The 144,179-nt window shown below is 42.9% G+C and overlaps 3 protein-coding genes across 5 annotated transcripts; 1 reads left to right on the top strand and 2 right to left on the bottom strand.

Annotated features, from left to right (window-relative positions):
• Positions 1 to 42,856: 42,856 nt before the first annotated feature.
• Positions 42,857 to 43,810, bottom strand: LOC308258877 (E3 ubiquitin-protein ligase NRDP1-like; the record flags this gene model as incomplete). Its single annotated transcript, XM_080689495.1, has 1 exon — positions 42,857 to 43,810. One exon carries the CDS (start codon positions 43,808 to 43,810, stop codon positions 42,857 to 42,859), a length of 954 nt encoding a protein of 317 aa, XP_080545621.1.
• A 35,561-nt stretch (positions 43,811 to 79,371) lies between these two features.
• Positions 79,372 to 141,988, bottom strand: IPO5 (importin 5; the record flags this gene model as incomplete). Of its 3 annotated transcripts, none has more annotated exons than XM_080689186.1 (26): positions 79,372 to 79,458; positions 80,043 to 80,184; positions 82,520 to 82,748; positions 83,296 to 83,515; positions 87,078 to 87,200; positions 88,465 to 88,520; positions 88,603 to 88,714; positions 89,716 to 89,888; positions 90,720 to 90,816; positions 93,463 to 93,584; positions 93,671 to 93,803; positions 96,471 to 96,554; positions 99,034 to 99,252; positions 102,316 to 102,489; positions 102,571 to 102,660; positions 102,752 to 102,876; positions 106,913 to 107,019; positions 110,809 to 110,896; positions 117,840 to 117,960; positions 118,048 to 118,170; positions 126,590 to 126,694; positions 127,311 to 127,407; positions 128,666 to 128,796; positions 133,836 to 134,030; positions 135,094 to 135,174; positions 141,899 to 141,988. In XM_080689186.1, the coding sequence occupies 26 exons, from the start codon at positions 141,986 to 141,988 to the stop codon at positions 79,372 to 79,374; spliced, it is 3,324 nt and encodes a 1,107-aa protein (XP_080545312.1). The 3 variants fall into 3 exon arrangements, with proteins under 3 accessions (XP_080545312.1, XP_080545313.1, XP_080545314.1); XM_080689187.1 differs by having other exon boundaries at positions 128,666 to 128,768; positions 133,838 to 134,030; XM_080689188.1 differs by lacking the exon at positions 135,094 to 135,174 and having other exon boundaries at positions 128,666 to 128,768; positions 133,838 to 134,030.
• Positions 109,369 to 109,833, top strand: LOC308279863 (coiled-coil domain-containing protein 126-like; the record flags this gene model as incomplete). Its single annotated transcript, XM_080720046.1, is given in 3 exon segments — positions 109,369 to 109,511; positions 109,513 to 109,517; positions 109,520 to 109,833. Coding segments are annotated over 3 exon segments (462 nt in total).
• Positions 141,989 to 144,179: the final 2,191 nt, after the last annotated feature.

The raw sequence follows: 144,179 nt of genomic DNA, 5'->3' as shown, positions 1-144,179 counted from the left end.
AGGCTGAGACCTGGAGGATCGCGGTTCGCAGACAGCCTCAGCTACTTAGTGAGGCCCTCTGCAACTCAGTGAGACCCGGTTTCAAAATAAAGAATAAAAAATAGGGCAGGGGGTGTAGCCCGGAGGTCAAATGCCCCTGGGTTCCATCCCCAGACCCGCAAAAAAAAAAAAAAAAAAAGAAATCGGGCTCGGGATGTAGCTCCGAGGTAGAATGCCCCTAGGTTCCATCCTCAATACTGCAAAAAAAAAAAAAAAAAAATAATAATAATAATAATAATAAACTTTTTTGCTTTTTTGCTGTTGTTATAGTACATTAAAATTTTTTCTAAAATTTTTGCTTCTTTAAAAAATTAATAGCCAGTTGCGTGTGGTGGCACATGCCTGTAGAGGCAGAGACAGGAGGATTGCAGGTTCAAGGCCAGCTTCAGCAGCTTACTGAGACCCTCAGCAATGTAGTGAGATTCTGTTTCAAAATAAATTCCCAGTGCCAAATAAATACATAACCACCTCCCTTTCTTTCTTTCTTTCTTCCTCTCTTCTTTTGTTTTTTCCTTCTTTCTTTTTTTCATTGAACCCAAAGGCATTCCACCTCTGAGCTACGCCACCAGCCCTTTAAAAAAATGTTTTTTGTTTTGAAACAGAGTCTCACTAGGTTGCTGTATTGCTACATTTCTGAGGCTATCCTCAAACCTGTGATCCTCCTGTCTCAGCCTCCCAAGTACTAAAATTATAGGTGTGCGCCACCACGCCCGTGGCTAACAGCCTTTTAAGACCTTTTTACTCAGGAAAGATATGAGGATCCTTTTTTTTCCTGATCCAGACCTTATGTTTCCCCCCAGCTGTTCTACAGTTGTTACAGATTGGGGGGTGAGGGTTACCATTTTGGAGAAACTGTCCCCAGGGATCTTTGTTAGATCCCTGGGAATAATTTCCCGAAAACTCCCCAAAGAAACAAAAATAACAGAAAAACAGAAAAAGAGAAGATAGTTACAGCCCCATGCCAAAATGGCATGGTGGGGGGATAGTCCGAGCCAATTCACGACCCCAAAGATAGCACGTGGACCAAACTTTTTATACCCATGACCTCCATCTTGTTTACATAATTCTGAGTAGTGAACGTCCCTGTAAGGTACTTCCCCCAGCAAGGTGTGGCAGGGTGTCTCCTTTCATGAAGGTCAACCCCCTGCTCATCCACCCTAGACTATCATGTAGATCTGTCTTTAGAAAACGGAAGCCCTAGCTCCCCTGTCCTATCAACTTGCTAATTACCTTTAGCTAAGTCAATCGAAGTTTCAGTAGCTGTTTGCTTCCTGACCAAAGCCAAGCCCTTGGAACTCTCCAGGTCTGCCATTTTGACACAATTATTTCTGAAATATATCTATTAATAATCAGAGCTTTCTCAAATCTTCCTAAGCCACTCCCAATACTGGTACACAGTGAGGCAACCCCAGGCTTTGTGAGTGGTGGCGGAAGCCAGAAGAATCCCAAGTGGCATTTCAGGGACAGTAACGTAGTGGGCGCCCAGCAACTGGCCTGAGAGAGCATCGTCAAAGGCTAAGTAGGCCAACAGCAGCGCCGAGAAGCTCAAGGAGGGAGAGAAATCAGCCCCTAAAACACAAGCGCTGACCTAATTTCAAGCCGGGTTGACACTGAAAAAGTTGTTTCATACCTAGGGAAAACAATGTCTGTATTCAGAGGAGCCTCAGTGAAAACAGTAAGTATTTTTAAGTCTTGGAGAGAAGAATATTAAATATTTAAGAATCAAATGATATTTAGGGATGGCTTGGTTCTGCTTCATGAAATGTTTATTTAATTGCTTTAAAGGTGATTTTCATCTGCACAGTTTGTTGTTGTTGTTCTGAGTGACTCAGGGGAGTTGAGAGGTGAGCGCCTCGGCTGTCAGGAGCCCGTTGTGACTGGAGACTCTGAGAGGAACAAAAACAGTTGGGGCTGAAACCCCAAGACTTGGGAGGCCGAGAAAGAAGGGTCACAGGTTCGAGGACAGCCTCCGCAAGGAGTGAGCCGCTCAGCAACTATTATGGTTAGAGATAGAATGGGCCCTTGAGGAGCTCAGAATTGGTGTTTGGAGCTGACGTATTTGAGACATAAGGGTTGTAATCCCCAAAGTACCTGGTAAATTGGTACGTGTGGCAGAGGTGGGTCCTTGGGGGTGCGGCCTTGGGAATTTTATGAAGAGTTCCTCCTCTTCCCTGTGTGTGTGTGTGTGTGTGTGTGTGTGTGTGTGTGTGTGTCTGTCTGTCTGTCTGTCTCTATTTTTATCTCTATCACTCTATCTCCTGGCCACTGTGATGTAAAGAACACAGCCCACATCCCTCCAGATTCTTTGGTCCTTAGCTTCACATGGACTGATCCCAAAACGGTAAGAAAATAAATATTTTTGCCTCTGACGTATGTGGTCAGATATCTTAGATTATAGCTGCAAGAATGCTGACCGGTATAGCAGCCTAGTGAGAACCTGTTTCAAAATAAATAAAAAGGGCTAGAGCTGGGGCTTGGAGGTGGAATGCCCCCGGGTCCAATCCTTAGTGCCACAAAACAAAGACCCAGCACGGATCAGGGCTGGATGGCACTGGTCAGGGAACCCGGGGACCATTCTCAGGCGCTGTTTCAGGGGAGGCACGGCCCCTGCTCCCCCTTGGACAGCTGTCTGCACCTCCAGGGCCTCCTGTCCAGGGAGCTGCTGACACTAAGCTACAGAACTCATGGGGAGCAGATCAGTGACATCAGCTGGCATGGCTTCAAACACAAGAAACTGAGCAGATGTTTCTGAGACCCAATTTCAAATCTATTCATAGACCGGGTAAGGAAGCTCCGCCTACCCACCCTCCTCCTGTGGAAAAGTGCGGCAGAGTGTGTTCTTGTTCATTCACTTATCCATACATCCGCTTTACTTTTTATTCTGGAAAATGTCAGGCACATACTCAAAAGTGGAGAGAATAACGCCGCCAGCAGCATCATCTCCCAAATTTCAGCCGATCGTTCTGTCTATAATCTATGAGGCCCTTCCCAGGTATACACAGTTGGAATTACTTTGAAGCAAACCCTAACTGTCACATAATTCTCACTGTAATTATTTTGGTGTGTACTATATATATGTATGTATGTATGTGGGTCATATATGCACACGACTCTTTTGAAATATAACCACAATACCACAATTTGAGCTAAAACATTCCTATTTAACTCCCCCCCCCCAGTTGTCTCATAGATATTTTGGACAGTTGATTTGTTTGAGGCAGGATCCAAACAATGTCTGAACATTGTGTTTCACTGTTAGGTCTTTTATGTGTCTTAAACTACAGGTTTTTTTCATATATATATGCATTATATATATATATATTATATATATTATATATATATATTATATATATATATATATTACTTATTTTTTGCAACTCAACTCAGTGTGACCCTGTTTCAAAATAAAGAATAAAAAAATAGGGCTGGGGGTATAGCTCGGAGGTAGAATGTCCCGGGGTTCCATCCTTAATACCTAAAATAAATATATATCACAATTTTTTGCTGCTGAAGAAATCAGGTCATATGCCTTGCATTGTTTCCACATTCTTGATTTTGCTGACTACATCCTCATGTTGTAAGTATGCTCCTCTGCCTCCAATATTTCTGGTAACTGGTAATTAAATTTTTCTTGTGTGTGTGGTGCTAGGTCCCAGGGGCTTTCTACCTCCGGGCTATACTCCCAGACCCATTTTCTATTTTATTTGGAAACAGGGCCTCACTAAGTTGCTGAGAGCCTCACTAAGTAGCTGAGGCTGGCTTCGAACCTGTGCGATCCTCCTGTCTCAGCCTCCCAAGCGCGGGGATTACAAGCGTGCCCACCACGCCCGGCTTGGTAATTAGATTTGAAGACTTGATCCAATTCAGTTCAGTTTGGTGGTGGAGAAGAATATTTTCAAAGCGGATATTGTGAACTTTCAGTAGGATGTAAATAATCTCTGTTCTGTTTTTAAGCAGCCCGAGCCCACTGATAATGATCCTTGCATACACCTTTTATTCCATTCACAAACACCCGAATGCTAAGTGGATATTTTTAGATGTGGTTAATTTAATCATGGTTGTGTTTTAAAAATGCATCTTTGTTTTTTAAAGATACATAATGAAATATTTACAGATATCCTAATTTCATCATTCTTATTTTATTTGTTGACGCTGAAGCCAAGAGAGACATTTCTGGGGGAACACGGTACACATGAGAAGTACATGTCAAATGAGCCGTCTTTACCATATTTACCAGGTTTAGAAATAATTTGGTGCCATAGGACTCCCTAGAATGGGTAAGTTGTGTTTTCTTCCTTCCTTCCTTCCTTCCTTCCTTCCTTCCTTTCTTTCTTTCTTTTTTTCTTTCTTTTTCTTTCTTTTTTTTTTTTTTTTGTGTGTGTGGTACTGGGGGTGGAACCCAGGGGCTTTTCTACCTCCAGGCTATACTCCCAGACCTATTTTATATTTTATTTGGAAACAGGGTCTCACTCCGTAGCTGAGGCTGGCTTTGAACCTGTGCGATCCTCCTGTCTCAGCTTCCCAAGCACGAGGATTACAAGCGTGCACCCCCACGCTTGGCTATAAAATCACTTTTTAAAGAAACAACTGAGAAAGATAACGGGGTGATGGGAAAAGAGAGAAGAACTCTAAGATGCTGCATAATGAGAAGGGGCAGTAGGAAAAAGCAAGCGAGGAATTTTAAAGTAAGAAAATCTAACATGGGGTCCCCTGAGACTTGCCGGCAGTCTGGGAGCCCGGAAGGAGAACCAGAAGATGTGAACCCGACCCAGCCAACCCAGGGAAGGCCGCCCTCTCACTCGCCCTTGGTGCGGTGGCGAGTGGGGAAACAGCACCAAACCCCCGCGTTTCTCCACTAAAAGCCAGCTCACAGCATCCAAGCGGGAAGGGGGCCGTGCCCAGGTCCTGGCCATCATGGTCTCAAAGTGTGAACACATGCGCCTGGTGGACCGTCACTGGGCGCTCCCCGCCACCGGGCAGTTCGACAACTCATCTGAAGTAATTCACTACCACTCTCTATTTTATAGCTGGGGATGCAGAAATAATCCAGTTCATAACCACCTAGATAATAGCAAGAGGGGACACTGACTCCCGCATGAGACCCACTAGTGTGGGGATTCAGCCGGGGGTGGTGGCGCACCCTTGTAATCCCAGCATTTGGGAGGCTGAGACAGGAGGATCATGGTTTGTGGACAGCCTCAGCTACCATCAGAGAGGCCCTTTGCAACTCAGTGAGACCCTGTTTCAAAATAAAGGATAAAAAATAGGGCAGGGGGTGTAGCTCAGAGGTAGAATGCCCCTGGGTTCCACCCCCAGTACTGCAACAAACAAACAAACAAACAAACAAAGAAAAATACAGAGACTTTCAGAAACCCCCCTAAGGCCAGGCTCCTTGGTGCTCACCTGTAATCTCAGGAACTTGGGAGGCTGAGACAGGAGGATTGCAGGTTCCAGGCCAGTGTGTAGCAACTGAGAAAGATTCTGTTTCAAGATATAAAGGGCTGGGAGTATATGGCTGGTTTGATCCTCAGTACCACAAGAAGAAAGGAAGGGAAAAAAGGAAGGAAGAAAGAAAGGGAGGAAGGAAAGGAGGGAAAGAGAGAGGGAGACAGAGGGAGAAGAAGAGAGAGAGGGGGGAGAGAGAGAGGAGAGAAAGGGTGAGAGGGGGAGAGAGAGAGACTTCTCTAAGGCCATGGCAGGGGGATGAGCAGGCCCTTACTAGAGGGATAATTGATTAGTCCTGAGACTTCACAGCAAGTGGACTGCATTAACAATTCCTCGGCATCCGTGACCCGCTTCCTGGGAGACAGCTTCCTGAACCCCTAATGGCACACAGCCGAGAGCTATCCAGCAAAGCCCAGCATTAGCCCTGAACTGGCCTGAGAAAGCTGCAAAAACCTTTAGCACCCAATGGGCCTGGCCAGTCAGACTTCCGTATTAATTATCTTTTTTTATTTTCTGCATCTTACAATGCTTGACATCTTTGTGGGCCTTTCAGATCTGGGGCTAGGCTGACGCTCCTAGGGCTGGCTCATTTCTGGAGACATTTTGACTGTGGAAGAAGGAAAAACTTCCTTCTACTCTCTGAGGTCCTGTGGCTGGGCCTGCAAATTAAGCTAGCATAAAATAAATTAGCAAGGGGCTGGCACCAACATTTACGTAAGATTTTTACAGGCACATGGAAAAATGAAGTCCCGAAGCAGAGGTTAGGCCCAACGACTTCTATGTCTTTTTACACAAAGAATAATACATTGTGGGAATGTGTCGAGACAAAGGGGTGTGGGCAGGGAGAGCAAACTGTGGGACGTGACCAGGAAATATATGGAGGGAGATCAATAGAAAATAGGGATTTTTCAATAAGTGTGTCTGTGCAGGTCACGAGCTAACCTGCAGTCTCTGGTAATAAGAATGTTGTCTTCCTGGTACTGGCCACCTTTCTCACAGGCAAAGGACAGGAGGAAGGAGGTCACAGAGGCCCACCACCGCCTGCTGCTCCCGTGCCTGCGCTCAGAGGAATCCATGTACTAGAGCTGCAGGTTTTGTTTTGTTTTGTTTTGCTGTACTGGGGATGGACTCCAGGGGCATTCTGCCTCTGAGCTACACCTCCAGCCCGATTTTTTATTCCTTATTTTGAAACAGGGTCTCACTGAGTTGCAGAGGGCCTCACTAAGTAGCTAAGGCTGTCCACGAACCGCGATCCTCCTGTCTCAGCCTCCCGAATGCTGGGATTACAAGCGTGCGCCACCACGCCCGGCAGCATGGCAGGTTTTGATGTGGTATGTTAGAAAAAGCACAGGGCCTGTCCTCTTCATTCACACCTTAGTTAGCACAGAAGGCATCTGTAACCCAAAGACGGCAGACATGTCTCCCTGTACCCCTAGCAAGCTGGCAATGGATTCTGCGGCTGCACACACCAGCCGGTGTCCTCGCATTCAATTCAGATTCCACAGGCCGAGGGCTCAGGCTCCCAGGCCGCCCTCTGTCCCCACTTCTAGACCAGTTCCAAGCCATGGGTTGCTTAGCCTGGCTTCTGACTAACCGGCTATGGATGGGGCAGCCACAACCTCCTCCTCCGGCTCCATTAATTTACTCAAGCAGCTTACAGGGCTCAGGAAAACATGTTTACGGGTTTATCACGAAGGATGTTACAAAAGAAATGGATGAGAGCTAAATAGGGTGAGGAGTCCACGTTCCCTCATGCACGCTATCCTCTGCCAGACACTTATGAGACTCATTTCCATTTTTTCAGCTATCCAGAAGCTCTTCAACCCTGGTGTGTGTGTGTGTGTGTGTGTGTGTGTGTGTGTGTGTGTGTGTGTGTGTTAGTTACTGGGGATGCAACCCAGGGACAGCCTACCTCTGAACTACACCTCAGCCCTTTACATTTCTTGGTTTGAAACAGGGTCCTGCTAAGTTGCCTAGAGTCTCACTAAATTGCGAGGCTGGTTGCAAACCTGCAATCCTCCTGTCACAGCCTCCCCAGTACTGGGATTATAGATGTACACCTGGTCCTTTTTGTTTTTTATGGAGACTTGATTGCTAATAGACAGGACCCAGCAAGGCTGTCTATTTAGATTCTTCTGGCCTCTCTACATAGTATTCCTTCCTCCTGTGTACAGAGCAGAACTCCTCTGAGATGAGGAGGGTCTCCTGATTTGCTACCAGACAAGGGAGGCCAAAGTCCCTCTCTTCCTCCCTTCCTTCCTTCCTTCCTTCCTTCCTTCCTTCCTTCCTTCCTTCCTTCCTTTCTCTCTTCCTCTTTTCCTTCCTTCCTGCCTGCCTGCCTGCCTGCCTTTTTTCTTATATTAGAGATCGAACCTGGGGGCATTCTACCTTTGAGCTCTATCTCAGCCCTTTTTATTATGAGACGGGGTCTCACTAAGTTAAGGGTCTTACTAAATTCCTGAGGCTGGCTTCAAACCTGTGATCTTCCTGTCTCAGCCTCCTAAGTATTATGATTACTTGTATGAGCAACCAGGCCAAGCTCAGAGAATTTCTTTATGGCTAGCTAGAGGCAGAAGAAGATTAATTTCTATGACCCACCTTGGGGAGGAAGTTATAAGCCAGAAATTTGAGTTCCCCCAAATATATGATATATATCAATCATAATATCATGTGTCACATGTTCTAAATTCTCTCACCTGGAACTTGCCTTTCCTACTCAGAGTGCCAATCCAAGGCTGTGTCTCACCTCCCACCTTCTTAATTGACTCTCACCCCAATCTGTATTTCTCTTGCCCTAAAGCAAATCACCATAGGGGCTGGGAACAAGCAGACCATCCACGGCCCACAGCCCAAGCCCGAAGCCCGCCCACACTGTTCAAATCAGCCAATCCTAAGCTGCTTCCGCACCCTGCCTGTCTTCCCCTGGAAACCCCACTGACACCTCTGGCCTAGGCCTCACCTCCTGGTGTCCCCTGCCTCCTGCCCACCCAACACCTCCTCTGTGGCTTGCATTATCACATAGGAGCCTAAAGACATCTCCTTAAGGCAGGTACAAAATATCCTCTTTTCAGATTCCGTTTGCTCAAAATATAAATGTATAGAGATATTATATAATATATGTGTGTATATATTATATATAATATATTGTATATATTTTATATACATATATATTATATATATGTATATATAATACACACACACACACACACACACACACACACACACACACACACGTGTATATGTAGGGGCCAGTTTTCAGATAACCCAGATATCAGATGACCATTCTCTAGGGCTTAGCCAGCCAGCCAGCCAGCCATCCTGCCTTCCTTCCTTCCTTCTTTTGTGATACTGAGGATTTAACCCATCAGGGGTATTCTACCTCTGAGCTACACCCCAGTGCTATTTTTTAATTTTTATTTAGAAACAGGGTCATGCTAAGTTGCTGAGGACCTCACTAAGTTGCTAAGACTGGCCTTGAACCTGTGATCCTTCTATTTCAGCCTCCCAAGTACTTGGATTACAGGTGTATGCCAACATACCTGGTTTAGATGCTACTCTCTAGTACCAGATTGTAAAAGCCTGTGCTATGCAAATCACTAAATATTAAATAAAGGTTATTGGATAAACTGATTAAATATAATGTGCATGTATTTAGGTTCATGGTACCATTATTCCCAATAGCCAAGAAATGAAAACTATCCCAGCATCCACTGACAGGAAGAATGGATAAACAGAATGTGGTATATAAGCCGGATGTGGTGGCACATGCTTGAAATCCCAGTACTTGGGAGGATGAGACCGGAGGATCGCAGGTTCAAGGACAGCCTCAGCTACTTAGTGAGGTCCTCCACAACTTAGAGACCCCATTTTAAAATAAAGAACAAAAAATAGGGCTGGGAGTGTACCACAGAGGTAGAATGCCCCTGGGTTCAAATCCTAGTACCAAAAAAAAAAAAATGGTACATACATAAAAGTAATAATATTTATCTTTGAGAATGAAGACAATCCCATTACATAGTACAACATGGATGAAACCTGCAGATGTTATGCCACGTACAATAAGCCAGTCACAGAAAGACATGCTATGTGATCCTATTTATATGATTTATCTAAAGGAGATAAATTAAGCCAGGCATGGTGGTGCATGACTGTAATCCCAGTACTTTGGTGGCTGACACAGGAGGGTAGCAGGTTCAAGGACAGCCTCAGAAACACAGCAAGACTCTCACCAGCCTAGCAAGACCTTGTTTCAAAACAAAAAGGGCTTAGGGGGTACTCACAGGTAGAGGGACTCTGGGTTCAATCCCCAGTACCCTCCCCACACAAAGTAGACAGTGTGTGTGTGTGTGTGTGTGTGTGTGTGTGTGTGTGTGTGTGTGTTACCAGGGATTGAATCCAGGAGCATTCTACCTACCAGCTACATCTTCCGCCCTATTTTTTTAATTTTTAAAAAAATAATCTCAGGGCATGGCAGTGGGAAGCCTAAAGAACGTCACAAACCAAATGGACCTATTAGACATATACAGAATATTCCACCCAACATAGCAGAGGTCCCATTTTTTTCTCAGCTGTTCACAGAATCTTCTCCAAAATATACCACATCCTGGGCCAAAATGCTAAAGTAAGCATTAGCAAATTTAAAAAATGTGACATATTCCCCTGTATCTTTTTAGACCATAATGGAATAAAACTAGAAAACAACTATAAGAAGAGCCAGAGTGACCATATAAAATATGGAGACTAAACACCATATTGCTGAACCAGGAACGGGACATAGAAGAAGTAAGGGGTAAAATTAAGGGGTAAAATTAAGAAATTCCAAGAAACAAATGAAAATAGGAAAACCAAACCTCTAGAATACCTCGAACATAGTATTAAGAGGAAAATTCATAGCACTGAATGCCCACATAAGAAAAACAGAAAGTCACCAAGAAACCTAATACACACCTCAAGGCCCTTGAAAATCAGAAAGAGTGTAATCCCGAAGACAGGAAATTATTAATGGATTACAAAACTATGGAATATGTACACAATGGAATTTTACTTAGGCATAAAGAAGAACAAAATTACATAATTACAGGAAATGGTTGGAACTGAAGAATATTATGCTAAATAAGATTAGTTGGCCACAAAAAGTAAAAAATCTGATGCTCTCCCTAATATGCAGAAGCGAGGGAGGAAAAGGGTCATAGGAGAATCTCTAATGAAGGAGGAACCATAGAGGAGCAAGAAAGGTGACCTAAATGGGGTGATGGAAGGGGGAAGAGGAAAATTCACTAATATGCAAGATGTCCATCCACACAAACACATCAAAGTCAATCACTAAGCCAACTGTGAGGAGGAGGGAGGGGGAGGGAATGGGGTGGGGATTGGGGGACTCTGTGTGTGTGTGTGTGTGTGTGTGTGTGTGTGTGTGTGTGCTAGGAATTGAACCCAAGGGCATTCTACCTCTGAGCCACATTCCCAGCCCTGAAACAGGGTCTCACTAGGTTGCCGAGGTTGGCCACAAACCTTCTATGCTCCTGTCTCAGTCTTCCAAGTACTGGGATTCAGATGTGTGCCACCACACCTGGCTTATTTTGGTATATTTTTTAGTTCTGTTTCTGTGTGTGTGTGTGTGTGTGTGTGTGTGTGTGTGTGTGTGTGTGTTACTAAGGGTGGAACCCAGGGGCTTTCTAATTCCAGGCTATACTCCAAGACCTATTTATACCTTATTTGTAAACAGGGTCTCACTAAGTTGCTGAGAGCCTAAGTAGCTGAGGCTGGCTTCGAACCTGTGCAATCCTCCTGTCTCAGCCTCCCAAGCGCTGGGATTACAAGCATGTGCCACCACGCCTGGATTATTTTGGTATATTTTAAAAGTTTTTAATAATGATATGTTTTTCATGTTTTTTGGTGACTAAATTCTCACTAGTAGAGAATAGTATCTAACAATGGTTCCAAAAGTATAATTCCAGAACCATCATTATCAGCATCACCTGAGAACTTTTTTAAAAAGGCCAATGTCTGAGTCCTGCCTTAGACTTAGGGAATCGGAGGCTTCATGGAGATGGGGACAGTCACCTATATTATCAAGTCTTCAGGTCACTCTGCAGGGTGCAGTTTGAGACTCACGGGTCTACAAGCTGTCTAAGGCCACAATATTGAAAATAGCATTGTGAGTTGATTGTGTCCCCCAGAAAGATATGTTCAAGTCCCAACACCCTGTGAATGTGACCTTATTTGGGAACAGGGCTGGTCTGTGCAGTGCGGTCAGGTTAAGATGGGGTCATACTGAAGCAGGTGGGCCCTGATCCAATATGACCCAGGGCCTTATAAGAAGAGGACACGGGACACAGACACATAGGAACACCATGTGGGGACAGAGCTTCAGTTGGCGTGGGGCATCTCCAGGCCTGGGGGTGATCAAGGTTGCCAGCAAAGTCTCTGGGAGCTGGGATGGCCCTGGACAGAGTCACCCTCAAGACTTCCAGAAGGGAGGCTGGGTGTGGTGGCGCATGCTTGTAATCTCAGCATTCAGGAGACTGAGACAGGAGGATCACGGTTCATGGCCAGCCTCAGCTACTTAGTGAGGCCTTCCACAACTTGGTGAGACCCTGTTTCAAAATGAAGAATAAAAAGTAGGGCTGGGAGTGTAGCTCGGAGGTTGAATGCCCCTGGGTTCTTTCCCTAGTGCTGCAAAAAACAAAAAACAAAACAAAACAAAACAAAAAACTCCAGTAGGAGCCAGCCATGGGCATCTTGATTTCAGACTTGTGGCCTCTGCAACTGTGTGAGAATAAATGCCTAATTTTTAAGGCACCCAGTCTGTAGCACTGTTAGGGCTCCCCCAGCAAACTAAACGTAGGGAGTGGGCCAACCCTGCTTGGAGCTACTCCGTGATTAACAGAACAGCAGCTTTGAGCTGGCTGCGAACCTGCCTCAGCCTCCCAGTGCTAGCACCCTAGGAGTGTGCCACCACACCTGGCTCAGTAACTCTATTTTGAGTACAAGCACTAGAGTAGAATGCCTCTACACCTCGTTTGTACATAAACCACCATCTGCCCAGCACAACCATATAGCACAGTGACAAGTCACCCTGCTAATAAATAACAACCACTTGGGAATTCATCAGGTGATGTCGAAGGATGCGGAGGCATGGGTATATCACACCCACCAGAAACACCAGGCCCATGCGCTTACTGCGCAATCAGTCACTCAGTAAGCCACCCCTTCATCCATGCATAAAAGGAGGAGGACCCCAAGAAGACATGGTGGCATCCTGACCCCATCTCCTGATCTCTCACCAGGAAAATGGTCAAAGCAGTGAACCTCTGATCCTCTGTCCCTGGGCTTCAGCTCGGGGGTTTCTCTGTCTCCACCTGACACTCTGCAGTGCTGCCGGGACCCTTGCTGCCAGCTGGGTTGTTAAAACCATTCTGACCACCTAGCGATTCTTTGCATTCGTATCTGCTCCCTGATTTTGCTCTTGGTAAAGCCTCCTCTAACCTTGTGGTCACCTTAACCCTTTTTTAGTTTTTCTGGAATATATACATATACTTACATATGTATATATATGCATATAAACTATATATACACATATATACATATACATTTATACATAAATGCATAATATATGTGTATATTTGTAACTATGTATATATGTAAATGAACCATATATTTATATATGTATATATGCACATATTTTATATTTATACATTATATACATTATATATTCTTGTATATTTATATATCATATATATACATATATATGTATGTTGCAGAAAATCTGCATATATATTATATATATCACTGTATATATTATATATCATTGTGTGAAGGATGATGTTTGACTTGAATATTACAAATACTAACAATTCAGATTGGAATTTTTTTAATTTTTTGTTGTTGTTGTTTACGGGTCTGGGATGGAACCCAGAGTTATTCGACCTCCGAGCTACACCCCCTGCCCTATATTTTATTCTGTATTTTGAAACAGGGTCTCACTAAGTTGCGGAGGGCCTCACTAAGCAGCTGAGGCTGTCCGCAAACCGCGATCTTCCTGCCTCAGCCTCCCGAATGCTGGGATGACAAACGTGCCCACCACGCCCGGCTCAGATTGGAATTTAAACCAACCTGTCTCTGACTGGCAGCCGACCCACAGGTACTTGTTGGAGAGTGACCGATAGACGTGGTGCAGCTTGCGAATTCGTGTTACCCTGTAAATTCTGACATTGTGGAAGACACAGTGCGTTTGACTTAGTTAATGGCACAGCTCGGTCAGCACACGAAAGCAGTTGAGAACGTGTTTTAGAAGATGTACCATGCAAACAAAACTATCGAGAGCCAGGCATGGTGGTGGACGCTTGTAATCCCCGTGCTTGGGAGGCGGAGACAGGAGGATTGCACTGGCTTAAGAGACCCTGTTTAAAAAAAATAATAATAAACCATATAACATAGGCCTGGGAGTGCAGCCCAGAGGTAGAAGGGCTTCTAGGAACCCTTGTACAACCAACGAACCAATAAATAAATAAATAAATAAATAAATAGAAGATGTATTGTGCAAACAAGCAGGAAGAGGGTACCCGTAGGGGTGAGGCCCTGGGACAGCCCCGTTGGGCATAGGTCAGTCCTTAATGCCTGTTGGGCATTAATGGAGGCTCACATTCCACAGGACCAAATCCTAAGGAATTAGAAGTAAGCAAAGTGCTAAATTAAATATATTCTACCATCTTTCCATGAGAAATATATTCCTTCAGAGTAATCTGCAAACCAAGCTCTAATCGAGACTTCTTGGACTCTACAGAATATTCTGGAAGCTTTAAGTAATTATTCCTTTAGCTGAAAAACAAAACCAAAAAACCCACCTCGGCTTGTTAAAGGTTAATTCCTTCTCCCTCGAGAACTTAAAAGACAATGGATAATAAGCAACAGTCTGAGCAGAGAGCCCAAACCTGGCAGTACTCTGCTGCTTTTTTCTCCACAAAAATAAATGCAACACAATTTTCCCTGAAGTAAGGTGGAGAAAAAAAAAATCTCTTTAGTTTTCAAATAACAAGGTTTGCAAAGTGCCTTTTTCAATGGCTTAACAATACCTCAGGGTCAGATTCCTTCTTTCAGAATAATTAGATTATTATGAAGCATCGAGACGAGCTTTCTTTAATAACACTTTTATTTTTTAACGGTTTTAATAGAATTTAAATGTTTATTGCTACCTGTTCCTAAAACCCAGATCATTTACCCAATTTAAGTGAAAATATGAATAGGCCAGTCAATAGTTAGGGGCCTTTTCAGATATTCAGTGCTTGGGGAAGCGTTTAGCAAGTATTCATATTACATCCCGTTCTAACCAGCAAACCACACATTCGTAAGTAGAAGAGGAGGAAGCCCGGCAGCTTGTCATCCGTTGAACGCTATATAAAATCTAATGCTCCGGGGTGTTTGCTTTGGTGCTGGAGACTTCGCCCAGGGGCATTCTTCCTGAGAGACCCCGGCCCTATTTTCCTTTGTGTTTTGAAACAGGGTCTCCCTAGGTTGCTGAGAGTCTGTTCCACTTCTGTCCTTGAGCCCGCGATCCTCCTTCCTCAGCCTCCCAAGGACTGAGGTTACAGGCATGCGCCACCACGCCTGGCAAATCTAATGATTTGAGAAGTGAATAATAAAAGAATAAACTCCCCCAAAGAAATAGCTTTTTGATTTTTGGAAGATGTCACAGATGTTCGTTAATATTATATTAAGTAGAAGGAGTTTGATCGTTCTTATGAATGTTATGTAATAAACTTAATGTTTGCTCAGTAGGGTTCCTATGACTCATAACTGGGCTGCACAGCTTTTAGGATTGTCCGTGAATAATTTATTGGTACTATTTTTGAAAATTTAATGTCATTCCTAGTGAGTAACTAGCACCACATAAATGTTTCCTTAATTAGTGTCATCTAAATGTTCTCATTTTACTTTGCTCTGCAGAATGTGCTCTGGAAAGTGACGGCTTTGTAAACTAGAAGGAAAGAGGAGTGTGACCCAATGATTCTGAACTGTCGACACTTTTTTAAAGAAGCTATTGCTTGTGACAATGAAACAGGGTCACTTACAGTCTCCTGTGACAATTTTGAGAGATAGAAGAAAGCCTAAAACATAATATTTTTTCTATCAATAAATTTTACTTATTTATTTATTTTTTGGTGGTACTGGGGTTCCTGGAAACCCTTCTATATTTGGGCTACACTCCCAGACCTATTTTTTTAAATTTATTTTTCTATTGGTGCACTGTATTCATACATCATAATGGTATAAAGAAAATACTTTTGTAGACATACATGCACACATCGCCCAGTTAGCCCCCACCTGATCCCCACCCCGTTCCCTCCCCGTCCCTCCTTCCCATGCTTGGCTTAGTGGTTGACATCTAGTTTTATAGCAATTTATCCAATATTAACGATGATAATCTCACATAACAGTTTCATTTGTCTGATACCAAGCTTTTGATGACTAAAATATAACAGTTCAATATTTCTTTTTGCTTTCTTTCTTACCCTATTTTATATTTTTATTTGGAAACAGGGTCTCTTAAGCCAGCGCGGCTGGCTTCGAACCTGCGCGATCCTCCTGTCTCCGCCTCCCAAGCGTGGGGATTACAAGCGGGCGCCACCACTTTTCTATCATTTTAAAGTAGTTTACAGAGCAGTCCTTTTGTGAGGGAATATTAAAATGTTTCTAAAGAAGAGACAAAGGGAAGTAAGTCCGGAAGAGTTGGCGGCAGCTGCTGGCAGTCTGGCTGTGTGTCCTGCCTCACCTCAGCGCATTCACAGAATCCGGAATCGCTCTGACAGGAGGATCACGGGTTTGAAACCAGACTCAGCAACTTTAGACTCTCAGCAGCCTAGCTCGGGTTCTTGAAGCGACTGGCCGGAGGGTTGCCTGGCTGTCGCTCAGAGCAAGAGCGAAGGCTGATGTCGAGGACAACTCCATTCCTGTCCCGGTGAGACCACAGCAGCTGTCTCCTAACAAGGTGGCACCTGTTCTCCTGCACACAGGAAACTCCTTTCCATCTCTCATCACGACCCGCCACTGTGATCAGAATTGAATCGTATTTATTTAGGACCCAATGTACTTATGTGAGGCCCAGCCGATAAACAAACTCAACCCTAAGACGCGGGAGACCCAGAAGATGTATTGATGGGCTGTGATGAATCCGTTTGTTTCTAGGGAGCCAAGGAGTCTCTGATGGCGGGTGATATGTGCATAAGGCCAGCCCCTTTGACCAAAGGATAAGCTGGGGCGTGTCAGGGATGGGTGGAGCCGGTGTTCAGAGATTAGGCCTAAGACCAGTTTAGACGGGAGTAGGAGAGAGAAGAGAAAATGCCACAGAGGACCCTTCAATAATGGACACAAAAACAATGACAGAATATGCTTCAGAAGGGAGAGAGCAGCAGTGTAGAGACCTAGACAGGAGGGACCCCAAGATACCTCTCCAACCCTTAACTATCACAGAAGAAAATGGACACAGCACTTTATCTGCTAGCTAGATGTTCTCTGTTTGTGTTTAACTGTGCTTGGTTTCTATTAGTCTCTCCAAATATGGCTTACATACAGAAATTCAGACTGTATAAACACGTATGTAGTGATGGAAAACACTACGGTGGCTCCTCAAAAAAAAACTAAAAATAGAATTACTCTAAGATCCAGAAATTCACTTCTAGGCATATACCCAAAGAATTAAAAGAGGGTTTTACAGGGATATTTGCATACTCATGTTTATAACACCATTATTCACAATAGTTGAGATATAAAAGCAACTCAGTTATTTACTGAGGAATCAAGGGTTGAAAAAGAAGGTTGTATAGCCACACAATGGAATATTATTCAGCCTTAGAAATGAAAGGAATTCTGAACTGTTCTACACCAAGGATAAACCTTAAAGACATTACGCTAAGTGAAGTAAGCCAGTCATAAAAGGACAAATATATAGTTTATTTACATGAAGAAATTGAATAGTCTAATTCTTAGAGACAGGAAGTTAAATGGTACTTGTCAGGGGCTGGGAAGAAAGAGGAAATAGAGTAACATTATCTAAGGGACATGGAGCTTCAGATTGGGAAGATGAAACAGGTTCTGGGGACAGTAGGGATGATTGTACCAAATGTCACGGAACTATACGTGTGAAAACAATTAAAAAGTAAGTTTGAGCCGGGCGTGGTGGTGCACACTTGTAATCCCAGCATTCGGAGGCTGAGTCAGGATGATCGCAGTTCGAGGACAGCCTCAGCTACTACTTAGTGAGGCCCTTTGCAACTCAGAAGACCCTGTTTCAAAGTAAAGAATAAAAAATAGGGCTGGGGGCATAGCTTGGAGGTAGAATGCCCCTGGGTTCCATCCCCAGTACCACAAAAAAAGGTAAGTTTGGATATAGATTTTTTTTATCACAATAAAAAATCATTTGTTAAAAGAGGCATGAAATAAAAGTTATTCTCCCAGTTCATTCCATCCACTTCTAAGGCTGCATGAATAGGGGTTCACTGTAGATACTTCAAACAAAAAAGAGTTCATGGGAGGAATTCAGTACTTAAAAAACATCTCCGGAAGGGCTGGAATAAGGGGTGTCTAAAGGCTACCCCTAAATAATAGAGTTCAATGGCTGCATGGTATCTGTGATTCAGTGTTCAAGAACCAGTGAGCCACCATCACCACAACTGTCTCTTGGCAACCATGGAAGAGTGTTAGCCCTGGACCATGGAGCTCCGCCGCTCATGGCTCACGGCCTTGCTTACTAGCTAAAAACAGCGGCAGGAAGATATCTTGTGCCTCCCTTCTGCTTCTGAAATCCCATGAGTGTATTCAGCTGGAGACTACATTCATTTACAGAATCCTAGCGGCAAAGGAGTCTGACAACGTAGCATCCATCTTTCTAAACTCTCCAGTATAGATAGCATCTTCACATGAGGGTGGACCAGAAGGTGAGTGGTCTAATCATGGTTCAGCATGCCTTCCCACAGCAACCACTGTGCCAATGACTTGAGGAACACTCTAGAAATGATCCTTTTTTTCTTTTTGGTGGTACTGGGTTCCTGGAAACCCTTCTACCTCCGGGCTACACTCCCAGACCTATGTTTATTATATATATTTTATTTGTAAACAGGGTCTCCTAAGCCAGCAGGCTGGCTTTGAACCTGCGCCATCCTCCTGTCTCCGCCTCCCAAGCATGGAGATTACAAGTGTGAGCCACCACGCCCAGCTAGAAACGCATTTTTTAAAACAAAACACAACAGTGCCATACTCTTCACACTACTTACTACCTTGCTTTCCCCCCACTAATACAAGATATATTGTATTATATATCATTGTATTATATATCATTCTATTTAACAGTTTTGAGCACTAATATGGCTTGCCGCACACCTGTGTATGGGGGTGAGGAGGAGGGTACTGGGGATTTAACATGGCAGCATTCTAGTTCCAAGCTACACTCCTTGCCTTTTTAAGTTTTTTTTTTTTTTAATTTTAATTTTTTTTTATTTATTGGTGCACTGTATTCATACATCATAGTGGGATACAAACTTTTGTAGACATACATGCACACATTGCCCAGTCAGCCCCCACCCGATCCCCACCCCATTCCCTCCCCATCCCTCCCTCCCATGCTTGGCTTAGTGGTTGACATCTAGTATTATAGCAATTTATCCAAAATTAAAAATGATAATCTCACATAACAGTTTCATTTGTCTGATACCAAGTTTTTGATGACTTAAAGATAACATTTCAATATTTCTTTTTGTTTTCTTTCTTACCAGAGAATATTTTTTTTCTATTTTTTTTTAGGTGAAACTATCATATATTTATATATTTATTTTTCAGAAAAAAAATCTATCCTAATATGGAATATGGATTCTAGATACCCAACACAATCTTGAAAAAGAACAAAGCTAGAAGATATATATTTTCTGATTTCAAACCATATAAAGCTACAATAATTGAAACAGTGTAGTACTGTTCTAAAGGCAGATATATAAACCATTGGAGTTAAATACAAGCCTAGAGCTAAATTCTTCCCTATATTGTCAAGTTATTTTTGACAAGGTTTCCACGAACATTTGGTGGTGGAAATAATAATCTTTTAACTAAATATTGTTGAAACATAATAATTACATGGAAAAGAATAAAGTTGGACCCTTACCTAATCCCATATACAAGTATTAACTCAAAATAGATAAAAGACCTAAATATAAATCTTAAGACTATAAACTTTTAGAAGAAAATCTGGGTCATAAAACCTCACAAGATTGAAATTGGCAGTGATTTCTTGGATATGATTTCAATGGCACAGGCAACAGAAGAGTATACAAACTCCCTAAAAAATAAAAAAAATATTGTATATCCAAAGACAATGTAAACAGAGTTAAAAGTTACTAATAGAATGGGATAAAATATTTCCAAATGCTATATCTGAAGGTATATTAATATTCCAACTAGAAATCCTAAAAATTAACAACAATAAAGGCAAACAATACCATTTAGAGATAGGTAAAAGACTAACATAAATAATGAATCTCCACAGATAACCAATCTTAGTTGTCTGTTGGATGGAAACTCTTGTTTCTCTGGTTCTGGTGTGTGTTACCTATTTCTTCTTTGTAGTTAATCTCTTTGAGTATTTTCTCTAGTGCTGGTTTTGAAGACATGAATTCCTTCAGTTTCTGTTTGTCATGGAAGCTTCTTATTTCTCCATCTAATTTGATAGAAAGTTTTCCTGGGTAGAAAATCTTTGGCTGGAAGTTGTTTTCTTTCAGAGTTTGGAATATGTTACTCCAAGCCCTTCTGGCTCTCATGACTTGGTTTGGGAAGTCTGGAGTGATTCTAATTGGTTTGCCTCTGAATGTCACTTGGCCCTTTGTTTTTGTTGCCTTTAAGATTCATCTAAGGGCCTGTTTCTGAGGAGCCCAGTATAAGACAGGCACTGTTCAGTCTGCAACCTCACTGCTGTGACCCACATTACCTGATTACCACAATACAGAGGGAGGAAGATTCAATTTCCTCACAGTTCTGGAGGTTTCGGAGGATGCAGTTCATGTTGGGCTGGAGCTCAGGCCATGGAAGCAGGAAGCAGAGACAGAACACACGTGGAGAGACTCTGCTGTCTCACATCATCGAGGCCAGAGCAGAGAGCTCAAGATAAGGGTTCCTATCTGTGTAGTCCTCAAGAGCACATCCCCAGTGACCCAACTCCTCCAGGCACACCCTGCCTGCCTAGGTTCCCACCTGGTACGTCCATTACAATGGACTTATCCACTGGTGAGATGAGGGACCTCGTAATCCAATCACATCACCTCTTCTATATCCAAACCATAACACATATGTTAATCAAAATAAAAGCTGCAGTCCTGGGAGGGGCTGGTGCACATCTGCAGAGGAAACCCTGACTGGGGCTGCTATCAGCACTCTGCTTGGATATTTCCATGGGGAACTGTTGTAGGCTGAATGTGTCCCCTATAATGTATGTGCTGAAGGCTTAACCTTTAGTACCTCAGAATATAACCATATTTTGAGATAAAGTCTTTAAAAGGTAATTAAATTAAAATCTGGTTTTTAAGCTGGGTGTGGTGGTATACACTTGTTATCCCATTATTTTGGAGGCTAAGACAGGAGGGTCACAGGTTCCTAGCCAGCCTCAGCTACTTAGTTGAGGCCTTCTGTAACTTAGTGAGACCCTGTTTCAAAAAAAAAAAAAAAAAAATATATATATATATATATATATACACATACATACATACATATATATATTTGGCTGGGGTGTAGCTTGGAGGTAGAATTCTTCTTGGTTCGATCTCCAGTATTAAAAAAAAAAATCAGGTTTTTAAGGTGAGTCTTAAAGCAACATGACTGGTATCCTTATAAAAAAAGGAAATTGGGCCAGGTGTAGTGGCGCACACTTGTAATCCCCGTGCTTGGGAGGCTGAGACAGGAGGAGCAAACAGGTTTGAAGCCAGCCTCGGCTACATAATGAGGCTCTCAGCAACTTAGTGAGACCATGTTTCTGGAGGTTTCAGAGGATGCAGTTCATGTTGGGCTGGAGCTCAGGGCATACTCAGGACATACTCATAGCTCAGGCTATATTCCCAGACCTATTTTATACTTTTTATTTTTGGAGACAGGGTCAAACCTGTGTGATCCTCCTGTCTCCGCCTCCCAAGCGGGGATTATAAGCGTGCGCCACCACGCCCGGCTATCCTATTTTATTTTTAGTTTCAAACAGGGTCTCATTAGGTTGCTGGGGCTCGCTTTGAATCTTTGAGCCTCCTGTCTCAGCCTCCCAAGTACCAGGATTACAGCTGTGTGCCACCATGCCTGGCTCCAATTTTATTTTTAAAATGTAGTATTGAGCCGGGCATGGCGGTGCACACTTATAATCCCCGCGCTTGGGAGGTGGAAACAGGAGAATCGCGCAGGTTCGAAGCCAGCTGTGCTGGCTTAAGAGACCCTGCTTCCAAATAAAAACATAAAAATGGGTCTGGGAGTGTAGCCTGGAGGTAGAAGGGTTTCCAGGAACCCCAGTACCATAAATAAATAAATAAATAAATAAATAAATAAATAAATAAATAAATAAATATAGGAGTCTTGAGCTGGACATGGTGGTACACACTTATAATCCCAATATTTAGGAAGTTGAAACAGAAAGATTGCAGGTTCAAAGCCAATCTCAGCAACTCATTGAGGATCTCAGCAACCTAGCAAGACCTGTTTCTAAATAAAAACTATGTCTGGGGTTGTTGCCTAAAGGCAGAAAGCCCCTGGGTTCTATCCACAGTAGCACAAAATAAATAAAAAAATAATTACAGGGCCTCACAAAGTTACTAAGGCTGGCCTGGGACCTACGATTCTCCTGTCTTGGCCTCCCTAGTGCTGGGATTATGTGTGAGCCACTGCACCTGGCTATAAGTAACAACTACTTTTATTCGTATGTTATCTACCTACGAGCTGAACTCCCCAGTCCTTTTTTTTTTTTTTTTTTTTTTTTTTTTTTTTTTTTTGGTGATACTGGGGGTGGAACCAAGGGGCTTTTCTACCTCCGGGCTATACTCCCCGACCTATTTTATATTTTATTTGGAAACAGGCCTTTCGCAACTCACTGAGACCCTGTTTCAAAATAAAGGATAAACAATAGGGCTGGGGGTGTACCTTGAAGGTAGAATGCCCCTGGGTTTCATCCCAGTACCATTAAAAAAAAAAAAAAAAAAAGTGAGAATGTTTAGGTGAAGCCATGCAGCTTGTGGAGAAGCTCAGATCAAACACCCCATCTGGGGTTTTGAAATCCACTCTCCACTGCCTGCCTCACACTCCTTGCCTGGGTCGGCATCGCCAGCACCCGGGTCCTCACCGCCCTGCTCTCTTTCCAGTCTCCACCACCCTACTTTGGAGTGGCAGGTGAGCGCTGCAGGAAGCAGCAGCTGAGACAAGGTTAGGAGCCCAAGCCACCTGGCGTGGCACAAAGCAGAACCAGGAGGGCAGAGACTGGTATAGGATGCCCGACTGACACCTGGGAAGGGAGAGAGAGAAGGAAGCAGGATGGAGTGGGAGAGGCCAGAGGATGCTCCTGGACTCAAAGTCCTGCCCAGTCCAGCTCAAACACAAAGACAGCCCATTCACAGAGTCCTTCCATGGAAAAAAAAGGCCAGGCCCTGGGAGATACCTGCAGGAAATGTGGCTTCCATCCCAGAATGTGTGCAGAGCATAGGGGTGCTGCGACAGGGGGCCTCCAGGGACCAGCTTTGCTGCGGCTGAACAGCAAGCCGCCTTGGCGGGAGATCCAGCCACAAACTGTCATGGCTGCCAAGTGGCCACATCTTGCTGCCCATGTTACTTCTTAAAACAAGGCTCTTGCATTATGCCAAGTGAGATCAGTCAGTCACAAAGAATAAGAAATCAGATGCTCTAATATGTGAAAGCTAGGGAGAAATGGGTCATAGGAGAAACTCTAGATAAAGAAAATTCTATAGAAGAGCAAATAAGGCGACCTGACTGAGGGGGTGGGAGGGGGAAGAAGGAAATTCTCTAATGCACATGAGGTACTTTAACAAACCTATCAAAGTCAATCACCAAGCCCAACATGAAAAGGAGGGAGGGGAGGGAATGGGGTGGGGATTGGGTAAGGGCTAAGTGGGTGATGTGTGCATGTATGCCTCCACCATATTGTATCCCCTTAAGATGTATGATTACAATGCACCAATAAAAAAATAAAAAAATAAAAAATAAGGCTCTTGGAGCCTAACTTAACGTGCTGCAAGGCAGAGAAGCCATTATCTCCCAAAAGTGCTCTCTGCATCTCTGCTAATTTAGCTTAGGTGCCACCGGACCTTCTCGCAGCCTTATCACACTGCTAGCTTATAATGACTTTGCTGTCTGTCCTGCTCCACTCACCTGAGTCTCTCTTCTTCTGCACTGATTTTTTTTTATACAGTGGATTTTAATACCCAAATATAAACATTCTGTCATATAAACATTCTGTCATATAAACATTCTGTCATATAAACCTTCTGGTCATGATTTCCAAGTCATAGCTAACTAGCTAGGGAGACACATGTCAAGATTTGTATTCAGTTAGAGATACTTTATTTTTATTTGTAAAAATAAGACCACCAGAGCCAGCCGTGGTGGCACACTTGGGAGGCTGAGACAGAAAGGTTATAGGATTGAGGCCAGTCTCGGCAATTTAGCAAAACCCTTAGCAACTTAGCAAGATCTTATTTCAAAATAAACATAAAATGTTTGGGGGTGTAGCTTAGAGGTAGAATGCCCTGGTTCAATCCTTAGTACCAATACATGCATATATACATATATACATACATATATGTTTTTTTTTTTTTTTGGTGGTACTGGGGTTCCTGGAAGCCCTTCTACCTCCGGGCTACACTCCCAGACCTATTTTTACATTTTTATTTTTGGAAACAGGGTCTCCTAAGCCAGCGCGCGGGGCTGGCTTCGAACCTGCGCGATCCTCCTGTCTCTGCCTCCCAAGCGCGGGGATTACAAGCGTGCGCCACCACGCCCATACATACATATATGTATACACACATACATCCACCAGAATTTTATAGTAATAAATATCTTTATCCTTGTTCCTAAGTTTAAGAGAATTCACACAGATCTTTAGTTAAGTAGAACAAGATGCATGAAGACCTATAAAGTTATTACAAATGTGGTGGGAAAAATCACATTTGACGATAATAAACAGTTTTCTCCACTGAAAATTCTAATAAACCAAATTTCCTATAGCAAATAGGTAAATAAACTGCAAGGACTGGGCATGGTGGCGCACACTTGTATAATCTCAGCGCTTGGGAGGCTGAGACAGGAGGATCACACAGGTTCGAAGTCAGCCTCAGCTACTTAGTGAGGCTCTCGGCAACTCAGTGAGACCCTGTTTCCAAATAAAGTATAAAATAGGTCTGGGAGTATAGCCCGAAGGTAGAAAAGACTCTGGGTTCCACCCCCAGTACCACAAAAATAAATACATAATAAACAAATAAATAAATAAATAAATAATAAAGAAACTGCAAGAAAAGATTTCTTAGAACTATTAAAAACAACCTTCTCACTTATAAGAAAGCTCTTTATCATTCTTAGTGAAGATTTCAGAAACTCAACTTTAACATAACAAGATGCAGAATAAATACAGATTTAATTTCAGTTTTATGGTAACAGGTTTGTACATACTTGGTAATGTTTTCCTTGTCTATTTAAATAAGAGTAATAGCTGGCCAATAGCTTGGCATCTCAAAGAACAGTATCAGCTGCCCTTATTCTTCTCCTCCTCTTCCTCCTCCTCCACCTCCTCCTTTTCTTTCTTCTTCTTCTTGTTTCTTGTTTCTTCTTTTTTTGGTACTGGGGATTGAACCCAGGGTCACTCTACCTCTGAGCTATACCTTCAACCCTTTTTTATTTTTTATTTTAAAACAGGGTCTTCCTAGGTTACTAAGAGTCTCCCAAATACTGGGATTACAGGCATGTGCCAGCAAACCTCCTAGGCTTATTCTTTTTTTTTTTTTTTTTTTTCAGTCCTGGGAATGGAACCCAGGGGCATTCTACCTCCGATCTACAACCCCAGACCTATTCTTTATTTTGAAACAGGATCTCACTGAGTTGCAAAGGGCCTCACTAAGTGGCTGAGGTTGTCCTCGTGATCCTCCTGTCTCAGCCTCCCGAATGCTGGGATGACAAGCATGTGCCAGCACGCCCGGCTTCCAGGCTTATTCTTATGTATGTAATTTACTCATTATTCTTTACAGCTTCTCCTGTTTGGTCAAAGCTGTTTTGGAAGTAAGTTCTGTTCTTTGTTGATTTATAGGTCTCTGGTTCTTTCTTATGTTTCTAGGACCTTCTGGTGAGTTAAAATTAAATCTTTGCCACAAATTCCCTTGGCAAGAATCAAAACTATAGACAACTCTATAAAATGTTGAATAATAAATACGTAAGAGGTAGACTGTGAGGAATCTGAAGCTGGGAGACAGAGTTTTGAGTTTCCACTATTTTAACATCTGACCCGGGGCAAGTAATTGAAACTCTCCAAACTTTAATTTCCACAACCATAAAATTGTGGAAATATACCTTGCAAAGACTACGTAAAGTAACAGTTGATATCTGCCAAGTAATTACACAATGCCGGGCTCTGATTTGAAGGTCTAAAAATATTACCTCATCTAAAGGTTTACAACAAACCCCACAAGAGTACCATGACTAGCATCATGTTGTAGATGAAGAAAGTAAGGCACAGACGGGATTTAAAAAAGAAAAAAGAAAAAAGAAAGTCTCCTAGACAGGAAGTCGAGAGCTGCGATTTGAAGCCAAGTCACGTGATTCCAAACCTTGACCTCTGCACCACCCGTGTCTAGTACAACTGCAAGTCCCTCTCCGTAACTAGAAAGCAATGAACACGTGGGAATTGTTGTTCTACGTCATGATGCATACGGTCCTCATAAATGTACCAGGCTGTATCTTTAAGTGTGTTTATAGGGCATTCCATTGTTCATCAGCTAACTGGATCCTCCTCTAAAACACAATTAGATGAGTCAAAACTAGCGTAGTGCACAGAAGATAAACCAGGCCCAGGATCCCCACATTTGGCTCAGCATCAGATGTCACCTGCAATGGATTCAAATCCTTGGGTTCTAACCAGAGGAACTGATTTTCTAGGGAGGACCCGGCCATCTGTATTAATGATAAGAACAGATCCCCCCCCCACCCGCCCCCATGAGTCTGATGATCAAAGTTGGGGATGAATAGCCTGGCAGATGTCTTGAGATCTGATACTATGATTCCAGAAGGAACAATCTAATTCCATGAACCCTTGAAGAAGATCTGGGCTCAGGGATCAGTTTGAAACAGTGTCCTGCTGCCTGATCATTACATCATTCAGGCAGCATGGCGAGCAGCTTTTGCCGTTCTCTAGGGAGTGTCTACACCACTAATGAATGTCTCATACAGGGCACTGGAGTCAGGATCCATGGATTCATCTGCAATCTGTTGCTATCACAGATCTGTGAATTTGGAGCTGGCTGCTCACATTTCAAGTGCCCACTGAGTAGCAACACAGATTAAAAGCAGAGTATGGCCGGGTGTGGTGGTGCATGCCTGTGGTCTCAGTACTTGGGAGGCTGAGACAGGAGGATGGCAGGTTTGAGACCAGCCTCAGCAACTTAGCGAGATTGTCAACAACTTAACAAGACCCTGTTTCTAAACAAAACCAAAAATAAAAAATGGCTGGAAGTAGAATGTCCCTGGGTTTAATTCCAGAACAAAAAGTTAAGTGTGCACTGACTACATAAAATGTCCTTGTGCTTTGCCCGGGACAAGCAAATACTAAGACTCTTTCATGATAATGAGGATCTGGGTTTAGTAACTGGTTCATAGAACTAAGTATCATCACTACTAGAAGAGAATTATTTACCATACAAATGTTACAAAAACTATTCAAAAGCTCTGGTTTCAAAACATATACTTAAGAAAAGCTAAGTATGAAAAAAATCATTTTCACAGGAATTCTTACTTTATGAAATTTTATTTTTTGGTACTGGAGATTGAACCTAAGGGCATTTTACCTCCAAGCTACACACTCTCCCCTCCTCTCAGACCTTTGTATTTTGAAACAGGGTCTCACTAAGTTACTGAGACTGGCCTCAAACCTCTGACCTTCCTGTCTCAGCCTCCTGTGTACCAGGACTGCAGGTGTAAGCCACCACGCCCGGCTGCATTCTTACGTCTTGTTAGAGCTTTGTCTTAGTGCACTCATGTTCCTGTAACAGAATGTCACAGACGAGGTGGCTTGCGAATGACAGAAATATACTTCTCACCCTTCTGGGGGCTGAGGACCCCCAGAGCGAAGGCGCCTGCCTCACAGACCCGTTCCTGTTGGGTCCTCACCAGGCACGGGGGAACGGCCTCTTTTACAGGGCACTGCTCCCATCCGGAATACGCTGTTGGGGTGACCCAGTCACCTCCCCCAGCCCCTCCTCCTGACACCATCACCTTGGTGTGAGGATTTTAACACGTGAACTTTAGATTAAGGTCAATGGCAGACCAGCTAGGAGTTTGGGTAAAAAGTAAGGGACAAGAAAAGAAAAACATCCCAGGTACTCAAGTCTTCGATATGATCTATTTTCGTGCTCCTTTCTGCTCTGTGGTTCTTTAAGCCACATGACCAAGTTAAACTGTTAAACTAAGCTGGGCGTAGTGTTGCACATTCGTTATCCCAGTACTTGGGAGGCTGAGACAGGAGGATCGCCCAGGTTCGAAGCCAGCCTCAGCTACTTAGTGAGCCTCTCAGCAACTTAGTGAGACCCTGTTTCCAATTAAAGTATAAAATAGGTCTGGGAGTGTAGCCTGGAGGTAGAAGAGCCCTGGGTTCCACCCCCAGTACCACACACAAAAAAAGTTAAACTAAGATCATGTTTGTTATATGAAAAAAGAATATGATAAGGAAATAGGATAAGTACCAATAACACATGATGCTAAATAATAAATATTCTACTTTCAACCTGGTTACCCACCCATCAACACCGCCCTCTCTAGAGACAACCACTGCTACTATCCACTGACACTTAGATCCTTCCCGAATGCTTTCTGGATGGATGAGCGTGTGAGTGAGTGTGCACAGTCACGGCTATATGCAGAGCATCGGCTGCTGGGTTTGACCCTTGGCTCTGCCACTATCCGTGCAGCGTTGACCAAGTTCAGTTTCCTCAGGTGGAAAAAACAAAAAAGGTAACAGACACACCCACTTCATAAGGTGATTAGATCATTAAATGAGTTTACACAAGGCTGGGCCTGGTGGTTCACACCTGCAATTCCAGTACTTGGGAGGCTGAGGCTGACACAGAAGGATCATAGGTTCTAGATCAGCCTCCGCAACTTAGTGAAACCCTGTTTAAAAAAAAAAAAAAAAAAAAAAACCCTGGCGTGGTGGCGCACGCTTGTAATCCCTGCGCTTGGGAGGCAGGGATAGGAGGATCGCGCAGGTTCAAAGCTAGCCTCGCTGGCTTAAGAGACCCTATTTCCAAATAAAAATATAAAATAGGTCTGGGAGTGTAGCCTGGAGGTAGAAGGATTTCCAGGAGCCCCAGTGCCACCCAAAAACAAACAAACAAACAAATAAATAAATAAAATGGGCCGGAATATAGCTAGAGGTAGGCTGTCCCTGGGTTCAATCACAGTAACACACACACACACACACACACACACACACACACACACGAAAAATAAGTTCACACATATAAAGTAGTTGGAAGTAAGCCTGATGTATTTTAACCCCGTATAAATATGAGATATTTTTACTATTATATCTAAGTCTCTGCATTTATAGGAATAGAAGTACATCTCAACTCACTTCACTTAATATATTGGTTCATACGTATATACCTACCCTTCTTCTCGACAGCATAATGCCCCATAGCACAGTTGGGATCATTTCCTATTGATACATGTCTATTCCAGAATTAAGATTTTTTTTTTTTTTGGCAGTGCTGGGTATTGAACTCAAAGGCATTCATCTCCAAGCTACACCCCCCAATCCTATTTTTTATTCTTTATTTTGAAACAAGATCTCACTAAGTCACAGAGGGCCTCACTAAGTACTTGAGGCTGGCTGGTAACTTTCGATCCTCCTGTCTCTGCCTCCCTAGTTCTGAGATTACAAGCATGTGCCACCATGCCCAGCTATCATTAAGATTTTTTTAAGCCCATGACATTGCATCAAACTTTTCTGCACATGGGTCCTTCACCACATCTCCAGTTTACACAAAGGGTAGATTCTAAGCTTTAGGCAAATTGCCAGGTTTGACACCCACCATTTACATCAACATGAAATGGAGCCATATAGACTTTAGGTATGTATGAACCGTATGGCTTTACGTGAGTTGGTGCAAAAGCCAGTCGAAGCCACTCCCTGGGATAGGAGGAACATAAACAAATTTATAAATGGCATGTAGAAGGTACAAGTAAACCTGCAGTGAATGAGACTTCACAACAAGAGGATTATTTCATTCCTGGCAGAGGTCAGAAGACCATATCTAGCATCACAGCAGCCCTCGTCGACCAGGGGGCAGCCTGTGGGGAGCCCTGTTGGCTCCAACCAGGGCACCTGGTGCCGTCCTCTGATCCACCCGCTCAGGCTGACATTGGCTGCTACATTCAGCTCCGTGGCCATCTGCAGAGAGCAGGGCACTGAGAAGACTGATCCATGGCACCAACAAGTCATTTCACCATAGGATGTGGAACTGTGGCTCCTGGGAGAGAGCCTTAGTTACCATGGAAACGACCCCTTATCTTTCAGATGCAGACACTGGCCCCAGCAGATGAGATTTGCCAGTGGCCTTAGAGCACAGCTTCCTGTCATGTCATTCTAACCATCTTCCCTGCGCCTAAAAGGATGCCTCTCGGTGGAATACTGAGGTTGGGAAAGTTATAGAGGTGTATGTGCATGCGGGCATGTGTGTGTGCACATTTACACATGTGTGTACAAGCATGATGTGGACTGATAATATTTTTAGCCAATATAAGGTGGGGATCTGGAAGCTAATATCTGAACAGTTCCTTTCCTACAGCTGGTAGTGAAACAGAACACTTGGATAAGGCTTTCTTTTCTTTTCTTTTTTTTTTTTTTCGGTACTGGGGATGGATGGAACCTAGGGGCATTCTACCCCTAAGCTACATTCTCCACACTACTTTTTATTCTTTATTTTGAAACAGGGTCTCACTAACTTGCAGAGGGCCTCACTAAGTAGCTGAGGCTGTCCGCGAACCACCATCCTCCTGTCTACCGCCGTTCTCCTGTCTACCGCCATTCCCCTGTCTCAGCCTCCTGAATGCTGGGATTGCAAGCGTGCATCACCAAGCGTGGCTCATGGGTGAGGCTTTCTTACTCCTTTTTCTAGATATAGAAGAATTGTTTAATAAACCTTTCATGGACCCATCACCCACCGAATTGATCCACACTTAACCAGTCTTGCTTCATCTCTTCCAGCAGAGGCTTTCTTGAGACATGCCCAAGAATACACTAAAAGGGCTTCCGTCTCTGGTTGTGTCCAGTTGATTCTGGAGCATCTTATCTTTTATAAATTTCGTTGTTGACCTCATTAAAACAAATGCAACGCTGAACTGTAGGAAGGGAATCTGCGTAAAGCTAGTATCATTTCTGGAAAATGTTTCATACACCAGCCCACAAGGTATGGGAACGTTAGGGCTTTTATTATAGAGAATGCGCTCAGTTAATGATGTTCACTTCTGGTTATGGTGCACATTTGTTTCTAGGCTTTGGTGTTTATGAACAATATTATCTTCCTGGCTTCTCCGCACTTCCTAGCAGTGCTGGGCACACGGCAATCTGCTTTCTGAACTCAGGGCTCCATCTCTGGTCTACTGGTCTCTAGTGCCAAGCACCCTTGTTCATATCCTCAGGGCAACAAGAGCTAGGAATTGAGAAAGAGGCAGAGAAGAGAAATGGGAAGGATTGTGGAATGGTCACTCTCCCCTGATTCTTATTTCACAACTCTACACAAAGAGAGTAATTTCAGACTTCCAGGAACATGGCAGGTTGAGCGCAGATGCCAGTCTCCTCGACTTTCGAAGTTCTCAGAAAAAAAAAAATATTTTTTGCGGGTCTGCAGATGGAACCCAGGGGCATTCAACCTCTGAGCTATACCCCCTGTCCTATTTTATATTCTTTATTTTGAAACAGGGTCTCACTAAGTTATGAAGGGCCTCACTAAGTAGGCGAGGCTGTCTGTGAACCGTGATCCTCCGGTCTCAGCCTCCCGAATGCTGGGATTATAAGCCTGCACTACCACGCCCACTTAAATTTGTTGTTAATAAAGGCGTATGGGCCTTTATGGACATATGGACAGGAGGATCGTGGTTTGAGGGTAGCCTCAGCTACTTAGTGAGGCCCTCTGCAACTCAGTGAGACCCTGTTTCAAAATAAAGAATAAAAAATAGAGCTGGGGTGTAGCTCAGAGATAGAATGCCCCCGGGTTCTATCATCAGTACCAATAAATAAATAAATAAATAAATAAATAAATAAATAAAGGCATTTGATGTGAAGACAAAGGAAATGAGAAAGAAAAAGCAAATAAAGTAATGGGAACTGGGAAAGACAGATAAAGCAAATTGATTTACTAGAATAGAGACATTTCCAAATTTAATTGACAAAGTGTGTATATGTATTTATATACACACACACACATATCTATATATGTTCAAGGTATAGTGTGGTGATTTGATATATGTATACATAATGTAATAATGTCTCAAAATTAGTGAATATTCCCATATTTCTTTTAAATCACATAAAGTAGATGCCTGGCAGCTTGTAATCCCAGCATTCAGGAGGCTGAGATCAGAGGATCACAGTTTGCAGACAGCCTCAGCTACTTAATGAGGCCCTCTGCAACTCAGTGAGACCCTGTTTCAAAATAAAGAATAAAAAAAAAAATAGGGCAGGGGGTGTAGCTTGGAGGTCAAATGCCCCTGGGTTCCATCCCCAAACCTGCAAAAATAAACAAATAATAAATAAATAAATAAATAAATAAATAAATAAATAAAGTAGAAAAAAACAAAAATAAATACGTACATGGGCAAAGACAGTTGCATATCTTTTTAATTGTTAATTGATGGCCAGGCCACAATATTTAAAAATTATGCAAAAGATGTAGTGGGCTGAAACCATTCTTTTCTCCCATTTATAATGATGTACTTGAAATATACAGTAGACTAAATGTAGGCTCTGACACTACCCAATTTCTAGAGTGAAGTGCTTGTAGAAAATCTTTGAGATGTTGGGATTAGGCAAAGACAGGACAGAAAGCTGGCTGTGGTGGGGCACGCTTGTCATCCCAGCATTTGGGAGGCTGAGACAGGAGGATCGCAGTTCCCCGTCAGCCTCAGCTACTAAGTGAGGCCGTCTGCAACTCAGTGAAACCCTGTTTCAAAATAAAGAGTAAAGGCGGGGCGTGGTGGCACACGCTTGTAATCCCCAGGTTTGGGAGACGGAGACAGGAGGATCGCGCGGGTTTGTAGCCAGCTGCGCTGGTTTAAGAGACCCTGTCTCAAAAATATAAAATAGGTCTGGGAGTGTAGCCCGGAGGTAGAAGGGCTTCCAGGAACCCCAGTACCAAAAAAAAAAAAAAAAAAAAAAAAAAAGGAATAAAGGCATGGTGTGGTGGTGCACGCTTGTAATCCCCGCTCTTGGGAGGCAGAGACAGGAGGATCGCGCAGGTTCAAAGCCAGCCGTGCTGGTTTAAGAGACCCCTTTCCAAATAAAAATATGAAAATAGGTCTGGGAGTATAGCCCAGAGGTAGAAGGGCTTCCAGGAACCCCAGTACCACCAAAACAAAAAAAAAAGACAGGACAGAAGCAAGAACATGAACAAAATGTTGAAAAGCAGGAGATTATTTAAAAAATTAAACTTTTGCCGGGCGTGGTGGCGCACGCTTGTAATCCCCGCGCTTGGGAGGCTGAGACAGGAGGATCACACAGGTTCCAAGCCAGCCTCAGCTACTTAGTGAGGCTCTCAGCAACTTAGTGAGACCCTGTTTCCAAATAAAACATAAAAAAAAAGGTCTGGGAGTATAGCCCAGAGGTAGAAAGCCTCTGGGTTCCACCCCCAGTACCACCAAAAAAAATAAATAAATAAATAAATAAAACTTTTGTTTTTTGAAAGACAATATTCAGAAAATGAAAAATTAAGCTATGACTAACATGTTATAACATGTTATATAAACATGTTATAAAACCAGGGAGAAGATATTGTCCTTTTTAAACAAAAGCATCTAGGGCTGGGAGTGTGGCTCAGTCGCAGAGATCCTGCTGAGCATGTGGGAGGCTTGGGTTTTATATCTAGCATTGCAAAAAGTAAAAAAAGAAAATAAAACAAAAGTATCAAAATGTTATAGCTTGTCCAAAGATTAATCATGTTTAGTATTATACCTGAATTTGCCCTTACGTAATTATTTTGTGGTTAAAGCACAAATCTTGAAACACTTTTATATTTGTTGAGAAGTTCTGGGTTTTCTAAGTATTTTCTTCAACTATTTTTAGCTTGAAAACTTGTATTTCTCTTGACTTTTATCTTTTAAAACAAACAAGGCCGATCCTTTATGGAGATTAGTGAATGTTCACATAAACTCAACACAACCTAATTCAAGAATATTCACAGAAGAAATAAATTTCAACTCTGCATGCTTTTAAAATGCGAGTTATTTGAGAACTATTTAAACAAATATAAACCATCTCTGAGTTACAGTTTTTTAAAAGTGTTTATTAGCTTCTATGAATTACTCAGAATGAGAGCTCTTTTAACTTGGATTTCATAGTCTAATTTATTAATGTCCTCCAAAGGTAGCCAGAGATATAAAAACAGTCTCTTTAGAAATATCTCACTCTGAACTACATTATAATGTGAGACTGCAATGTATTAATAAAAGCATATAAAAAAGAAAGAAAAATATTTTTGTATGTGTGGCATGAGGGATTGAAGCTGTACCTCTAGCACTGTTTTATTTGTTAAAAAAAAAAAAAAAAAAAAAAAAGGAGCCGGGCGTGGTGGCACACGCTTGTAATCCCCGTGCTTGGGAGGCTGAGACAGGAGGATCGTGCAGGTTCGAAGCCAGCCTCAGCTACTTAGTGAGACCCTGTTTCCAAATAAAGTATAAAATAGGTCTGGAAGTGTAGCCTGGAGGTAGAAAGACCCTGTACCCTGTACCACCAAAAAAAAAGGAAAGAAAAAAGAAAAAAAAAAAGAAATATCTTCATACTCACACCATGGGGGGGAAAAATCTCCTTGGACAAGATGTTAAGTCTGGAGGTATTTATAACTGATTTTTGTTATTTTGTCTTGTGCAGCCTTCTGTTGTATTTGTTCAAAAATATTGTCAGTTAAATTAAGGGCTTATTTTTCTTTCTTTCTTTTCTTTTTATGTGGATCATATTGAAAATGGCATACATTCCGACTGTGCTTAGTGCCCCCTCCCCCTCCCCGTTCCCCTTTCCCCCTCAACAATGAGTGTCCAGGTTGACCATGCTACATTCATACTTTTACACATATTCGGATGCAGCTCCTCCATTAATCAACCTCAGCCTTCTTCCTCTCCTTTCCTTCCATTCTAGCTTTGCTGAGGTTTCCCCTCCATTATCTGGAGTCCCTCTGGTATCCCTAATACTCCCTAGTTTGGGCATATTAGAGAAAACATATGTCCCTTCTCTCTCTGTGCTTGGCTGATCTCACTTAACATAATGTTCTCCAGGTCTTTCCATCTTCTTACAAATGACATGATTTTGTTCTTCTTTATTGCTGAGTAGAATTCCACTGTGTGTATTTCCCATACTTTTGCTATCCATTCATCTGTTGATGGAGACCTAGATTGGTTCCATATTTTGGCTATTACAAATTGTGCTGCTAAGAACATGGGTATGCATATGTTACTATAGTTCTCTGATTTCAACTCCTTTGGAAAGATACCCAGAAGTAGTATAGCCAGATCATATGGTGGATCCATTCCCAGTTTTCTAAGGAATCTCCACACTGATCTCTGTAGTAGCTGAACTGGTTTGCTTTACCAGCCACCACTCTGACAGAGGGCTAATATCCAGAATATACAAAGAGCACAAAAGCCTCTACACTAGCAAAACAAATAACCCAATAAGAAATGGGCAACTGAATTGAATAGACACTTCACAAAAGAAGAGATACAAAGGGCCAATAGATACATGAAAAGATGTTCTACATCATTAGCCATCAGGGAGATGCAAATCAAAACTACAATGAGATTCCATCTAACCCCAATCAGAGTGGCAAGCATAAAGAAGCCAAACAACAGCAAATGCTGTCAAGGATGGGGGAAAGAGGAACTCTTTTTTTCTTTTTTAATACTAGGAATTAAACCCAAGAGGTACTCTACCGCTGAGCTTTACCCCAAGCCCCCCCTCCTTTTTTGGGGGGTACTGGGGTGATACCCAGAGGCTTTCTACCTCCGGGCTATACTCCCAGCCCTATTTTATATTTTATTTTTGAAACAGGGTCTCACTAAGTTGCTGAGAGCCTAAGTAGCTGAGGCTGGCTTCGAACCTGCGCGATCCTCCTGTCTCAGCCTCCCAAGCACGGGGATTACAAGCGTGTGCCACCACGCCCAGCTCCTAGTCCCCCTTTTTAAATTTTGAACCAGGGTCTCACTAAGATGTTGATACTGGTGGCCTCAAACCCATGACCCTCCTGTCTCAGCCTCCCCAGTACTGGGATTACAGGCATGCACCACCATGCCTGGATTAAGGGCTCAGATTTATGACTTACTTCCACCTTGTTGTCAAAACCTTTCTGGAATAATGGAGTTGGCATCTCTAAAAATCTACTTCTCTATAAATGCAATGAGAATGCCAAACAATAAACCTGTCCAAGTTTGATTTTTCTGGGTTCTGGAAATTGGCCAAGGACTCACAACAATCCTAGGAGCGGCTGGATCTCGGTGAGAATGATGACCTTCACGGCATCTTTATTTGTCCTCTCCCCCTTTTCTCTCTGCAGCAGCCTTGAGAGTCAAATGTCTGGGAATCCCAGCAGCTGGGCCAGCCAGTGGCCAGCCCTTGGGAGAGGAAGGTCTCTGGAGCCCCCAAAGCCACATTCCCAGACAGCTGTCACCATCTGGACCGTCTAGCACCTACCCTCCCCTCACACACACACACACACACACACACACACACACACACACACAGCCGTGTCTCTTATTCTTTCCTGGAAAACATTGAACATGAATTTCCTCATCTGAAAATGGAGATGATTACATCTCCATTACAGCATTCTTTGTAAGATTAACTCAGATCATGTGTGAACATGCTTCACATAGTCTCTCTCATCTAAGGAACTTTGGACCAGTGTGATCAGAGTTCAGAGCCACTGAGCTTAAATGGCAAATAATGACACTCACCAAATGTCACACTCCCCGAGCAGGACCAAGATAAGGTGAGCGTGACTCCCGGGCTCCCGGTGAGGTGTGTTCTCGGGTCTGTGCTGCTGTAGGCTCCATGTTCTGGTGAACAGATCTCAGTGGCTCTGAAAATATGCCAAAGGTTAGTGAGGCGGAAGCTAGAATGGACTTGTATACAAGGCAGATGGATGTACAAATTGTCACTGATCAAAGGCAGGAACAAGCTTATAAATGTAAAAAAATTGTATGGTTCTGAGATTGCTTTATTTTTGTCCTTAAGTAAGCTAATTGGCTGAAAACTACCAAGGCAGGCAAATTTGAGTAATTTATGGTCTTTCAAAAAAAAATTGTGATTTTAGCTGTGGTGACTGCAGTCTCTTTATCTTTGCACAGTGGAGACTAGCACCTATGCATAGTACCTACCCCTTGAGCCAGAATGGCATCACTTCCTTAATTGTGATTCTTCATAGAACAATGGTCTTAATAGACATTGGGTTCCTTAGACCAGGCCTCTTATGATTTCCTTCCTGGACAACAATGGATATGAATGTCCTCATCTGAAAATGGAGATGATTACATCTACATTATAGGACTCTTAGTAAGATTAACTCGGTAAAGTTGTGTACCATGCTTAATATAGTCTCTCTCACATAAGAAACATTCGACCAGTGGGAGCTTTATTATATATTATCATGGGAACAGCTTGCTGAGCCAGCCATGGTCCAATCAGGAGAAAGAAACTGTTACGGTGAAATATATCGCAGTGTGTGTGAGGGGAGAAATAATTCCCCAACAAAACCACACAAAGATAAAAAGTGCAGGTTCTTGTCCTGAGCTAATGGTAAAAACTCATCAGCCTGGACTCTTGCTGAAGATTAAAAGAAGTTTATTAAAAAGGTAGAAATACAGAAGACAGTTAAAGCCCCATGCCATTCAGAAATGGCAGAGGGGGGCGATTTGAGTGAATTCACCAACAGTCCCTGCATGCTGAGTATTCTTATCCCGACCAAGTCCACTGGCAGGTCCTTTGATATGTAGATCTGCTGCCCTATCTCTAGCCCAGGTATCTGCTGTCTCCATCCCAGCCAGACCCAGACCTTCCCCTCTGAGGCAGCGGGGAGGGGGGCAGCTCTGTCTCCAGCACATACTTCCACACCTTTTGTTACACTCCCAAGATGTATTAAGTTGCTTCTCGGGGTCTGGGATTTCTTCCCATCTCTCTTTAGAAATGTAAAAAGGCCCTAGGCTTCTTCTACTCTTTTGTTAATTATCCATGGAGAAATCTGCCAGCCTTCTCCCAACAGCCCCTGGCTTTCTTCACTACAAACAATATATTTTTAAAATTGGAAATCTTTCCCAATACTGGTACATTAATAGATTTTGAAACACTTTCCCAATACTGGTACAGAAACCGCATGGTAACATGAACAAGATTTTAGTATAAAGAATCATCCAGTTGTGGTGGAGGTTTACCTACTAGGGTGTAGAGAGGACCCTAAGGTATAGGGAGCTACCACTGCCTGTAGGACCAAGGCCAAGCCCCAAGATAGGCTTGAAGCTGGAAGAAGCAATCCCCATCAGGGCTGAGCTCCAGGGCCTGCTGAGAGGGTACAGCTGTGCCCACTGGGGGGCGGAGAGGTTCACCAGGGCTCCTCGCTGGTGGAGCTCAGTGGGCCCTGCCACCGGGTACCTGGAAGACCTTTCCACTGTCGAACCACTGGGATTCCACCATAGGGGTGAAGGTTCTGAAACTCATGAGGGCAAGCTCCCTGGGGTCCTATGATTAGGAGCAAACAGGAGGCCCTTGTCTTAGTCGGCTTGGGATCCTGTAAAAAACTATTTTAGATCTATAATTTATAAACTATAGAAATTGTTGCCTAAAACTCTAGAAAGCTGGGAATTCCAAGATCAAGGCACCAACAGACCAGTGTCTGGTGAAGTTTTGCTCTCTGCTTCAAAGATGGCGCTCCTTCCTCCCCCCCAACTTTTCTACGCTGGGGATTGAACCCATGATTTGCACAAACCAGGTAAGCGACTACCACTGAACCTCATCCGCAGCCCACAAAGATGACACCTTCTTATTGTATCCTGTGTGTGTATGTGTGTGTGTGTGTTACTGGGAATTGAACCAGGGGGCATTCTACCTCTGAGCTATAACCACCACCCTGTTTTAGTTTTATTTTGAAACAGGATCTTGCTAGATTACTGAGTCTCACTAAGTTGCTGAGGTTGGATTCGAACCTCTGATCTTTTTGTCTCAGCCTCCCAAGTACTAGGCTTACAGAGTACTGGTGTTACAGGTATACACCACGTTTTCTAAAATATCACATTTTAGCATAGGCATGGTGACACACGCTTGTAATCCCAGTCCTTGAGAGGCTGAAACAGAAAAGTCACAAGTTCGTGACCAGTCTCAGCTACGTAGTGAGACCTCAACAACTTAGTGAGACCCTGTTTCAAAATACAGAATAAGCCAGGCGTGGTGGCGCACGCTTGTAATCCCAGTGCTTGGGAGGCTGAGGCAGGAGGATCGCACAGGTTCAAAGCCAGCCTCAGCTACTTAGTGAGGCTCTCAGCAACTTGGTGAGACTCTGTTTCCAATTAAAGTATAAAATAGGTCTGGGAGTATAGCCCAAAGCTAGAAAATTCCCTGGGGTTCCACCCTCAGTACCACCAAAATAAATAAATAAGTAAATAAGTAAATAGAATAAGCTGGGCATAGTGGTACACGCTTGTAATTCCAGTGCTTGGGAGTCTGAGACAGGAGGATCGCATAGGTTTGAAGCCAGCCTCGGCTATTTACTGAGGCTCTCAGCAACTCAGTGAGATCCTGTTTCCAAAGAAAGAATAAAAAATAGGGTCAGGGTTGTAGCTCGGAGGTAGAATGCCCCTGGGTTCTCTCCCCAGTACCTAAAAAAAATAAAGAATAAAAATAGGATTGGGGTGTAGCAGGTAGAATGCCCTAATGCTCAATCCTTAGTACACGTGCATACACACATATACATGATATCACTTATTTTTTTGGTGCTACTGGGGACTGAACCCAAGGGCATTCTACCTTCAGATACACCCCCAGCCCTATTTTTATTCCTATTTTGAAATAGGGTCTAAGTTGCAGAGGACCTCACTAAGTAGCTGAGGCTGGCCACGAACCCCAATCCTCCTGTCTCAACCTCCCAAATGCTAGGATTACAAGCATGCGAAGCCACTTCCAGCTTAAAATACCACTTTTGTGTGTGTGTGTGTGTGTGTGTGTGTGTGTGTGTGTGTGGTACTGGGGATGGAACCCAGGGGCCTTCTACCTCTGAGCTACACCCCCAGCCCTATTTTTTATTCCTTGTTTTGAAACAGGGTCTCGCTGGGTTGCAAAGGGCCTCACTTAGTAGAGGCTGTCTGCGAATTGTCATCCTCCAGTTTCAGCCTCCTGAATGCTGGGATTACAAGTGTGTACCCCCACGCCCGGGAAAATATCACATTCTTAAAAACATACTTTATGTAGCATTTCTGTTGGGTCTGAAATACAAGGAATTGTGGCCTGTGCTTGTCGAGCTCTCTGTCTCAGTGGAACGTGCTTGCAGAAGCTATCTTTATTCTTGCCGTCCCACTGGTCCAACTCATCACAGAGACAAGGCAATTCAGTCTAGAGCCTTTTTCAGTCACTGTATGTGTACTGTTATTTTCCCTGAGTATCAGCGGTCGTGGATTCCAGCTGCATAGTCATTCAGCAAACACTCGTTAAGCTGCTCACCCGCCCTGCACAGTCTAGACCCCGGGGAGTACAAAAATAATTAAAATGTGGCCTCAAAGAACTCAAGAGTCTCGAGGTAAAACAAACAATAACTAGGATAAGCTGTAGCAGGCGCTCTACGGGCACTTCCGGCATGTGGACGAGGATAGAATAAGTCTTGCCAGAACTCCCCAAAATGAAGACATTTGAGTTAAATCTCACAGGATGAGAAGGGCATCCAGACCAAGAATGAAACCTGTGCATAACTTCTGCATCTTAAAGATTCTGATCCCATCCAGCAGCTGGGGATGCTCAGGGCAGCTGAGGAGCAGGGTGCATGCTGGGTGGGGAGAGATTGAAAAGGCCGGGGGTAGTGGCTCATGCTTGTGATCCCAGCATTCGGGTGGTTGAGACAGGAGGATCACGGTTGGCAGACAGCCTCAGCTACTTAGTGAGGCCCTCCATAATTTAGTGAGACCCTGTTTCAAAATAAAGAATAAAAAATAGGGCAGGGGGTGTAGATTGGAGGTTGAATGCTCCTGGGTTCCATCCCTAGACCTGAAAATAAAAATAAATTAAAGTAAATTAAATAAAAAAGAAAAGGTCACAAAGGGCTGGCCTAGAAAACCCCCAGCGTCGCCCAAGAGTGGAGATTCGGTCTCTCCCCAGGAAAGGTTCTCCAGGCGTTCAGCAGGGGATTCCAATGAGCTGATCTGTGTTTCAGGAAGTTCATTATGAACTTTCAAATAAAAAGAATTAAAACTTTTGGATAATCAGACATTCTCTAATAATTTTGAAATGAAAAAGTTCAACCCATGTTTTGGTGTGGAAAGTTGGCCTTTTATTTTGTATTTTTAAGTTGTAAAGTACTATGGGTGATGTAACATCATTTCTATAGAAATAATAACCTTACTTTAACTATTACATTTATGTAAATTGCCTGTACACATGTGCCTAATACCTCATCTAGACTGAAAAGAAACTGGGATGTTCCCAAGAGTCAACTGTTACACAGTTGCTTTGAGATGGAAATAAACTGGTGACCAACCCTAGGGACTCTCAGGAAAAGGCCAAGCGGTGTTGAAAATCACGACCAGCTGCAAGCACACCATGGCCAGTTTTGATGACTCCTCACACGATGGGAAACCCCAAGCAGAAGAAGAAAGAGCCACAAAGGATGTCAAGGTTGTGGGAAATAAGCCGTTCTCCCCAGACTGCAGCCACGGCCGCCTCTGCAGATCCTAACAGGAAAAGATGACCTCCAAGAGAATTAGGACTTTTTACTTTTTTGTCGTTTTTTTTTTTTTTCCTTTCTTAAAAAAAAAGGTAAGGAAATTAAATTAGCAACATGTGGCTGGGCTAGAAAGTGGGTTAGCCATAACCAAACCATCCTCAAAACAAAACAAAACAGGGAACAGATGGGGTTTGTGAAATATAAACAAACCACAGTGAAAGGAAATCATCAAAAGAACTAAAGAACTAACTCCAAACGCAGGGCTGGAGAGAGGTCTATGGAACCAGCACCTGCGCGCAGCCAGCTTCTTGCTGAGCATGTGAACGCCCAAGTCTACCCCACCCCACCCAGCCCTGTCATTCTCTAATCATGGAAACTGTCAGCATCCCAACCTGCGCACCTGCAGACCCAGCAGGAGCCCGCACCTCCACGGATGTGCTGGGCACAGAGGTCCGGTCTTCCTCTGTCATTGATGACCAATTGCTGGCCTCATATTTACTTCTAGGGTTTTGGGTTCTTCCTTACCACTTCTTCTGGATGTCTGTTTCTCTGAGCTGACCTCTAAATGTTGCTTAGAGTCAACAAGACTCCCTGCTCTAGTTTGGAAGGAGAAGGACAATTGGGGGTTCTTCAGAGCACCCTAATCCTCTAGGGAAAACAAATCTCTTTGTGCTTTCTGAAAATATCTGGAACCATGGACCGCAGGCAGGAAAACAGAGAGGTAAGAACCTTCCTGTGTAGACTGAGAATTTACAGACATGTGGGGGAAAGAAACAGGTAATAGGCAGAAATCTGGGTTTCTCCACCAAAAGGCTGAGCAAAGAGCCCAGGACCCTTCACTGTCATAGAAGCAGGGCGCCGTGTGGCTCCAGGGTGAGCCGGGCGTTGAGGTCATGAGGAAGAGCAGGGCCCAGCTGCTGCAGTAGCAATGGGGTTTCTCTGATTCCCAGCTCTTCCTCACAGCCGGTCGGGCTCTCCTATGTCTCTTCCACACCGTGCGCAAAGATCACGACAAGCCCCGGCTCCTGCACCATGTCGGCACCCATGTGCTGGTTCTCGCAGGCCATGACGACGACAGCCTGCTGGCCGGGGATGCGCCTGGCCACGTAGCTCTCGTAGCAGCTCCGGTTCATCTGTCTCGTCTCTAGGGTGGCCAGCCCCTGAGGCCAGCTCCGTTCATGGGCATTTGCCATCAGCTCATTGACAACAGAGGCAGGACAGCCAGTCTCCAGCAGGGAGCGCTTGATGACAGCCTGGAACGCAGCGTCCGGCGTGGAGATCATCCCTCCCCAGCGCGTCACTCTGGCCGGCTGCAGGGAGTTCACCCACTGTACGATCCCGCGGTACTCAGCCTTCTCTTCCAGGTTCTGCAGGCCGGGGTTGGCACTGCGGACCACACGCAGGCACGCCTTCAGCAGGTGGATGTCTCGCCTCTGCTCGGCCAGCTGGTGCTGGTGTTCGGCTGACGTCTTCTCCAGCTCTGTGAGGTGCGTGTGCCGCTGCTGGACCACCGAGCGCAGGTGTTCAATGCAGTTGTGCTTTGGCAGCTCCTCTTTGGGCATCTGCAGGCCGCAGTCCTGCTCACAGGTCACAGGCCGCTTCGGGTCATGCTCGCAGTCACTCAGGTGAGGCACGAGGTTGTCAAGATGGACGACGGCACCGCAGCCAAACACAGCGTTGTCACAGGCCACCCGCAGCTTGGACAACATGTTCCGCATGATCCGAGGTACTGGGCGCAGGTGGGCGACCGTCAGGACACTACAGTCCACTGGACAAGTCTGCTGCCCAGAGAGCCACTGGGAAATACAGGTATTGCAGAAAGCATGCTCGCAGTGAGGGGCCTGCACGGGCTCCTCCAAGACTCCACTGCAAATGGGGCAGATCAGGTCGTCATCCACATCCCCCCGGAAGCGGGCTACATCATACCCCATGTCTCATCACTGAAAGCCAGGGTCTTCCAAGCCCCGGGAGGCAGGTTCCCTGTTCACAAGGCTCCAAGGCCCTGACACTCCCACTTGGGACCACTCAGATGCACCAAGTAAACCATCCTGTTGGCTGTTCTCGGAATCAGTCTTCCCGCCTAGTGACAAGCTCCATCGCCAAGAGGCAGAGGTGATGTCACAATGAGGAGAACTCACCCTGGACTGGCTGTAGGTTCAGTCTAAACTTGCCATACCCCAGCCTGGCTGGGGAGGGGAGGAAAGGGAAGAAGGTTCTGACTGCTCAGTGCGGTCTCAGACGGACCCTTCGGGACATTTTTTTTTTTTTTAATTTTTTATTGGTGCACTGTATTCATACATCATAGTGGGATACAAACTTTTGTAGACATACATGCACACATCGCCCAGTCAGCCCCCACCCGATCCCCACCCCATTCTCTCCCCATCCCTCCCTCCCATGCTTGGCTTAGTGGTTGACATCTAGTATTATAGCAATTTATCCAAAATTAAAAATGATAATCTCACATAATAGTTTCATTTGTCTGATACCAAGCTTTTGATGACTTAAAGATAACATTTCAATATTTCTTTTTACTTTCTTTCTTACCAGAGAATATTTTTTTTCAATTTTTTTAGGTGAAACTATCATATATTTATATATTTATTTTCAGAAAAAAAAATCTATCCTAATATGGAATATGGACTTTAGATACCCAAAACGATCTTGAAAAAGAACAAAGCTAGAAGATATATATTTTCTGATTTCAAACCATATAAAGCTACAATAATTGAAACAGTGTAGTACTATTCTAAAGGCAGATATATAAACCATTGGAGTTAAATACAAGCCTAGAGCTAAATTCTTCCCTATATTGTCAAGTTATTTTTGACAAGGTTTCCACGAACATTTGGTGGTGGAAATAATAATCTTTTAACTAAATATTGTTGAGACATAATAATTACATGGAAAAGAATAAAGTTGGACCCTTACCTAATCCCATATACAAATATTAACTCAAAATAGATAAAAGACCTAAATATAAATCTTAAGACTATAAACTTTTAGGAGAAAATCTGGGTCATAAAACCTCACAACACTGAAATTGACAGTGATTTCTTGGATATGATTTCAATGGCACAGGCAACAGAAGAGTATACAAACTCCCTAAAAAATAAAAAGATATTGTATATCCAAAGACAATGTAAACAGAGTTAACAGTTACTAATAGAATGGGATAAAATATTTCCAAATGCTATATCTGAAGGTATATTAATATTCCAACTAGACATCCTAAAAATTAACAACAATAAAGGCAAACAATACCATTTAGAGATAAGTAAAAGACTAACATAAGTAATGAATCTCCACAGATAACCAATCTTAGGTGTCTGTTGGATGGAAACTCTTGTTTCTCTGGTTCTGGTGTGTGTTACCTATTTCTTCTTTGTAGTTAATCTCTTTGAGTATTTTCTCTAGTGCTGGTTTTGAAGACATAAATTCCTTCAGTTCCTGTTTGTCATGGAAGCTTCTTATTTCTCCATCTAATTTGATAGAAAGTTTTGCTGGGTAGGAAATTTTTGGCTGGAAGTTGTTTTCTTTCAGAGTTTGGAATATGTTACTCCAAGCCCTTCTGGCTCTCATGACTTGGTTTGGGAAGTCTGGAGTGATTCTAATTGGCTTGCCTCTGAATGTCACTTGGCCCTTTGTTTTTGTTGCCTTTAAGATTCTCTGCTTGGCTTCCACATTGGTCATTTTGACAATTATGTGGCGTGGGGATCCTCTTCTCCGATCCTGTCTAAAGGGAGTTCTATAAGTTTCCTGGACCTGTGTATCAACCTCTTGCTCTATGTTTGGAAATTTTTCTGCTATTACTTCCTTGAAGAGATTGTTGATCCCTTTGGTTTCACTTTCTTTTCCCTCCTCTATTCCAATTATTCTTAGGTTAGCTCTCTTAAAATGGGCCCATATTTCTTCAATATCAGATTCCTGCTGTCGGATATTTTTTCCTAGATTAGAAACTATGCGTTCATTTTTGGAATGATCATCTTCTACGAGCGAGATTCTGTTCTCCATGTGTTCTAATCGGTTGTTTGTGCTTTGAATTGAGGCCTTTACTTCATTAATTGCATCCTTTATCTCTTTTTGGCTCTCTCTGAGTTCTTTTCGAAGCACCTCTATTATTTCTACAGTTATTTTCCTGATTTGATCTTCTAGAAATCTCTGATTTTCTGTTTTATCGGGTTCTGATGTTGTGGGGTTGTGGGCATTCATTGCTCCAGTGTTATTCCTCTTTCCCATGATTTCGGAGGTTTGTGCCTTCTCTGGGTTCTTCCCTTGGGTCACTATGACTTCACTTATGGTGTTCTGGATCTCGAGTCTGTAGTATCTCAGACCCCACTACTCCTTTACTGGGTTTTATCACAGAGTCTCCGACCCAGAGAGTCGATAGAGGCTGCTTTAGACTGTGGGGAGTGCCAGGTTGCAAGTTCTCCTATGGTGTGATATCTCTGCCACCGCCCCTCCCCCACTGGGTCAAGTCCCAGGGAGTACAGTACTGGGATTTCTCCTCTGTGGCCCGCAATTTGACTCACTGTTCTTGAGTACGCAGATGTAGCTGTACTGTAGTTGGTGAATTCGCTGCTGCTGCCGCCGGTGACAATATGGCGCCGCTGCTACGCCCTCGGCCGTGAGGCTGGCGTATTTCTTCTTGGTTTTGATTTCCACTCTGAATCCCTGTGGCGTGTGCTGAGCTCAGCCACTGGGAGCTTTAGATTTTACCTGCGGCGAGAAATCCCGTCTGGCTGTTCCGCAGGGGCTCACCTCGGCTTGCTGTAGCCGTCTGGTGAAGTCGCCGCTGCTGCCGGCAGTATGGTGCTGCTGCCGCGTCCTCGGGCGTGAGGCCCGTGTATCTCCTCTATGGCTCTGAGCTCTGTCTCAGTCCGTTTTCTCTCTGGTGCCTCGTGATTTTTTTTTTCCCTCTGGTGATGGTGTTTTCTGGCTATGAAAGGCGCTGATTTTGTGGTAATGGAGATTGGTTGTTAGCGGGGCTCTTAAGCCCTGCTTTTCTCGGTCGCCATCTTCCCGGAAGATCCATTTTTCTTAATTTTGTTGTAGGATGCTCAGTCCCGCAGCCTGGGCCCAGAGACAAAGGAAATTCGGAGACTGAAATGGGCTAGTCAGGCCTGTGTTCCCCAGCGAACGCTCAGTCAGCCACTGCTGCAGAACTGAGCCTCGAACGTGATTCTTTTTTTTTTTTTTTTTCCCGGTACTGGGAATGGAACCGAGGGGCATTCTACCTTTGAGCTACAGCCCTTTATTTTATTCTTTATTTTGAAACAGGGTCTCACCGAGTTGCAAAGGACCTCACTAAGTAGCTGAGGCTGTCCGCGAACCTGAGATCCTCCTGTCTCAGCCTCCCAAACGCTGGGATTACAAGCGTGCACCACCAAGCCTGGCCTCGAACATGATTCTTATACCCTTGGTCTCCTGATTTGGGGAGAGGAGGGTAAGCATTAGATCTATTATACCTAGCACAAGTGACATACAGAAAACAGGAAGGCAGCTGATTTCCACACCATTCCCAGCCCTCTCTAATCTTGAAATGGCCCTGAGAAGCTCTCTCTTATTTACTTTCTGAAGAGCTCCTGGGTCAGGACTCCAGGTTGCCTAGGAAACCGCTGGATGAACTTCAAAAGGGTTTCTGTCTTATATCCTGAAGTGCTAGCGCATGGAGAAAGGGGTTGAGGGAATTCTTATTTTTCCTCTCTGAAGTCCAAATGTGTAACTAACAATAATTTCAAGACTCTAACTAGATTTCCTAACTCAATTTCATTGGCTTTAGAGAAGATGGCAGACTTGCAGGTTAAGTATCACAACTGCACAAAAGATAAAGGACTTAACTGGAAAATGAAAGAAAAGCTTAACAAATCCCTTTAGATAGTTTAGGTGAAAAATGTCCCTTTATTTTGGTTTGGGTCGTGATTTAAGAGCATAATGCTTTGTTGTTGTTTTTGTCTTTTTACTATATTTTTCAGATTTGTGTGTGTGTGTGTGTGTGTGTGTGTGTGGTACCAAGGGTGGAACCCAGAGGCTTTCTACCTCCGGGCTATACTCCCAGACCTATTTTATATTTTATTTGGAAACAGGGTCTCACTAAGTTGTTGAGAGCCTCACTCAGTAGCTGGGGCTGGCCCAGGTGATCCCCTTCTGTCTTGGCCTCCAAATACTGGGATTAAAAGTATGCGCCACCACACCAGCTCTTTCTCTAATTTTAAAAGCTTTCCTCCTCCTATTTTGACATTTGCACTTGGAGAACATTTGAGTTGCAAAGGTTTGGGGTGTCCACTTCAGAAAGTGGTAGTATGATCTTTCCCTTCCAAACTGAAAGAACATTTTTATTTTTTTGGTGCTGGGGATTGAACCCAGGGGCATTCTATCTTCAAGCTATACACCTAGTCCTATGTTTTTTTATTCTCTATGTTGAAACACGGTCTAAGTTGCCAAGGACCTCGCTAAGGCCAGGTGTGGTGGCACACGCTTATAATCCCCGCGCTTGGGAGGTAGAGACAGGAGAATTGCGCAGGTTTGATGCCAGCCACACTGGTTTAAGAGACCCTGTTTGCAATATATATATATGTATGTATGTATGTGTGTGTGTGTATATATATATATATATATATATATCCCAGAAGCAGAAAGGTTTCCAGGAACCCCAGTACCACCAAAAAAAAAAAAAAAAAAAAAATCTGGCATTTGAAAAAACCAAAATAAATTATACGCCGGGCATGGTAGCACACACTTGTAATCCCCATGCTTGGGAGGCAGAGACAGGAGGATGGCGCAGATTTGAAGCCAGCTTGCTGGCTTAAGAGACCCTGTTTCCAAATAAAAAAGTATATATATATATATTTTTTTTTTTTTTAAAAAGGACCTCACTAAGTAGCTGAGGCTGGACTTGAACCTGAGATCCTCCTGTCTCAGCCTCTTAAGTACTGAGATTACAAGCATGTGTCACCATACCCAGCTTTGAAAGAACAGTATTTATTTATTTATTTATTTATTGCAGTACTAGGGATGGATCCCTGGGGCATTCTATCTCTGAGCTATAGCCCCAGTCCTATTTTTTTTAATTATTTTTATTTTGAAACAGGGTCTTAGTTGCAAAGGGCCTCACTAAGTAGTAGCTGAGGCTTTCCTCAAACTGCGATCCTCCTGTCTCACCCTCCCAAATGCTGGGATTACAAACGTGTGCCACCACACCCAGCTGTAGTCTTTTTAATTTTGAAACGGGGTCTCACTGAATTGGAAAGGGCCTCGCTGAGTAGCTGAGGCTGTCTGTGAATTGCGATCCTCCTGTCTCAGTCTCCCAAATGCTGGGATTATAAGTGTGCACCACCACGCCCGGCTTGAAAGAACATTTTTATGAAGAATTTTTGTCTAGGTTAACAGTGTTTTTCAGGATTGTGGTTTATTTTCTCTGACCGTTTGTTACTTAAATACTAGGAGTCCTAAGAAGTGTTCTCTTTTTGTACATTATAGTGATAAATTGAGGATTCATCCAATTTCAAATTAATAACAGTTGGTAAAAACTCACTTTTAGAAGTGCATTTTGGAAGAGAAAAATAAAAAAGGAAAAGATACTGTTTCAAGGTGGGTGAGTAGCAAGCATACTTTAATATTCTGCATAATACATTTCTACAATGTTCTAATTTCTTCCAGTAGCATATATTACACATTTGATATTTTTAAATGAATTTTGAAAACTGGCAAGAAACTTTCGTGGAATCTATTTGATGGAACCTAATAGCCTGTTTAGAAATGGAATTTTTTTCTTTCTTTCTTTTGTATTATGGACTAAACTTGGAAGCATTCTACGTCTGAGCTACACCTCCAGCCCTAGTTTATTTTTTATTTTTAGTAGCCTCAGCAATTTTCTTTCTTTCTTTTTTTTTTTTTTTTTTTTTTTTTGGTGGTACTAGGGGTGGAACTTAGAGGCTTTCTACTTCCAGGCTACACTCCCAGACCTTTTTCTATTTTATTTGGAAACAGGGTCTCACTAAGTTGCTGAGAGCCTAAGTAGCTGAGGCTGGCTCTGAACCTGTGTGATCCTCCTGTCTCAGTCTTCCAAGCGCAGGGATTACAAGCGTGTGTCACCACGCCTGACACAACACCTTCTTTCAAAATAAAAAAAATTAATTAAAAGGCTTGGGGTATAGCTCAGAGATAGAATGTTCCTCACTGGTGGATTAGCCCAATATCTAGTACAAAAAAAAAAAAAATACATACACCTCTCTTTCTCTCTCTCATATATACATGCATTTCCTATGTAGATACAGCTGTGGACCAAGTAATTTTACCTGCACACCAGAGAGGGCAGAAGCTCTACTAGCAGGCAAAAGGGGCTAGATGCTGGGAGATCCTACTAGACAGGTGACAGATGGCGGCCGCCAGCACACAAGACCCTGGCATTGTCAGGTGGGTTCTTATTAAACATGGGCTCTGCTGCTCAGGAGGGAGTGGGGGTTCACAGCCTGAGAGCTTGCAGGGAGGGCACCTGCTCAGCCACAAGGTGAAGAAGCCACCTCAAACTTCACTTACAAGCTTGACCATCAGATATCTGCCAAAGCCTGCTTCTCTGGGACATGTTTCAACATGAAGACCTGTCTTGACTTACAGTGTGTCATGGTTTCAATCTAGAATGTCTCCCAGCACTCGTGTGTTGAAGGGTCAGTCCCCGTTGAAGTGTAGCCGTGCCCCGAGGTGGGGCTCTGAGAGCAACTGGGTCATAGGACTCCGATCTCATCGGTGGATTAGCCCATCGATGGCTTCTTAATTGAGTGAACTCTTGGGCAGCGATGGAAACCGTAGAGGTGAGGCATAGTTGGAGGAAGTGGGTCACCAGGGGTGTGCCCTGGAAGAGTGTGTCTTGTCCCCAAACCCTTTCTCTCCCTCTCTCTCTTCCCCCGCCCCTCTCCCTCTCTCTTCCTCTCCTTCACTACCTCAATGAGATGAGCAACTCTACCACGCACTGCCTGCCAAAAGGTCCTGCTCAGTGTAAACCCGAAGCTGGGGGCCCAAGCAACTACGGACTGAAAACCTCCGAAGCCGTAAGCTAAAACAATCCTTTCCTCCTCTAACCTGATTTCCTCGGGCATTTTGTTACAGTGATGAAGAAAGTTCATCAACACTGCTGGAAGAGTGGCCGGCCAAAATAGGGCTGCTAGCAGACCAGAGAAATGACAATTAGGCTTCTGGCTGCAGCCGAACTCTGCCAATCTGCATGTCTTTAGGGAGCTTGGCAAGGCCTACTGTGGCCACCGATCCCAGCGAAAGCTTCTGGACAAAGTGCAAAACAGAAGTTGGGCATGGTGGTGCACGCTGGTAATCCCAGCATTTGGGAGGCTGAGACAGGAGGATCGCGGTTCACGGACGGCCTCAGCTACTTAGTGAGTGAGGCCCTCTGCAACTCAGTGAGACCCTGTTTTAAAAGAAAGAATAAAGCCGGGCGTGGTGGCGCACGCTTGTATTCCCCGCGCTTGGGAGGCGGAGACAGGAGGATCGCGCAGGTTCGAAGCCAGCCGTGCGCTGGCTTAGGAGACCCTGTTTCCAAAATGAAAATGTAAAAATAGGTCTGGGAGTATAGCCCCGAGGTAGAAGGGCTTCCAGGAACCCCAATACCACCAAAAAAAAAAAAAAAAGAATAAAAAATAGGGCTGGGGGTGTTGCTCAGAGGTAGAATTTACCTGGGTTCCATCCCCAGGACTGCAAAAAAAAAAAAAAAAAAAGTGCAAAAAAGGAGCCAGGCGTGGTGGCACACATCTGTAATTCCAGTACTTGGAAGGCTGAGACAGGATTATTGCAGTTTTGAGGCCAGCCTCGGCAGCTTAATGAGATGCTCAGCTACCTAGAAGACCCTGTTTCAAAATTAAAAATAAAAAATGGGCTGGGGGTGTAGTTGGAGATAGAATGCCCCTGGGCTCAATTCCCAATACAAAAACCAAAACAACAACAACAAAAATTCCAAGAATAACTACCTGAAGACCCCAGAAAGCAAATAAGCAGGCAGCTTGTAACTGTAAAGGAGACTCAGAATCCTGGAGAAATGGCCCCCGTGGAGGGCTGTGCGTCCCATTCTTTTTTTCTTCTTTCTCTCCTAGTTTCGTCTTGCAGGTGGACTTCAGTCAGGAGCCAGATAGAAAAGGGGCCAGGCAGCCTGAGAGTGTGGGAGAGGTAGGCGGCGGAATGTCCAGGCTGCTCCCTGTATCACTCAGCATCTTTCTTTGTCCCAGGGGCAAATATCTGTCACAGAGCTGCCTGGCAGTGGCAGGGCCAGCAGTCAGAATGCTGAGGGAAACCACGCTCAAAGGACAGGAGCCTCTAGGCAGAGAACGTGGAGAAGACCGTGTGGAGACGGGCAGGTAGGACCCTCGTCCCGCAGGTGGACCGGTGCGTAGCCACAGCCCACCTCTGCTGTGGGACAGACCCCGAGCAGCCGGCTGTAGCTCCTTTAACAGTTTGGTTATGCAGCCCTGAGATTGGAGCCCACCTTCAAGACAAAGCCGTAGAGAAAAGATGGAAAAAAGGAGAAAAATCTGGTGAGCCAGGTATGGTGGCACCCACTTGTAATCCAAGTACTTGGGAGGCTGAGACAGGAGGATGGCAGGTTCGTGGACAGCTTCAGCTACTTAGTGAGGCCCTCTGCAACTTAGTGAGACCTTGTTTCCAAATAAAGAATAAAAAATAGGGCTGGGGGTGTAGCTTGGAAGTAGAATGCTTCTGGGTTTCAATCATTAGTACAAGAAAGAAAAAGAAAAGAAAGAAAGAAAGAAAGAAAGAAAGAAAGAAAGAAAGAAAGAAAGAGAGAAAGAAGAAAGAAGGAAAGGGTGAGAGAGGGAGGGAGGGAGGGAGGGAAGGAGGAAGGAAGGAAGGAAGGAAGGAAGGAGGAAGGAAGGAAGGAGGAAGGAAGGAAGGAAGGAAGGAAGGAAGGAAGGAAGGAGGAAGGAAGGAAGGAAGGAAGGAAGGAAGGAAGGAAGGAAGGAAGGAAGGAAGGAAGGAGGGAAGGAAGGAAGGAAGGAATCTGGTGCACACACCCTGTGAGGGTCGTTTCTCCAGGTTCTGAGTCCCCTTCACAGTCCCAGCAAACAGAGGTTGGAATAGCACCCATTGAAGGCCACGGACTGTTGACCCAAGTCAGGAAAAAGAGAGGACAAAAGAAAGAGAAAAGAAGAGAAGAAAAAGTAAGTAAGAAACAAGAGAGACCTACAGAGAAAGAAAGAGAGGAAAGGCCCCAAAGCTCTCAAGATTTTAGTAAGAGTATATGACATCAGTATCACTCTGATACCACAACCAGATAGACCTTCCAAGGAAAAAAAAAAGATTAATAAATCCACAAAATAGAGACAAAAATCCTTAGCAAACTGCTACCAAACTGAGTGCCTGGTATTATTCTGATGAATCATAATCTGATGCATCTGCTTTTATTAATCTGACAAATCATAATAAATAAAAATCTGAAAATCGTTCCTGAGTTTCTTCTCCTGCCTCTCCTAACCCACATATAATCAGACTCCTTAACTCACTACCACAGTGACTACTGATTAGCATGTATCCTATGTTTTTTAAAGAATTTCATGGGTGCAATATAATTGCACATCATAGCAAGATTCAGAGCAGTATGTTCATAACAGCACACGACACCCCCGGTGCGGTTTTCTCCTAACCTCGTTCCGCTGTCCTCATCCTCCCGCCGCACAATGCTTATAAAGTTGTTAGTGGGACCTTCACAAGTAGACATATTATTTGCCCAGTTAGAATGGCAGTCACCAAGAATACAAACAATAACACACGCGGGTGAGGATGTGGAGAGTTAGGAAGTCTTCTACACTGAGGGTGGGGTGGAATTGAGTTCAACCACACGGAGATCGGTGTGGCGCTGCCTCAAAAGATTAGGAATGGAACCAGCCTCTGACCCAGCCATACCACTCCTCGGCGTCCTCCCGAGGTAACTAAAGTCAAAACACACTAGTGGTCCATGTGCATCCATGGCGACAGCAGCACACTCCACAGTGGCCCAGTTACGGAACCAGCCTCGGGGTGTCGATAGATGACTGGACAAAGAAAATGCGGTACGAATAACACACAACGGAGATAGCTTTACTCATCTGTGGAGAAGAATGCGACGATTTCACTTGCAGGAAAATGGATGGAGCTAGAGAACATTACAGTGAGGTCAGCCGGCTCAGAAAATCAGGGGTCCTAAGACTTTTCTCTCATATAGAAAACTAAAGAGAAGCCGGGCGTGGTGGCGCACGCTTGTAATCCCTGCGCTTGGGAGGCCGAGACAGGAGGATCACGGAGGTTCGAAGCCAGCCTCAGCTACTTAGTGAGGCTCTCAGCAACTTAATGAGACCCTGTTTCAAAAAAAAAAAAAAAAAGGAAGAAAGAAAACTAAAGAGAAAATGGGAAGTAAAGAGGACTTCAGAAAAAAAAGAGAGAGAGAAAGACCAATAGAATTGTAGAAGGGGCAAGGGGAGGAGGAGAGGAGGAAAAGGAGGCCTGAGGAAGGAAACAGACCACATAGTGTTATGTTCATATATGAAGGTACCACTGCCAACCACACTAACAGGTACGGGAGGGAGGGACAGAGGGACAGAGGGACAGAGGGAGGGAGGGAGTAGCAGGTAGGATGTTCAGGAAAACACACCAAGAGGTATTGTGCACATGTATGGATGTATCATTTTATTTATTTAGCTAGTTAGTATTTATCTATTTATGGAGTGGTACTGAGGATTGAACTCATGGGCATTCTATCTCCAAGCTAGCTACACCCCCAGCCCTATTTTTATGTTTTATTTGAAACAGGGTCTCACTAAGTTGTGGAGGGCTTCACCAGGTTACTGAGGCTGGCCTCAAACCTGCAATTCTCTTGTCTCAGCTTTCCAAGTACTAGGATTACAGTCATGCACCACCACGCCTGGCTGGATATATCATTTTAACTCTCAGGATGAGAGCCGGGCGTGGTGGGCACACTTGTCATCCCAGCATTCGGGAGGCTGAGACAGGAGGATCGAGGTTCACAGACAGCCTCAGCTAATTAGTGAGGCCCTTTGCAACTCACTGAGACCTTGTTTCAAAATAAAGAATAAAAAACAATAGGGCTAGAGGTGCAGCTCGTAGGTAGAATGCCCCTGGGTTTTATCCCTAGTACTGCCAAAAGAAACAAAACCAAAAATAACTCTCAGGATGATGTATAATTACAGTGTACCAATAAAATTATTAAAATAATAAACAAGTAAACATTGTAAAATAACAAGTAAATAAATAAGTAAACATTGAACAAGTAAACATTGTAAACAAGTAATAAACAAGTAAATAAACAAGTAAAACATTGAACATTTCTTCAAAAAACAAAACTTATGAATAGTTATTCATTCTTAAACCTTTTAGTGAGTATGGTTTATGTGTAATGATATTTTCCTAACTATTTAGAACAGTAATATCCTCAAAGAAAACCCACAAAGTATAGATTTTTAGCTACTGATATAGTTAACTCTTATGTTGACTTATCTTAATTTCTTGTAGTTTCATTTTATTTAGAAAAAAATAGAAAAATAGGTTTATCTTTAATTGGTAAAATGATTGCTTATTAGCTTCTTTTTTGCCGTACTGGGAATGGAACCCAGGGGCATTCTACCTCTGAGCTACACCCCCAGCCCTAGTTTTTATTCTTTATTTTGAAACAGGGTCTCACTGAGTTGCAGAGGCCCTCACTAAATAGCTGAGGCTGTCCACAAACCTGGATCCTCTTGTCTCAGCCTCCCAAATGCTGGGATGACAAGCGTGCACCACCACGCCCGGCTCTTACTAGCTTCTTAAAAAATTGTATTTGAGCCAGACGTGGTGGCGCACACCTGTAATCCCAGTATATGGGAGGCTAGGCTAGGAGGCTCACGGGTTTGAGGACAGCCTCAGCAAGCAATGAGACTCTTATCAACTTAGTGAGACCCTGTTTCAAAATAAAAATTTAAAAATCGAGCCAGGCCAGGAGTGGTGGCGCACACTTGTAATCCCCATGCTTGGGAGGTGGAGATAGGAGGATTGCGCAGGTTTGAAGCCCGCTATGCTGGCTTAAGAGACCCTGTTTCCAAATAAAAAATATAAAAAAATAGGTGTCTGGGAGTGTAGCCCAGAGGTAGAAGGGTTTCCAGGAACCCCAGTATCACACACACACGAAAAAGTAGAAATACGTCTGGGAGTGTAGCCCAGAGGCAGAAGATTTCCAGGAACCCCAGTACCACCAAAACAAAACAAAACAAAAACAATCGAGCTGGGCATGGTGGCACACAATTGTAATCCCAGCGCTTGGGAGGCTGAGACAGAAGAATCGCACAGGTTTGAAGCCAGTTTCAGCCACTTAGAGAGGCTCTCAGCAACTTAGTGAGACCGTTTCCAAATAAAATATAAAATAGGTCTGGGAGTATAGCCCGGAGATAGGAAAGCCTCTGGGTTCTACCCCCAGTAGCACCAAAAAAAAAAAAAAAAAAAAAAAAAAAAATCAGGCTAGGGCATAGTTCAGAGGTAAAATGCACCTGGGTTCCATCTCTAGTCCCCTAAAAATATATTTTTTTCCTTTTCACAGATTACATGCAAGAAGAGGGACGTTGCTGTCTAGGGCTCTAACACCTGTCCGTGGGCAGGTCTAGTCCCTGTTTTCCAAAATCTACTTTTTTTTTTTTTTTTTTGGTACTAAGGATTGGGATGAAGAGTACTGTACCCCAGCGCCTTTTTATTTTCAAACAGTCTCACGAAGTTGCCGAGGCTGGCCTCCCAGCTACTGTACTCCCAGAAAAAAAAAGGGGGGGGGGTGGGGAACTTCAGGAAAAATGAGATCCTGGGATTACAGTCCTTGGGAGGCCACTGCTACCTGCTCCAGAATCCACTCTGGCTTGGCCCAGAGTCAGTGGGCGGCTCTCATCACAGTACTGGGGATCAGCCTTACACGCCCGCAAGGACAGAGCCAGTGGAGTTTATCAAGGCTTTCATTTCATGATGTCTTGCTACCAAGTGTTTTGCTTTCTTCTTTTCTGTGGCAAAAAAGCGAGATTTCGCCTTTCATTGCTGTGGGGTCCACTGAAGGCTTTGAGGACGCTGTACCAACCGCAGAAGCCCCAGCATCTGGGGCAGAGCCCACCTCATTATGGGCGAGACAGCTACAGGCTTTGGGTGCTGAGCTGAGCACTCAACAGAGGCTGGAGCGCCTCCGGGCGGGCTGAGAAGGTGGCTGGGGATTCTGCATTGCCCGGCCCCCGGCTGCAGCACCACAGGCGACGGCTGAGGTGGGTGCAGGGGCACCCGCGTGGAGAGGCGGGAGGGCCCCCGTGGTGACGCAGGACATTGGGTCGCGTGGGGCCACTCACCTGAGGCCCCCGTGTGCAGATACCCGGGTTCTGCTGTCGCTGGACCCGGCGTCCGATCAGCTCTCGCCATCCTCTGAACTTGCACTGCTCTGATAACTCCTGGCAGCTTCTCGAACCTGAACCTGTCACTTAAGCAAAAACGGGGGAATTAGCTGGTAAGAAGCAAAGCTAAAGCACGGCTTAACTAGACCCAGGTTTAATGAGTGTGTAGTTTAAGCGGATAAGCACAGCTGATCCCGTACGTTTGTGTCCCACAGGTGCGGTCGAATTCCCACTGCCAGTTCCCTCCTCTTGAGCAATTAGCAGCTTTCTAACTTAATTTTTTTTTTGTTCTTTTTTTGGGGGGGGTGGTACTGGGGTTCCTGGAAGCCCTTCTACCTCCAGGCTACACTCCCAGACCTATTTTTACATTTTTATTTGGAAACAGGGTCTCCTAAGCCAGCGGGCGCGGCTGGCTTCGAACCTGCGCGATCCTCCTGTCTCTGCCTCCCAAGCGCGGGGATTACAAGCGTGCCCACCACGCCCGGCTGTATGTCCTCTTTGATAGACAGTTTTCCTAAGCTACTTGGCCTAGATAAGTTGCTAAGGCTAACCTTGAACCCGTGATCCTCCTGTCTCCGCCTCCCGAGCGCGGGGATTACAAGCGTGCCCACCACGCCCGGCAGTGGTGAAGTTTAAATGACAGTATTTATAACACTAGCATTTGTAAACATATACTGCTAACAAACAGTACCTGTTACTTAAGGACTTGTGTTTGATTATCCTAGTTTTAGCGACACATGGCCTATTGGTCTCTTCCACTTTTTAATGTAAAACTTCTTAACCTAAGGCACACTTATTTGGGAGAGAGATTTCCACATTGTTCATGCTACCTTGTTAGTCGTGACTTGTGACTCTGCGGTTTTTTTTTTTACTGTTCTTTTGTTTATTGGATCTGTTATTTTCTGAAGGCAAAGTACCAAGGAGTCCAGAGTTTCAGCTATTTCTTCTTAAGTATCTGCTACCGATTCAATACTTGTGAGGCTGGATAGAAGGATCACAGGTTCGAGGACAGCCTCAGCAAGTCGCTAGACCCTCGGGAACCTCGCCAGATCTTGTTTTGAAACAAAAGATAAAAGAAAAAAGGGCTGGGAGTATAGCTTGGGGGCAGAATGCTCCTTGGCTCAATCCCCAGTACCACATCTTTTGCTGCAAGGAAACACCTGGCACCAATGTAGGAGGCCACATTTCTGTCACTGTGTGTGGTCTTTCTTTCTTTTCTTTTCTTTTTTTTTTTTTTTTTTTTTTTTTGATACTGGGATTGAACTCAGGCTGAACTCAGGGCCATTCTGCCTCTGAGCTACACCCCAGCCTTATTTATTTTATTTTTAGTTTCAATCAGGATCTCACTAAGTTGCTGAGGCTGACCTCGAACCTACAATCCTCCTACCTCAGCCTCACAAGTACTAGGATCACAGGCCCGTGCCAGCATGCCCGGCTCTCTCTGTGCCTTTTATCCCTCTAATGTGTCATTGTTCATATTTCCCCGGGCTTTGCTTGAAAGTCTGTTTTGTCAGAGATGGTGATTGAAACGCCTGCCTCTCATATTTGGAGAGTGTTCATTTTTTTTGTTTGTTTGGTTTTTCTTTTTTTGGTGGTACTGGGGTTCCTGGAAGCCCTTCTACCTCCAGGCTACACTCCCAGACCTATTTTATACTTTTTAAATTTGGAAACAGGGTCTCTTAAGCCAGCGAGGCTGACTTCGAACCTGCGCCATCCTCCTGTCTCCGCCTCCCAAGTGCGGGGATTACAAGCGTGCGCCACCACACCCGGCCATAGTGTGCATTTGAATCTGCCTTTTGTCTTTTCTTTTAGTGTGTCTTTGTTTTTTGAATTTTTTTCGGGGCGGGGGGGGGGGGGACTGGGGATGGAACCCAGGGGTATTCTACCTCCGAGGTACACCCGCAGCCCAATATTTTATTCTTTATTTTGAAACAGGGTCTCACTGAGTTGCAAAGGGCTTCACTAAGTAGCTGAGGCTGTCTGTGTACTGTGATCTTCCTGTCTCAGCCTCCCGAATGCTGGGATTATAAGGGCGTGCCACCATGCCCGGCTCCATCTCATTATTTTTGTGTTACTACGTTTTAAGTGTTACAAAATGGGTATTTATTTGTTTTCTGTCAGGAAAGATCAAGAAATAATTTACTTAATTGTCTTCAGAGTCTCCACTCTTGCTCCTCAAAGTATGGTTTGTGGACCAGCCAAACAGCATCCCCAGCGCCTGTAAAACTCCCGGACCCCAGACAACAGAACCAGAATACTAACTTCCTTAGCGAAGCCCTCAGCAAAAGGAGTAAAGCTCTATTTCAAAATAAAAGAAAATAAGCCAGGCGTGGTGGCACATGCTTGTAATCCCAGTACTTGGGAGGCTAAGACAGGAGGGTCTGGGTTCATGGCCCTCTGCAACTTAGTGAGATCCTGTTTCCAAATAAACACTAAAAAAGCAGGCTGGGGGTGTAGCTCAGAGGTAGAATGCCCCTGGGTTCAATTCTCAGCACCACTAAATAAATAAATAAAGTCAGGTGTGGTGGTGCACACTTGTAATCCCATTACTTGGGAGGCTGAGACAGGAGGATCAGAGGTTCAAAGCCAGTCTAGACAATACAGCAAGGCTCTCAGAAACCTAGTGAGACCCTGTTTTCAAATAAAAAAACATTGGGGTGGGGGGTGTAGCTTGGAGGTAGCATGCCTCTAGGTTCAATCCCCAGTGCCAATAAATAAATAAATATTAAAAAAATAAGATGGGGCAGCTCAGAGGTAGACACACCCACACACGCACAAATTTACATTTAAACAGTATTTCCTGGTGATGCTCACCCATGAGAAAGTCTGAGAATCACTGATCTAACAAACTCGTGTGTGTGTGTGTGTGTGTGTGTGAAAGAGAGAGAGAGAGAGAGAATGTGTATGTGTGTGTGTGTGTGTGTGTGTGTGTGTGTGTGTGTGTGTTACTGGCATTGAACCCAAGGGCATTTGTCCTCTTAGCTATACTCTCAGCCCTATTTTTTTTTCTGGAACAGTCTCACTAAGTTGTTAAACCTGGCCCAAAACCTGAGACCCTCCTGTCTCAGCCCTCCAAGTACTGGGATTACAAGTGTGTGCCACCATACCCAGCTCTAATGAACTCTTTAATACTTCCAAGTGTAATAAACTCAGTGTAAACTGAGCATGGTGGTGCACGCCTGTAATCCCAGTACTTGAGAAGCTGAGACAGGAGGATCACAGGTTTGAGACCAGCGCACAGTAACTTAACAAGACCTTGTTTCAAATATAAAATAAGCCAGGCATGGTGGCGCACGCTTGTAATCCTAGCATTTGGGAGGCTGAGACTGGATGATCGCGGTTTGCGGACAGCATCAGCTTCTCAGTAGCGTCCTCTGCAACTTAGTGAGAACTTGTTTCAAAATAAAAAATAAAAAATAGGGCAGAGGGTGTAGCTTGGAGATGGAATGCCCCTGAGTTCCATTCTCAGACCCGGTGTACCTCAGAGGTAGAATGGCCCTGGATTCAATTCCTAGTATTCTCTACCCCCCAAATTCAATTCAGTGATAAATAAAATTTACCATCTTCTTTGCCTCTTGAAATCTCAGTTCTCCAATTGAAAACTTTCAGATAGGCCGGCCTCCACCCACTCCCACCTAGCTGTCAAGTAGCCAGTGACCACACCCTGTTCATTCTCTTTCTTGCCCTAGCCCATCTCAGTCGGCTGTCTCTTCTCTAATCCCCCTGCACCCAGGCCCTCGCATCTCTTCCTAGGAATGGCCAGAGCATCACCTGGCCATACTCCCCAGCCAGCAGCCTGCCCCTTCAATGAAGTAGGAGGAATTTTCTCAAACTGCAGAACAAATCCCATCATTCCCTCTTAGAACCCTTCTGTGTTAGTCAGCTTGTCATTTCTGTGACCCAAATACTCAAAAAGAACAACTTAGAGGGAGAAAGATGAACTCTGGCTCCGGGTTCCAGAGGATTGTCCATGGTTGGCCGGTTCCATTGCTCTGGGCTTGAGGCACGGCAGAACCTCATGGTGGAGCAGCGTGGTGGAGGAAAGGTGGTCAGCTCATGGTAGCCAGGGAAATGAGAGAGAGAGAGGAGAGAGGAGAGAGAGAGGAGGAGGAGGAGGAGGAGGAGGAAGAAGAAGAGAGAAAGAGAGGGGAATGGAGATAGAGAAAGAAAAAGAAAAGGGAGAGATAGAAGAGAGAAAGAAAGAGAGGGGAGAGATAGAGAAATGGAGAGAGAAGAGGAGAAAGAGGAGGAGGAAGAGGAAGAGGAAGAGGAGGAGGGGAGGAGGAGGAGGAGGAGGAGGAGGAGGAGGAGGAGGAGGAGGAGAAAGAGAGACAGACAAGCAGACAGGCTGGGGAGAAGATAACCCTTCCAGGACCTGTCCCCAGTTGTCTCCTTGCTCCAGCTAGGTCCCACCTCCTAGTCACCATTCAGCTATCAGTGGATGAATCTACGGAGGAGGTCAGAGCCCTGGGATCCACTCATTGCCTAAAAGCCCCACCTCTGAGCCTGGCTGCACTGGGGACCGTGCTTTCAACACATGTTCCTTTAGGGGCATTCCACACCTAAAACACAGATCCTTCCATGTTCCCCAGTGCCCTCTGGATTCGACCCAAACTCCCCCCGTGAGACGCAGGCGCCCTCTTATAACCCTGACTGCCCGTCCAGCCACCTGCTCCTGCACCACCTTGCTCTCTGTGCCCCCGAATGCTAATTCCCTTCCCTCTGTCTGGGACTCCCTTTCCCTTTCCCTTTGCCTGGATAACTCCTCGCTACCCTTGAGAGCTTGGTTTAGATCTGCCCCCTGCAGAAGTCTTCTCTCTTTTTTTCCTCAGCTCATGTCCTCAGGTAGAGCCCGACGACTGTATTCCCTGCAGCACCCGTTACTGCCCCATTTCCACGTCCATCTTTCCTGTAAGCCTGTGAGGAACTCTGGGACCAGCATTGTAAGCTTCATCTGATTCCCAGCTCCTAGAATGAACCCTGGCTCATAGTAGGTACTCAGTAAACGCTGTTGGATTCAATAAACAAATCAGATATGAATCTTGCCCTTTATGGATCTTGGTGGGGGGGACCCCCAGCCCTAAGTTATTTTTTTCTTCTTTCTTTCTTTCCCTTTCTTTCTTTCTTTCTTTCTTTCTTTCTTTTCTTTCTTTTCTTTCATTTGCTTTTGCAGTACTAGGGATGAAACCCAGGGGCATTTTACCTCTGAGCTACACCCCCAGCCCTATCTTTTATTCTTTCTTTCTTTTTTTTTTTTTCTTTTTTCTTTGCAGTACTAGGGATGGAACCCAGGGCGTTCTACTTCCAAGCTACACCCCCACCCCCATTTTTTATTCTTTCTTTTGAGACAGGGTCTCACTGAGTTGCAAAGGGCCTCCCTAAGTAGCTGAGGCTGCCCCTGAGCTGCAGTCCTCCTGGTTCAGCCTCCCAAATGCTGGGATGACCTGCGTGCGCCACCACGCCAGCTCTCTGGAGCTTTTGAAAATGGTTTGAAGTTCCTTGAGCGACAACTGGCTGCACTGCCTCCTCTCTTACCGGTGTTAAATCATTCACAGTATTGCTTTTAAATCTCTTTAGATCCATTAAGACAAAAGACAGTCATTTGCACCGTCAAACTTTGCCCATTAGCTATCCCGGCAAATTTATCTTTCCTTTGAGTCTGCGTTTGAAATGCAAATTAAAATGTCCATTTCTAATGATCCCCGAAATGAATGATTTTCGGTGGCAGCCCTTTCTGTTCTCGAGGACTCCTAAATGATGCTCTGCTATGTTTAAGGCAGAGGCAACTTGGCAGGGTAGCTGACCTGGGAGGTAATGCTTGGTCTCGTGTCTGCCCACACTGCCCTTTAAAAAATAGCATTTTATTATTAAAAATTACAGTAGAGACAACCCATTGACAATTAAAAAAAAAAAAACTACCTCTAACTAAATTTCACAAGATGTTGCTGGTAAGGACTGAAATTTTATCTGCTGCCATGGAGTATGTGTGCGTGTGTGTGTGTGTGTGTGTGTGTGTGTCCAGCACTTACTTTTTATTCTTTATTTTGAAACAGAGTCTCACTAGGTAGCTGAGACTGTCCTTGAACTGCGATCCTCCTGTCTCAGCCTCCCAAATGGCACCACCATGCCCGGCTTCCATAAAATTTTTTAATTTTGTTTTATTATTTTTGTGTGTGTGTGTGGTACTGGGGATGGAACCCAGGGACTTTCTACCTCTGGGCTATGCTCCTAGACCTCTTTTATACTTTATTTGGAAACAGGGTCTCACTAAGTTGCTGAGAGCCTCACTAAGTAGCTGAGGCTGGCTTCGAACCTGTGCGATCCTCCTGTCTCAGCCTCCCAAGTGCGGGGATTACAAGTGTGTGCCACCAAGCCCAGCCCATAATTTTTTTTTTTTTTTTTTTTTTTTGGTGGTACTGGGGTTCCTGGAAGCCCTTCTACCTCCGGGCTACACTCCCAGACCTATTTTTACATTTTTATTTGGAAACAGGGTCTCCTAAGCCAGCGTGCGCGGCCGGCTTCGAACCTGCGCGATCCTCCTGTCTCTGCCTCCCAAGCGCGGGAATGACAAGCGTGCGCCACCACGCCCGGCTTCCATAAAATTTTTTTAAAATTATACTCCTTATCAGTAAAAACTTCACCGTGTAACTTTGAAAGTAGTACTTCAAAGAAAAACATATCAATGGGAGCGTGATTTGTAATATAAAAATTTAGGCTCAAGCAAGATTGAGCTGCGGAGTCGGCAGACCTGAAGTTTATGGAGAAAATAATCTTAGGAGGTTCTGTTCATTGAAGAAATTCCTTCGAGTTTTGTTTAGGTAAGGCAAAGCCACCCCCCCTCCACTACCAGCCTGCCCCTCTGCTTGGGGGTCATCTGTCACTCACACTTTTAAATATTAAAAGGTCAGTCTTGTTACGGCTTGCACTTGGCTACCGAGTCTCTAATCACCAAAAGGAGAGAAAGCCATTGTGTCTAACACTGTCCTATGGGCGTGGTGTTGCACACTTGTAATCCCAATACTTGGGAGGCTTAACAGGAGGATCGCAGGTTTGTGGCTAGCCTCAGCTACTTAGTGAGGCCCTCTGCAACTTAGCGAGCCCCTGTTTCAAAATAAAGAATATAAAATATATATTATATATATGAATAAAAAGTGGGGCTGGAGGTGTAGGTAAAATGCCCCTGTGTTCAGTTTCTAGTATCACAAAAAATAAAATAACATTGTCCAGCTGGATGTGCTGGTGCACGCCTGTAATCCCAGTACTTGGAAGGCTGAGACGGAAGATCACAGATCCGTTTGCTGAGACCCTCAGCAATTTAGTGACACCTTGTCTTTAAAAAAAAAAAAAAATAGAAAGGATTGAGGGTGTAGTTCAGAGGTAGAATGCCCTTGGATTCCATCCTCAGTACCAAAACAAAAAGCAAAAACAAGGAGCCGGGCGTGGTGGCGCACACTTGTAACCCCAGCATTCGGGAGGCTGAGGCAGGAGGATCGTGGTTCGCAGACAGCCTCAGCTACTTAGAGAGGCCCTCTGTAACTCAGTGAGACCCGGTTTCAAAATAAAGAATAAAAACAACTGGGCAGGGGGTGTAGCTCGGAGGTTGAATGCCCCTGGGTTCCATCCCCAGACCCGCGCAAAAAAAAAAAAAAAGCAAAAACAAAATAAACAACAACAACAACAACAACAACAACAAGAAATCCCAATGCTATCTAAGAGTAATATAAAGTGAATCATATGTGAAATTTAAAATGTCCTAGTAGCCACTCTAAAAAGTGAAGAGGGGCTGGGGATGTAGCTCAGTGGTGCTGTCAATCGCTAGTATCACCAGAAATAAATAAAGGATTAAAAACAGTTACTTACCTACCCCTGTTTTTTTTTTTTATGCAAGCATCTGTGTTTTCCGGGCATGGCAACACATGCCTCTAATCCCATTAGTTTGGAGGCTGAGACAGGAGGATTGAAGGTTTGAGGACAGCCTCGACAATATAGCACGGCTCCTAGCAACCTAGGGAGGCTGTTTCAAAACAAAAAGTAAAAATGGTTGGAGGTGTAGCTCAGAGATAGAATGCCCCTGGATGCAATCCCTAGTATCTTAAAATTAAAAGCAAAGTGAAAGAAAGAGATGAAACTCATTTTAATATTATATTTTATTGAAACCTATACATCCAAAATAGTATCCCTCCAATGTGGAGTGCACGTCATTCTTTCCTAGTGAGCTTCTCTCTTCACGGAAGCCTCCTGAAGGCAGGTGTGTTCACACCCGCAGTACATCCGGGTTCTGCAGCCGCATCTCAAGCCGGACACCACAGGAGATGGCCGTGGCCTGCCAGACAGCTCTGCTTTACAGCTTCAGCCTCGTGTTGAAAGCCTTCCAAGGGAGTCTTTGGACATTCAGAGAAGCCACCCCCCTCTCCACTGTCAGCCTGCCCCCCTGCTTGGGGGTCATCTGTCACTCACACTCTTAAGTATTAAAAGGCCAGTCTTGTTACGGCTGGCACTCGGCTACTGAATCTCTAATTAATCTGCAAAAGGGAGAAAGCCATGGTGTCTCTTGAATCTCCTTGGTCACGATTTCTCTTCCGCCTGGAAGTCAAGCAGAAAGCAGAAGACGTTTGTGCCCTGTGTTCCCAGCTTTAGCCCAGTCCCTATAACTCCTGAAGGACTCCTGTGCTCCGGGCAGGTGCGCCTGCGCCTGGGCACCCTTTCCAGGTGCGTTTCCATGACCCAGCCCTTCCTACCTGTCCTGCTCTGCTCTGGATGCCCGTCAACAATGGGAATGTATTCCTCGTGGCTCTGGAGCCTGGAACGTCTCCGATCAAGCCACCAGCAGATCGGGTGTCAGGTGGGGCTGACTTCCCGGTTCATAAGCTGTCTGGCTGCCTCCCTGTGGGGCAGAAGAGGTGAGGGAATTCTCTGGGGCCTCTTGGAGAAGGTCAGTAATCCTACTAACAATGCCTCTGCCCTTAGACCTAATCTTCTAACCAGGCGTGGTGGCACACACCTATAATCCCAGTGCTTGGGAGGCTGAGACGGGAGGATTGAAAGCAGCCTCAGCAACTGTCCGCAACCTAGCAAGACCCTGTTTAAATATATATATTAAAAAGGGTGTAGCTCAGAGGTAGAATGGCCCTAGGTTCAATCCCCCACAAAAGACCTAACCATCTCTAGTCATCCCCATGGGTCTGCTCCCTGACCCCATCGCATCTGAGTGTAGGTTTCAATATGAATTTGACCAGCTGTCCGGCCGTGGGGCTTTACTTGCCCTCGGATCCCCTCTTCGTGGCTGGCTCCGCGCACTATGAATTCCTGCTTGTTCACGTGCATTCTGCAGTTGGTTTGTACTTTTTGTTTTGTTTTTGCTTTTGGTACTAGGGACTGAGCCCAGGGGACTCTACTTCCGAGCTACGTCCCCAGCCCTATATTTTATTCTTTATTTTGAAACAGAATCTCACTGAGCTGCAGAGGGAGGGCCTCACGAAGTAGCTGAGGCTGCCTGCGAACCGCGATCCTCCTACCTCAGCCTCCCGAGTGCTGGGATTCCAAGCGTGCGCCACCACGCCCGGCCTCAGACTGCAACTTTAGCTGCAACACCTCCAATTTGAAAATAGTGGAAAGGAAGTACATCCCACAGCACACCAGAGACCGAGCAGAGCCAACACCTGCAGGCCCTCTGACAAAGTGCCCCTGACCTCTGAGCTGGCCCCACATGCAGCGGTGCTAGCCCTGCCCTGAGGAAGTGCCCTGGACGGGCTTGTCGCATCAGAGACCAGGGTGCAAGCACAGAGTACCAGTCCATCCAGTCGAAGCACCTCCGGTCCCCAGACCCTGATCCAGGTTCCTCCTCCGCCCAGGGAAATGGACGCGTTCGTTCCATTCAAGGGGTACTTCCGCGGTCCCTCATGTGTGTCCTGGGATTGTCCCTGGGGCTATAAAGAAAGCCACCCCATGCTTAGCACACACACGCTTTGTCTACACCCAGAAAGCAGGGAGACCAGCGTTCTCGTTGCCTACTTGTGTGGGAGAAGTAAATGCATTCAAACTGGACGCTAATGACAATAGGTATAGTTTAACAAATCCAGGGCTATGTCAAAATCATGTGGTTTTCGTATATAAAAGGCTGTGCTTTTCCTCCAGTAGGTATACGCCAATTTCTTTTGGTGGTGCTGAGAATCGAACCTAGGGGCATTCTACCTCTGAGCTACACCCCCAACTTTATTTTAATTTTGAAACAGGGTCTCACTAGGTTGCTAAGTATCTCACTGCTTGCTGAGGTTGTCCTCAAACCTGCGATCCTCCTGTCTCAGCCTCACAAGTACCGGGATTACAAGTGTGAGCCACCATGACTGGCTCTAAATTTCTAACAATGTAAAAAATATTTAGAATGAGTAGAAAGGGTGTTTCAAAACCCTATCAGTTGGTGCCAGGAGTGGTGGCGCACGCTTGTAATCCTCACACTTGGGAGGCGGAGACAGGAGGATGGTGCAGGTTCAAAGCCAGCCTCGCTGGCTTAAGAGACCCTGTTTCTAAATAAAAAAATAAAATAGGTTTGGGAATGTAGCCCAGAGGGAGAAGGGTTTCCAGGAACCCCAGTACCACCAAAAACAAACAAACAAACAAACAAACAACCCCTACCAGTTAGAAAGCAATGGTGAACCCAAAGACAGACACAAGCCCATGACCGCCTGACCCAGAAGAGCTCTGATATTCACCTATCTTTTTTGGCCCTGGTGTTCTATTTATTAATGATAACCGGCATTTCTTGTTTCTCTGTCCTCTGAAATTCGATCTGGGAAGGATGAAGGTGCACACTTGGGCAGCAGGAGGAGATGGTGGCCTTGTTACAGCTTACCTGGTGACTGCCAGGAGTCCTCAGCTTCAAGAGATACAGTTTGATGCCTGTGCAGTGCTGGGGACTGAACGCAGGGCCTTGTGCGAGCTCAGTGCACACGCGATCACTGAACTACACTCCCAGCCTGAGGTGTTTCTAATAGTTGGAACACTTTGTGTGTGTGGTACTGGGACTTGAACCCAGGGCCATACCTCCGAGCCACACTTACAGCCCTATTTTATTCTGAAAGGAGGTCTTACTACATTGCAGAGGGCCTGAGTGGCTGAGACTGGCCATGAACCTGTGATTTTCCTGTCTTGGCCTCCCTGGAATTGGGATTACAGGGAGATACCACCATGTGCAGCTGCTACATTCTTTACAAACCAGCTTCAAGTCGGGCGTGGTGGCACACGCTTGTCATCCCAGCGCTTGGGAGGTTGAGACGGGGGATCGCACAGGTTGAGTGAGGCTCTCAGCAACTTAGTGAGACCCTGTTTCCAATTAAAGAATAAAATAGGTCTGGGAGTAGAGCCTGGAGGCAGAAATGCCACTGTTCCAACACCCCCAGTAACACCAAAAAATAAAAAAAATAAATAAAAATAAAAAAATAAAAAAAAAATAAAAACCAGCTTCAACATAGGTCAGTGTTCCCCCTCGCCCCTTGCAGTGGTAAAATCCTAAGTCATTGTTCTCTAAGTTTTAAAGCAGTGAGCAATGCTCCTCTACTGCCCTCTCAAGGCTCACCTTTTTCTCCAAATTTTTAAATAAAACCCCCCAACCAAATACAATTTAAAATCACCATAAGCTGCTCATCATATCAGCTCTTGATAGGGATCATAAATCCTTAACACGTGCAACTGAGTTCACATTTACATACATTTTAAGGTAAAAGAACAAAGTCTTCTTTACAGATATAGGTTCTATTAAAAAGATATTACATTTTTTTTTTTGGTACTGGAGATTTAACCCAAGATACTCTATCTGAGCTACCACCCCTAGCCCTCTTTTTTATTTTGAAGCAGCCTAAGTTGCAGAGGCTAGACTGGAACCTGTGATCATCCCGCCTCAGCCTCCCAAGTACTGAGATTACAGGTGTGTGCCCCACGCCACATCCTGTGTGTTGATTACTTTATTGTGTCCACCATCACACCTATCGACTATATTTGTTCTAAGAGACAAGAATGCAGTAGACATTATAAATTGTTCATTTTTGGATACAATAAAACTTTAATAAAATGAAGAAGTAATTAGGAGGGAGAAGGCTGATTGTTTACCTGCTGCTCAGTGTCTGCAGGAGGGATCCTCCGTGTTGGGAAAATGTACTTTCACACTGACACAATCCTCCCCACTTGCTCACCGGAAAAGGAGGAAATGCCTACCAGGAAAGGCTACTGTGAGAATTCAATGAGGTGGGGACTGCAGAGGGCCTGGAAAGAAACAGGCACCAACAGAGCTGGCTTTCTCTCTGGGTGATTTTCACCGCACAACTATACCTGTTTACTTACATTTGAAACCCAACTGCCAGCCGGGCGTGGTGGCGCAAGCTTGTAATCCCAGCATTTGGGAGGCTGAGACCGGAGGATCAGGGTTTGCGGACAGCCTCAGCTACTTAGCGAGGCTCTCCAGAACTTAGTGAGACCCTGTTTCAAAATAAAGGATAAAAAATCGGGCTGGAAGTGGAGCTCAGAGGTAGAATGGCCCTGGGTTCCACCCCCAGACCCACAAAAAAAAGACTATTTGGAAATATACATGGACTTCAGACACCCTACCACACAGTGGAACATGAGAACTCCCATGTTAGTTTAACATCTTAGTTTACCAGTTGACCAACTTTTCCTTCCGTCCCCATCTTCTGGTAACCATTATTCTACTGAGATCAACATTTTAACACCCCCCCCATGTGAGACCAAGTGGCATTTGTTTTCCTGTGCCTGGCTTACTTCACTTAGCATTGTGTCTTCAGGGTTCATCCTGTTGGAAACAGAGGATATTATCCTTTTTTCTGGCTTAATACTTGTTCACATCACACTTTCTTAACCACTCACCCACTGATGGGGCACCGAGGCTGACTCCATTTCTTCACTGTTGTGAATAGCACTGCAACACATGTGAGTACTCGGGTCTCTCAGACATCCTTGATTTCATTTCCTTTGAGATTACTGGGCCACCTGGTAATCCTGTTTTAACAAATTCGAGGAGCCTCCATAGTTTTCCATAATGGCTGTACCGATTTACATTTCCAAGATTTCTGCACTCTGTTAATAGCCTCTCACTGTGGTTGATTTGTGGTAGTGATGTTGGACATTTTTTCCCCCATGCTTGTAGGTCATTTGAGAAATGTCCAGGTCTTTGAACAGCAGGGCTGTTCTGCTGTTGGGTTGAGTTCCTTATGTTTTAGATACTAATCTCCTGTTGTGGATATCCAATTTTTCCCAGGACCATTCATTGAAGAGACTGCCCTTTTTACAATGTCCAAGCACCTTTGTTGAAAATCATTTGGCTCAAAGTGTCGATTTGGATTGGCCGTACAAGCTGTGGGTTGGCTTTTGGGCTCTTACTTGGGTCGATTTCTGCTTTTATGCCGGTCCAATGCTATTGGTGACCGTGGCTTCATGGTGTGCTGAGGCCAGGTAGGGACACCTCCAACTTTGTCCTTTCTGCGCAAGCCTGCTTCAACCAGGAGGGGGATCTTGTGCTTCCACATTAAGATAGACTTTCCTGTTTCTGTGAAAAATGTTGGGGATTTTGACAGAGATTGCATTGAATCTGTGCCATTTTGCGTAATATGGACATTTTAACTATATTAATCGTTCCTATTTAGAAACTGGATTTTTTGGTCTTTATTTAATCAATATCTTCAGTTTATCGGGGGGGGGTACAGATTTAACTTGGGATCTTGCACATACTAGTTAAGTGTTCTACCACTCAGCTATACCCCCAGCCCTTTATTTTTTCAAACAGGGTCTCAGAAGTTGCTGAGGCTGGCCTTGAACTTAGCCTCCTCCTGCGTCAGCCTCCCAAGCAGTTGTAATTATTTAAAAACACCATTGTGTTCAGTTCACCAATGTCTTATAGTTCCCACTATAGATTGTTTACCTCCTTGCAGCCATTGTAAACAGGATCGTTTTCTTAATTTCTAGTCATCACTAATGTATAGAAATGTTTTTTTGTACGTTAATTTTTGTATCCTTCAATTTTACTGTCTTTATTAGTTCTAACTGGTTTTTGGTGGAGTTTAGGGTTTATGTATAAAATCATATCAGCAAACAGGAGCCACTTAATTTCTTCAATTCCAATTTGGATGCCTTTATATTTCTTGTCTAATTGCTCTGGATAGGATGTTTACTGCTGTTGAATAGATGTGGTGAGAGTGAACGTCTTTAGAGTGTCAGTTTTTTAGTGTTAAGAGAAAATTTAAAATCATTACCACAGATGAAAAAACAAAATTTGTGATACGGAGAAGACAACCACAAAAATAAATGTTAAAAACAGAATGTTACCAAACTTATACAAGTTGTAATTAAAAAAATGCTTTTTTCTTCTCACTGAATTTTTTTTTTTTTTTTTTTTTTTTTTTTTTTTTGGTGGTGGTACTGGGGGTGGAACCCTGAGGCTTTCTACCTCCGGGCTATATTCCCAGACCTATTTTATATTTTTTATTTGAAAACAGGGTCTCACTAAGCTGCTGAGAGCCTCACTAAGTAGCTGAGGCTGGCTTCGAGCCTGCGCGATCCTCCTGTCTTAGCCTCCCAAGCGCGGGGATTGCAAACACGCGCCACCACACCTGGCTCACTGAATAAATTTTTATAAATCTTTTAATTTTGAATCAAGTACAAATGACCGATTGTAGGCTTTTTTTTTTTTTTTTTTTGGAAGTACTGGGGAAGAAACTCTAGGGGATTCTACCTCTGAACTACACTCCCAGCTCAATTTTTTATTCTTTATTTTGAAAGAGTCTCACTAAGTAGCTGAGGCTGACCACCAACTTGTGACCCTCCTGTCTCGGCCTCCCAAGTACTGGGATTACAAGCGTGCGCCGCCACACCTGGCTTCAAGTGGCCCATTGTGTAAAAACTAATGAAAACACAAAAGCACAAGGAATGAAGGTTGTCTAGAATTTCTGCCTTTTCTCAAAATACTCATATTTTGTAATGTATAAAAACTAAAGAGAGCATTCCTTATTTCTGTTACCTGTCATCCGAACTGAGGAAATATAGCCAAGGTGTTTTCATAAAGAATGATAGGATTTCCAAGAAACTTTGCAGGTGAGTTCAGAAAAAAGCTGTGATTTTTACAGGTGCTCCAACTTGGTTGGCTTTTGGCATGTCTGCATGATTGGGGGCTGGTCCCTAGAGCCTTGATATGTCACAAAATAAACCAGGGGAAACCTCAGGTGCACCCAGAAGGAACTATCTAGAATCATTCTCAACAGCTCACACAAGGTGCTGCTGCTGCACTGTTTGCAGAGGACATGAGCCCAGGACTCAGTAGGGGGAGAGAAAGTGCCTTCCCTGTGGGGTCTGGAAGCAATTCTGGAAATAGGAGAAAGCTTGTAGGTGTGGGCCCTGTATCAGAGAAGCTGGGGTGTTGGGGACTCTGGGAGGGGCAGGCTTTGAGTAACTGGAGTTGGGTAAGAGGGGGTATAATCAGGATTCTGCTTCCTACCCCTCCAGCTTTGTACCCCTTGACAAATGAGCTCTTGGTTTACCAGCCCCTGGAGCAGGCAGGTCACTGGGGTCAAGGCAGGGGCTCAGGGCAAGTGGCATCCCAAAGACCAGCATGGGCAATCCCTGCTGGGAAGCAGAACGCAGCTTTCAGACCCTCAGGTGCAACCGTCATGCATGGCTGCTGTCCAGGATGGTCACTATTCTGTGGAAATTCTGGTTTAAGTGGCTTCACATTTGTGTTGCTACTTCATATCTATATAATCACAACATGAGCTTTTTGTCTTAGGACTTTGGGCTTTTTAATAGAGTAACCCTTAGTCAAGTGTGGCAGTGCATGCTTGTAATCCTAGTACTTGGGAGGCAGAGACAAGGAGGATCGCAGGTTCATGGCCAGCCTCAGCTACTTGGGCCCTCTTCTGTAGTGAGACCTTATTTCAAAATAAAATATAGGGTTGGGGGTATTAGCTCAGAGGCAGAATGGCTTTGGGTTCAATCCCCAGTACTGCAAAATAAATAAATAAATAAATAACCTTTCCCATAAGAACAAATTAAAAAACACATAGGCTGAATTTTTCTTAAAATATTGACCTGGCCGGGCGTGGCGGCACACAGTTGTAATCCCAGCGCGTGGAGGCTGAGACAGGAGGATCACACAAGTTCAAAGCCAGCCTCAGCTACTTATTATGACCCTGTGTCCAATTAAAGTATGGAATAGGTCTGGGAGTATAGCCTGGAGGTAGAAAAGCCCCTGGGTTCCACCCCCAGTACCATAAAAAAAAAACCCTGAACTATTTTTTTCTAATCCTTTACTAATAAACTGTAGAATTATTCATTTATTTATTTTTGGTGGCACTGGGGGTGGAACCCAGAGGCTTTCTACCTTTTGGCCAAACTCCCAGACCTATTTTATATTTTATTTGGAAACAGGGTCTAAGTTGCTGAGAGCCTCATTAAGTAGCTGAGGCTGGCTTTGAATCTGTGCAATCTTCCTGTCTCAGCCTCCCAAGTGCAGGGATTACAAGCGTGCATCACCACGCCCAGCACACTATAGAATGATTTACTGGGTAAATGCAGTAAGGGTCATAACCATCATCTTTTCCTGGTGAATGGGGGATTTCATTCCTGGTCAAAGGGGGATTTCGTTCATAAAACAGCTGGGTACAATGGCAAACACCTATAATCCCAGTATTTGGGAGACTGAGACAGGAGGATCACAGTGCACAGTAACTTAGAAAGACCCTGTCTGAAAATAAAAAATAAAAAAAAGGGCAGAGTAACTCCCTAGTACTGCAAAACAAAAAATTACATAAGCCAGCTGGTGCCAAAAGCACAGTAGGAATCTGAGGAAATTCCAGGTGTGAAATGAAGCAGCAATCACGTATAGTTGGGACAACACCCCCCAGACACTACCTGCTCCTGAGGCCAGCTTCCAAAGGGGCTGCAAATAAGTTGGTATGTTCATTACAAACCCAATTATGAGAAAGGTACTCTTGTGCACAGAACCAACAGTGCCTTCTCCAGATAGACAAACTGCTAAGTTGTCCCCTAACAGTCGAGTTCCAGATGAGGCAACGGGTGCATTAGAAGCCACAGCCACACCATCCTCAAACATCAGAATCACTTAAGCAACGAGCAAGAGCTAAATCCAGATAAGCCAAATATGCCTATGCTGAAATTTCTCAGACTTTGCAAAACTTTTCCTTATATTTCCCACATTTTCTAGTCCTCCCCTTAATGCCAAGGTGAATACTTGCAAAAATAAATGCTTATAAAGGGTTTTAAAATATCAATACAATTTATGTAGGTATGGTAGTTTATACTTTATAGGCCCCCTCTTTATTTTTTTTCACTCACCAGTTTTTATTTTTTTTAATTATGTTCTTATAAGTGGAACATATTGAGAGTGGTATACATTTACATTGTGTTTCATGCCCTTCCCCCTTTGTCCCCCCCCCCCAATAGAGAGTGTCCAGGTTAATCATGTTGTATTTATGCTATTACACATATTCACATGTAGCTCCTCCATTGAACCTCAGCTTTCTTCCTCTCCTATCCTTCCATTCAAGCTTTGGTGGGATTTCCCCTCCATCATCTGGAGACCCTCTGGTATTACCACTACTCCCTAGCTTGAACATATTAGAGAAAACATATGTCTCTTCTCTTTCTGTTCTTGACTAATCTCACTTAACAATGTTCTCCAGCTGTCTTCTTGCAAATGCTATTATTTTATTTTTCTTTATAGCTGAATAGAATTCCATTGTGCGTATTTCCCATAATTTTGCAATCCATTCATCTGTTGATGGGAGATCTAGGTTGGTTCCATATTTTGACTATTACAAACTGTGCTGTTAACGTAGTTCTGATTTCAACTCCTCTGGAAAGATACCCAGGAGTGGTATAGCTGGATCAAATGGTGGATCTATTCCCAGTTTTCTAAAGAATCTCCACAGTGGCTGAACTACTCTGCACTCCCACCAACAGTGTTAAAGAGTTCCTCTTTCCCCACATCCTTGCCAGCAATTGTTTGATTTCATGTTTGCCACTCTGATTAGGGTTAGATAGGCCCCCTCCTTAAATTCAACTAAATCCCATCTAAGTATGTATGTAATTATATCTGTATTTATAGATAAGGCAGCTAAAGTATAGAGGTTGTAGGCAATGACTCTCTGGTTTAACAAAGTTTATAAAGCCAAGCTACTAATGATTTTAATCAGAAGTGAAACAAACCACGAGTCTACGTTTGTGGTTTCACTGGGATACAACCCCACCTAACTGTTCAGTGTTTGTACTACATGGCAAAGCTAAGCAGTGACGGAGACCTATGACCTATAAAGCCCCTAATATTTACTATCTAGTTCTTTATGGGATAAATGGGCAGACCTCTGGTCGCACCCACATACACCACCACCTCTCACACTGCATCTTAAACCTGAAGGACCAAGTTGCTGGGCTGCAATTCAAACCTTGATTCCCATTCTCTGGAGGGGAACTAAGTTCCGACCCAGAGCAAATGGCTCTATTCTTGATTTCCTTTATAATCCAAATCCTAGGCAATAAAGTGCAAGAGGAAATATAATGAGTCACTTAGAAATATACTCATTAAAGAGTTTTAGCTATTGCTTTTACTGAGATTTAAAAATTTGCAGGGTTTAACACAAAGACCCCTTTGGGGCTCCTTTTTTGGGAAGAGAATAATTTAGCTGTAACATCTCCAAAACGTTTGCCTTCATCTATTACTGTATATAACAAAGATTTTCAGCCCCAATACTGTCTGGTGTAGTCAGCACTACAGCTGTGAGGAAAAAGGGGGCAGGTCACGCCTAGGATGGCCTGAGGGTTAAAATCTGCCCCACTTAGCTCCCTGCTTCAGAGATGGAGGTGTTAGACTAAGAATTGTAATCTACTCCCAGGTTTGATGTGCACCCTGCAGGTAATTAACTTTCTTCCAAAGTAATGGTAACCACACTTTTAGGGCAAAGGACAAAAAAAGCAAAATGACTTCTATGAAAAAAGATGCAAGCCAGGCGTGGTGGTGCAGCTTGTAATCCTTGCGCTTGGGAGGCTGAGACAGGAGGATCGTGTGTGTTCGAAGCCAGCCTCAGCTACTTAGGTGAGACCCTGTTTCCAAATAAAGTATGAAACAGGTCTGGGAGTGTAGCCTGGAGGTAGAAAAGACCCTGAGTTCCACCTCCAGTACCACACACAAAACAAAAAAAAGATGCAGAAGTGCAATGCCAGCGATACTCTTAGAATAAAAGAAGGGTCAATCAAGTATTAACCATTCATTCATGGTACTGGGGATTGAGCCTAGAGGCATTCCACCTCCCAACTACACCCCCAGCCCCCCCCTTTTTTTTGGTTATAGGAAACATGGCTTTGCTAGGTTGCTGAAAGCCTCACCGGGTTGCTGAGGCTGTACTCGAATATGCAATTCTCCCATCTCAGCCTCCCAGGTATTGAAATTACAGGCCTACGCCTCCACACCAGACTGAGTAAATCTTAGCCTTTTAGACTACTTATCACTAAGCCCAAACAGGCAATCATCAAGATGATTAGATCATAAATGCGGTGCCTGCCTTGTTGTACATACTCCCCAATTTATTATGAGACCAAGTGCATCGAGCATGTTGATTTACTTACAGATTTACTGACGGTTCTGTTAAGTCAAACCACGACTCCAGAGTCATGATAAAAGTGTTTCATTACAGGAGGGTTCAGTTACCTTAAAGACAATTTTACTTTAAATTTCCAATAAAAGAATACTCCAAATTGAGTTATGCTAAGTTTCTAACACTTGTGCATGTAACTTGCTTTGTTACAAAATTTCCAGAAAATATTAAGAGCCACACACATTTTCCCCCCTCTAGAAATGGTTTGAATTCATAATGTATCATTACTTGCTGACAGGCAAGGTCAGAGAATTTGGTACAAAAGCCATGAGAAAAACACCCTAAGTATTTTCATCTTACCTAGACAGAACAAGGCATTAAAAATGTTGCTCTGGGTAATTTCAAAGAATTGTTAGTTCCGAGAACATCTTAATTCTGAAACCTGGGTTTCAGGAACACATCACATTAGCGGCCTTTAATACCAAACAGCCTTATTAACTTGATTCAATTTCTGTCATGCCTCTGCTTTTCTACTTCTATCAATAATATCTATACTATAGATACTTGTTGGTATACCCATTTGAGCACTCTGTTCAGAAATCAGGTAACATCAGGTATCCCATCCCATTACTGTTTAACTGGAGGAACTTGCTCCACGGACACAAGATTCTTCAAAACAACAAACCCACGTACCTTTTGACCACACTACCATCTGTTCTTAGAGGTATGTCACGTCTTTCTTTTTTTTTTTTTAAACCGTGTTCTATAACAAAAATTAGAAAGGGGTTGTCTTGACATATTTTTACTTCAACTCCCCCCTTGGTGTTGGAGTTTGAACCCAGAGGCAATCTGCCTCCAAGATACACCCCGGCCCTTTTTATCTTAAAACAGTCTAAGTTGATGAGGCTGGATTTGAAGAGATCACATTCCCAAGTACTGGGACTACAGGTGTATCCAATTCCTATTTTTTTCTACTTCAGAAATACAGGTATAAAGAGAGCTCGAAATATTACCACACCTTACAGGAGTCCCACAGGTACCCATGTCAAAGCAACGACTACAGCAAAGTTACTTATACAGCCCTCTGCCAGAGAGCAAAGCCTCGAGACTAAGCACCTTATGCTGCAACTGAGGCATATTTGAAGGGTATTTGCTATAAACCATTTAAATACAACCAATGCATCTATTCTATTCCACTTCAGATTTGGTTTTAATAAAGTAATACGAATCATTTAAAGAAAGAACTTTAATTTGAAATTCTGATCTATGCATAAAATTCATTTTCATATCACGGTTAAATTTAGTACAAACTATAAAAATGTTAACACTGAAGTTTTCAACAGAAATCTATTAAGATCCCTTAGAAAAACTATTTAGAGAAACAACAGCAAGTCACTTACTGCTACGAGGTTAATACATAAAGAAAAAAAACATTCACACATTTTGCTGAAATTTTCAGTAAATAATTTTAGCCATAATACTTATTGCAAAATTAAAAGTTCAAAGATTGTGTGTGGCTCTCTATAGCATTTACAATTTGTAATGAAAATACTAAGCCCAATCTTTTTTATCTAACCAGAACAATTCAAGTTTAAAAATCTATTGGTTGAAATTGCAACCTTAAGGATACCAACTGAATGAAATAGGTGCATAACTTGGCTTAAATTAATGTGGAAGACAGTAAAAACCAGATGCTTTCAAGGTTGAATTGCACAAGGAAAATATTAGAGGAAAAACATTCAGAGCCATAGCTATTACTTTAAAAAAATATTAGATCATTCTTATATTAAAAACATTAAATGAATCAAAGCCAGACAGTACTGAATTTTTACACAAGCTTCTTTGTATTTCAACGTTGTTTATTGAGGAGTGAATGAGAGACTACTGCCAGACATGCCAATGACACTTCACATTCAAGGGCTGGGGCCGCAAAGTCTCCCAGCTGAGTCCCTGCACAGGCCTTTTGGGAAAAACCAAAAGTGACATCAAATATGATAGCCTCATGCTTCATGTTTATAATCCGTTTTAACTTTTGCATCTACGGTTTTGGTGGGTAGAAGGCTTCCTTCTAGAACCTCAGAAAAAGACTCACATTCCAATTAATAGGATGTGCTCTAGGCATCGCAATTTAACACACATGTATGCTGAGTAACTGATGTATGCTGAGTAGCTGTTGTTCCTTAAATTGCCTCACAGCTAATGAGAAAATTGACTTTATTTCCCATTCCGTTCACATGGGTGGGATATACCAATAGAAAAATATTCTTCAGTGCTACTGTAGGGCTTACGGGGAACTCCTTCGTGGTCTCACAGAAATCCATTGCAATTCCACTCCGCACGGGGCTGCTCTTCCTGCCTGTGGATCTCCAGAAGAATGGCCTATACACAACACTACCGCTCTCTCCTGCTCAAAAATAAAACAAAGAAACCTAAACAAAAGGGTAAACGTTTATTTGGAGTTAGTTTTCCGGTGGGTGATATTAAGGCCCTTCAAGCAGAGTTCAGGAGCTCCTGTATGGCTGCCTGCTGCTCAGGACTGAGCTGTGCTATGCATTCAGTCCATAATCCTCCAGAAGTCTAGGGGGAAAAAAATGGAACAGATTTAGATAGGGTGAAGTGATCATTTTGGAAGATTTTAACAATCACTGTGTATACAAAGTAACAATGCCAAACATTTCTCTAAGTAGCTTAGTTTGAAGACTTGCTTGACCATGAAATCTATTTGTTTCTTCCAATTATTTACAGAAAGTTTTCTTCATTTCTGCACTGATAAAGCTATGGTAGCAGATGATACCTTAAAGTAACTTGTGTACCACACAAAGGCAGGTATATAGCAGAAATCATTTAAAATTTTTAGTATTTGACAACTTGCTAAGTCTCATCTTTCTTTCCTCCAGATAAGCAGAAACCCTGCTATTTAATGAACATATAAGCACCAACTGGAAGGCTTACAACCTCAAGCTGAAGATGAAGATTTTAGTTCTAGTAAATGGAACACGTGGATAGACTATATTAAATACAATCCACTTGTGGGTTGGAGATAAGAATATAAAAATTCAATTCCTTAGACTCATTAAATTCCTAGTTTCTTCTAATACAGAACAGAAAACAACATTAACTGGAAATGGTACCCCTTTCCCAATTCAACCAAATCTGCTTACTTGTACTTGGCGAACTACATTAGCCAAACGTTTGGCACAAGGATCTTCATGTTTAATGGCCTCATGTATTTCTCCATCTGCAATTATATTGAATATTTTGGGCAGATTGGTATTGTTTGGGCCAAGAACAATTGGGTGATTGCTGAAAAAGAAAAAAAAAACTTTTGTAAATGAAACTGATAAGAAATAACTCAAGTTTTCACACATTACTATACTTTTTTCTAAAAATGACTATGTTTACTAAAATCAACAGCCTTTTATATTCAGAAAAATCAGCTAATTTCATATAGAGGTTTCCGTTTCTTCCTTAATGTAACTCAGGGAAAACACTTGGGTTTGGTGGCAAATGCTTCTAATACCAGTACTTGAGAGGCTGAGAATGGAGGACCACAAGTTTGAAGCTAGCCTCCACTAGTTAGTGAAGCTCTCAGCAGCTCAGTGAGACCCTGTTTCCAAATAAAAAAATCAAAGAGGTCTGGGGTATAGCCCAGACGTAGAAGGTCCCTGGGTTCCATCCTCAGTACCACAAAACAAAAACAACGTGGTTCATCTCTCAGCACTGTGTTAAGGGCTAAACAGAATGTGTTTAAGTGCTTTATACTTTGGGATGCACTTTTTAAAAAGCAAGATAGCAAGCCAGGCGTGGTGGCGCCCGCTTGTCATCCCAGCATTCGGGAGGCTGAGACAGGAGGATCATGGTTCGCAGACAGCCTCAGCTACTTAGTGAGGCCCTTTGAAACTCAATGAGACCCTGTTTCAAAATAAAGAATAAAAAACAGGGCTGGGGGTGTTGCAAAGTGGCAGAATGCCTCTGGGCTCCATCTGGAGTACCACAAAAATAAATAAATAAAATATAGAAGATATAAAGTGGGGCATGGTGGCGCATGCTTGTAATCCTAGTACTTGGGAGGCTGAGATAGGAGGATCATCACAGGTTCACAGCCAAACTCAACTACTTAGGGCTGGGGATATAATTTGGGAGTACAATGCCCCTGGGTTCAATCCTCAGCACTGCCCCCCTCAAAAAAAAAAAAAAAAAAAAAGGCACGATATTACTAAGTATAAGCTTAACACAAATTAAATGGTTTCTATAGAAACCTGAAATTAAAGAAATTATATGGACATTTCAAAAATAAGCTGGGAAGCCTGTTGTGGTGGCACACGCTTGTAATCACAGCATTTGGGAGGGTGACACAGGACTGCGGTTCACAGCCAGGCTCAGCTACTTAGTGAGGTCCTTTGCAACTCAGTGACACCATGTTTCAAAAGAAATAATGAAAAATAGGTCTAGGAATGTAGTTTAGAGGTAGAATGCCCCTGGGTTCCATCCCCAGTACCACAAAAAAATAAAAATAAATAAAAATAAATAAATAAAAATAAGCTGGGAAATAAACTCCAGGCAGGTTTAATGGAAAGAAACATAATAGTGGGTTTAAGTAGACTTCTAGTCTTTGTCGTCAAGGGAACTTCAGAGTAGTCACTTCCAAGGAGAGGATCAAGTACGCATGACTGAGAACTGGTCACTGCAGATGCAGGGGCAGATAAGGATGGTAGAGTGTGTGGGGTAACTATCACATTCCTTCCAGAGCTTCTCAGTAAGACTAAAACGCAGTATTTTTGTAAACCTGAACATACATAGGCAGGAAAGAATATGCTGCTGGCATATACCTGAGACTGCAACTCTTGGATTTATTAATAAAATAAAACCAGTAATTAGCCCCTAAAGACATAGCCAAGGACAAACTAATACTAGGAAATGTGGACTTAAGAAACCTAGACACCAAAAAATAGGGCTTTCTACAACCTCTGTGTCACTGCAGCTCTTAAGATATGTTAGAGCATAAAACTGTTAGTAACGACATAGCCTAGGCCCACACATGGTGGCCTTTCTGGTATCCTTCCCTGATACCACTCATTATATCAAATTCTGAGAAAAAAAAGACCATAATTTTAGAGAGCCAAATAATGTTACTAACAATTTACTTCAGCCAGGACTGGTGGTCCAAGCCTGTAATTCTAGTTCGTGGAAAGCTGCTGGGGAATCACAAGTTCGAGGATAGCCTCAAAAATTTAGCACAGCACTCAGAAATTTAGTTAAAACCTCATGTCAAAATAAGAAAAAGAAAAAAAAAAAAAAGGGCAGGGGGTTTATCTCAGAGGTAGAATGGACCTGGCTTCAACCCCCAGCATAAAACAAAAAACAAAATTCCCCAACAAAAACCTAGTGCTGTTTATGTCAAATACAGTGGGTCATAAAATACTAGAAAACTCTCAAAACACCTACTGAATTTAATTTCATAAAGAACTCAAAATTAAGTCTTGTATGAAGGCAAATCTGAACTGTGCTATGGTTTCTGAACGTAACTTTTAGGAGCGTTAATTTACTGTGGGTTAAACCTTGCAAGAGTGACTTTAGGGAGCAAGCGCAAGGAAGCATGTGCTCTGTGAGAGCAAGACAAGGCCGGCTTCGCTCTCACCTTTCGATCAGGTCGCAGAGGTAACTGAAAGTCTGAACGGCCTCTTCTTTGTCTTCATGCAGTGGAAGCCAAGACAACCAGTGTGGTAGGACTTCTTCAACATTCACACAGTCGGGCTTGAACTTCATAATTTTCCCTACTGCTGAGATGCAGTTCTCTGTAGCATTGACGTTTTCTTTGGTCTTAGAATCCGCAGACTGAATAACTCTTACAAGCAGTGGCAGGGCTTCTAAAACAAGATATGAAAAAAAATTACTTAAACCTCATATTTTCATGCAAATAAACAAATACTTTTATCTTAAGTTTAGCTATGGACTATGCTGAAGAAATTTTAACATGTACGGAAAAGTCTGTTTTTGGCTTCACTATCACAGAACAGTAAGGGGACACTGCCCAGCAGAGAAGGGGCACTAGTATTCTAACTTAGAGACCCAGATTTACACTGTCCATCATCCACAGGGACTTGGCTTTAAAGGCTGCCTACCTATATTCCCTATTAGACTTTAAAAGTTCTCTACAAAGGCTATGGCCCACACCCCAAAGGAAATGTACCCTGGGAGGTAGGAGTGGGGAAGCTGTGATTTCACTCAGATCTCACTTTCATTTCTGTGAGGATAAACTCGATAAATTCCTAAGTGCTACAGGTGAGGTATTTGAAAAGGGGGAAGAGAATAAAGCAGAACCAACTATACACTGTTTAGGAGTGGAGCTAAGAGGATGAGCGAGGCATAAGTGGTGTCTGGAATAAAACACATGCAATGGTATGACAAGAGTACCTGTGCAAAAAGGGCGATAGTTGTCTCCGCCGTACTGTGCCATGACCCCCAGGCCATACGCAGCAGCTTGCCTCACTTCTGGACTGCTGTCACACACATACTGAAGCATCGGCCTTAAGAAATATTCTGCATACTTAAACGAGGCTGGACTACAGTGCTCGATGACATCATCGAAGATGCATAATCCCCATTGTCTGTCTGGCCAAGGTCTATGCGGGCACTACAAAGAAGAGTCTATTAAGCTTCAAATATTGGTGGAGATAAAGAATGTCAAGAAATATTCACTGTAGAGATCTGCTTAAACTGACATGCCTGATAACAGGAAATGGAAAAACACAGGAACAAATACTTCTTGTGACTATTAAGCTAATGAAATTCAGGATTTCCTTTTTGGTGTGTGGTACTGGGGATTGAATCCAGGGGCATTCTACCTCCTACCTATACTCTCAGCTTCATTTTATTATAAAACAGGGTGTCACTAGATTGATAACAGTCTAACTGCTTGCTGAGGCTTCTTCAAACCTGCAATTCTCCTGTCTTAGTCTCCCAAGTACCTGGGATTGTGTGTGTGTTACTGGGGATATAACCCAAGAACATTCTACCTCCGAGCTACACCAACAGCCCTATTTTTTATTTTTTTTTTTGTGGCATTGGGGTTCCTGGAAGCCCTTCTACCTCTGGGCTACACTCCCAGACCTATTTTATATTTTTATTTGGAAACAGAGTCTCTTAAGCCAGCATGGCTGGCTTCGAACCTGTGCGATCCTCCTGTCTCCGCCTCCCAAGTGCGGGGATTACAAGCGTGCGCCACCACGCCTGGCTATTTTTTATTCTTTATTTAGAAATGGGGTCTCACTGAGTTGCAAAGGGCCTAAGTAGCTGAAGCTACCACGATCCTCCTGTCTCGGCCTCTCAAATACTGGGATTACAAGTGTGCAACCACACTTGGCTTTCTGAACAAGCCTATACTACCATGCCTAGCAAATTCAGAATTTTCTGAAATCCAGGACTAAAAGATTTGTATGTGAGGAAGGTATGGTGATGCATGCCTGTAATCCCAGGTACTTGGGAGGTGGAGACAGGAGGACTGCAGGCTCCAAGCCAGCTTCAACAATTTATTTTACTTTTTTTTTTAGGGTCTGGGGGTGGAACCCAGGGGCATCTGACCTCCGAGGTACACCTCCTGACCTATTTTTTATTTATTTTGAAACCGGGTCTCACTGAGTTCCAGAGGGCCTAAGTAGCTGAGGATGTTTGTGAACTGGGATCCTCCGGTCTTAGCCTCCTGAATGCTGGGATTACAAGCGCGTGCCACCACACCCGGCTCAGCTTCAAGAAAAATAAAACGAGCTGTGGTATAGCTTGGAGAAGGAATAGCCCTGGGTTCAATCCCCAGTACCAAAAAAGAGTTTTATAGTGTTTTTTTTTTTTTGGTACTGGGGATTGAATGTAGAGGCATTCTACCTCCAAGCTATATTCCTAGACCAGTTTTATTGTCAAACAGGGTCCCACTAGGTTTCTGAGAGCCTCACTCTGAGGCTGGCTTTGAACCTGTGATCCTGTCTCAGCCTGAGATTACAAGCATGCACCACCAGGCCTGGCAGAATTTGTGTGTGTGTTTTTTATTTAACACAACACAATCTGACACTTAGTGGCGGTGATGTTTATAATAAATTTATTCTGTAAAAAGACTAAAGGAGTCAGTGGTAGGTACATGCAGTCCCAACTAGTTAGGACTCTTGAGGCAGGAGGACTGCCTACACCCAGGGGTTTAGGCCAGTCTGGGCAACACAGTGAGATCCCACCTCGAAAATCAGGCCAACAACAGGAATAACAACAAAAGCTGGAAAGATCTTAGCTGTTAATTTGTACCTTTTTTTGAAATTTGAAAATGTAAGCCCATTATGTAATAATGTGTCAATGAAGGTTCATTAACTGAAACAAATCTACTATTTGGTGGAAAGAGTTGATAATTGGGGAGGCTGTGTAGGTATGGGGACAGAGGTATATGGCAATTCTGAAATTTTCCACTCAAAAGTGTTTGAAAATATAAAATTCAATGAACTGGGCGTGGTGGCGCACCCTTGTAATCCCAGAGCTTGGGAGGCTGAGACAGGAAGATCGCATAGGTTTGAAGCCAGCCTCAGCTACTGAGTGAGGCTCTCAGCAACTTAGTGAGTCCCTGTTTCCAAATAAAGTATAAAATAGGTCTGTGAGTATAACCTGGAGGTAGAAAGCCCCTGGGTTCCACCCCCAGTAGCCCCCTCAATATATATGTATATGTATATGTATGTATGTATGTATGTATGTATGTATGTATGTATGTATGTGTGTGTGTAACATTTAGACATTAAATATATAAGGCCAAGCCGGGCATGGTGGCGCACGCTTGTAATCCCCATGCTTGGGAGGCGGAGACAGGAGGATCATGCTGGTTCGAAGCCAGCCTTGCTGGCTCAAGAGACCCTGTTTCCAAATTTAAAAAAATATATAAAAATAGGTCTGGGAGTGTAGCCTGGAGATAGAAGGGTTTCCAGGAACCCCCGTACTACCAAAAATAAAATAATAATATATATGCATATAAGCCTATTATCATCATTCCTGGCTATACACAGGATCATAAGTAGTGACTGCTATTGCCATCTAAAAAGAATCATAATAATAATAAAAAAAAATCACTGAAGCCGGTGTGGTGGCACACACTTGTAATCCCAGTGCTTGGGAGGCTGAGAAAGGATCACACAGGTTTGAAGCCAGCCTCAGCTACTGAGTAAGGCTCTCAGCAACTTAGCGAGAACCTGTTTCCAAATAAAGTATAAAAATAGGTCTTGAATTATAGCCCAGAGGTAGAAAAGCTCCTAGGCTCCACCCCAAGTACCACAAAAAACCAAAAAGAAATAGCTGAAATCAGGTATGGTGGCATACACCTATAATTCCAGTACATGGGAGGCTGAGACAGGAAGCTCACAGGTTCAAGCCTCAGCAAGTAGTGAGATGCTCATCAATCTAGTGAGACCTTGTTTCAAACATTAATATAAAACAGGGCTGGTGGTATAGCTTGGAGACAGAATGTGCCTGGAATCAATCCTCAGTAACACCAAAAAAACCCCACACTTGTATGTTTTGAAAATACAATATTATTGGTTTATGAAAAATCTAATTAGCAATTTCCAAGAACATACAGAGACTAATAGCCAGGCATGGTGGCACACATGTGTAATCCCAGTACTTGGGAGGCTGAGACAGAAGATCACAGATTCGTCACCAGCCTCAGCTACTTAGTGAGGCCCTCTGCAACTTAGCGAGACCCCGTTTCAAAATAAAGAATAAAGCAATAGGGCTGGGAGTGTAGCTCAGTGGCAGATTACCCCTCGGTTCAGTAGTCCCTAGTAGTACACATATAAATAAAAGAACATATCGAGTAAAGAAATGTTTTAAAAGCACAGTGGCCAGGCATGGTGGTGCAGACTTGTAATGCCAGTATTTGGGAGGCTGAGACAGGAGGATGGTGGTTCACAGACAGCCTCAGCTACTTAGTGAGCCCCTTTGCGACTCAGTGAGACCCTGTTTCAAAAAGAAAGAATAAAAAAATAGGGTTGGGGGCGTAACTTGGAGGTGAAATGTCTCTGGGATCCATCCCTAGTGCTGCAAAAAAAAAAAAAGAGAAAAGAAAGGTGGAAAATACATGTATAAGACCCATTTTAACGTGAAGTATAAGATTTTATATATTGTAATGAAAGAATTTCAAGTTAACTATCCAAAATAACTGTTAGAATACTTACAATTAGGTTGACAATTAATGGAAGGAATTGTTCAAACCACGGTAACACCTTTTCCTTGTAGCTACTGAATATCGAGTGCAAAATATCTGACACTTTGGTCAGAATATAAACATCATTATCATCCTAAAAAAAAAAGACACAAACACATCCAGATGGGTTAAAACATCTTATTACCAATGCTAACACATTTATAAAAATCTAAGAAATACAGAAAATAAAATTCTCTTTCCAATCTTAAGGGCTTATCAAGAATCTAGAGACAGAAATAACCTTAGAGATCTAATTTTAAATATAGCCAGGTGTGGTGGTGCACACCTGTAATCCCAGTACTTGGGAGGCTAAGACAGAAGGATTGCAGGTTCAAGACCAGCCTTAGAAACCAAACCAGATCTTGTTTAAAAATGAAGATTTAATAGTGCTGAAGTATAGCACTTAGATGTTGAATGCCCCTGTGATAAATCCCCAATACTAAAAAGGAAAACAAGAAAAAAGAAAAAAAAAAGATTGAATGTCATGTCTCTTATTTGCCTGTGGAAAAAGAAATGTGTGACAAGTACTGTACTCACTGTAAAAAATTTCCTTAGAACATACTCAAAAGTAATTATTTGAAAAATGACCTGTGATTTGCTATCCCTACCCACTGTTTTCGGCAGAGTGCTTCTTATTAGGAGGGAAGTGGTGGGGGCCTGGGGTCTAGTGGCCAGTGGTGACACGAGCCACCAGCATGTGAATACTGGCCCATCAGAGTACATTCCAGATGCTGGACCCATGCACAGCTGAAACGCTTGACGGTGTCACAAGAAAACTGCGCAACATGGTAAACAGGCCTGCCAGTCAACAGAATCAGTCTGGGCAACCACTTAACTTCTGGAGTCCGAGGACAGTCATTTTAAAGTAGCAAAAGCAGCCAGGCGTGGTGGCGCACGCTTATAATCCCAGGATTTGGGAGGTTGAGACCGGAGGATTGCGGTTCGTGGACAGCCTCAGCTACTTAGTGAGGCCCTCTGCAACTTAGTGAGACCCTGTTTCAAAATAAAGAATTAAAAAATAGGGGCAGGGGGTGTAGCATGGAGATCGAATGCCCCTGGGTTCTACCCCCCAGGTCCACAAAAAAGGGGGGGGGGCAAAAGCGCGACCAAATACAAACAATTTTTCTGAGAAACGTAAAAAGAAAATACCAGGTAAACTCTAAGGCATTTTGATGTGTGAGGTATTGCAAAAAAAAATGTGTACAGACCACCCAAGACAGAAATTAGTTTCAAATTAAGATGAAAGGACAGACTCCCCTGATAAAACTACTCATACGAATGACAAATAAGATTAATTAGAAAAGTATTTAAAAATCTTTCAGATGCAAATAGCCATGTAAATGAAGGGAACAACTCACCTCATCTTGCAGTGACTCTTCAACCTGTTCATCATAGTCTTCATCTTGTCTTTTAACTAAAACACACCCAAATAAATGTTTTTAAATAATCACCAAAAAGTCAAGGATTTCATTCAGAAGTAAGTGTGAAAAACGTACCTTGCCGCAACTCTTGATTTTTAAAATGTTCTTCAAGTTTTGCTTTCAGTATACCTCCCAGTTCTTCAAAGTGTTCATTATTAAGGCATCCATCTCCCATCACTTCAATGCACTAATGAGGGCGAAAAAAGCAAGCCATCTATAAGACTTAAAGGGTGTGTGTGTGTGTGTGTGTGTGTGTGTGTGTGTGTGTGTGTAGTACTGCGGATTGAATCCAGGGGCACTCACCTCTGAGCCCCAGCCCTAATTTTTTTTTTTTTTTATTGTGAAACAGGCTCTCACTAGATTGCTGAGTCTTGCTACATTGTCAATGCTGTCCTCAACCTGTGATCCTCCTGTCTCAGCCTCCCAAACACTGTGATTATACATATGTGCCACCATGCCTGGTAGAAATAAAGTTAAAAGTGTATAGGACAGGAGCTGGACATAAATTGGAGTTAATGCCTAAGCTTCTGTAGTTGGAATTATTAGGTATATGATAGTAAAGACTGGTACAGAGTATTGAATATTGCTTCTGGGTTTCCAAAGGGCATATGTTTCCACATCTTTACCCATACCCTTTCTTTCCATCTGTAATGCCCTTCTTCAGGGTAAATTTACCATTTTTTTAATGTCTACTCCTAAGCAAACAAAAATAAGACCAGCAAAAATTGAACAGTGTCAGAAAAAAAGTTATATATGCTATAGCATACTTGAAAACCACTAATTTAGCCGAACATGGTGGCACAAACTTGGAATCCCAGTACTCGGGAGGCTTACACAGAAGGATTGCGATTCACAGCCAGCCTCAGCTAGTGAGGCCCCGTGCAACTTAGTGAGACCTTTTTCAAAATAAAGAATAAAAAAATCAGGCTGGGGGTGTAGCTCGGAGGTAGAATAAATACCTTTGGGTTTCATCCTCAGTTCTGCAAAAATTAAAATAAAAACCACTAGCTTTCCCAATTTATTTACCAACACTAACAAATGAACACCTTACAAATACTTTATTTTTGGCATAGGGTCTCACTGGTTTTAAACCTGAGGCCCTCTGTCCCAGTCTCCCAAGTACTGAGATTACAGGCACGTGCCACCATGTCTGGTTTTAAATATTTTTTTTCAGAGAACAACAATCACCTTGGCGAAAGAATGCATGATTTCTGAGAGAACATCTGAATCTGGCTCTGTGCCAATGGCCTTGATTAAAGCATCACACATGAAATGCCACATCTGTGTGAGATACTCGGGACCCCGGACCCTTGCACACTCCAGGAGAAGAGGCATGGACTCTGCTGCTGCCACGCGAACACGTTTTCTTGTTAAGGAAATGTGATCACTAAGGAATCCCAAGACTGTCCCAGCATCCTGCTTGCTTAAACGTTAAGTATCACTGTGTTCACAGGAGTGCTTTGCAACTTCTGTTTATCCAAGTCAAGAGCTTATGCTAAATATAAAACGTGTATAAAAATAGAAGTCTCCCTCTCCACAGGATACCTTCTGTTGCTCCTACAATGCAGGAGGGAATGAGCCTTGGGACAGGAACGTCGACTGCTCAAATAGAACAGGCTGTGAAGCATGAGAACCCTGACCCCAAACTGCAATACAGTCAAAGGAAGCACCATCTTGAGAAAACCGCTGGGGCTTCAATGCTGGGCTGCCTTTCTGGTTTTCAGTAGAGTAAGCTGCTCTCCTCACCTAACATGTATCAAGTCTTACAACTTCCTCTTGAAAGCAGTTCTGCTTCACCCTGACATCACAGAAAGTCTGCTGGGCAAAAGCTATCTTCCACAGAGGACATACTAACAGGACACCAAATGAGAATTCTGGAGCCAGCAGCTCTGAATATGAGCCTGGCCTCTGCCTGTTTGCATTTTACCCAATCTATGAACATGTGGGTATGAAGGTATAAAAATACATCTATACCATTAATTATGACCATCATTAAGTTGAGATTTACCACGAGGTGTTTCTCCCCAATTCTATCAAAGAAAACAAAGTGTTAGGGGGTATCCAATCTATAAATTAATAAAGGTCTTAAAAATATAATGGTGATAGATACTTCAGCTATCACAATCGAATACTTAATGATGCTATAGTTTTACTAAATCTAGACATTTTTTGTATTAACTGCTGTAGGATATCATCATGGAAATAAAATTTCAGCAAAGGGACCATCAGTTTGACGACTTGTTCGGTATATTCCACAAAACCTTCCTTTAACTCCTTGGCATAGCAAACCTGAAAAAAAGTATGAAGAAAGAAATCAAGATTCATGTCACAGCTCTTCTTTCCTTTCCTATCAGTGTTAGGATCCAACCAGGGCCTCAGGCATGTGGGCAAGTGCTCAGCCACTGAGGTGCATCCCTGACCCAGGTTGGTTCTCAAGTATTAATATACTTATGAACAGGAAACCACAGGCCCATAAAATGATGCATCCAGACTAGAACTACATCTATAGTTGCATGAAGAATCTCAAATTAGTCTTCTCACTAAAAATAACTGTCAGATGAGAAGGGCCATAAACTGATTGTAATATATACTGTTATATTTCTTGTGTCTGGGGAAGATTTACAAGTTTCAGTACTACGAAAGTGCTCCAAACAAAATATATCATCTGAGGAAAATAGTTTGAAAAGTGTCAAAACTTGAAAAATCAAAAGACAGGCTTATGTTCTGTTGTGTTTTTATTAAAAACAGTATATCAGCGAGCCGGGCGTGGTGGCGCACGCTTGTAATCCCCGCGCTTGGGAGGCTGAGACAGGAGGATCGCACGGGTTCAAAGCCAGCCTCAGCTACCTAGTGAGGCTTTCAGCAACTTAGTGAGACCCTGTTTCCAAATAAAATATAAAAAAGGCCTGGGAGTATAGCCCGGAGGTATAAAGCCTCTGGGTTCCACCCCCAGTACCACCAAAAAAAAATAAAATATAAAAAAATAAAAATAGGATTATCAACTGGGCGTGGAGACACACACTTGTAATCCCAGTGCTTGGAGGCTGAGAAAGGAGGATCGTAGGTTCGAAGCCAGCATCAGTTACTTAGTGAGGCTCTCAGCAACTCAGTGAGACCTTGTTTCCAAATAAAGTATAAAATAGGTCTGGGAGTATAGCCCAGAGGTAGAAAAGCTCCTGGGTTCCACCCCCAGTAACACACACACACACAGTCACACAAACCAGGATCTCAGCCACGTGTGGTGGCACACACTTGTAATCCCAGTACTTGGGAGACTGAGACAGGAGGATCATAGGTTCACAGCCAACCTCAGCTGCTTAGTGAGGCCCTCTGCAATGTGGTAAGACCCTATTTCCAAATAAAGAATAAAAAATAGGGCAGGGGTTTAGCTCAGAGTTCAACCCCCAATACTGCGAAACCCAAGCAAACCAACCAAAAACAACAGAAAAAGATATCACAAAAATCTAAAATATTTCTAAATTAAAGGCATTATTGAAGACAATAAGCTCACAAAGTATATTTTTAAATAAATTAAGAATGTTATTGTTAACTTATCACCAATATAAAATATAATTAAGCTGCTTTTATTAGGGCTACATTAAATTTATAATATACCATAATTTAATTCTAACTTTTAAATACCTGCTCATAAAGAAAACAGAAAACTCAAAGACTAATATATATATTAAAAATAACCCTTTAAGATCATAGTAGATGTTAACATTTTTATTTTCTTACCATGTTTATTTTTTAGGTAACTGAAACTATACTAGTTTACCTTTACTTTGAATACCACAAGCACATTTCTGTTTACTTAGTCAAAGGACATTCTTAGCTACAAAATGAGCATGAAACAAAAATCCTTCCTTCACAGACTCAAACTCTAATCCTTTGGAAACTACATATACTCCAGGACATAGCAATTATCATTCAGGTTGTTCAATGATTTTTGCTACTAAAAACAGCATGGATGATAAAGGTTTAATCCACAGGATTAATTTAAGAAGAAATATTAAACCAAAGGTATCTACATTTTTTATTATTAAGTCTTTATTAATATAAGGATTGCATGTATAAAGAAAAATTCCTATAACATAAAGGACTTTTATCAATAGTGTCTTTCAGTTTCTTCATCTACAAAAGGGATCTACCACTGCCTCATATCGTTTAGGGGCCTTCAGTGAATGAAGTAATAATGCCCATATATTATTATTATTATTATTATTATTATTATTATTATTATTATTATTCAGCAAATCAAATATTTTTATTTTTATTGGTACACTGTAGTGAGGCATCTTAATGGGGTACAAGATGGTAGAAGCACATCTATAGTTATTTATTTATTTAGTGGTAATGGGGATAGAACCCATGGGGGGCATTCTCTCTCTGAGCTACACCCCCAGCCCTGTTTTTTTATTCTTTATTTTGAAACAGGGTCTCACTGAGTTGCAAAGGGCCTCACTAAGTAGCTGATGCTGTCCGTGAACTGCGATCCTCCTGTCTCAGGCCTCCCGAATGCTGGGATGACAGTGTCTGCCACCACACCCGGCCTTTTTTTTTTTTTTTTTTTTTTAAGATATTTCTGGGTCTTAGCTGGACGTGGTGGTGCACGCTTTTGTAATCCCCGCGCTTGGGAGGCTGAGACAGGAGGATCGCACAGGCTTGAAGCCAGCCTCAGCTACTTAGTGAGGCTCTCAGCAACTTAGTGAGACCCTATCTCCAAATAAAGTATAAAATAGGTCTGGGAGTCTGGGAGTATAGCCTGGAGGTAGAAAGCCTCTGGATTCTACCCCAAGTACCACCAAAAAAAAAAAAAAAAGATATTCCTGGGTCTTCAAAGAAATTTCTTTAGCAGCTACTAAAACCATTCCTATGAGAAACATAAATGAGAGTTTGTATAAAATGAAGTTTAGTAAAATTGTAGTCTCATACCAACATCTGGCAAGCGGTTGATTTTTCTTCTAGTCCTGCAGTTTTAATACCAAAACTCTGCTGATCTCCAAGGTTCACAAACTCCCAGCCATCATCATCACTCATATTCTCCATGTCTTGGGCTATTAACAGAGAAGAAACAAATGCTCATGAAAAATAATGAAAACGACAGACTCAGAACTGATGTGCCCTCGTGAAGAGCACCTACTATCAAGAAGCGCGACTTCAGGCTTAATGGAAGCTGTCTTCATTAGAGGCCCCATGACCACTGGAAGGTATTGCTGAAATTCTTTCCCAAGGATTTTGCACATTCTGGCCCATGCCGAGATCATGTAAGAGATCTGGAAAAAATAAAAATGTAAACAGATTTTAAAACAACAGGTAAACAGGACATGATAGAAGATATTCCCTATTTCAGAGAAGAAATGTTCTCTTGATATGTTCACAGCACCTTAATAAACACATTTCCTAAGTTTCAATACTTAAACAGTTCTCCGTCAATGATGAAGTTCTATGTACTTCCTGCACTGGGAAACAAACAGCAGATAAGGCTGTCCTACTTTCCCCTTATGCAATTCCAGGCCCACAGTAGTGGCCCACGACTACACTCCTAGTGAGCACAAACTCATTACTTAAAAAAAAAAAAAGAGGTATAGCTCAGTGGTGAAACCTTATTTGGCCTAGCCCCCCAGAACCACACACAGAGGAAGAAAAAATAATTACAAAAATTAAGCCGGGAGTGGTAGCGCATCTTATAATACCAGTACTTGAGAGGCTGAAATAGGGGAATTACACAAGTTCAAAGCCAGTCTCAGCTACTTACTTAGTGAGACATTTTTCCAAATAAAATATAAAAAAAATAGGTCTGGTTGTGTAGCCTTGAGGTAGAAAGTCCCTGGGGTTGTATCCCCAGTAAAACACACACACACACACACACACACGTTAAAAAAATAAGCAATTCTAATTGTTTTTCTCTCTTGGTACCTGCCTTACCTAAATAAAAACAAGCATGTCCAGTCCTAGGCACTAAAATTTGGAGGCAGAAACATGTGAATGTCTCTGCTCCCTGGAACTTCATTCATAAAACATTAAAACTCAAAGAATGAGCTGGGCATGGTGGTGCACACTTGTAATTCCAGTACTTAGAGGCTGAGACCCTTTTTCAGACTAGAGAATAAAAAATAGGGCTGGAAGTATAGCTTAGAGGTAGAATGCCCGCCCCCAAGTTCAATTCCCAGAACTGTAAAAACACAAACATTAAAAAAAAAACCCAAGAAACAAAACTGTCCCTTCCTACTAACTGTTCTAAATTTCTGTGTAAGCTGAGCACACATGGTGACACATGCCTGTAATTCCAGTACTAGGAAGGTTGAGACATGAGGTTTATAGGTTCGAGGCCAGCCTCAGTAACACAGCAAAACTGTTTCAAAATTAAAAATAAGCCAGGTATGGTGGCGCACACTTGTAATCCCAGCATTCAGGAGACAGAGACTGGAGGATCATGGTTCACAGCCTCAGCTACTTAGAGAGTCCTAGTGCAACTCAGTGACATCCTGTTTCAAAAAATAAAGACTAAAAAAATAGGGCTGGGAGTTGCTCAGAGGTGCAATTCCCCTTGGTTCCATCCCTAGTGCCGCAAAAAATTAATAAAAAAAATATATATAATAAAATAAAAATAAGGCTGGGCATGGTGGAATACACCTGTCAATACAGTACTTGGGAAAGTGAGACAGGAGGGTCACATGTTTGAGGCCAGCCTCAGCAACTCAGCAAAACCCTCGGCAACTTAGCAAGACCCTCTCTCAAGATAAAAAATAAAATACAAATTCGGTTTTCCAATAACCTTAGTGATTTTTATACTCCAATATCCAACTGTTTGTCTGCCTATTTATTGTATATGCAGACACACTTCCCACTTAATTGTAAAAATAAAGTTAAATCATTCTACAAGTATGTATTGGGTCTTTTCCACACGCAGACTGTCCTGCCCGCTGTGGATTCATGGTTATGGGTCACAGTCCTCACCCACCTCCTCACAGTTTAGTCTCCTCAATCCCCTCCTCACAGTTCACAGTCCCCTCAATTACCTACTGTTAGCAGTTTTCAGTATCCGTCCAGGCTTTTGTCTTTGTATATACAAAGATGCACATATTTATATATCACTTTGCAAAGAAAGTAAAAAAAAAATGCTTTCTTTGAAAATGGTATTTTCCTATTTAAGCTGTGATAAACCATTACAGTATGGCTGTGTAAAGTCAAATTTAACTGAACTTTTTTTTTGCGGTACTAGATTTGGAACCCAGGGGCATTCTACCTCTGAGCTACAGCCTCAGCCCTATTTTTTTTTTCATTCTTTATTTTGAAACAGTCTCACTGAGTTACCAATGGCTTAAGTAGCTGAGGCTGCCCTCAAACCGAGATCTTCCTGTTTCAGCCTCCCAAATGCTGGGATTACAAGAGTGCGTCACCATGCCCAGCTAACTGAACAATTATTAACTGCCTTGTTATATTCAGGCGGTATGACATGGGTAGAGAACACTGCGTTTCTGTATTTCTCTAACAGGGAATACAAGTCATTGGGCAGTCAAAGGGCTAAGAGATACTCAAATAGAGATTTTTTAAATATTTGATAAATCAACCTTAAATTCTGGAGAAAGATGTGCAAAATCACGAGTAACTGAGACAACCGAAAGCCACGACTGTGATGACACTGTGTTCAGGAGAGTAAGAAGAGACTAGGGCAGAGCCATCAAGAACAGCAGGATGAGGGAGAGAAAGTCAAAAGGAAGGGGGAGGGATTGGGCAGGCAGGAGGGTGAAGAGGCGCGCACGTGTACAAGCAGAAGCAACCACGACAGAGAAAACATGACTCTAGAAGCAGAACAAAAGCTAGGGGTTCACCGTATCTCGAGAAGGCTATCAACTTTCTATTTTTTTATTAAGTACATTCAACTTTGTGCTAGCCACATCTCAAAAACAAACCAAAGCAAATGCAGCAAGACTGTCTACCTGAGGGTCGTCATCCTCCATGTCATTGAAATCCGTCTGGGTCTTCAACAACAGCTGCATCACATCTGAGGCGTCCTGCATGAACTAGAGGGAATACGTGCAGAAGCACATTAGTATTATTGACACCTATCAGTCAGAAAGGCACTTCTTACTAATTGTGTTTTTAATGTAGTACCTTAAAATTTTTACCTATATTATTGTAACAAACAATGTTTTTCTAGAAAATATGCTTTTCACAGAAGGTCAAAGTAAACTGCAGTATAAAGATATTTCTAATAGCCGGGCGTGGTGGCGCAAGCTTGTAATCCCCGCGCTTGGGAGGCGGGGACAGGAGGATCGCACGGGTTCAAAGCCAGCCTCAGCTACTTAGTGAGGCTTTCAGCAACCTAGTGAGACCCTGTTTCCAAATAAAATATGTAAAAAAAAAGGTCTGGGAGTATAGCCTGGAGGTAGAAAGCCTCTGGGTTCCACCCCCAGTACCACCACCACCACCACCACCAAAAAAAAAGATATTTCTAATAGCACCATGTTTTGGTCTATGACAACATATTTCAAGCAGTAAAATTTACTTAAAATCCAGAAGGAAAATACTGAATTGCTCCATAAAATTCACTGTATTATTATTTTTTTTATATTATTTTTATCTAACTGCACAATTCTAGGAATCTCTATTGTATAGTCAGGCAGTATTTTAAAGATACAAAGTATAGGACCTACAGATGTTTGACTGGTAAGGTTCTTAGTGTCCCACAGAAACAACTGAAGAGAAATTAATACTAATGCTGGTTTTATTTTATATTATTATTATTTTTGGTGGTACTGGGCTGGGTGTGGAACCCAGAGGCTTTCTACCTTCGGGCTGCACTCCCAGACCTATTTTATACTTTATTTGGAAACAGGGTCTCACTGAGTTGCTGAGAGCCTCACCAAGTAGCTGAGGCTGGCTTCGAACCTGTGCGACCCTCCTGTCTCAGCCTCCCAAGCATTGGGATTATAAGCATATGGCACCACGCCCGGCTCTAATGCTGGTTTTGAGAAGAAAGATGACAAGGTTCTAGAGAAACAGTTCTGAGGGTCAGAACATTAAAGGTCAATGGCATAGGAAGCTCTCCCCACCTTTTTTTCTGGTACTGGAGCATTCTGCCTTCAACCTACACCCCTAGCCTTTAAACAGGGTCCCAAACTAGGTGGTTAGAGTCTTGATACTTTATTTTTTTATTTTTTACAGTACAGGGGATGGAACTCAGAGGCATTCTACCTCCAAGCTACCCCCAGCTCTATAAATATAAAAAATATATATATATACACACACACATATATATACATGTATATATTTATTTTTTTTTTTTGCGGTACTAGGAATGGAACCCAGGGGCATTCAGCCCTGTTTTTTATTCTTTTTTTTGAAAGTCTCACTGAGCTAATATGTAGCTGAGGCTGTCCGCAAACCGCAATCCTCTTGTCTAAGCTTTCCAAATGCTGGGATTACAAGTGAGCATGACCATGCCTGGCTGAGTCTTGTTACTTTGTGGGGCTGTCCTTAAACCTTTGACCCTCCTGTCTCAATCTCCCAAATAATAGAATTATAGGCCAACTTCTTTTGGATCAGCTCAGACAGCTCTGGCCTAGTGATTCTTGCAAATTTATCACACAGGCAGACATACTTCCCACTTAAAAAAAAAGATATTTGACTTTTTTGCTTTATTTATATATTTGGTACTAGAGATTGAACCCAGGGGCATTCTACCTCCAAGCCATGCCCCAGCCTTATTTTACTTTTCTTCTTTTTTTTTTTTTGGTGGTACTAGGGTTCCTGGAAGCCCTTCTTCCTCCGGGCTACACTCCCAGACCTATTTTATATTTTTGAAACAGGTCTCTTATGCCAGCACGGCTGGCTTCGAACCTGCGCGATCCTCCTGTCTCCGCCTCCCAAGCGCGGGGATTACAAGCGTGCGCCACCACACCCGGCTTACTTTTCATTTTGAAACAGGGTCTCACTAGGTTGCTGAGGCTGTCCTTGAACCTGCAGTAATCCTGTCGCAGCCTCCCAAGTTCTGGGAGAGTACAAACATGTGTCTCCACGCCTGGCCACTTGATGCTTTTTGGATCTCCAGGAAAGCAACTAGCTTGTTTCCAAGCATGTGGTTAAATGGGACCAAACAGCCGGGCGTGGTGGCGCACACTTGTAATCCCCATACTTTGGAGGTGGAGAGAGGAGCATTGTGCAGGTTCATGCAGACCCTGTTTCTAAATAAAAATATAAAAAATAGGTGTCTGGGAGTGTAGTCCGGAGGCTACAAACAAAGACTAAACATAAACATACAGATGTCAAACTACACATTTCCCAGGAGACAGACTATGGTGACAGAGAAAAGGGAAGCAGCAAAAGCATTCCCAAGTTAAGAAAAAAACCCTAATATTAACAATGAAAAAAATGTAGGCAACAATTTATATATAAAGTAGTAATGTCAAAGGAGAATGAAGACAAACAATCTAGTATCCAGAAGAGTATTCATGTGAAGGCACCCCTCTTCCCATAACCCCAACACAACACACCACTCACCTTTTCCTTTCCAACAGCCAGACCAATGAGGCTGATGCACTCGATGGTCTTTCCCCTCAGGAGTCTGAGCTCCTTCTGAACTGCGTTCTCCACAATGTGCTTCAGTGACGGCATAAATAAATCATAGTAGGGGACAAATTTTTCTTCTGCAGTATCTGCAACTGATGCAATGGATGTCACAACTTGTTCCAAAACTAGCTTGGTACCTTTCTGAATCAACTAGGAGAAGGAAGACACACAACATAAACTACTTAAAATGAAAACCTGGAAGAAATAATTAAATTTCAACTCCAAGTTCTTGAATGTCTCTCTGAAATAGCAAACTGAAACCACTCCTCCAGAAACAGAAGCTATAGCTTTTGGAGGAGGTTTCTATAGACAGGTCTCCCCTCTGATAACACAGTACCCCTTACTTGTTTTTGCTTTCTAGCAGAGCACAACTGGTCCTATAGCCCAAATCTTGAATTTTTTGTACACATAAAGCGTAATGCCTTATCTTTTCTCATTTCTTCCCTGTTTCCACTACTACTGTATTTTGTACTGTCCTACTGTGCTATGGAGAGTTCCCTTGTTCATTAACTCAATGCTCCCTGGACAATCCCACTGAGGAACCCCAGCGACACTCTGGCTCCTGTTTCTCCTCCACTGTGACACACAGATGATCCCCATACCTGCACCAGACCCACAGTTTGCACTAACCTGGATGATAATAATGCTTGAGTGTCTGCAGCTGGGCCCATATTGAAGCGCTCCATACTGGTTTACAGGAATATGAGGCCCAGCAACAACCACACTGAGCAGGCCTGGTCACTTTCTATGACAAATTCTACCACGCCTTAAAGAGGGCAACTTCCTTCTGCATCTCGGCATGTACTGCTTAATAGCTTAACCGTGTTGCTGACCTCAGAGAAACATCTTCCTTCTCTATAGGGCTACCTTCTCTTCCTCCAACTCTGAACACTATCCTCTTTCTACACCAACTCTTCAGCCATCTCTTTCCTTCAGTCTTTTAAGAAAACCTGCATATGGCCTTGTGTGTGTGGGGGGAGAGGGGGGCAAGCAGACACAGAGCCACCTCACCTGGCGGCCCTGCTACACAACCCACTTGTGAAGTTGTGCTGTACTCATCGAGTACTCTCTACCTTCACTTCTACCTCAGTCTTCAACTTACATGGTTCCTTGAACTTATTCTTAGCCTGCTGTCAGCTGACACTGAACACCCAGGCCTTTGTTTCAAACTCTTCTTTGGCTTCTGAGATATTGATTCCTCATTTTTCCCCTTGCTCTCTGACCAGTCACCAGTGCTATACAAACCAGTTTGTGAACTTTGTTACTGATCCACACTAAGCAGAGGAACTGGGAGCATTTTAGAGCAATGCAACAGCAAGTTCACGTCTCTTGAATCTGACAGTAAAAAAGCAGTCTTTTATTTTTCTATAGCTTTAAAAAAAATTAATTTTTATAGCAGTAGTCCATTTCCATTGTGTTTGAAAATAAAAAACTAGGCTTTAATTCTTCTTTTCTTATTTATATCTTCTCTTTCACACATTGGCTGTACTGTTAGTACACTGTTGTACTAAAGCATTCAACTGGTTTCAGGCTACTGTAATCATGAACCATGTACTTGGACAACCAGCACTTATTGGGGGGGGGGGGTTGAACCAAGAAGCATTCTACCTCTGAGCTATATACCCTTAGCCCTTTTTATTTATTCATTTATGTTTTTTGTTGTTGTTGTTTTTGTTTTGCTGGTACTGGGGTTCCTGGAACCCTTCTACCTCTGGGTCACACTCCCAGACCTATTTTTATGTTTTTATTTGGAAACAGGGTCTCTAAAAGCCACCGCGGCTGGTTTAGAACCTGCACGATCCTCCTGTCTCTGCCTCCCAAGCACGGGGATTACAAGCGTGCGCCACCATGCCTGGCTATTTATTTATGTTTTGAAACAGGGTTTCACTAGGTTGCTAAAAGTCATGCTAATTTGCTAAGGCTGGTCTTGAGCCTGCAATCCTCTTTTCTCAGCCTCCCAAGTACTGGCAGTATAGGTATGGCCATCATACCTGGCTACCAGCACTTATTTTAAAAATTCAACTTACTTTAAAAAAGACATTACTTTGTACATATTATCAATTTTGTCACTCTGTAGAGAACAGTTAACAATGTTTACTTGCTTGTTATTGCCTGGATCTGGAATGCCCCATCAGCAGCTCATGTGTTGAAGGACTGGTTCCTGATGTGGTGGTGTTCAGAGGGGGCGTTGGGGAAGGAGGGCTCTGATATCATCAGTGGCTTCGCCCACTGGATATATAATTTGAAAGCATTACTGGGACATGATGAAAATCTTGGGAGGGGGGCTAGGTGAAAGAAGCAGGTCACTGGGTGTGTCCCAGAAGATCCCGCTGGCCCAGGCCTTTTGCTCGCTGCTCTGCCCTGCCGTGCCAGGCCCTCTTCTATGATTTTCTATCTCACCAACAGGCCCAGAGCTACAGGCCAGCAGACCAGGGACTGCAGTCTATACTCTTTCCTCCTTTCCCACTTTTTTCAAGTATTTTATCATAGTGAAGAAAAGGTGGCTATCACTTTTTACTTCCGACTTTTAAAATTAAAACTAGCATAAAAAAACATTAATACAGTGAAATATCTTTTAGAACCATCTCTTTCAGCTGGGCATGGTGGCGCACACTTGTAATCCCAGTACATAGGAGGCTGAGACAGGAGACCCTCCACAACTCAGTGAGACCCTGTTTCAAAACAAGAAATGAAAAACAGGGCTCAAGGTGTAACCGGAGGCAGAACAGCCCTGGGGTTCAATTCCTGGACACACACACACACACACACAAATCATCTCGTCTCCCAACTTCCATTATCACTGTCCAAGCTCCCTGGACAATGGCTGCGTGATGATGCTGCCTTCGGTCTCAACCCTTTTTTCTTTATGCCTCCCAACGCCAGCATGTACACTGACAACAATCGTGTCACCATTTCCGAGCACCTACTAAATACAATGGTTCTTCCAAATTTACACAAAGCAAGCTCAGAAATCCCTCAGCCCTGTTTTCAAGGCCGCCCGCATACTAATTTTACTAATCTCTAGGCAATGCCTCTTTTAATTCCAGCACTGGTCCATACTCTGGTCAAGGCGGAATTATTTTACTGGTAAGAGCTTGAACTGTCTTCCTCCTGCCTCCATCCTGATGGTCTTACTGAAACTATTCAAGTCTTACCCATTAAATCAGGCTAAATTAATCTCTAAATAGAAGGCGTTCAGACTGCACAACTCACCTCCTGAAGCTTAAGTACCATAATGGAGTGCAGATGCTTCACCAAATTGTCTAAGTATGGAATAAGCAGCGACTTGGGGCAGTCTTCCGTGAAGTTGATGAGGGCGGCAGCGGCGTGGGCCTGCACCCGCTGGTTGCCTTGGTCTTCCATAGTCTGGAGCAGGGCTGCAATCACCTGGGAGATGAAGCACACTATTTACAATAGCCATCCCTCTCCTTCAAGCTTGACTTGAGTAGTTACGGATTTCCTACTGACCTTCTCATGAAATTTCTTTTGGAAACCAGGTGCAAAATCTGTAGCCATCTGTCCCACAGCATTGCACGCTGCATATCTTACTCTTGGATGCTGGAATATGTTTCCTTGCATTAGTAAAGGAAGTAGGTCCCCATATAAAACTATGGTAACAATTATGAATCAACTATTTATTGGTACTTACAGGATCTTGAAGAAAAAGTAAAACGAAATTCACTATCTCATTTAGAATTCCTTCCATTTGCTGGTGGCATCCTTCACCAATAGCGGATAAGGCCATCAACCCCGCATGTCGATATTTCCAGTCAGCTACGGAAAAGAATCACATCCGAAAGATTGTTAATCAGAAGCTACAAACATCATTCCAGGAGTCAGAAGTGTGAAAATTCTTTTTTGGAAAAGAACAAAACATTTCACACTTTAACGAGAATAGCCAGAAAAGGTACCAGGACTGTTTTTGTTTCTTTTTCTGATGGAGTGTGACACTGTGGATAGAACCCAGGGGCATTCTACCTGAGCTGCACCTCAGTTTTATTCCACTCCTTTATTCTGAAACAAGGTTCCTCTAAATTGTGGAGGCCTAAGTTTCTGAGGCTCGCTGTGATCTTCCTGTATCAGCCTCTTAACGTGCTGGGGTTACGAGCGTGCAGCACCACACCCAGCAGGACTATTTAATTTTTAAAAGTGGTTATATCAAACAGCATTTCTACTACATAAAGAGACTTTCACCATAAGACTGAGTAATGAATACTTGAATTTTCTGTCACACACTGCTGTGTTTTGAATATAGATTTACTGATTCCCGTGACACTTTAGGCTGACTGTGAACCTGTGATCCTCATGAACATTGGGATTACAAGTATGTGTCCACACTTTTTTCCCCTTTTTGGCACTGAGAATTGAAACAAGGGGCACTCTAAGTCTGAGCTATGCCCCCAAAACCTTTTATAAAATTTATTTAAGCTGGGCATAGCGGCGCACATTTGTAATCCCAGCATTGGGGGACTGAGACCGGAAGATCACAGTCTGCAAACAGCCCCAGCTACTTAGGCCCTTTGTGACTTCTTGAGACCATGTTTCAAAATAAAGAATAAAAAATAGGGCTGGGGGTGTAGCTCGGAGGTAGAATGCCCCTGGGTTCCATCCCCAGTACCATAAAAAATTATTTATGTATTTTTTTGTTTGTGGTACTTGGGGATGGAAGCCAGGGGCATTCTGCCTCTGAGCTATACCCCCAGCCCCATTTTTTATTCTTTATTTTGAAACAGGGTCTCACTACGTAGTTGAGGCTGGCTGTGAAACTGTGATCCTCCTGTCTTAGCTTCCCAAGTACTGGGATTCCAAGCATACACCATCACACCTGGCCTGTATTATGGTTTATTGTTTATTTTGGGGTGTTTTTTTTTTTTGCAGTACTGGGGATGGAAGCCAGGAGCATTCTACCTCTGAGCTACTCCCTTGGCTCTACTTTTTATTCCTTATTTTGAAACAGTGTCTCACTGGATTGCAAAGGGCCTCACTAAGTAGTTGAGGCTGGCTGCAAACCACGATCCTCCTGTCTTGGCCTCCCAAATGCTGGGATTACAAGGCCGCACCATCACTCCCGCCTGCATTTATTTATTGTGGTAATAGGGATTGAACTTCTATCTCAGAGCTACACCCCCAGCTCTATTTTACTTTTTATTTGGAAACAGTATCTCATTAAGTTGCTGTGGCTGGCCATGAACCTGTGATCCTTTGCTCAGCCAAGTGGCAGCATGTGCCACTATGCCTGGCTATGACATTTCTTTTCTTTTCTTGTGGCACTGGAGATGGAACCTCCAGGTTATACTCTCAGACCTATTATTTTATTTGGAAACAGTCTCATTAAGTTGCTGAGAACCTCACTAGGCTGGATTCGAACCTGCGAGCCTCCTTTCTCAGCCTCCCAAGTACTGAGATTACAAGTGTGAGCCACCACACCTAGCTATGACAACATATCTTTAAGGGGAAAAAGCCAAGAAAAGATGCTCCTTTTAAATAACTTATTGGATAAAACCTTATTTGTATTCTAATATTAACAATGACTATTAGCTTTTTGGTTAATAGAATAATTAAACAATGTTTATTTTACGGAGTGCTACAACCCATTCTAGTATATAAGTTCCTTCTCATTTCAAAATATTTCTATTTATTATATTACAGTAATATAGCCTATGCTTCTTCAAATTCTTTGTGGAGTAAAGGTAAATGAATATATAATAAGGCGATGGTCTGAACACAGCACTAACAATGGTACTCAAAGTCAGACCCCAAGAACCCAGAAATTTCCTGGGGGCATGGGTTAGTAGGTTGAAATTATTTTCATAGTCGGGCGTGGTGGTGGCACGCTTGTAATCCCAGCATTTGGGAGGCTGAGACTGGAGGATCATGGTTCAAAGACAGCCTCAGCTACTTAGTGAGGCCTCTGGGTTCAAGCCCTAGTTCCACAAAAGAAGAAAGTGACCGTGGTTTCTAACTAGGTAAACAGTAGAAAGGGAAGAGTTCTCAATAATTCTTTCATGTGAATCTGGTAATATTATTCCTTTTTACTACTTTAAGATCCTGTATTAGCTGGGCATGGTGAAGCATGCGTATAATTCCAGTACTTACAAGGCTGAGACAGGAGGATTGCTTGATTGAGGCCAGCCCCATCAACTTAGCAAGATCCTGCTTCCAAATACAAAGTGCTGGGGGTGTACCTCACCAATAAAGCACCCGTGGGTTCAATTAAAAAATATATTATCCTGTACTGCCAGGGGTTTGGCTCACAGATAAAATACTGGCTTAGTATGCTGTAGATTTTGGATTCAAATCCTAAGACTAAAAACAAAATAAAACTTATCCTGTATCACTGGTTCAACATTTGTGTCTCTTGAAATCTACCCCACAGGTAAACATACTCATACAAAAAGCAGGGGACGTAGCTCAATGGGAGAATGCTTGTCTATGATACACAAAGCCCAACGTCTGATCCTCAGCAACAAAATTCAAAACAAAATAAATACGCCCAACAGGATAAGCCAGGAGTTCTGTAGAAGATTGTTTAAAGTATTATTTGTAAGCAGCGAAGACTAATATTTACTAGGAACTGTGGAATGCTCTACAGCTGTTTAAAAATGAGGTAGGCAAGCCGGGCGTGGTGGCGCACGCTTGTAATCCCAGCATTTGGGAGGCTGAGATCGGAGGATCACAGTTTGCAGACAGCCTCAGCTACTTAGTGAGGACCTCAGCAACTCAGTGAGACCGTTTCAAAATAAAGAATAAAAAAAAAAATTGGGCAGGGGTGTAGCTCAGAGGTTGAATGTCTCAGGGTTCCATCCCCAGACTCCCCCACACACAATAAATAAATAAAATAAAAATAGAGGTAGGCCATTATGTCATAATATGATAAACAGTTGAGCAAAAGTTTAGTGTATAATATGTCTATATTGCATATCCCTCTTTAAAAAGTTGCACACCACCAGGCTTGGTGACACTCTTGTAAACCCAGTACTTGAGAAGCCAAGACATGAGGACTGCAATTTCGAGAACAGCCTCAGCAGTGAGACTTTAATCAACCTACGAAGACACTGAGATAGGGTGAACACAGATTTGAAGCTAGTCCCAACAACTTGGTAAAAACCCTGTTTCTTTTTTTTTATTAAGTACTGGGGATAAAACGCAGGGTGCATTCTACCTCCAAAAGACACCCCCAGCTCTATTTTTTATTCTTTATTTTGAAACAGGGTCTCAATGAGTTGAAAAGGGCCTCACTAAGTAGCCGAGTGTGGCCACTAACCCTGATCCTCCTGTCTCAGCCTTCCAAACGCTGGGATTACAAGTGTGGGCCACCACACGTGGCAAGACCCTGTTTCAAAATAAAAATAAAACAGGCCTGGGGATGTAGCTCAGAGGTACAACGCTCCTGGGTTCAAGCCCCAATGTCACAAAAACAGAAATCAAATAAATAAAAAGATGCACACATGCAAAGATGGGGTCAGAGAAGTCTCATAACTGCTAACAATGGTCACCTCTGAATATGAAAAAATGAACAAGTATTTTTGTATGATTAAAAATCTAAATATTTATAGCTATCGAGAAAGTCTGTAAAATCTTCTTTAGAATTTATAATTTTTCCCTATGCTCTGACACTGATTCTGAGTGGTGAATACTGGTTTAGCATAAGACAGTGCTTCCTAAATGACTAGTTTCATCAGAATGTAACAATTAGGCTAAACATGTTATAAACTGACAAAGACTATTTTTTAAACAGCCTAGGCATGTTAGAGTGTAACAATTAGAAAGACAACCACACTACTACAGCAACTGAAACGCAATAACTTACGGTTTTGAAGCATTTGCATAATGTGTTCCTTGATCATTGGCAAGACAAGCTTCCCACCAAGTCCACATGCCATCCGGTCTAAAGCGCTCTCACCAGCAACTGCATTGCTAAACACGCAAAATAATGAATGCAGTGTATTCAGAACACACAAAAATAGTACTCTACAGATATTTCTTTTTTTTTTCTTTTTGGTGGTACTGGGGTTCCTGGAAGCCCTTCTATCTCTGGGCTACACTCCCAGACCTATTTTTTATATTTTTATTTGGAAACAGGATCTCTTAAGCCAGCGCAGCTGGCTTCAAACCTGCACCACCATGCCCGGCTACAGATATTTCTAAACATATTATTAAGCCAGAATTAATTAATTTTCTGCATGTGGTATTAAAGTTATGGGCTAAAAACCCTATAGTTGGTGGGAAGGGGGAGAATTGCAAACAAAATTTTTATCATGCGCTACTTCATTTTAAAAGTCCTGTATCTGAATCTTATTTTTCAAGGCAGAGGTGAGAGCAGGCTGCTGACGCAAGTCGTTTCTCACTTCCTTGAAGTATCTTTCCAACACACCTGTGAGCAAACATCAACAAGTGGTGCTCAGAATGGACAGGATTCTCCCCCCTCACCAGGAGCCTATTTTTTTTTTTTTTTTTTTTTTTGGTGGTGGTGCTGGGAATTGAAGGCAGGGGCATTCTACCTCCGAATTACACCCTCAGCTCAATTTTTTTATTTTGAAACAGAGCCTCACTAAGCTGCAGAGGGCCTAAGTACCTGAGGCTGCCCGTGAATCCAGATCCTCCTGTCTCAGCCTCCCAAGTACTGTAATTACAAGAGTGTACAGCCATGCCCAGCTCAAGTTTACTCATCTTTAAAGGGGTACAAACTGCACTATTAAACCATGCAAAGGCAAAACAACATTTTCACGGAAAATTGAAGAAATTAAGAGACAGAAACTTTTGCACACTTATTCTGGCTCAGAACTGAAAAAACAGTGAATCTGTCAGGTAATTATCCTTAACTGCTCTGCAAAGACAAAATTTTAACAATGAAACCATGAATGATTTTTAGAACAGGTTTTACACCTACAAAGTCTAATTTTGAGCTGAGCATGTTGACGCACGCTTGTAATCCCAGTACTTGGGAGGCTGAGACAGGAGGACCCGGGTTCGTGGACAACATCAGCTACTTAGTGAGGCCCTTTGAAACTCAGTGAGATCTTGATTCAAAATAAAGAAAATATAGGGCTGGGGCATAGCTCAGAGGTAGAATACCCCTGGATTCCAATCCCAGTATTGCCAAAAAAAAAAAAAAAAAGAATAAATCTGATTTTGTTCATAGATTTAAAAAATTCCATTTGTCAATCCAGAAAAGTTTCTTAAACGTAGCAGAAAGGGAAGTGTTTTTAGAGTAAAGAACTGGTAGCAGTGTGCTACAGTAGCTGAACCAGAGAAGGGAAAGATCTACTCTTCAGCCCAGTGAAGGTTTTATACTTAAAAACAATATTCAAGTTACATATTAGTATTGTTCAGTAACTGGACTAAACCTCAAAAATGTAGCATATAGCCGGGCGTGGCGGCGCACGCTTGTAATCCCACTGCTTGGGAGGCTGAGACAGGAGGATCGCGCAGGTTCAAAGCCAGCCTCAGCTACTTAGTGAGGCCCTGTTTCCAAATAAAGTATAAAATAGGTCTGAGGGTATAGCCCGGAGGAAGAAAAGACTCTGGGTTCCACCCCCACTTACCACACACACACAAAAAAAAGTAGCATATATTCTATAAGTCCTAAGTCTTTAAATTTTACTTTGGTTATATCAACCACTAGTCTTTCAGGGAAATAATTCCAGTTCTTTTTAATAAAGAACTGTAGTATGGTATATGAGGGAGGATAATAGGAATGATATTAAACCTTGGGTCGGTAACTAGCTCTGTAACCTTAGACAGATCAAGCTTCACTCTCCACTTCTGTAGCTATATATCTTCGAGGACTTTATACAAATTTTCTCATCAATGCATCCTCTTCATCCCAGAGTTAAGCTGTAGTATTTTGGGAATATATGGTGTTTCATAGGAACTAAGCCTATGCATACAGAAGTATTCGCCACAATATGCACCACCCCGTGACTGAGGCCAAGGCCAGGTAAATGGAGGGTGGCTCCGGGGCGCCCCCCCCACCACCCAGGGTGAAGGGACCCGCCCGACTGTGGGATGCCCAGCCCACCGCTCGCTCCTTTCCGCTTTGACAGCTCAGTTCTGCTCTACTTTGGGAGAGGAAGTCAAATGTCCTTTTTAAACTCCCTCTTCCAGCTCATCTCCTGGGTGATTGAATTAATACAAGAGTAAAAGCAGCCTTGTTGAAGATGAAGAATATACAATTTTAGAGAGATTTTCTTTCTTACAAAAGTTTTGATTGGTGGCTTGTCTTCAGTTACTACTATTCAATCAAGTCTGTCTGCTTTACCAGAAATGTTTTTCACACTCTCCAGAAAAAATATGCCCCGGAAATCGAGTTTACTGTTGCTTATATTTGGACTCATTTGGGGATTGATGTTACTGCATTATACTTTCCAACAACCACGACATCAAAGCAGTGCCAAGTTACGTGAATACTAGACTTAAGCTGAGGAAAATAAGAACATGGTGAATGTTGAGAGTGGCGCATCTATAGTGGGATACACAGATCTGAAAAGAACAATCGCTGTCCTTTTGGACGACATTTTGCAACGCTTGGTGAAGCTGGAGAACAAAGTGTACTATATTGTCGTGAATGGCTCAGTAACCAATACTACCAATGGTACTAGTGGGAATTTGGTGCCAGTAACCACAAATAAAAGGATAAGTGCGTCGGGCAGCATTAGACAGCAGCTGAAGATGGCTGTGTGCTGCTACTCCACTGTGGATCAAATCATCACAGAAAAGCTTTTTAAGTGATGGCTACAACACACTAACACTTTATAAGAAAAGCTCCACACATTTTCAAGGAGTTTGCTGGATTCATTGAACTCTTAATTCTGTATATAAAAATTTAAATGTTACTAGTTTACTTTCAGGCAAGTCTTTTCCATGCTGTACTATTATCTCCAAAGGGAATTTGGTAGTATGGTTGATGTAGTAAGCAGGGATGAAATAAAATGTTATTTGTATGTAAAAAAAAAATCTTGAGTAAAAGCTATTTGTTTCATTTCAAGTTATAAGTTTGGGGATTAAAAAAATTTTTCTTAGTGGTACTGGGGACTGAATCCATGGCATTCTACCTCCAAGCTACACCCCCAGCCCTTTTATTCTTTATTGTAAAACAGGGCCTTATTAAGTTACTGAGGATGGCTGTGAACCTGTGATCCTCCAGTCTCAGCTTCTCAAGAACTGGGATTACAATGTGTGCTACCGTAGTCAGCTCATTGGTGTTCTTTTAAACTTTTCTTTTCTTTTTTTTTTGCAGCACTGGGGACGGAACCCAGGAGTATTCTATCTCTGAGCTACACCCCTGGTCCTATTTTTTAGTCTTTTTATTTTTTGAAACAAAGTCTCACTTAGTTGCAAAGGGCCTTACTATGTAGCTGAGGCTGTCAGCCATCCTGCTGTCTCAGCCTGTTGAGTGCTGGGATTACAAGTGTACACCACCATGCCGGCCTCTTAAACTTTTGTTGTAGGTCATCTTCCTTGATTACTATAATATAGTTTCATGTTTTATCTATTTACCACCTAAATGAACTTGCATTAAACATACTTTTATTAATCTAAATTACACATAAATACTCTTTAGGAAGTGTGATACGGAAATATGCACAAAGAAAGGCAGTGTCCCAGATCCCAAACTTGATCCCAAACAGAATGCAGCAGTCAGGAGCGGGCCTTGAGGCCAAAGCCCTTTGCCCTAGCTCGGCTCACAAGACTAGGTGTGGTTACCTATCAAAGTCGTCATCTTCCAGCTCATCAGCGTTGGCCCAGTCCTCGTCTTCTTCCAGATCCACCATCATGGCTAACATCTGAGGAACTAAAGAGTAATTTCACAGTTAAACACTGTGGTTTTCTTACTTTGTCACTATTACTATTTATAAACAGAAATTTTAATTAAGATTTATTTTGGCTGGGCGTGGTGGCGCACACTTGTAATCCCCGCGCTTGGGAGGCTGAGACAGGAGGATCGCGCAGGTTCGAAGCCAGCCGCATGTGCTGGCTTAGGAGACCCTGTTTCCAAATAAAAATATAAAATAGGTCTGGGAGTGTAGCCCGGAGGTAGAAGGGCTTCCAGGAACCCCAGTACCACCAAAATAAATAAATAAATAAATAAATAAATAAATAAAAAATTTGTCTCTGAGTGAGACAAAACAATTAGTCAGCAATCCATATCCACAGGTTCCTCACAACTGTACTTGAACCAACTACAGGCCAAAAACATTCAGGGAAATAAAACTATATCTGTACTAAACCTGTACAGAAATTTTACTTGTCCTTATTCCCTGGACAATCCGTTTTAATAAGTGCACAACATTTACACTGCATTAGGTGTTAGTAATCCAAACTGGACTTAAAGTGAGGTTATATGTAGTTAAAATTGCTAGTCTATAAAAGAGACTTGGAAGCCGGGCGTGGTGGGCACGCTTGTAATCCCAGCGCTCAGGAGGCTGAGACAGGAGGATCGCACGGGTTCGAAGCCAGCCTCAGCTACTCAGTGAGGCTCTCAGCAACTTAGTGAGACCCTGTTTCCAAATGAAGTATAAAAGAGACTTGAGCATCTATAAATTTTTTTTATCTATGAGGGATCTTAGAACTCCAAGGCACCAAGAGACAACTGTTTGTTTCCCCAATCTGGTTTGTTCAATTTTAATGTTTTGCAATAATTGCTTTAGATCTCTTTTTTAAAAAAAGCAACCTTAACTCATGTCTCATTATACTATATATAGGACACCTATAAAAGCCTGCTAAGTTTTATAAGTCACCTAACCAAATGCTTCAGTTTTTATAGGTGTCGTATAGACATAGGCCAACAGGAGATATGGGTTAAGGAAAACAGTCAAATGAACTTCCCAAACCTTACTGTATTCTCTCTTCCCTCTCTCACCAGAGGTGAGCATCATTACAAAATGAACTGTTTATCATTCTCAAATCATCTTTACAAATGACCCATACAGACTTCTAAATCTGTAAAATTACAGTACTACTCTTAAATTTTAAAAAATGGTGTGATGTTTGTACCTTTGGTAATGTTTTTCCTCAACACAGATACTTTCATTAATTACTTCATAGCACTCCACTATGTAAACGTACTACCTACTATCCTGCTAATGAGAATCTTGATTATTTCTGATCTTTTCTCTGGTGAATTTCGACCACATGAGGCTACATCTCCCTGACAAGTGAATGTGGTCTTAAGGTGGTTACAAGTATCTTCAGTATTACAATACCACCAATCCGTTCTCCACCGCTGCTGCATACATCTACATTGGTATGGAAGCTGAAGAGCAAGCTTGTCCCATTTCTCCACACGTGTGAGTGCCCTCAAGATGGAGTAAGTCTTCTGAGCTGAACGCCTGTCCTCAAGACTCATGCACTTTCTGGCAGCACACTCCACAGCTACCCTTGTTATAGAGACTAAGCAGTACTAAGCTATGAGCTGAGCAACTCTCCACCATGCTCTTTTGTGAATTCATTCTTTACCTTTGTTGATTCTCTCTTTTTTACGGTACTGGGGATGGAACCCAGGGACATTCTATCTCCAAGCTATACCCTCAGTCTTACTTTTGATTCTTTATTCTGAAATAGGGTCTGAGTTACAAATGACAGCTGAGGTTGTCTGTGAACTGCAATCCTCTTGTCTCAGCTTCCCAAATGCAGGGATTATAAACGTGCATCACCACACCTGACTACCTTTGTCTATTTTCAAATACCAAGACTCTGTTGTCTGTACACACTCTAATAACTTTCCTCTAGTGTGTAACTTGAATTTTAATTTCACATATGGTGCATTAGGGTTTGAATTTAGAATATCTGCCCCTTCGAGCCAGATGTGGTGGTGCATGCTCGTAATCCCAGCATTTGGGAGGGCGAGACAGGAGGATTGCAGTTTGAGGAATGCCTCAGCTACTTAGTGAGGCCCTTTGCAACTCAGCAAAACCCTGTTTCAAAATAAAAAATAAAAAATAGGGCTGGGAGTGTAGCTCAGTAATAGAATGCCCTTGGGGTCTATCACCATTACTACAGCAACAACAAAAAAAGAATGCCCCCCCCAATGCCCATGTGTTAGGCAATGCAACAATGTTTGAGGTGAAATCATTGAATCATAGACTTTGACCTCATTAGTGGATCAACCCATTTGATGGATTGATACTTGGAGTTGATTTTACTGGGTGGTAACTGTAGGCAGGATGGGTTTTGGATGGAGGACATAGGTCACTGAGGACATGGCCTTAGACCATGTTGATTCCTCCAGATATAAAATGTCCCACAGATAGGCTCCTGTTTTAGACTATGTGGCCAGGTTTGGAGGTGGGACATAGCTGAAGGTGGCTCAGTAGAGGCATGGCCCTGGACACTGGCCCCCTTCCAACTCTCTGTTGGCTTTCTGGCTACCCTGAGGTGAGAGCTGGCTTTCCTGCCACCATAACCTGCTCACAGCCATCTCTGCCTGAGAGGGAGTCAATCATGGACGGAAACCTCTAAAATTATAAGACTCAAGTAAACCTTTCTCCCTCTAAGCTGTGCATGTCAGGTATTTAGATCACAGCTACAGAAAAGCTAAGCTAAACAGTATCTGCTCCTGGTCCCCTCTCATCACATCATACTCTTGGCTGCGGGACTGAAGTATCTTCCCTCTGCCATGATGTTCATGCCCTTAGCCTGCTGACCACAAACTCACCATCTGAGTCCATCAGCCAAATAAACCTTTCCTCCTCTCAGTTGTTCTTCCAAGGTATTTTGGTCATAGAGATGAAAAAGCTAACAGTGTATTTGGTTAGGTAAAAGATTCCTATTACTTGCAAACATGGCACTGTTTGCTATATATGATATGTGTCTCAGTCTTATAAATTCTGTTAAGCTTCACTTGTAAAATTTATCAGTTAACATTGAGGCTTTAGTCAATTCCAAATTGTTATTTATAAGACACCTGAGGATGGAGTACCTTTTCCCCCCATTAAAAATGTCCAGTTACGGGTATTTTTCCAAAGAGGTTGAAATCAGAGAACTACAGGAATACATGCATACTCATGTTCATAGCAGCACAATTCACAATAGCCAAATTATGAAACCAACCACCCCAGGTGTCTATCAACAGATGAATGGATTACAAAATCATGAGAAATACACACATCAACCTCAATCCTGGTACGCTGTATTGGGAGGGAAATGAGGAGGCATTGGAGGGGGGTGGTCCACCATGTGCTGTGAGCATATATGTCACTGTCAACGATTTATATTATGATGCCAAGACTAATGAACCAATAAAAGCACATAAAAAATATCTAGTTATAGTCAGGTATGATGGCACACTCCTCCAATCACACTACTTGGAAGGCTGAGACAGATGGACTGCAGGTACGAGGACAGCCTGAGTAAACTCTGAGACTCTCATCAACCTAGTGAGACCCTGTTTAAAAAAAAAGACTAGGGGTATAGCTCTGAGGTAGAACCCATTATCACCAAACCCCCAAAACAAACCCAATTATGCCAATAGCCTTTGGGTATCATTTAAATCAACTTATTTTTTTGTAGTAATGGGAACAGAATCCAGGGGCATTCTACCTGAGCTACATCTCCAGCCCTATTCTTTTTTCATTCATTCATTTATCCATTCATTCATTCATTCATTCGTGGTACTGGGGGGTGGAACCCAGGGGCTTTCTATCTCCAGGCCATACTTCCAGACCTATTTTTTTAAACATATTTTATTTAAAAACAGGGTCTCATAGCCGTGCGTGGTGGCGCACGCTTGTAATCCCCGCGCTTGGGAGGCTGAAACAGGAGGATCGCACGGGTTCAAAGCCAGCCTCAGCTACTTAGTGAGGCTTTCAGCAACTTAGTGAGACCCTGTTTCCAAATAAAATATTTAAAAAAAGGTCTGGGAGTATAGCCCAGAGGTAGAAAGCCTCTGGGTTCCACCCCCAGTACCAAAAAAACCCCACAAAAAACAAAAAACAAACAGGGTCTCACTAAGTAGCTGAGACTGGCTTGGAACCTGCGCAATCCTCCTGTCTCAGCCTCCCAAGTGCGGAGATGACAAGCGTGCAGCACCACGCCTGGCTTTATTTTTTGAAACAGGGTCTCACCGAGTTGCAAAGGGCCTCGCTAAGTAGCTGAGGCTGTCCATGAAGCGTGACTCTCCTGTCTCAGCCTCCTGAGTGCTGAGATTACAAGTCTGTGCCACCACACACGGCTTTCAACTTTGTTTTATGTGAGTGATACGCTCCTACTCTCCCTATTCCATCCACTTTACTGTCTATCCTTCATCAACAATGAATTCAAAATTCTCAGAGCTGATAAGGCAAGAGCTCCAGTGTTGGCCAAACTGTCTTCAGTACTCTGGGGCCTATGTTGTTCCACAAGAATTTACTTTCTAATTCTATCATGATTAATTCCATTAGGATTTTGACGGAAATAATACTGGATCTATAGGTTGATTTGAGAATAAATGTTTACTTTTTCTTTATTTTCTTGGGGTACTGGGGATGGAACTCAGGGGCATTCTTTCTCTGAGGTACACCCCAGCCCAATTTTTTTTTTTTTTTGGTGGTATTGGGAATGAAACCCTTCTACCTCCGGGCTACATTCCCAGACCTATTTTATATATATATATGTATTTTATTTGGAAACAGGGTCTCTTAAGCCAGCAAGGCTGGCTTCAAACCTGCATGATTCTCCTGTCTCTGCCTCCCAAGTGCGGGGATTATAAGCATGCCCCACCACGCCTGGCAGCCTGATTTTAATTCTTTATTTTGAAACAAGGTCTCACTAAGTTGCAGAGGTCCCAATAAGCAGCTGAGGCTGTCCTGATCTTCATGTCTCAGACTCCCAAATGCTGGGATTACAAGTGTGTGCCACCACGCCTGGCTAATTTTTTATTTCTTGATACTGGAGATTCAACCAAGGGGTATTCTACCTCTGAGCTATACCCCCATCCCTTTTTACTTTTTATTTTTTTTTTATTTTTGTGGTACTGGGGGTTGAGCTCAGGAGCATTCTACCTCTAAGCTATACCCCCAGCCCTATTTTTAATTCTTTATTTTGAAACAGGGTCTTACCAAGTTGTGGAAAGCCTAAGTAGTTGATGCTGCCCACAAACCTGTGGTCTTCTTGTCTCAACCTCCTAAGTACTGGGATTATAAGAGTGAGCCACCATGCCCAGCTTTGTTTTTCAATTTTGAAACAGGGTCTCACTAGGTTGCTGAGAGTCATGCTACATTTCTGAGGCTGTCCTAAAACCCAACATCCTCCAGTCTGTTTCCCAAGTGCTGGGATTACAGGCATGTGCCACCACAACTGTCTGTCTCACTAGGTTGCCACAACTGGTTTTGAACCTCAATCCTCCAGTTTCAGTATTCCAAGTACTGGGATTACAGGCATGCACCACCATGCACAGATTTCTATTAGTCTTTCAATATGTTATCTCAATTTGTCTTCCGAGATTTTACATACTCAATTACTACACAGAAACTGTACTTTTTAAAAAAAATGTTCTTACATCTAACAATCCTGCTAAACCCTCTGATCACATCTAACATTTATGTTTCTTTTTGAAGCCAATCACATGGCTTACAAAAATGCAGTATTTCTTTGTTGTCAATTCCTACGTTTTATATCAGTACATTGCCTGAAACTGTCAGTAAAACAGAAACAGTGATATAGAAATATTTTCCTTATTTTTGTCTTTAATGGGAAAGGTCCTAATCACTACTTCACTGTAAGATAAATAAGATAGGTATCACTACAAAATAAACCTGGCGATATATTTATTTTTGTTTGTGTGTGTGGTACTGGGGATGGGACCCAGGAGCTTTCTGCCTCCAGGTTATACTACCAGACCTAAAAGTTTATGTTTTATTTGGAAACAGGGTCACACTAAGTTGCTGAGAGCCTCACTAAGAAGTTGAGACTGGCTTGAAACCTACATGTTCTCTTCCTGTCTCAGGCTCCCAAATACTGGGATTACAAGTATGCACCATTACATCTGGCTCGGAATGAACTTTAAAATAGTGTTTTCCACAGTGCAACAGTAATGTAAATTTCTCCTACAAAGTCTAGACAACAACAAATCATTGTTAACATAGTTAAGAGAGGCCAGATGAAATTAGATCTGCCTTTTTTTTTTGGTGGTACTGGGGATGGAACCCTTTTTTACCTCCAGGCTTCACTCCCAGACCTATTTATTTGGAAACAGAGTCTCTTAAGCCACCTAGGCTGGCTTTGAATCTGTGCAATCCTCCTGTCTTCGCCTCCCAAGCATGGGAATTACAAGCGTGCACCACCACGCTCAGCTGCATTTTTGTGTGTGTGTGGTACTGGGGATTGAACTTGCAGGCATTCTACCTCCAAGCTATACCCCGGCCCAATGTTTTCATTTATTTGGACACGGGGTCTCACTAGGTTTCTAAGGGCCTTGCTAAATTGCCGGCTTCAAACCTGCAATCTTCCTGTCTTGGGCTCCTAAATAATGGGATTACAGTTGTGTACCACCACGCCTGGTTTCACTGAGTAATCTGACTGAGCTAACTTTGCTCAATATGTAACATACAAAGTCTGTCCCACTATCCATTACAGCAATTTCACTTGTAAAGCTCAGGCATCAGTGGTCTGTAGTCTTAAAAGCAGAGCCTTAGTTGTACATCTGATTCTAAGACAACATCCATTATATTCCCAACCAGTTGGAGAATCCACGCAATCCGTAGGAGAGTTATCCAGTAGTTTTGCCACACCACACAACTACCTGAAGACCTTGGACTTACTCGTCTGTGCAATGACATTAGTATGCTTTCTCAGCATGGCAGCCGCAGTCTCAGAGAGGGTGACGATCACCTCAAGGGCGAGCTGGCGCTGCATGTTGTTGAGGCTGGTGTCTCCACACAACTACAGAGAAGACGCATTCAGTCATTTAAGAGCTAGAGCTCTGCCTGGAAGTAATGAGCACAACACTTCCTGAGGTAGCGAATGTACCTTGAGACTTAGCTGTAGAGTTGCTTCCAAGTGAGGACGCAAATACTTTGGAACAGTATCTGCAATCTCAACGAGGGATTTTAGGACTGAATCATCATTTTGGTAGCACGAGTCATTCACAGCCTAGAAAGCAAAAGAGGAAAAAATGCCTCTGTTCAAGACTCACTTTATGCCTTATTACCCAAAACATCAAATAATAGAAGAATATTACTAAACTTTTTTCAACAAATGTTGACAACTATATTAAATATTCTTAGTCACATGTACACCTTCCTTTTGAGGAAATGTTAACTAGAAACATACGAAATAGATTTTAATGAGTCATAGGAAACACAAATCAAAACCATAATGAGCCAGGCGTACTGGCACACACTTGTAATCCCAGCATTCGGGAGGCTGAGACCGGAGGATCGGTTCGTGGACAGCCTCAGCTACTTAGTGAGGCCCTCCGCAACGTAGTGAGACCCTGTTTCAAAATAAAGAATAAAAAATAGGGCAGGGGATGTAGTTCGGAGGTTGAATGCCCCTGGGTTCCATCAATACACCCGTAAAAAAACAAAACACATGAGCCTGGCATGGTGGCACACACCTATAAACCCATTATTTGGGAGGCTAAGACAGGAGAATAACAGATTTGAGGCCAGCCTCAGCTTTAGTGAGGTACCTCAGCAACTTACCAAGACCTTGTTTCAAAATAAAAAATAACAGGGCTGGGGGTGTGACTTGGAGATGGATAGAAAAATAAACACTGCAGTGAATTATATAAACCTAGTAAGAATAGCTATCATAAAAAATTATAGATTCTGGTGAAGATGTGGAGAAAAAAGAACTCTCAAACATTGTTGCTATGAACGAATACAACCACTTATAGAAAACTGTATGGAGAGTCTTCAAAAAACCAGAAATAGAACTACCATATGATCTAATATCCCCATTACTGGATATATATCCAAAGGAATTAAAATACTATGTTGAAGAGATATATCTCCTTGCATGCTCATTAGTACGCCATTTGTAATAGTCTAGATAGGCAAAATCTAGGTGTCCACTGAGAGACAGATAAAGAACATGTGATATATATATAAGATAGAATATTCAGACATAAAAAGATGAAAACCTATCATTTACAGCAACAGATAAAATAGGAAAATAGCATACTAAGTAAAATAAGTCAAAGAAAAATACCACAAGTTTTCACTTCTATGTGGAAGTTTAATGAAAAGTTCATTTTCCCTGAACAGTGTGCCCAAATCCCGAAGGATCCCCAGCTCCACAAAAAGAGTTGATCTCACAGAAATAAAAAACAGAATAGTGGAGACTTCCGGGAAGATGGCGACCGAGAAAAGCAGGGCTTAAGAGCCCCGCTAACAACAAATCTCCATTACTACAAAATCAGCGCCTTTCAAAGCCAGAAAACAACATCACCAGAGAAACAAAAAAAATCACCAGGCTCCAGAGAGAAAGCGGACTGAGAACAGAGCCACAGAGAAGATCCTCACGCCCGAGGACTCGGCAGACGCAGCAGCAGCGCCATACTGCTGGCGGCACCAGCAAATTCACGGGACGGCCACAGCAAGCCGAGGGGAGCCGCTGCGGAACAGCCAGGCGGGATTTCTCGGCGCAGAGGACATCTAAAGCTCCCAGTGGCTGAGCTCAGCACACGCTGCAGGGATTCAGAGTGGAAATCAAAACCAAGAAAAAAAAAAACGCCAGCCCAACAGCCGAGGGCGTAGCAGTGGCGCCATATTGCCACCGGCGGCAGCAGCACCGAATTCACCGAATTCAGTACAGCTACACCTGCGTACTCAAGAACAGTGAGTCAAATTGCGGGCCACAGCGGAGAAATCCCAGTACTGTACTCACTGGGACTTGACCCAGTGGGAGAGGGGCGGTGGCGGTGATATCACACCATAGGAGAACGTGCAACCCGGCACCCCCCACAGTCTAAAGCAGCCTCTATCGACTCTCGGGTCAGAGACTCTGTGATACAACCCAGTAAAGGAGTAGTGGGGTCTGAGATACTACTGACTCGAGATCCAGAGCACCTTAAGTGAAGTCATAGTGACCCAAGGGAAGAACCCAGAGAAGGCACAAACTTCCGAAGTCATGGGAAAGAGGAATAATACTGGAGCAATGAATGCTCACAACCCCACAACATCAGAACCCGATAAAACAGAAATTCAGAGATTTCTAGAAGATCAAATCAGGAAAATAACTGTAGAAATAATAGAGGTGCTTCGAAAAGAACTCAGAGAGAGCCAAAAAGAGATAAAGGATGCAATTAATGAAGTAAAGGCCTCAATTCAAAGCACAAACAACCGATTAGAACACATGGAGAACAGAATCTCGCTCTTAGAAGATGATCATTCCAAAAATGAACGCATAGTTTCTAATCTAGGAAAAAATATCTGACAGCAGGAATCTGATATTGAAGAAATATGGGCCCATTTTAAGAGAGCTAACCTAAGAATAATTGGAATAGAGGAGGGGAAAGAAAGTGAAACCAAAGGGATCAACAATCTCTTCAAGGAAGTAATAGCAGAAAATTTTCCAAACATAGAGCAAGAGGTTGATACACAGATCCAGGAAACTTATAGAACTCCCTTTAGACAGGATCCGAGAAGAGGATCCCCACACCACATAATTGTCAGAATGACCAATGTGGAAGCCAAGCAGAGAATCTTAAAGGCAACAAAAACAAAGGGCCAAGTGACATTCAGAGGCAAGCCAATTAGAATCACTCCAGACTTCCCAAACCAAGTCATGAGAGCCAGAAGGGCTTGGAGTAACATATTCCAAACTCTGAAAGAAAACAACTTCCAGCCAAAAATTTCCTACCCAGCAAAACTTTCTATCAAATTAGATGGAAAAATAAGAAGCTTCCATGACAAACAGAAACTGAAGGAATTTATGTCTTCAAAACCAGCACTAGAGAAAATACTCAAAGAGATTAACTACAAAGAAGAAATAGGTAACACACATCAGAACTAGAGAAACAAGATTTTCCATCCAACAGACAACTAAGATTGGTTATCTGTGGAGATTCATTTATTTATGTTAGTCTTTTAACTATCTCTAAAGGGTATTGTTTGCCTTTATTGTTGTTAATTTTTAGGATTTCTAGTTGGAATATTAATATACCTTCAGATATAGCATTTGGAAATATTTTATCCCATTCTATTAGTAACTGTTAACTCTGTTTACATTGTCTTTGGATATACAATATGTTTTTTATTTTTTAGGGAGTTTGTATACTCTTCTGTTGCCTGTGCCATTGAAGTCATAACCAAGAAATCACTGCCAATTTCAATGTTGTGAGGTTTTATGACCCAGATTTTCTCCTAAAAGTTTATAGTCTTAAGATTTATATTTAGGTCTTTTATCTATTTTGAGTTAATATTTGTATATGGGATAAGGTAAGGGTCCAATTTTATTCTTTTCCATGTAATTATTATTTTTCAACAATATTTAGTTAAAAGATTATTATTTCTACCACCAAATGTTCGTGGAAACCTTGTCAAAAATAACTTGACAATATAGGGAAGAATTTAGCTCTAGGCTTTTATTTAACTCCAATGGTTTATATATGTGCCTTTAGAATAGTACTACACTGTTTCAATTATTGTAGCTTTATATGGTTTGAAATCAGAAAATATATATCTTCTAGCTTTGTTCTTTTTCAAGATCGTTGTGGGTACCTAGAGTCCATATTCCATATTAGGATAGATTTTTTTTCTGAAAAATAAATATATAAATATATGATAGTTTCACCTAAAAAATAGAAAAAATAGATTCCCTGGTAAGAAAGAAAGCAAAAAGAAATATTGAAATGTTATCTTTAAGTCATCAAAAGCTTGGTATCAGACAAATGAAACTGTTATGTGAGACTATCATTTTTAATTTTTGATAATTTGCTATAATACTAGATATCAATCACTAAGCCAAGCATGGGAGGGGGGGATAGGGAGAGAATGGGGTGGGGATCGGGTGGGGGCTGACAGGGCAATGTGTGTATGTATGTCTACAAAAGTATGTATCCCACTATGATGTATGAATACAGTGTACCAATTAAAATTAAAAAAAAAAAAGGGCAGGAGGTACATTAAAAAAAAAAACAAAAAAAAAAACAGAATAGTGGTTACCAGAGCTTGGGAAATGTGCATGTGTGAGGAAATGGGGTGAAGAGGATGGTTAACAGTCACTGGGCTGCAAACAGGAGGAATAATGTCTAACATTCTGTAGCAAATTAAGGTAATTACAGTTGACAACTGATGACATGTTATCTCATAATAGCTTGCAAAGAGAAGTTTGAATGTTCCCAATACAAAGAAATAATAAATGCCTGAGGTAACAGATAGGCCAATTACCCTAACTTGAGCATTACACATTGTATACATGTACTAAAATGTTGTACCGTACAAATATGTGTGGTTACTATGTCAACTAAAATTAAAAAATATTAAGATAATCTAAGTTAAAGCCAAAAAAACTAAAATAACCACAACAAAACTTGAGATCACAAAGAAATTCTTATTATATAGCCAGATAGAATCCTTCTAGTTTTTGCCCAACACTACTCATTACATTTATCTTTGATATTAAGTTTGGTCACTGTGGTATTTAAGAGTGCATTTTGTATCTACCATTAGTTTCTGTTGAACATTCTAACTTATTCTAAAACCAGAGGAATAAAATCTCTGGGATTAGGTTCAAACACTTAACTCAAGACTTTAGGTGATAATCTATTAAACAATAGCATGTGACACTTAAAATTTTGTCCTGGACATGAAATATCTTTTCAATACGGCAATATGAAAAGGTTTCCCTAACTCCTGTTAATACCTCACCACGTGGAGACCTTCAATTTCACCCTTATACACTAACTCAGTGATTCTCAACAGGAACGCTACTTTTCCCAGGAGTGCTCACCTAACAAAAGCCTGGGACACCAGACAGCCTCAATGCCCTGAAAATTCAGGAGGGATTCACATGATCTTGTCATGCCTCTTGCAGGATCACAGATGCCAAGTATTTACTATAATAGGAAACCATGTATCTTGAAGAACCTAGGTCAAAAATTATTTTTTGACCTGGGTGTGTGTGTGTGTGTTGCTGGCGATGGAACCCAGAGGCTTTCTACCTTCAGGCTACACTCCCAGACCTACCTTCCATTTTATTTGGAAACAGGGTCTCACTAAGTTGCCAAGAGCCTCACCCAGTACCCGAGGCTGGCTTTGAACCTGCGCAATCCTGTCTCAGTCCCCAAGTTCTAGGACTAAAGCATGCGCCACCACACCCAGCTGGCCTGGTTTTACTTTTTTTTTTTTTTTTTTTTTTTGTGGTACTGGGGATGGAACCCAGGGGCCCTCTACATCTGGGCTACACTCCCAGACCTATTTTATATTTTATTTGGAGACAGGGCCTCTTAAGCCAGCTGAGGCTGGCTTCGAACCTGCATGATCCTCCTGTCTCCGCCTCCCAAGCACAGGGATTACAAGCGTGCACCACCACACCCGGCTTGCTGGCCTGGTTTTAATGTACAGCTAGCTCTTTGCATCTTCAAACTGAACAAACCAAGAATAAAAAAAAAAATTTGTTTTTCTTCCGGTACTGAGGATGGAACCCAGGGGCATTCTACCTCCAAGCTATACCCCCAGCCCAACATTTTTCATTCTTTATTTTGAAACAGGGTTTCACTGAGTTGCAAAGAGCCTCAATAAGTAGCTGAGGTTGTCTGCGAACTGCGATCCTCCTGTCTCAGCCTCCCAAATGTTGGAATATTAAGCCGGGCCACCACCATGCCTGGCTTCAAAAAATTTTAAAAACTGAATCTAATAAAACCAGGCATGGTGGTGCACACTTGTAATCCCAGTACTTGTGAGGCCAAAACAGGAAGATCATAAGTTTGAGCTCAGCCTCAGCAAGTATCAAGGCTCTCATTAATCTAGTGAGACTGTTTCAAAACAACAAATAAAAATAGGGCTGGGTATGTAGCTTGGAAATAAAATGCCCCTGGGTTCAATGCTCAGCGTGCATGCGCACACACACAAATTGCATCCATATCAACTTGTATGGATGTTTTTCTTGACATTTTCCCTAAATAATCAGTAAAACAATAATTTATATGGCATTTATATTCCACTAGGAAACAAACAATCTGGAAAATATTTAGAGTATACAAGAGGGTAGTATAGATCATATGTAAAGACTATGCCATTTTATATCAAGGACTTCACATCCATGAATTTTACTATCTGCATAGGGTCCTGACACCATTCCCATAAGGATATAGAGGGATAGCTAAATAGATATATCTGTTCCCCTCAACACAATATAATTACTGTATAAATCAAGAATGGATATGTACTTTGTTTTGTCCAAAACATTGCCATTTCAGGAAATCTTATCATCAATAACAGTAATATAACATGGTATTTGATTTGTGAATGACACCTCTGTACCAGTCCTGCTATGGATACTAAATACAGGTCACTAAGAATCAATCACCTCATCTACATTGTTTTTTAGTGTAGTCATGTCTAAGCATTTATATACAAAAAAGAAAACCAATGTATTATATTTGCTTTCTATTTTTCCATTGTATTTAGTTATAACCATATACTGGTATTTTAAAAAATTCCTGTAGCCAGGCGTGGTGGCACACGCTTGTAATCCCTGTGCTTGGGAGGCTGAGACAGGAAGATCACACAGGTTCGAAGCCAGCCTCAGCTACTTATTGAGGCTCTCAGCTACTTAGTGAGACCCTGTTTCCAAATAAAATACAAAATAGGTCTCAGAGTATACCCCGGAGGTAGAAAAGTCTCTGGGTTCTACCCCCACTACCAAAAAAAAAAAAAAAAATCCTGTAATGTACATAGATATTAGCTATGCATTTCATCTTAGAATATGGAAAATTAGAAATAATTGTCAAGAACTGGGCATGGTGGCATACATTTGTAATCCCAATACTTGGGAGGCTAAGGCAGGAGGATTGCAGGTTCACTGCCAGCCCCAGCAACCTGTGAGGCCCTCTGCAACTTAGTGAGATCCTGTTTCAAAATAGAGAATAAAATAGGGCTGGGAGTGTAACTTGGAGGTAGAATGCCCCTGGGTTCAATCCCCAGTGCCACCAAAACAAAACAAAACAAAATAAACAAAACAACCACAAACAGAAACAAGAAACAGTATCTCACTAGGTTAATTACTTGCTGGGTCAATTACTTGCTCAGGTTCTGTGGCTGTCCTTGAACCTGCAATCCTTTCTTAGCCTCCCAAATACTGGGATTACAAGCACAGTCACCACACCTGGCTGGGCAATTTTTTTTTTATCCTCCCCGTCTTAGTTTCTACTCATGTGATATGGGTGTTAAAGCTCATAGTTTATTTGGTTAATTTAATGGAAATAACTGGTTATTATATAAGCATATAAGCTGGGTGTGGTGGTATACACTTGTAATCCCAGTACTTGGGAGGCTAAGCCAGGTTCAAGATCAACCTCAACAACTTAGCCAAGACCCTCAGCAATTTAGTGAGACTGTTTCCAAATAAAAAATAAAATAGGTGTGAGAGTGTAGCCCAGAGGTATAAGCTGCCCAAGTTCCATCCCCAGTACCACAAAAAAAAAAAAAAAAAAAAAAAATCTAACTCTAAATATTTTGTAACCTAGCCAGGCATGGTGGCTCCCGCTTGTAATCCCAGCATTTGGGAGGCTGAGACAGGAGGATCGCGGTTCTCAGACAGTCTCAGATACTTAGTGAGGCCCTCTGCAACTCAGTGAGACCCGGTTTCAAAATAAAAAATAAAAAAATAGGGCAGGGGGTGTAGCTCAGAGGTACAATGCCCCTGGGCTCTATCTCTAGTACAGCAAAATAAATAAATACATACTTTATAAACAAAAAGTTTTTCAAGCCAGGCATGGTGGCTCATGGCTATAAACCCCAAACTTGGGAGGCGGAGACAGGATGATCACAGGTTCATAGCCAGCCTTAGCAACTTAGTGAGACTATTTCAAAATAAAAATATAAAATTGGGCTTGGTAGCCGGGCGTGGTGGCGCACGCTTGTAATCCCAGCATTCGGGAGGCTGAGACCTGGAGGATCGTGGTTCGCAGACAGCCCCAGCTACTTAATGAGGCCCTCTGCAACTCAGTGAGAACCGGTTTCAAAATAAAGAATAAAAAAATAGGGCAGGGGGTGTAGCTCGGAGGTCAAATGCCCCTGGGTTCCATCCCCAGACCCGCAAGAAAGAAAGAAAAAAAAAAAAAAAAATTGGGCTTGGAGTGTAGCTTGGGGGGAGAATGTCCCTTGCTTCCATCTCAAGTACTTCTACTACCACTGCTACTGCTACCACCACACCCACAATCTTTCAAGGGCTTAATGGGAATGAAGTTACATTATTTTATTCACTGTCCTATCCCTAGTACCAGAAAACAGGCAATAAATATTTACCAAATAAATTAATATAAAATAGAACTCTGATGAAATTTTAAGTTAGTGAGAACCTATGAGATACAATCACGACTTATTCTACAGTGTATTTTTACCTGTAAGAATCCAGGTAACAAGTCTGCAAAATGTTTGAATAGAGCAACATTATGCTCATTTGCAAGTATAAATGCAGCTGTTGCTCTAGCAGATAAGGTTCTGATCTAAAAGAGAATAAAAGATGTTAAACATCAGAAACTTTTCACAGATTCAAAATCAGGTGTTTTTTTTTAAACTCAGGATAAAAATTCTTTCAGCGAAACTAGCATTTATATTTTTATTATAAAAGTAAAAACTGAGCCAGGCGTGGTGGCACACGCTTGTAATCCTCACGCTTGGGATGCTGAGACAGGAGGCTCGCATGGGTTCGAAGCCAGCCTCAGCTACTTAGTGAGGCTTTCAGCAACTTAGTGAGACCCTGCTGGGAGTACAGCCCGGAGGTAGAAAGCCTCTGGGTTCCACCCCCAGTACAAAAAAAAAAATAAGTAAAAACTGAGTTGAGTATGTTGACATATACTTGTAATCCCAGTACTTAGGAGGCTGAGACAGGAGAATCACAGGTTCATGGCCAGCCTCAACTATGTCTTTGTTTCAAAATTAAGAATAAAAAATAGGAATGGGGATATAGCTTGGAGGTAGAATGCCTCCGGGTTCAACCCCCAGCTTTGCAATAAAATAAAGACATAAGAAATAAAAAAATAAAAACTGCCTAATACCTAATTTATTTCACAAGTTAGATTAATTTAGATATTAACTATTAGTGGAACTGAAATTATTTACCGATGGATGCTCCTGATCTTGCATACACTGAACTAACATCCGTTTGATGACGTCTAAATAGTGCTGCTGTTGGTTTCCAAAAATTCCAGGAAAGTTCCTAAGAAAAAATTAAAAAACATTCCCCACAAGTACATTAGGTCTTTGTGAAGTATAGGCTAGACTCTAGCGAGCTGTTTACCTGACTTACAACACGCACTAACCAACCCTTAGGTCAAACATCACTGCGTGCTCTCAGGAGCTCTCTTCCTGGTTGAGAGATGCACACAAACGTCCAGCGGAGGCCTCGGCTCTCGCAGCCCGCTCTGAGGCTTCTCCTGTCCCCGGGTCCCAGCTGACGGCTGGCCTGCACTGCAGTGTGGGGCACGAGCAACTGGGTGTGTCAGAGCTAAGTGCAGTAACCATGCTTTCTGATCATCTGCTCCTGTTCTTAGCGACCAGGAGTTTAAGTGGTACTCTACTTTAAATTTGGTAAAAATTAAACAAATGCATTTAGATAATTCTCTAATTTGGATTAATAAAAAATACATGACAATTTAAGTAGAAAATGTTGTGATGTCTAATAAGTATGTAACAACTGTAACTTGAGACATCACATATCCAACATATCAGCCGGGCGTGGTGGGCACGCTTGTAATCCCGCACTTGGGAGGCTGAAGCGCACGCTTGTAATCCCCGCGCTTGGGAGGCTGAGACAGGAGGATCGCACAGACTCGAAGCCAGCCTCAGCTACTGAGTGAGGCTCTCAGCAACTTAGTGAGACCCTGTTTCCAAATAAAATATAAAATAGGGCTGGGAGTATAGCCCGGAGGTAGAAGGCCTCTGGGTTCCACCCCTAGTACCACCAAAAAAAACCCCCCAAAACCCAACATATTAATCATATTTTAAATACAGAAGAAAACTATGGTAACAGAGTAAGCAAAAAACAATCACCTAATTCTAAAATCATGTTTGTAAATACGCAGAATTTAGTTAAGACATTATTAAGCATGTTCACAGAAGACTAAGAAAACACAATGGAGATTCACTAGTATTCTCTTCATTTTCAAGATACCATTATTAAAGTGATTTTCTAAAAGCTATATTGGTACTGTTAATCTCCAAATAAAGGAAACTATTCAAGAAAATTCTCAAAACCTTATAAGAACCTTAGAAAAGACAAAAAAGAATAAAATTGCAGTGTGAGAAAGAGTTTTTTTTCTTTCCAACTTTGATTTTAACATAAATACAAGGCTTAGTGACAGGCATCACTCTCATTTTAAGCCCCAAAGCAAAATTAGGTTAAACAATCCATTAAAGTATATTTTCAACATCTATGATATTAAAGTTTAAAAAAAATTGATATCAGTATATAATACCAGAATATGTGAAGGGCAGCTTCCCGCAATCCCATGTTTTGAGAGCTGACTGAATCAAAAAGGAACTTCAAACCTTCGGGCCACTGGTTGTTGCCATCTTCATCTAAAAAAACAAACAAAAACCAACAAAAACCAGGCATGAAGGTGTACGTCAAGCTTCAAAGTATTCAGGATGAATCCTTTCATTTCATAAACCTATTTCAAAATACATAGTAGTGTAAGCTGGGCATGGTGGCGCACACTTGTAATCCCTGCGCCTGGGAGGCTGAGACAGGAGGATTGTACGGGTTGGAAGCCAGGCTCAGCTGGCTTCAGAGACCCTGTTTCCAAATAAAATATATATATAAAAAAACCCAGCTACTTAGTAAGGCCCTCTGCAACTTTGTGAGACCCTGTTCCAAAATAAAGAATAAAAAATAGGGCAGGGGTGTAGCTCAGGGGTCAAATACCCTTGGGTTCCATCCCCAGACCCACAAAAAAACCCCACCAAAAACAAACAAAAAAAAATAACAAAAAGAAGCCCCATAAGTGTCAATGTTACTTTCTCTATCTCTAGTATTTTTTATAAGGTATTGGGGATTGAACTCAGGGCCTCTGAGCTATACCCTCACCCCTGTTTACTTATTTATTTGCGGTAGTGGAATGGAACCCTGAGGCATTTTACCTTTGAGCTACACCCCCAGCCCTATTTTTTTCCCTTATTTTGAAACAGGGTCTCACTGCATAGCAAAGGGCTTGACTGCGTGGCTGAGGCTGTCCACGAACCACAATCCTCCTGTCTTAGACTCCCAAATGCTGAGATTACAAGTGTACACCATCACACCCAGCTAGCCCTGTTTATTTTATTCTTGTGGGTCTGGGGATGGAACCCAGGGGTATTTGTCCCCCGAGCTACACCCTCTGGCCTATTTTTTATTCTTTATTTGAAACAGAGTTTCACTAAGTTGTAGAGGACCTCACTAAGTAGCTGGGGCTGTCCACGAACTGCAATCCTCTGGTCTCAGCCTCCTGAATGCTGGGATTACAAATGTGTACCATAATGTGCGGCTTAGCCCTGTTTATTTTTGAACCAAGGTCTCTCTAGGTTAAATTTCAATGAAATTGAGTCCTTAGACCATAAAAATGGCATAAAATAAATAAAACTAAAGAATTTAAAAGTAGGCAAAAGAAAAAAATTTTGTGCGGGGTTACCTAAATAGAGATTATATAGCAGCAGTTTTTTCCTAAGCAATAGAATTTAAATAGAAAGCATTTTTTTTTTTCACATGGTATTGGAAATTGAATCCTGGGACATTCTACCACTGAGCAACATCTCCAGTCCTTGTTTTGAAACAGGATCTGGCTAAATTGAACAGGTTGTCCTTGAACTTATGGTCCTCCTGCCTCAGTTTCCCAAGAACAAGGATTATAGGTATGTGCCACCACACCCAGATGAAAAGGCAAGTATTTTACTTGTACAGATACTTGTAGCCTGGCGTGGTGGCGCATACCTGTAATCCCAGTGCTTGGAAGGCAGAGACAGGAGAATCACACAGGTTCGAAGCCATCCTCAGCTACTTAAGAGAGGCTCTCAGCAACTTAGGGAGACTGTTTCCAAATAAAATATGAAAGAGGTCTGGGAGTGTAGCCCTGGGGTAGAAAGCTCCTATGTTCCATCTCCAGTACCACCAAAAAAAAAAAGTTGTGTTTTTTTGTTTTTAGGTACTGGGGATGAAACCCAGGGGCATTCTACCTCTGAGCTATACCCCTAGTCCTATTTTTTTTTTTATTCCTTATTTGGAAACAGTCTCACTGGGTTGCAAAGGGCCTCACTAAGTAACCGAGACTGTCCATGAACCACGATCCTGTCTCAGCCTCCCGAATGCTGGGATGAGAAGTGAGCACAATCACGTCTACCTTACTTGTACAAATGTTTGGTTAAATCCTTCAGTTAATAACGATTGTCACTAAAGAGTTTAAAAGCAGGCAAAAGCCAGGCATGGTGCCACGTGCCTGTAACCTCAGTTCCAGGATAACAGGTTCGAGGACAGCTTCAGCAAGTAACAAAACTCATCAACCTAGATTGTTTCAAATTAAAATAAATAAAAATTGGGCTGGAGGGATAGCTTGGAGGTAGACTGCTCCCGGGTTTAATCCCCATTAACATACACAAATAAGCAAACTTAAAAATAATCTATTATAGTAATAGATTATAATAACAATAATCTATTTAAAATATTCAAAATTAAAAGTTTCAGTGGATTTTAACTCATCTATATAAAATATAAAAGCCTGACACATTCCCTATTAGCTTTTAAAAATTTGTTAACACTAGAAAGGATAACAATCTGCTAGCTAAACTGAGCAAAACCTTCTGCATTGTGGTTTTATTAAAATCAGTGAGCCGGGCGTGGTGGGGCACATTTGTAATCCCCACACTTGGGAGGCAGAGACAAGAGGATCGCACAGGTTCTAAGCCAACCTCGCTGGCTTAAAAGACGCTGCTTCCAAATAAAAATATACAATAGGTCTGGTAGTGTAACCTGGAAAAGGGTTCCATCCCCAGTACCACAAAAAAAAAAAAAAAAAAAAAAAACCAGTGTCATGGCATGCTATGGGCAACTAATAATATTCTATTTAACCCTTACCTTTGTCGGGCATGGTGGGCACACTTGTAAGCCCACCATTTGGGAGGCTGAGACACGAGGATCGCGGTTCAGACAGCCTCAGCTGCTTAGTGAGACCCTGTTTCAAAATAAAGAACAAAAAATAGGGCTGGGGGTGTAGCTCAGAGGTAGAATGTCCCTGGGTTCCATCTCCAGTACTGGGAAAAAAAAATCCCTACTGTCATGAGGTATCCTTAAGAACTATTAAAAATGATGACATGGAACTCTGCTTTTACTATCACACCTGTGAATCCTTGTGGAAAAATAATGATGTAGAGGCTGGGGGTGTACCTCAGCGGTAGAAGCTTAGCCTGCTGAGTGTGGGGAGAGCAGTACTGTCTAAAATACAGTAGTGAAATACCATCATGTACACAACTTACCAACATACACATGTAACAGCATAAACAACGAGATTTTCTTTTTGTGGGTCTAAGGATGGAACCTAGGGGCATTCGACCTCCAAGCTACACCCCTTGCCCTATTTTTTATTCTTTATTTTGAAACAGAGTCTCTTGGAGTTGCAGAGGGCCTAAGTAGCTGAGGCAGTCCGTGAACCACGATCCTCCGGTCTCAGCCTCCCGAATGCTGGGAGCACAAAGATTTTAATGATTTTCTTTATTTTATTGTAGTACTGGGGATGGAACCCAGGGGCATTCTACCTCTGAGCTACACCTCCAGCCTTCTTTTTTCTTTCTTTTTTTTTTTTTGCGGGTCTAGAGATAGAACTCGGGGCATTTGACCTCTGAGCTACACCCCCTGCCCTATTTTTTATTCTTTATTTTGAAACCAGGAATCACTGAGTTGCAGAAGGCCTCACTAAGTAGCTGAGGCTGTCTGCGAACCAAGATCCTCCAGGTCTCAGCCTCCGGAATGCTGGGATTACAAGCTTGTGCCACCACACCAGGCTTTTTATTTTATTCTTTATTTTGAAACAAGGTTTCACTAAGTTGCAAAGGGCCTCATTAAGTAGTAGCTGAGGGGGTCTATGAACTGTGATCCTCTTCTATCAGCCTCCCAAATGTTGGAATTACAAGCATGAGCCACCATACCTAGCCTATTTTTTTAAAATTATGTACTTAATTACTTTTTCTGCATCTGGGGATCAAACTCAAGAGAATGATGCATGCTATGCAACTGCTTTGCCACTAAACTAAGTTGCCAACCCTTTTATCTTCAGTCAGGATCTTGCTAAGCTGTCCAGGATGGCCTCAAAATTGCCATTCTCCTGCCTCAGTCTCTGGACAAAGACTACAGGTGTACGCCATGACACCCAGCCAATGGTAAATTTTATTTATAAAGTTATACCAGCAGTTAGCCTGTATTTCTAAAACCTTGAATATTTTATTTAAAGACGCATAACTGACAATTTTCAAGTCACAGAATCATCTTTCAGTATGGATGTTTTAAATGCCAGTAGGAGGGCCAGGCGTGGTGGCGCACGCTTGTAATCCTGACGCCTGGGAGGCTGAGACAGGAGGATCGCACAGGTTCAAAGCCAGCTTCAGCTACTCAGTGAGGCTCTCAGCAACTCAGTGAGACCCTGTTTCCAAATAAAATATAAATAGGTCTGGGAGTATAGTCCGGAGGTAGAAAGCCTCTGGGTTCCACCCCCAGTACCACCAAAAAAATTAAAAAATAAAATAATTAAATAAATAAATGCCAGTAGGTAAGTATTCTGCCTAAATTTCATAACCACAGCTGGGCATGGTGGCGCACACCTGTAACCCCTGTACTTGGAAGGCTGAGACAGGAGGATCGCAGGTTCAAGGACAGCCTCTCAGCAAGTAGTAAGTCTTTCATCAACACAGAGAGCCGGACATGGTGGCGCACGCTTGTAATCCCAGCATTCAGGAGGCTGAGTCAGAAGGATCGCAGTTCGCGGATAGCCTCAGCTATTTAGGGAGGCCCTTTCCAATTCAGTGAGACCCTGCTTCAAAATAAAAAGTAAAAATTAGGGTTGGGAGCATAGCCCGGAGGCAGAATGCCCCTGGGTTCCACCCTTAGTACTGCAAAAAAAAAAAAAAAAAAAAAAAAGTAAATAATATTAAATTAAAAATAAAGAATAAAAACTAGGGCTGGGGGTGTAGCTCAAAGGTAGAACGCCCCTGGGTTTCATCCCCAGTAACACACACACACAAAAAAAGCACGCGCGCGCGCACACACACACACACACACACACACACACACACACACCCCGTGTGATGTGGTGGCAGCGCGCTCTTGTAATCCAAGTACTTGGGAGGCTGAGATAGGAGGATCGAGGTTCAAGGACAGCCTCAACTACTTAGTGAGGCCCTTTGCAACTCAGTGAGAGTTTCAAAATAAAGAATAAAAAATAGGGCTGGGGGTATAGCTCAGAGGTAGAAAGCCCCTGGGTTCAATCCCTGGTACGGGGGATGGGTGGGGGGGGGAGCAGCAGTAGATAGTACCCCGGAACCTGCGAATCTTAAGATTTCATTAACGAAAAAAGAAAAGGGCAGACTATAACCCTTTTCTTTGTAATCTAATAATGCACTTGCATACACACCTATTAGATTCCTGGCCAATTCTGCAGCAATATCACAAATTTTTTTCCTCATGCTAGATTGTGTTTCCATCTGAATAATTATTAATAGTTCACTCTTGATGGCAGTCTGAACATCTGATGGAAGAGTTGGATAGACTTCATCAAATGCAGAGGACAAAAGACGTCTCAGAAGAACGGCAGCCATTTGTCTAGCCTGAAAATAGGTAACACTATTAGCAACTTAAATGTCTTACTAGAGAAAATTGTTCAACAACTAGATTTACTTTGCCACTGATTTACTCCACTGTTTTATGTTCATATGTATATTGATATTCATTTTAAAAGCACCTTCAGTGTTTTTTGAAGCATAAGCCATACAACTTTCTATTATATCCACATAATAAGCCATTTTTACTTACAAGTGAGAGAAACTTCTAAATACATTAGAATTCCACAGAACATCTTAGCTATGATAAAACTTTAATTGCTATTTTTAATATATTCTTTAGGGGGAAAACAAATCTGAAATTATAAACCCTATAAAGCTCTTACACAGACTGTTTATGTGGCTCTTATTCTAGAATATAAATGTCTTTCTTCTCTAGCCTTAAGCTCCCAGTCTGGTCTATCTTTTCATATAACTAACTTTTTCATTAGTCTCTTAGAAAAAAAAATTGCTTTGAAATCATTTATGTTTGTGTCTTTCAAACAAATATTTTAAGTTCCCAATACCTAAAAAGTGCTATCAATTTCAACATATATATTCTTGGATTCCCACTTTTAATCTATAGAATATATTTAAGTTTCAGACAGGCATGGGAGCGTTTGTAATCCCAGCATTTGGGAGGCTGAGACAGGAGGATAGTTGTTCGAGGACAGCCTCAACTACTTAGTGAGGCCCTCTGCAACTCAGTGAGATTCTATTTCAAAATAAAGAATAAAAAGGGGGTGGTGAATTGGCTCGTACCACCCCCCCATGCCATTCTGGCATGGGGCTGTAACTATCTTCTGTATTTCTATCTTTTTAATAAACTTCTTTAAATTTTCAAAAAATAAAAAATAAAGAATAAAAAATATGGCTGGGGGTGTCGCTTGGAGGTAGAATGCCCCTGGGGGGTTTCATCCCCAGTACCGCCCAAAAAACTCCTAGGAGGGTTTAAGCATGGAAGTTCTAGTAACATATGCTATCAAATAATTCTCATTATGCACTTCTGATCACTGGCCAATACCCAACTAGTGTTGTAAGAATTTCATATTCTCAAACACTGAAGTAGTACCTCCTCAGCAGCGGCTGTATTTCTGATGGCTTGTAAGAGGAATGTGATCTTTGATTGGCCTGGGATATTCTCATATGTTTCCTACATGGAAAAGAAAGTTAAAGGTTAGAATATATCATGAGTAAACCAGTCCGAGAAATGAAAAAAATGGGAAACACCTGCTTGGCATGGCAGCATGGCAGTGCATGCCTGTAATCCAAGTACTTAGGAGGCTGAGACAGGAGAATCCCAGGTTTAGCAACTAGTGAAATCCTGCTTCACAATAAAAAATAAACCAGGTGCGTGGCACATACCTGTAATCCCAGCACTTGGGAAGTGAGACAGGAGGATCACAGGTTAGAGTATCACAGCCCTAGCGACTTAGCAAGATCCTGTTTCAAAAAAAAAAAAAAAAAAGACTGGAGTGTACCTCAGAGGTAGAGTGTCCGTGTTCAATCTTTAGTACCACAATAAATAAGTAAATAAATACATAAATACAGGGCTGGGGATCTAGCTCAGAGGTAGAATACCCTTAGGTTTAATCCCCAGTACTAAGAGGGAAAAAAAAGGGAGTATCTATGCACAAGATATCTAGACCCAGTGTTAACAATGTATTTTATAGCTGAATGTGGTGGAGCACACTTGTAATCCCAGCATTTGGGAGGCTGAGAGAGTAGGATGTGGTTTGCTGACAGCCTCAGCTACTTAAGTGAAGCCCTTTGCAACTCAGTGAGACCCTGTTTCAAAATAAAGAATAAAAAATAGGGCTGGGGGTGTAGCTCAGAGGTAGAATGCCCCTGGGTTCCATCTCCAGTATCCCCCCCCCCCAAAAAAGCCTCAAACAAAATCAATACATTTTGTGATGTTAGATATACCCAAATAGGTTAGGAGAGAGAAGATGGCTAAAGAATTACTTATTAAATTCTTTTCTACTTAGCTCTCTAAATAGATTTTTCTCAGCCGAGCATGGTGGTGCACACTTGTAATCCCAGCATTTGGGAGGCTTAGACAGGAGGATCCTGGTTTATGACACTCTCAGGTACTTAATGAGGCCCTTTGCAACTCAGTGAGACCCTGTTTCAAAATGGGGGTGTAGCCCAGAAGTTCCATCCCCAGTATCACACAAAAAAAGAAAAAAACAGTAAAACATAGGGCTGGAAGCCGGGCGTGGTGGCGCATGCTTGTAATCCCAGCATTTGGGAGGCTGAGACCAGAGGATCACGATTTGCGGACAGCTTCAGCTACTTATGAGGCTCTCTGCAATTTAGTGAGACCCTGTTTTAAAAATAAATAAAAAAATAGGGCAGGGGGTGTAGCTTGGAGGTCAAATGCCCCTGGGTTTCATCCACAAACCTGTAAAAAAAAAAGGGGGGGGATGGCTGGAGGTGTAGCTTATAGGTATAATGCCCCTGGGTCCAATCCCTAATAACACAAAAATAAATAAATAAATAATATAAAAATAAAAAGGGTGGTAGGTGTAATTTGGAGGTAGAATGTCCTGGGTTCAATTCTTGGTACAAGGGGGAAAAAACCCTGTAAAATCAGAACAAGTTAACACCAATTAAAAGATCTCGAGAATGGATTAAAAAACAAGAACCATCTACATGTTGGTCAAAGTAAATGGAAGTCCATTGTGGTGGAGCATGCCTGTAATCCTATTGCTTGAAAGGCTGAGAACAAGTAATTGCAGGTTCAAGGACAGCCTCAGTATTAGACTAATCAACCCAGTGAGACCCTATTTCAAAATAAAAGTAAATAGGGCTAGGGTTGCAGCTTGGAGGTAAAAGACTCCTGGGTTCAATCCCTAGACTCCACACCCACACAGAATAAAGTAAATTGAAGTATAGATTCAGGCGCATGTTCAAAAGTTCCAACAATGCTGGGCATGGTGGCGCACGCTTGTAATCCCAGCATTTGGGAGGCTGAGACCAGAGGATCGCGATCACTCGGCTACTTAGTGAGGCCCTCTGCAAAACACTGAGACCGGTTTCAAAATAAATGATAAAAAAAATAGGGCAGGGGGTGTAGGTCAGAGGTCAAATACCCCTGGGTTCCACCCCCAGACCCACACACAAAAAAAGTTCCAACAATGGCAGCCTATTTTACCTGCGGAAAAGATACCAATTGAAGTACACTTAGAATTCTTTCTCTAAAAAAACTTCTTAGTAAATAAACGATAATCGACTCTCATTTATCCCCTTTAACAATCTAATGTAGACAACATTAATTTTTTAGCAGTCTTAAATTCAAAGAGCTTGCTGGCTCTCTGGATGACACAATTTAGAATCAATCACCTGGCCTCTATGGACCAAAGTGTAAGGGAGGAAGAACAAGACTACTACTGAGAACCTCATTGCTACTGGCTACCTTTAAGTGCTTCATGGCATCCCCAAGATACTGACAGGTGGAGATAAAGGATCATACCTTAAATGACTTGCCAAGATCAAAGATAACAGTGATGGGCAGACCTTGGTCTTCAAAGGCCAATGTGGCTCCAATCTCTCTGGCACTTCCAGCTCAGAGCTTCCTGGGGAGCGGGATTGCCCTCTCAAGAGCACAGTTTTATTTATGCAGTGCTAGTTTTTAAACTTCCCAAACATATCTCAGTTTGGGGAAGAATAGATTTTGGGAGAAGGAAGAATTTAAGATTTTCTTATAACCTTTAAGTTCCACTCTAATAAAAAGCACACAGGATCACAACAATGCTGAAGACAGCCAAAAATTATTCAGAGCTGAGGACAGAGGATGGTCTGAATTTATCAAAAAATAAGATAACTTATGTAAAGACATTCACAGCTGACTGTAAAAATGAATATGTACCTTGAGATTTTTCACTTAATTTTTACAAAAGCAACTCAAAACCAGTAAGACCTTGTTTTTTTTCTTTTTCTTTTTTTTGGTGCTACTATGGATTGAACTCAGGGGCATTCAACCTCTGAGGTATACCCCTCCCCGCCCTATTTTATTTTTATTTTGAAACAGGGTCTTGCTAGGTTGATGAGAATCTCACTATTTGCTGAGGCTGTCCTCTAACCTGTGGTCCTTTAGTCTCAGCTTCCTAAGTACTAGGGTTACACAGCCATATGCCACCATGCCTGGCTCAGTATAACCTTTTCATTTCAATAGTCTCACACAATACAACATTAAAAATCTTTTTAAGCCGGGCGTGGTGGCACAGCTTGTAATCCCAGCACTTGGGAGGCGGGGACAGGAGGATCTCTCTGGTTCGAAGCCAGCCTCCCTGGCTTAAGAGACCCTGTTTCCAAATTAAAATATAAAATAGGTCTGGGAGTGTAGCCCGGAGGTAGAAGGGTTTCCAGGAACCCCAGTACCACCCCCCCCCAAAAAAAAATCTTTTTAAAGATGGGCAAGGTGGCACATGCTTATAATCCCAGTACTTGGGAGGCTGAGATGGAATGATCGCTGTTCACAGACAGCCTAAGCTACTTAGTAATGCCCTTGCAACTCAGTGAGACCCTGTTTCAAAATAAAGAATAAAAAATCGGTCTGGGGGTGTAGCTCGGAGGTAAAATGCTCCTGGGTTCAATCTCTAGCACCACCAAAAAAAAAAAAAGAATACAGCAAATACTGTAAGAAATATTTCTAAGACTAGTCTTAGCACTGATCCACATAGGTTCCATGGATGTTTCCACTGTTGTGGCAAATAAAACTTCAAAAAAAAATAAAATAAAACTTCAATTTCTTTTTTTTTTCTACCACATATAATTACACAAAGTAAAGATCTCTCCTCTCCCCCCTCCTTTGCCCACAAAGAAAGGCTATTAAATCCTCATCTTGTTTATCCCATAAAGGTTGATGGTAAGCCTGCCTTATATGAAAAATTGGAAGTGGTGACAAACTTTAACCTCAGAAACACCCTGATTCCTCACTAATCAGGTATATCTTTCAATATTATCTTTATTCAATTCAAATCTGAACAATGAAGTTCTATATTAGAATCAATGAGGAACCAAGTCTATATGGAGAATATAAAATTCATGCATACATTTAATGAGATACACAAATATATAGCCACAAATATCACAGGTTTCAACTGTGAACTTGCCAATTATTTATTCATGTTAACACACATATATGTTATATATATTGCGGTACTATAGATGGAACCCAGGGGCATTCTATCTCCGAGCTACTCCTCCAGCCCTATTTTTTTTATTCTTTATTTATTTATTTTTTTTTTGCGGGTCTGGGGATGGAACCCAGGGGCATTTTACCTCCAAACTACACCCCCTGCCCTATTTTTATTCTTTATTTTGAAACCAGGTCTCACTGAGTTGCAGAGGTCCTCACTAAGTAGCTGAGGCTGTCGGCGAACCGCGATCCTCCGGTCTCAGCCTCCCGAATGCTGGGATTACAAGCGTGCGCCACCATGCCCCGCTATTCTTTATTTCAAAACAGGGTCTCACTGAGTTGCAAAGAGCCTCACTAACTGAGGCTGGCCATGAACCTGGATCCTCCTGTCTCAGCCTCCCAAACGCTGGGATTACTAGTGCGCTACCACGCCAGGCATGTTAACATCTATTTGAGACTTAAAGGCATTCAAATAATTTTAAGTATGAAAAACACCTTAAGAAATATTTTCTGTAAATCTTAAAAAAATTATAACAGAAATAAAATCTGAAGCCTTATCAAATGGCTTATACAATAGAAAGTTTTAAGCCAAGCATGGTACCGCACACTTGTAATCCCAGTACCTAGGAGGCTGAGACAGGAGGACAGCAGGTTCACTGCTAGCTTCAGCAACTTAGACCCCATTCCAAAATAAAAAAAAAAATAGGGTTGGGGGGACAGCTCAGAGGTAGAATATTTACTTTGTATCAGAGTTAATGCTCAATTTTATTTAATTACTCATAAAGGGTTTACTTCATAAAGCAAAATGAAGGTTAGTGAGGTATCTTCATGTACTTCTGAAATACTTTGCTTTCCTAAGAAGCTCTATTCACAGACCAACTCAGTACTAGATTATGTGGTGCCAAAGATTGTTCCTCTAGCACTTACTTTTTTTGTAAAATCAAATTCTGCATCGTAGTATTTATTTTACACACATACACATTTTCTCGGGGACAAAGAAAGTAGAATGTAATATCTGAGTGTTTTCACTAGGAATAAACAGACTAAGAGAATAACAATACTTATTTCCAATTGTTCTTTACGAGAAAAAGTGCTGAATGCTAACTATCCCCAAAGTGATATAAGTGATAATAAAAGATTTACAACAGGCACCAACTGGAATCCAAGCTGATCCAGACACTGGCATTTAGTTCAATAGAAGAGAGATGCCCCACTAGGTTTGACAATAGAGACTTAAGCAACTGGAGGAAAGAGGGAGAATTAAACTAGCTTACTAATTACATTGCTGTTCTGCTTTTTAACACATGGAAATTTCTATTATGGGTTGGGATTAAGAATTTACTTTGGCAAAGAATTATCTCCAGTTAGCAGAAAGCACCAAAATGTTTTTTAGCATCACTATGTCCTGAGAGCAAATCCATGAAACTAATTGTGCTTCTCAGCACAAATGTTACTTTTAGGTATTCTACAAGTAAACCTCACCAAGTATGCAAAGACAGGTTCACATGTACTCCTATTTACACCACTATTTCTAAGAGCAGGAAACTAGAAACCTCTAATTATTCACTAATAGGGGACTACTTAAATAAATAATACACCCTTATCTCTGATTGTATGGTTTCTAGCTGCTTTAAAAAAAAAAACTCATGTGACAATGCGAAAATTCCAAGTTGCAAAATAATGTATGTATTGTATGCCCATTCAAGTAAATATGGGTGCTTTTGTAAAGAACTTGTTTTTAAGATCTGTGAAACATTCAAAAATAATTTATCTTTGGATAATAGGCTAAAAACAATCTGTATTGTTTAAACTTTTATCCTGAACATGTATTACATGCATAAATGCAGAGAAAGTTATTAAGATAATAGTTTAAGAGTTTTTTCATACAGAAACGTCCAGCATATTTGCCTCACTTATTATTAAACTACTTAAGTCTGACCATCATATCCTCCATCTACTCAAACACTATGGTTTAAAAGATAACTATAAACTCTTTAAGACCAGTGAAAAAATAAAAGACCCTATCAATTTCATCAGCTATAGGTATAGTAAGTTTTGGCACTGTGAAAATATCTGAATAGTCTTCGTGAATCTCATCAATAGCTCCAATCACGTGGCTGGAGAGAACTCCGTGTATAATCAAGTTTTGAGGGCAGATCGCAAAGTTCTCCCTTTCCTTTTTCCAAGTGTGTCCCCTAGACCGCGGTCTCTCCGCTGACAACGTAACATCCGTCGTCTACGGAGCTGTGTCCTACCGCTCGCCCACGAATGAGCTCAGAGATGTTGAAGCCCTCTCCCCAACTCCCTCCGAGAGAGAAGGGGAAAGGCATTCGGGTTGGACTCAATTACATCCACGCCGTCCACAGACGGCGCCGGCCCAGTTGGGCCACGTCGAGCCGCGGCGCACCCCGCCGGGGCCCGCAGCTCTCCGGCCGCCCGGGACCCGGAGCCAGGGACCTCCCGCAACTTCCCCGGCGCGCGGGGCCGAGGCCGCGCCGGGCGAGTCGGGCGGCGGCGGCGCGCTCGGCCTGGCCGGGCGGGCGGGCGGCGCACAGGCCGGCGGCCGGGCGGGGCGGCCCGCACGTGTGCGGGGGGCGGCGGGCGGCAACCGGCGCCGGGGCTGCGAGGGCCGGGCGGGCCCGGCGGGCCCCACACGTGGGCTCGGCCGCCGCCGGCCTGTGCGCCGCCGCCGAGGGCCCGGCCGGCGGGGGGACGGGGCGGCGGGCTCGCTTACCTCCGCCTGTTTCCGGACCACATTGTCGGGGCTGAGCAGGTTTCCCAGGAGCAGGTAGAACTGTTGCTGCTCCGCCGCGGCCGCCGCCATTGCGCTAGGCGTGAGAGAGAAGGAGGGAGGGGAGACAGGAGCCGTGAGGCGCGCTGGCGGGCCGCGGGAGGGGCGGGGGCGGGCCCAGCGCGGGACCGGCACCAGCGGCGGCGCGGGCTGGGGGCCGGCGGGAAGGCGGGGCCGAGGGCCAGGCGAGGGCGGGGCGGGGCCTCGCGCCCTCTCACCCCGCCGCGGCCGCCGGCGCCGGCGCCTCATTGGCTGCGGGCGCGGGGGCGGGGCCTCGGGGCCGCGCCGATTGGCCACGCTCCCCGCCGTGCCGTCACTGGCTGCGCGCGGAGCCGCCCAGCCGGGCTCGAGGGGGGGGTGGCGGCCGGCTTCGCGGCCCCGGCGGGGGAAGGGGCTGGGGCGCCGGCCGCGTTGCTGGGGCAGCGGGAGGAGCCGGCTGGCTGGCTGGGCCGCGGCGAGGGGCGGGAGGCCGGGCTGGGGAGGAGGGGCCGGCCCCAGAGCGCGGGAGATTTCCGCGCCGCCGGCTGGCCGGCCTCCTCCTCGGCCGCCCCCAGCTCCTCCCTGGCTCCGCGCTTTGGGTTTCCCGGCCCCTGGCGCCCCAGCTCCGAGACCCCCCCAGAGGGAGCCCCCTTTGAAGCCCACTTCCCGGTTAAGTTCCGCCCCACCCTCCTCGGACCCCTCGATCGCCGCTCCGGCCACCCGTCCCCCCGCGCTCTCCAGTGACTCACGCCCTGGGCTTGCCCGGAAGAGGGGTTGCTCGGCCCGGGGCCGCCCTCCCCGGCCCGCCGCCGGCCTCCCTTGCGGGGTCCCGCCCCGCGAGCCGTCACCCGGCCCTGCTCTAGGGGCCCGTTCTCTCGAGACAGACTGCGTAAAGTGGCACTGGCTTTAGGGCTGACCTCTCCAGGATTGCTGTCCACCAGTACTGGGGCGCAGACACCTGATTTCAGTGACAGTGCTCTTTGCGAATTGCAAAAAAAATGCTAGCACAGCTGACCTGCTGCTGCGGCTGTCAAAGCCCGGGGAGCAGTGCTCAAACCAACTTCTGCAGAGCCCCTGTGTGTCCAGTGCATTGTTTGGGCCAAGGGAGACAGTGGAAGAAAAATTCATTTTTGCCTAAAAGGACACTTTTCTTTCTAGTGAGGAGTGTCCCTGTCGGGGGAGACGGAGAGCACTTGTACACCTCTGGCAGCCGTAGTATTTACCCGGTCTGCTCTTTGAAAGTCTCCCCAAACATTTGCTCTTAGATCATTCTAAGCCTTGGCCTCACATCACCCGGGGCTACGGTGTGCAGAATCTGGGCCGAGGCCCTGGATCCACGTGGAGCTGTGGTAGCCAGCCAAGATTTTTATTACAGGGATCGAACTGATTAGTGGGGAAAAATTCCCTCAGGAAGTTTTATCTGTGACAGTGCTGGGGTTTCCTCCAGGAGGTCTGCGGACCTATCTTTGCAGAATTGAAGTTTTTTAGTTGTGACGCTTTTTTATTCTTAAGGCCACATTATTTCTTCAAAACGGGGCCACCTGTGTATGGATTCAGGGCAATTTTTGTTGTTTGACTTTGATATTTTTTTAATTGGTTTAATAGCCGGGCGTGGTGGTGCATGTTTGTGTTCCCAGTACTAATCCCAGTACTTGAGAGGCCAAGACAGAAGGATCTGGGTTCTCGGCCAGCCTCAGCTACTTAGTGTGACTCTGCAACTTAGTGAGACCCTGTTTCAAAATAAAGGATAAAAAATAGGGGTGGGGTTGTAGCTCAGAGCCCCTGGATACAATGCTCAGTATATTAAAAAAAAAAAAAAAGTTGCTAGTGGGCATGTCAAGATATTGAGGCTTCTTTCTCACCCAAGCTTCTTAAAATTTGGGAATTACATTTTTAAACAACCATTTTTAATAACTAGGGTAACAGTGAGATAAAATAAATTACTTAGAATAATTCAGGGTATGGCCTGGTCTCTCTTTTTATACCTTCAGCGGTATATGTTTTTATTGGTAATGAATCTGTAGGTTATACATACTCGCTTAGCAATTAATAAATAAATATCCCAACAGAAGTTTGAAGGTTTGTCAAAATAGGGTGCACTTGTTTTTTGCTGAGGCAAAGCATAAGCAAGATTATTTTAGACTAGAAACAAAATGTATTAGTAATGACATCAACTGCTAGAATATGGGACCGCAGCTCAGGCAGGGAAGGGGAGGGGCTCAGTGGTACAGTACTTGCTTAGCAT

The sequence above is a fragment of the Muscardinus avellanarius genome (assembly GCF_963383645.1).
Source record: "Muscardinus avellanarius genome assembly, chromosome: 2".
NCBI lineage: Eukaryota > Metazoa > Chordata > Mammalia > Rodentia > Gliridae > Muscardinus > Muscardinus avellanarius.
The sequence above is the reverse complement of the archived record's forward strand: the minus strand, read 5'-3'. Positions and strand labels throughout refer to the sequence as shown.